Source organism: Epinephelus lanceolatus, chromosome 6, assembly GCF_041903045.1.
Source record: "Epinephelus lanceolatus isolate andai-2023 chromosome 6, ASM4190304v1, whole genome shotgun sequence".
Taxonomy (NCBI): Eukaryota; Metazoa; Chordata; class Actinopteri; order Perciformes; family Serranidae; genus Epinephelus; species Epinephelus lanceolatus.
Genome location: NC_135739.1, coordinates 23,053,611 through 23,155,148, shown reverse-complemented (window position 1 = coordinate 23,155,148; position 101,538 = coordinate 23,053,611). Strand labels below are relative to the sequence as shown.

Below are 101,538 nucleotides of genomic sequence, written 5' to 3'. Positions count from 1 at the left end.
AGATATTCAAATGTCTCACCTTTATTCATCTTGGTAACGTTTCAGTAAATGTAGAATTTGTATATGAGGAGTGACTGTGTGAGGAAATTCACATTATAAACACGACAGAGTGAGAAATAGGGAGTCCATCCTGACTGTGTGTCCTGAAGGCGTCAACGTAATTCCCATGGATCAGGAAGCGCCTGTCAACCAACGCAAAGATCGTAGAATTAAACAGTGGAATCACTCTGTGCTTAGTTTTTGCCGCTTGTTAATCTCTTTGAACAGAGTGGACATGAGCATGAAAATATAAAGAAAGATAATGATAATTTTGCTGTCGTAATAACGACGATTTTATATATCAATGCACAAGAGCATTCAGCCATCATTATCAAACCCAGTCATCATTGTTAAAACATTTGTCACCCACCTATTTTTATATGGATGAGTGATCATCAGCTGACTCATTATTCAGAGTTTAACAGTGAATGCTGTCAAAGCCTTTTCCACACTGCCAGGGATAACTGCCAGAGAGATTTAGTGGAAAAATGTTATTAGACATGAAGAAAATCTATAATCTGTGCATTGTCCATTCTATTTGTCACATATCTGATACAATTTGTCCACCACAGTTGACGTCTGTATTATTTTGTTGGCCTAAAAGAGGGGGGACAAGGCTTTTTAAATCCCCACCATGCTTTCCTAAGTTTTATTTATAGAATGTAAACTCTGCCTGATGTCCTACATTGGTTAAAATCAATAGCTTTTGTCACCTTCTCTGCAAGACATGTGATACTTACAATACAGCCTACAAAACAAGTCAGGGAATAAATGTACAACAGTAGAAGCAATGGTGGATAAAGTATCTGGAAGCCATACTCATGTAAAAGTACAAAAATGTTACCAGAAAATGACTTTGGTGGAGAAAGTCACCTATAACATCACTTGAAAAAAATAATTTAAGTATCTGACATTTACTGTACTTAAATATTAGAAGTAATTTCATGATAGTAAATGTACATAAGTAAGAATGTAGGAGTACAAGTAAATGTTAACAAAATGCAGGTGGTTTTTGTAACATGTACACCCCATAAAAATGGGGCCTACAATACACTTGAAGAAAGACAAGGTGGATTTAAAGAACTTAATGGATTTAAAGAACAAAATACAGATTTTCATTCCCTCCCAATCTGTCTGTCCTTCCCTCCCTCTTTCCTTCCTTATTTTGTAGTATGTAACTAAGATATTTAGGGGAGATGTATTGGAGTGAAACATTTTATTCAGGAGATGTGGCGGAAAAGTGAAAGTTAACAGAAAATATAAGAACTCAAGTAAAGTACAGATACTCCCAAAAAATACCTAAGTACTGTAATGAAGTATTATTACTTAGTTACATTACACCACTGGATAGAATTTAGCAGCAGTGATGGAAATGATGCTGCACTGTAATCAAATACAATAGAGTAACCATTATGTTGAAAATCAAGACAGAAAAGGGATTTTTATAGAACTAAAATGCAACAAAAAAAAACACAAACAAACAAAAGAGGAGCACAACAAGCAAAGTCACAGATATTAAAAGAGTAAGGACCTAGATATACATCTGTACAGTTCATAGCTTTCAGTTTTACCATGTATTTTAGTGACTTGAGGTATTTGACAAAATTATATATGAACATATGAACTTAAAAAGGAAGTAAATCATTTCTACTTACTAGTATGAATATGATATTTACCCCAAATCATCACAAATCTGATGCTTAAAATTGGAGGTCCAAAATCATTCCTCTCACTCTCATTAGATTAGAAAGAAAACAGACTCACTCAAAGGGATTGTCTAATAAATTATGGGGGTTATCTTTTCTCATAACCCCGATTAGGAAATTCCTAGCTGCAGGCTGGTCCTTTCTCCTTTCTCTAGATGTAACTGTCAATATATAATATAGAATATATAATGTTCATTGAAATCCAGAGGACCATTTCTTTGGAACAACCTACTCCCAATCAGCATCTACAGAACTGTTATTCAAAAAACATCTGAAAGGACTCTGATTTGCAAAGACTCATAAAAAATACTTTTTTTGGGGGGGTCATTTGTATATTTTTTAAAAGATTTTATACTGCTTAGTCTGGAAGTTTTGTTCGTCATGCAATCTTTGTTTTTAGCTTTTTCTTTGGCTTCTGACATCTCGCGCACAATGTTTAAACTTTTAATTTATTTTTTTGTTTTTTCTATACACATGTATGTGCAAAAACTAAACTAAATGAACTAAACTAAACTAAACTAAGCGAACTAAACTAAACTAAAAATGAACTAAACTAAACTAAACTAAAATAAATAAACTAAACTATCTAAATGAACTAAACTAAACTAAACTAAATGCACTAAACTAAAATAAAATAAATGAACTAAACTAAACTAATTAAAGTAAACTAGATGAACTAAACTAAAAGTACTAAACTAAACAAAACTAAATGAACTAAACTAAAAGTACTAAACTAAACTAAACTAAACTAAACTAAATGAACTAAACTAAACTAAATGCACTAAACTAAAATAAAATAAATGAACTAAACTAAACTAACTAAAGTAAACTAGATGAACTAAACTAAAAGAAATTAAAAAAACTAAACAAAACTAAATAAACTACACTAAAGTAAATGAACTAAACGACACTAAAATTAAACTAAAGTAACTAAACTAAACTAAACTAAATGAACTACACTAAACTAAACTAAATAAACTAAAATGAACAAAACTAAACTAACTAACTAACTAACTAAACTAAATAAACTAAACTGAACCAAATAAACTAAACTAAATGAACTAAACAAAACTAAACTAACTAACTAACTAACTAACTAACTAACAATTAAACTAAACTAAACTAAATAAACTAAACTGAACTCAATAAACTGAACTAAACAAAACTAAACTAACTAGCTAACTAACTAACTAACTAACTAACTAACTAACTAAATTAAACTAAACTACATAAACTAAACTGAACTAAATAAACTAAACTAAATGAACTAAACAAAATTAAACTAACTAACTAACTAACTAACTAACTAACAATTAAACTAAACTAAACTAAATAAACTAAACTGAACTAAATAAACTAAACTAAATGAACTAAACAAAACTAAACTAAACTAACTAGCTAACTAACTAAATTAAACTAAACTGAACTAAATAAACTAAACTAAATGAACTAAACAAAACTAAACTAACTAACTAACTAACTAACTAAACTAAACTAAACTAAACTAAACTAAATAAATTAAACTAAATAAACTAAACTGAACTAAATAAACTAAACTAAATGAACTAAACAAAACTAAACTAGCTAACTAACTAACTAACTAACTAACTAACTAAATTAAACTAAACAAAACTAAATAAACTAAACTAAACTAAACTGAACTGAACTAAATAAACTTAACTAAACTTAATTTAATTTAACTTAACTAAACCAAAGTAAGATGTTTTATTGTTATCAATGTTATTTGGTATTTTTATTTTTTTACTGAATTTTTTTTTTTTTTTTTTTTTTTTAATGTTTGCTGTAAAGCCCAATAAACAATGGAGATGGGGAGAAATAACACTGTCTCTCAGAGGCGGTCCCATGCTCGCTGGCTAGTGGTCCATCTGTCCCCAGCATAGACGATCTGTGTGTGAGTCCGTAGTATCTGCGTTGAGGCAAAGCTCCGCTCTCACTGGCTGCTATGACCTAGCTACCGGACGACACCTTCTTCCTCCAGGACTGACCGCTGCGGCTCAAATAGTTGTGTTACGGCGATTTTTTTCGGCCACTCTTACTTCCAACACACAGTCGTTTATGGTCGCATTGCCGCGACTCTACAATCGTAGCTGCTGGCCTCTGAGGCTAGCTGGCTAGCAGAGCAGTGACAGAGGGGAGCCAGCTGGTCGGACAGAGGCACAGCAACGTTAGCAAACAAGCTAATTAGCCCAGAAAGACTCAGCCTGGATTACTGCCTTAAATCAAAGAAAGCGCAAGTCTGCGGTTTTTACTCACTGCGGCAAAAATGAAGATAACTGTGGATTTCGAGGAATGTTTGAAGGACTCCCCGCGGTTCAGGTGAGTGATGACAGCCAGGCTTTTGTCCTGGTTATACCGGTTATTAATTAATCACAGGGGAAAGTATCCAGTTAGCTGCCTGCTAGCACAAGCTAATCAGCAGTCACCAGCTAGCTGTCTGCTGCCTGCTACTTTTCTATTTTGGTCTCTGAAGAAAGCTGAGGCCAGGCGGGGAGGCTGCCTGATGGGGTAGGAAACCAACACATAAACTCACTGACCAGTGTGGAGAGCTCATGTGAGCAGCAGCAGGCTGTCCTGGTGCCTGTTTGCTGTGTAAATTATGTCAGGATAGGAATGTGTATTAAAAATGAATGCAGGGAGTCACAGGCTGTGCCAATAGCCTTAATTTGGCATTGTTAAAAATTATGTATGAGGCTGTGTGACTGTACAATATCCTAACTTTAATTTATATTGCACACAGCACACCACACTGTACCATATATTGTTATTTAATTAAAAATAAATACACTTTATCAGCTTGTATTGACAGGACAGGACACCACGGCTGCAACTAACATTTCTTTCCATTATAAATTAATCTGACAGTCACTTTCCTGATTAATCATATTGTTTTGGTCATGTTAAAATGATTCCCCAAAGCCTAAGATGACACTCAGATAGCCCAACACCAACACTGTTAGGTTTTATATTGCACAGCAAAGAAAATAGTCAGATTTAAGATGCTTAACCAGTGATATTTTGCAATTGTGCCATAAAAAAATGACTTGAGAGAACAACTTTTGAACACTTGTTCCTCCACCAGCAACACTATGTGGCACATCTTAACACTCATCATCCATTTTCCTACCAACTACTTGCATTAACTGAATAATGGCTGAGTCCACTCCAAAGTGCAAACGAGTTCCTCAGCAGTTTTGTCAGGTGGCAGGCGCTCATGTGATGTATTCCTGGCAGTGTTGTCACATCTGACATCATCACTCTCAACTTCATCAAGCCTAAAAGCTGTGTAAAATGGGATGTTTGCTCTCGACTTCCTCCTCACTGGCTTGGCGTTTTCCACAGATTTGAGAAAGCGCCTCCTTCCTCCCCCAGCTCCCTCCGCTGTTGCTGCAACATCCTCTCTCTCACAAAAACGAGGAACAGATGTTAGAAAGTTGTTTGCAGAAGAATGAAACTTTTTTTTTGTCTCTGGCTCCACATTCAGTGGGATGAATAGAGGGGAAACTTCCCACTCAGCTGCGTTCCTTGAAGTTGGCTGGTCCAACACTCTAGTGACATACACCCCTGTGTATTACAAATTTATTTTCAGCCAAGCAATCTGATGGGTTGAAGGTTTCTTGAAAGTGTGGCAGTTCTAGTTGTAACTTGGGATCTAATCTGTGAACTTTCTTTCTGTACATCTTCACATCGCCACCCTCACACACACACATACATACAGTCCCCTTTGCTTGGATCCAGAAAGCGCTGAGTCACTGCAGACAGTTTGAAGGTGTGTGTCAGTGACAGACAGTTTAACAAAGCTAGGAATCTACCTCAGCCGGACCACAGACAGAGGATGTGGTGAACATATATAGGCTATTGTCTGTCTGAAAGTGAAACCTTTAACCAATGACAATTAATCCGAAATTATTGCCCATTTCCCACAAACATCAAATGATGCTTCTTCCCTTTTGAAAGTCAATCATTTGTGTATGAGGCTCGATTCCCCCATTGTTAATAGATTAATAGTGAGTCAACAAGGAATGAGTTGCACCTTTTATCGTTCTTAGTTTTGTGACATTGCATTATTCCTGTGTAGCTCCACCCATTGACCTGAGCAGGTGGTGTTATTACCTTGAATGAAAAAGAGTGAATGTGCAGCTGCAAATCTTAGTTTACTGTAAACAACGTTGAGCTGAATCTTTAGTTGATTGACAGGGGAGTAATTATTGGCAACTGCTTTTGATAATCAGTGAATAGGAAAGACATTTTTCAAGCAAATGTCCCAAACATTAGCCAGTTCCAGTTTCTCAATTGAGAGGATTTGATTGCCTTCGTCTTTTGTGACAGTCTGGGTTCCTGAAGTTGTGAAATTCCTGGAACAGTAGTGAAATTAGAAGAATTTTTTAACAGAGTGAATTGGAAAGTTTTTGAGCACTGTTGTGTCTGTTGTTAAAAACATGTTCAGAAAAATCTGACATTGTCACTAGCTTCATGTGATACACATAGACCAGACCGGCATCATTGCCAAGGCCACGCCCCCTTCTGGGGAAAATAATCTTCTCATCAGCAGAGAAACAGGAAAGTGGTGAAAAGCTGTTGTGCAGCAGGTTAACCGAAGCTGTCACACTGACATTAGAGCCACAAAAGATACTCAGTATTCACTGTGGGTGTGTTAAATGTCGAAATGATGTTGGTGACAGTTGGATCAGTAGATAGATTGCTAACGTTAGCTTGACTGTGAGGCTGCTGCTGTATGGTCATATGGTATAGCAGCATCAGACTGTCGTCTCAAACTAAATCTGAACCTGTAGATCAAACGGTAGGTATGAACAGGTTGGCTATTTACAGACAACACATTAGCCTCATGATACCTAGTGATAAAATATATATTTTGATTGAATCACCAGGTATTGACAACATGTATAGACTGTTCAGATAGTCCTACCTGTTATAAACTATTTGAATAAAGTCATGGAAATGGGGTAAAGTTAGGTAGGTAGTTATGAAAATTCATTGGTAAAAATGTGAAGGAACCCTGGACAGTAAACCTAATATCTTTGGTTTTTGACATGTTGGTCAGGTCGGGTTTTAGGAGATTGTCTCGAGTGTTTTAAACTGTTTTCTGACATTTACAGATCGAATGATTTTTTGGGAAAATAATCGGCAGGTTAACTGATAATGAAACTATTTCAGCTGCAGCTTTAAATTTCAGCAGCTCACTTAATGTTTCTGCAAATGTAGTTTTACTCCTTCTCCAGTTTTCCTAACGTCTCAGCTGGTCATATGTTCTGTGTACTGTTGGATGAAATGACATTTTTTTGAAAGAAAGTCAACAGTCTCCTAATAACATGTATTCTCCCACATACTACACAGTCAGTCCAAACTTTCCCGCCCCAGACTAGACTCTTACTCCTCTCACGCAAAAAATAATTATGTATCAGAGTTACTATTTTTAACATCAGCTTCCAAATGTAGCTTCTTTTAGGGAATATGGTTAAGTCGTTTTTCCTAAACAAGTCGTTCTGGTTCTGTATAGTATTTTCAACCCACTGAACATATTAAGTTGCATGTGAGAGAAATCTGTCATATGATTCAAACTTGGGTAAATTCGCTGTGTCTCTGTAGTTTTGCACCACCTGAATATCCAAATAATGGCTCTCCAGTTTGTGTTTTGTCATGTGAGTGTGTTAGGAAGCCACATCCCATGATCCTCTGCAACCAGGAGTCCAGCTAAGCATATAGCCTCATCTCTATCTATATATCTAGTGCCCTTTGTCCTCTCAGCAGAGTCATCTCTCAAGATTCCTGACTTCAAAGTCCACTATAGGTTCATCCTGATGGGCTGGGACTCATCAGAGACTTTCACAGCACAGTTTTCCACTCCGACCACCATCGTTTTACTCTTATTTTTTCCACCCCCCACTTGTTTTGTTTGGCCAGAGAAGAGGACATAGCAAGAGAGAAAGAGAGAATGGATGAAAACATGGATACATACACCAGCGTGGAGCAGCTCTCACTCGCTCAACATCTGTTTCCATTTTGGTGTTTGCTTTTAACTTTGTGCCAGAGAATATGGAGCCCCCAAATGTGGAGAGGGTTGTTTTCAAGTGGTAATTTGGCACACCCTACTTTTTTTTTTTTTTTTTTTTTTTTGCTCTCATCCTCGTTTTCGTTGGGAAGCTGTCTTTGGTCATAAACCATGCTTTCAGCCCGGAGGAGAGATGCACTAGTGCAAAAATTATGTATTTTTGGCAGTAAACCCTGGTAGCCTAGTTTTCCACTTGAGAATAGACATTCGACTCAGCCTTTCCTGGCTCCTCTTCAACTATGAGAGTTGAAAATTCCCTTCAGAGGGCCGTGGCTTTTCTCCCCACATGTATAGGAGTAAATGTTTTACATATTATTTAATATGCCTTTTTATCCTGCAGGGTCCCAGAAACGTCCAAACTTTATAATTTACATATTAAGTTGGCAGTATGTTGTTTGTATCTGTAGTTTAAGAACGATGGGCCTCATTTACAAAGACATTTCTTCTTAAAACCCACTTCCACAGTTTTCACATTCACCAAATATTTCTTATTTGGGATTTGTTCTCAGGTAAGAACAGAATCTACATGCACATTTTGTGGTGACATGTGGTGACGTGTGAAAAACAATCGGTTATTGCCTTTCCTTAAGTTCTGCAGCTCTATAATATAGGATTTAAATTACAATAAAATGTAATCATTGATAGTATTTCCATTATTTTACACAGCATTATGGTCTTTTAAAATAACTTAACACTACACAAACACTTCAATTCACATTTTGTTATGTTAATTGGTGTTAATGCCATCCAATAAGTAGTGTTGATCACATTATTTATAGGCCCAAAGAAGGCTTATCTCTACACCCTACTCGCACAATGGCATGTTTACTACTGCTGCAAGATGTTGCAGATAGCGCCCTGAGGAGGTAACGCATCTTCCAGGACCATGTAGATCTATTCACAGAGAGTGACAAGGCCAAGCCTGTCCCTTTCTGGTGGTGAACATCTCCACTCTGTGTTTGGCAAGAAAAATTTGGCTTTGAATGTGAGATCAAGCCCTTTTGTGCACCCCTCTCCGGATACAGACTGAACGAGTAGGAGCATTTTCTGCATCTTTTTTATGGTATTTTATATCCAGTACTAAATCTGACAGCTCAGCTGGCGTCCACGTACTGCAGGAGTACCTCTTCTTAAGAACTATTGAAGGTTTTTTTTATGCTTGGAGTCTGGTGCTTTGTCCTCTTTAGAGTTTTGTGAGGGCATTCTTGACTTAATTCTCTTAAGTTTTCTTTTAAGTTTCTGTTCGTGCATTTGGCCCCTCAGTCTCATGGCCGATACTAATTAGGATCAACTGGAAGGTGCTATCAATTCATGAGAACAAGGAAGTTCATCACTATGATACCATTACAATTCTGTGGTTTAAGAACATGTCAAGTATCCAATGTAGACTTTTCTAAGGGCCTTTCCCAACAACAAATTCAAGGAAACACGTAGGAGGATATTGGTGAATGAGGCCCAGTAACGATGACAGATGGTTGACCAAAACGTTGAACATCTGTGGAGCTAAAATGTTACACTATCTGATCCTAGATAGGCCACACAAGGAAGTTTAACACCAAGAGATTAGGAAAGAAAACATCACAAGACTAGGATGGATGTGTTTTTATATGTAGGAGACATGAATGGCCTAGAAGTGAGCTAATTTCTGTAATTAGCAGCACCCTGTTTCCCTGCCTTCACCCACTTCTTAATCACGATAACGTGATTGCCTTCTCCTGATTGGTTTTGCTGATTCTGAGCTTGGCCGAATCCCGTGATATGAAGCCATTGGTCAAACAGCTCCGGTTGCAGTTTCCCCTGAGTCATTGACGGCAGCTGTAGAGGCGGCAGATCACTGGCAGTCTCCTCTAATACAGAACCCAGCGCCTGATGAGGAGAATTCCTCGTGCTGCGATTCTCAGTGATTAGTTTCCCATGGGAGTCCAGCTGCAGGCTTGTTAGCAAGCCGAGGTTGTTGCAGTTTGATTAAATCGAGCTGCGGTTCGTTTGCTTTAAATGGTTATTAATAAAGGAAATTAACAGCTAATGAAATGTGAGAACTGACTGCACTCCTGCTCAATTGGTACAACTAGACACAGTCATATTTCACAAAGTATGGAGCAGCATAATAAATAAAAAGGCACTCTTCGAAAGTGTTTTTGATGTTTGTAGGCCGAACAGTTTATCGAGTGGTTAGTTGCACCCCTGGTTTACTGCTGTCATCTTCATTCGTTTTGGTGATCACTCCTTAGTCTTCACAGTAGATTTTGAAAGTGCTGTATTTATGACTGTTTCCTTCCTACAGCTTATGTAAGAAATAGGAAGGATGAGGATGTACGATAAATACAAAATTGGCCTAAATGTTCATTCATTACGACAACAAGCTGGAGTTCCCAAAAGCCCGTGTAACTGTTTATCTTTAAGTAATGACCTCATCTTGTTGATGTTGTCCAAGCTCGTGCGTCTAATGGTGGGATTTTACCACAGTGGGACCCCCCTCCATATCGCCGCCGCTCCGCTCTCTAACAATTACAGGATCTACGTCACAGCACTGACGCTCACCCCATTCTTTACATTTCCATCCACAGTAACACATCCAAAGTGTTGAGTTGTTTGCCACCACTGTCATCTCAGTCCAGTGGAATAAACTATCCATTCCCTCATGGCAGACACGAGGCTGTAAATTAAAAACAAAAAAGCAAGCCCTGTGTGTATTCCTCTCTATATACTGAAACATTATTGAAGGCATCAGAGGAAAGAGGACATAACAAAGCACTGCTGCCGGACACTATACAAAATATAATTAGAAAACATTAAAGGGAAGTTGTAATGCGGGGCTTTTCAGCTGTCAGACATATCTAAATTGGATTAGTTATAGTCGTTTGGAAGTAAGCTTGCTTTGAGCTAACTGTGGAGTTTGAAGCTGTATTATGTGGGAAAATATAAATATGGGATTAGACTTTATGCTGACAGATACTTAACATTAAATGACTCATGGGAACGGGCGAAAATGTGTCATGACATAAGACTGCAGTTATTTTCACTCTGTTAATCTGCCCATTATTAAATTGATGAATCGATATATGGTTTGGTTTATAAATTGTTGTGAAAAGGGCTCATCAGAAATTCCTAAAGACCAAAGTGATTTTTTTTTTCTGAACCGCAGTCCATTACCCAAAAATAATCAGTTTACTGGCAAATGAGAAAGAGAATGGATGACAGCCCCGTCTCCTTGAAATTACATTTATATACAGCTAACTTTATTCATTCATTTTCTGTAACTGCTTATACTGTTAGGGGTAGCGGGGGCACTGGAACCTATCCCAGCTGACTTTGGGCGAGAGGCGGGGTACACCCTGGACAGGTTGTCAGACTATCGCAGGGCTAAACAACTAATAGCACCTAATGTACAACTAATATACAAACATAATGCCGAGTGAATCACGTAGAAATAGCTAATTAACGCACCTGGCAAGTTACAAAAATGTTGATACCAAAGTGCATTTGTTACCTAAACCCTAGATAGCCATATAAACGCAAACCCGGGATTTGTGTGCTTGCCATTCTTCCCAGTTTCGACCTTTAAGAGCCAACGTGAGTGTAGTGTCTTTGAACATAATTCAGGCAGCGATACACAACGTAATTAAGAAAGCAGTTTAGTAACATACAAAGGTAATTTCCAGGAGACAAGTTTGTCCTCATGAATGAGAATCTGGTGCTAAATTATGCTAATTATGGCAGTTTTACTTTAAAAATGCAGGTTTATTTTCTGTCTGATCAACTAATCAATTGATCGATGAATCGTTCTAGTCATGCTGGTCAGATGTGCGGTGGAAGCAGATTTCCAGTCAGCAGCCAACCCTCAAAGTGCAGAACATCTGCATTAGGAAATATCCTCCAGTTTGCAGGATAGTGAAATTCTCTGAAGGGCAGATGGTCTTCGAGTGTCAGCTTATGTCTTTGAAGTGCTGAGGTCTGTGCCACAGGCCCACAGTAGGCTCTATTGTGTTGGCAGCATGAACGACAAACCTGTTCAACGGCCTCGCTCCTGCATGCAGAGTGTGCACAGCCTGCTGGGCTGCTGCCAACACTCAGCCAGAGAGGCGGCTTTCTTTGTTTTGGTTCATGGTCACTGAATCACTGCAGAAGAATTAGGTGTCTCCGTTTTTATAGATGTTACTGTGTAGTCAGAGCCGTACGTTATAGGTGGAGGGTGAGTAGCACAGAGAGGATCTAAGGCTTTGTCTCTCTCTGTTGTTTGTTTTGGTTGGTCGTTGGCAGTGTAAAAAAATTAGTCAGCCACTACTAAAATAACACCATTTATGCAGATGTTTACTCAGAGTAACTACAGTAACACACGCACAGATTTTAGTGGATTCCCGGGCAACCCCGTTAGTGTTGGCGCCATGTCTGCACGTCACAGTTTAAGGTAGTATTGTGTCTCTTCAGTACACATAGATCATTCCAGCTTTTCAAATGGTGATGTGCTGCCTTTCCCTTTTTAATGTAATTGGGGTTTGAAGTGTTGGTTGAAGAAAACAAGCAGTTTAAAGATGTTCTACTCAGACTCTGAAATATGATTAACAATTCTCACATTTATTTGACATTTAAACCTGGGCTGGGCAGTTTAATTTTGGTACCACTGGGCAAAAATCCCATAATTAACTTTGAGAACATTGTAATTCAAGTGTCCTGAGAGAAAACTAGACTTCTGTACCTCCTCTTGGCTCTGTTTTCAGGATTTAGAAAATCTATCCCATGTGAGGAGACTTTTGCAGATCACAAGTCATTTCAGAGAGAGGGTGTTACTTTCGGCTGTTTTACACATGTAGATACACTTGCATGTCCCTTCGGAAAGAAGGGAAAGCCTGATTCAGTGGCAAAGAATCCTACAGAAGCTGTTAATACAGCATTGGCATCAAGCAACACAAAAAAGGAAGGTCTCAGTAATGGCATAGTGTTTCAGAAATATTGCTAATGGTTTAGCCTTCTGCTGAGTTCTGCTCAGTTGTGGCTGAAGCTAATGTTAAATAGAGCCTTGAATCAAAGTATGTCCTCCTCCTCACCCCCCACCACTATAGACCACTTCACGAGAAGCAGAGCAGGTAGCAACTTCCAGCAACTGAATCTGGCCAGTGCAAAAAAACAGCTGCGGGGGACTGGACAGCCCAGACACGCTGCAGGATCAGCAAACTTTCTGTTGCTGCCGTTACACAAATTAGACTTGGAGGTGCAGCTGGCCACCAGTCTGCTGTGACACCCATTGCTGGGGGGTCTGCTCTGGCTGAATGTGAGGTCCGTCACCAGAGATGCTGCTGCTTTCTTCCTGGGGAAGCAGGCCACAGTGGTGGGGAGCGAGGCGGAGGGACCTGGGGGTGTCTAGCTGGCTAATTCTTGTCTGATAAACAGAGATGGGTGGAGAGAAGGGCAAGAAAGGGCTGAACGATTGTGCAAATGGTCTTTTTCTTTTTCGCCTTTTCCAGCTTTAACTAAACTACAAGAATCAAACGCATATTCCTATGAGGAAACCTAAACTGAAGACATTAATAACTGGTTTAGTCAGACTTGAACTGCATTTGGCCCCCAGTGTAAACTCCTTTGTGGGATTTTTTTTATTGGAGTTTACAGTAAAGAATACAGGGATGTGGTAAGAAACTTGCTTCAGAAGTTAAGCATACATTCTCATATTACATTACAAAAATCCCAGGAGATATAAGAGAACAAAAACAAGAACTGAGTTGTCATTCTCCCCCAGATCAGTACAAGTACTGTCCACAACTACTCCCCCCTTCCCTTCACGAGATTCAAATTTTATTGATTTTTCCAAAGTAGAAAATTACAGAAAAAGAACATGTTGGCAGCTGGTGACTCTGGTTATTGAGTGTATATGTGTTTAATCAGAACTAATATAATCCAAGCAGGTAGCTTCTCCTCTAGACGTATAGTATTGTGGATGACTGCATGGCATACACTGTGGATCAGCGTCCCTTTGCGTGATCTTGGTCAACTTAAAGCGAAATAGGACCCAAACATTCCCTCAGTGATGCTGAATTGGCCTCTTTCTCACTGATGTGGTTGAAAAGGCAGGCTTTTTTTTTTCTTCCTTTCTTTAAGGGCTGTAGTCTCCTTCATACCACACGTCTGTCTTTATTTAGCCCCAGCTTCACCCTCACACCCAAACAGCACTTAAACCAAGACGTCTTAGTTCCCTAATTTATATTGTTCCATTTGGTGAAAAAAGCTAGTAATCATATGTTGCCGTTTCCTTTTACATGTCTGCTGGCAGTTACTCCTTCCACCCTCGCTTTGTCACAGAGGGAGAGTCCTCCCTGAGCTGTAAAGGTCAACACATGTGGCGGATATGATTTCTCTTTGGTGCTGAATGAGTAAAACAAGACACGGTGTAGTCACAGCAAATACACTCAAAGCTGCCACATGAACTCCGGAGCATTTACTTCCTAACAACTGTTTTCTTGACAGTTACTTTATCACAAGTTAGAACAGATCAACTCTGAGAAGCAGTTAAAGACACAAAAGGATATTAGAGCTAAAACCATTAGCAAGTCTATTAATTTGACAGAAAATATATCTGCAACTTTGCAGATAATAATGACATAATAGCTTTAAGTCATTTTTAAAGGTCCAGTGTGTTGGATGTAGAGGGATATATTGGCAGAAATGGCATAAGTGTGTTTTCTTTAGTGTATAATTATCTGAATATAAGAATCATTTTGTTTTCATTGTCTTTATATCTACTCATAGAGCGGGTCCTCGTCTACAGCGATCGCCATTTTGCACTGCCATGTTCCTACAGCAGCCCAGAACGGACAAACTGAACAGTGGCTCTAGATAGGCATTGGACACCATAGGTAGCAGCCCCTCTGCAACGAGAGTGTCGGCAAAACACAAAATTATACACACTAAATAAAACACTAAATTGTTTAATTCAGTGCTTTTTAGCACTTCAAATCACCAAGTCTGTTTGTTTTGGAGAGAGCAAGACCTCTGCAGATAATTCAGCTCCCGGTCAAAACCTCCTGAACATCTGGATCTTAAGTTATCGGAGAAAAAAGGTGAGCACAAATTAGCAGATGCTAGGTTACTGTCCTGTCTCCGACATGACAAACAGCATCAGAGAAACACTGATTTGTAATGTGAAACTGCTTTATTCAGTGTCTTTACTGGCTTAAATCACAGGGTCTGTTTGTTTTTGAGAGGAAGAGACCTCTGCGGATAATTCAGCTCCAAATTAAAACCTCCTGGGGGTGCCCAGTAGCTCACCAGGTAGAGCAGGCACCCAATATACAAAGGCTATGTCATTGCCACAGCGGCCATGGATTCAATTCCAGCCCGTGGCCCTTTGCTGCAAGTCGTCCCCTCTCTTTCCCCCCTTCACGCTTAGAATTAGTCCTATCAAATAAAGGTAAAAAGCCATAAAAATAATCTTAAAAAACAACCAACACCAAAAGAATCCTAACCGGGAAAAGCTTCAGCTGCTTGCAATCTGCAATCCTCACTGCTACCTGCCACTAAATCCCCCTAAATCTTACACACTGCTCCTTTTCTTTTTTGTATTATTGTGTTTTTTTAATCTGTGCGGTCAGACAGGATGTGGGTTAACATTTAGAGGTAGCTCAATAGCATGCAGAGCCTGGGGCGGCACAAAGTGACACACAGATGCAACCCTGCAAGTTGAAAGTGTTTCGGTCCTCTCAAAGATGGACTGATAGTTGGACCAAACTATAATATTTATATGTTTAATAGCACGTTAATACTGCCATGATTCAGCACTCCATTCAGTGTTTCAACACAAAATGCACTAATGGTGTGTAGTACAAAAGACATAGCCCCACATGGCATATTATGACTGTTGTCTGGTTTATTTACTTCAGCGAGATGGTATCGTTTTCCAATTACATCTTCACCACATAAAGTCCTTCTTTATTGTCTGCTTTGGCGGCAGCTGCTGCTTCTTTTTTTTTTGCAGAAACCAGATATCAGATGTCTGGCATGAATGTCCTCACACTGAGAGCAGAGTACCTGCATCGTCCGAGCTGTCTGCTTATCGCCACTTTATCACAGTGCGTGCTGTTGAGAGATGCAAGCTTATTGACGCCATGATGCAATGTTGAGACCACACTGTGTCACCATAGTAAGAATGGTGAAGTGTGTCTGAATGTTGAAGGAAAACAAAGCACCCCCTGTTCACTGTTTGACTTTTTTAGTTATAGTATAAGATGTGGATCCTCTTCAAGTTTGTAAAGATGTGTGATTGCTACATCTTTTATTTTCTAAAGTTAACTGATGTCTGAGAGTGTTGAGATAATCTCTGCCGTGCCTAAGAGAGCATGAAAATGATTTCTCATGGCCGTCAGCAGACTCTTTGCTTTGTCTAGCCCCTAGACATGGGGGTTTGTGGCTTCGTTGATTCATCCTTTTTCAATCCATAGATATTTTTCATTATTAGAAACACCTAACTGATGTCTTTTCTTCAAATCACCTTACTTACAAATATGAGAAATATGTTATTCACCTCCTGGCAGCTCAGATAGTGTCAGTTCAGTTCAGCTGCAGCCTCCCACACTCAGCTCCTATATCAGCCTGTCTGTCTCATGTTTTACCTGTAAGAACCATGTTTGAAAGCCTTTGATGTTTTCACATCACAGATGATGAACAGATTTTGGCTCTCCTCCCGGGCTGCTGACAGCACTGTCAGCCAAGCAGTCATTCACGCTGGAGAGCAGTAGAGGAGGTTGCACCAGCGTGTGGCTCTACAGTAGTTTAATTTAACTGACTTCATTAACATTCAGCACCGGAGCAGCAGACAGACACGAGTCGTGCTGCCGTGCCTTGTCCGGCGATGAGCTGCCCTTACTTTTTCTACTTCCATTAGAGTTAGCTTTGTGGGGAGGTTGTTTCAAGACATGACTTGGTTTGTGAAGTGCACAGACTGCCATGCTGTTGCTCCGGTATTGCCCTGTGTACAATGACGCAACAGCTAAAACGAAAGTGCTGTGATTCGACTGGCAAGTCTGGAGTCAAATTTCAGTTAACCAGTATGAAGCTTTCACTTTAGATTTTACATTGTTGACCGAAAATGTATTTATTGCAGGTCAATGGTGTTGCACTTAGCTCTGTTGTATCCTCACTGGTGTTTAATATCTCACTGGTGCTCAAATCTATACAACATAAACCATTGAGTTACACTCCTTTCAGAGCTACTTATGAACTGACATCAAACCACTACTCTATCTTACTCTCTTCACTATCACGTTCTGAGCATTTGAGATTAAGAGATTTAGGTTTGCATAAACCACATGATCTCCTTTATCAGTCTTTTATTGTGCAGTAACTTAAGGGCATGGCGTGACATTGCTTTAGGGCTGTGTTTATTGCCACAAGTGCCACTGCTTCTAAAATATATGTGCACATACATGATTTTGAACATCTTTGGGTAACAGCAACATGATGAAATGCTATACCCTGATTTTCTTATACCAAGTAATTTATAGTTCATAAACCCGCAGCAGATCACAGGGTTATTGGCTAGTTTGCACTTCAAGAAGCAGTTGTTACCTGTGTACTTTGTTGTTCATGCATCTCTAATAAATTCTCATAACTGCCATGTGTGTGACCATAGGTATAATAAACCTAATAGACCTACTCTAGTCATTAAGGTATCACCCATCTAGCTCTTTGCTAAGGCAATCCTTTCTGAAAGCTGTGCAATTTCACCCTTATTCTATGAAATTTCCAATAACTTATGGTCTTCTGATTACCTTATGATGCTCTGAAGTCCTCTAGTTGTCGGATATGTGGAATTTTATTGTATTTTTTTCTTTGTGTTGAGTGCCATGTTTTCAAGGAGAATGTATCACCCCGTTCTTTCCGGTGAAAAAGACGTGTGTGTGTGTGGGTGTGTGTTTAGAATTCAAAGCCTGTGTCTTTCGTTCTGTCATGCTTTCTTCTGCTGCTCGTTATCCAGACTCAGGCTGGACATGCTCCAAGGTCAGAGCTGTGAGGCAATGGCCCAGATTTTCATTTTGCCAGGGCCCCTCCTTTTCTTATCCCCTGTCAGCACTTTCACAAGTTCACCCTGCAGGCTCGAGTTACGAGATCAGAAGGAAATAGTCGTGTTCCTGTAGTTGCATGGAAAGTCAGAAAGCGGCTGACTGACAGAGGATTAGGTTAGATTTCCAAGGCTAATTTTTCCAAACAATAATTTTTCCAGGAAGAAGATGGTTGAGTATGCCTGACCTTTTCCGGGCCATCCTGCCTTCGATTCATTCAGTTTTACACATTCACATCTGAGAGCTGGCCTCCAAAAGTGTCCATATCAAATGCGTTTATCAAGGACAGATATTCCTAAATATAGAATCTATATGGATCTGCTTACAGCATGTATTCAGAATTAATAATTACATAAGAATTCGGAGGCCCATGCTTCAATTCTTTAATCAGAGAGCTTTATTTGATTGAGGGTATTATTGTGGTTGCTTTTACGAGGGATAATATCAGTGTAATTACCCTGTCTCTGTATGATTTTCTTAAGATCACACCCAAATCTTCCAGGGAAGACTAATCCAAGACATGCTGCTCTGTGAAATCTTTGGCTCTGTACTCTGCTTGCTGGTAATACTGGCACGCCAGGCATTGTAGCTTGCACTCCCTTCACTCACTGCATTTGTACCAGCAAAATGCTCAAAAGAAATATATAAAAAGTTAATAATAGGCCAAATCTGTGACAGTAGAGCCTGTCAGCAGCACAGTCATCATGTGGGTGATTCATCAAAGAAATGGACTTTGCCTTCAGCAACTGACAAAGGCAAACAGGGTCTGTAACGTGCTCCTTAGCTTCTGACCTGCAGGATTAATGTCTCTGTGAAAGAGGCAAGCTCTTTATTGCTTTTGACCCTGTTTTGCTCCTCTCGTCTGCTGAAGCCCTCGGTTTATTCCTCTGTGTTTGGTTAACAAAAAGTCATGAAAGAAACTTGACAATGACACTCTGTGACACTGTTCCCATGTTGCATGCCTTTCTCTTAGACTAGGTTCGATATAATGAATCGATTAAACTGCTGCTATTTCATGCTATTCAAGTTTATGTTTGTATGCATTAATCTACAATACATCCTTTTTGCGGTGTAGCATGAAAGTGCACTAAATATATTTGACTAAATTGGCCCCTTGTCAGTTTCTGCAGATGCAACAGTTCAGTTTTGGCATGTTACTTTAGTGAGCTAACTAAGCCAACTGCTACCCCCTACCTGTCCAACAGAAAACAAGCCAACTCTGTGTCAGTCTTCATCCCTATTCCCTTCTTGTGTGCTCACCAGCGAAAGTGAAAGTAAAAGCCAATCCCAGACTTACTCTCATTTTGGAAAAGGTGTCGTTTGCTTGGTGTTTCCCCATGCTGTATTTGCGGTTTTCTGGCATTGTTTCCCAATATTCATAGCTTCCTCTTGGACGTGTGCCACGTACAGTTTGGCACCTGGTCACTTCCTTTTCCATAAAATCCCAAACTCACCTGTGTGCTGTTATTGGCTAGCGGCTACACACCACTGTGCCAGAGGTTACAGCCTATAAACATCCCGTCCACAGTATCATTAAGAAGAACATAAGAAAATACAGGCAGAGGACAGGGTCTGTGCAGCTAAATACTTCTAGTGGGTCATGAGTGATGAAAGAAAGGGACTACTTTTGTACTCTTTCAAGTTTATTCATTGTTTTTTAGGAAAATCTGGCATAGTATACCCTTCAAGAAGGATTTTTGGCAACACTGAGGCCAGGCTGTCATGCAGCCAGATGTTGGTTTGTTACCAGTTGGCATTCTGCCTGACATTTATCTTGGTGTCATGAGATAAATCGGTGTAGAAACCTCTTAAATTTTCCGCTCAGTTAAATCATTAATGTTCTGTAGTAGGGGGAGTGTATTCAGATGCTTGAAGGTTGTACAGCACTTAACTTGCTGATGAAGCACAAATGTAAATGAGACAAATAAATTTGGTTTATGGATTCTTTCAGATAAATTTCAGTCTGTACAAAATAGAGGACTTTATGTCAGTGATGTTGGTCTGAACTTACTGCCCTCAAGCAGTACTTTACATAACAGCCCCCTTCATATAAAAGACATTGATACATACAGAACATCGTCTAGATGGATTTACTGTAAATGGAGTGATGACTACTAATAAAGTCAAGTGACAGTGAAATTAAAATTCTACTGATGTTGCTCAGGACTCCGTGGTCCCTGCTTTGAAATAAAGCTTTCATTTATTGTACTAGTGCTTGTTATTGTAAAAGAATAAAACACATTGCATACGCACAGTAATAAAGATTCTCTACACAGGAATCCATGATCCCAGCATCCCTCATCAATAGCACTCAGTCAGCCACTTGTTTTTCCCTGACAGTGACCAGATGTTGACAGCTGTCAGTGTGACACCATACGGAAGAACAAACAGCTGGAGGGGGTTTGGGGAATGCCACCCGCTGCTACTGCAGGGTGTCTCTGATAATCCTGCTGCTTTATACTGACATGACGCACACGCTCTCACAGTGCTGCATGAAATCTTGCACGCATAAAGACGATGACATTTACATGCAAGCATTAAATTAATGTTCTTATATCCAGTGATTAACACTGAAGGTAACAGCACAATAATCCTGAAATCTAGATAATCAGTTTTGCAAGAAAAGTGCCCCGACTGCACCAGTTCCAGTGTTCCCATTGTGTTAAATTGCCTCTCTGGAGATTATTACTGCTAAACTGCTGTAAATGTGGAACATGCATCATCTAAAAGACACAACTAGACCAGACTAAACACCATGCAAAAGTCGAACTGTGTCATATATTCACTTTTTATAAAGTGCAAACAAAGACATTTTTTTCTCTGGCTCTGTTTATTTTGCAGTTGTGCCTTTTGCTGCTCTCTGTTCCTGTGTTTTTAACTTTGCAGGGTGAAAAATTTGCACAAATACCACTTAAAAATGTGGCGTAAGTTGCCAACATAAATAGTGGATAGTTCATACAAGGGTGATGTAACCCAAGCTGCCCTAGTGTCGAGGGCTGCTGATGTGTAATTGAGTAGGATACATTTAAAAAAAAAATCTTCACAACATTCTTCATGGTGGTTGCGCTTTTCCTATTTATGATTTTTTTTTAATTTATTTATTTTTTTTTTTTAACCTCTGTTAGTTTACTGTGTGCACAGTTGTAGATCCAATTATCAGCTGCTCATGTACCCTACTTACACTGAAGTAAGGTCACCATGACATAGATTATTATCAAAAATGAGCACTGATTAATTTACCAAGCCGGAGCTGGGATGAGGTCTTTGAGTTTCTTCTCCCCCAGTCGTGGCACTCGCATGCTTGTGGGCTGTTGGTCCTGTGGAGAACCAAGCTGTGCTTTGTCACATTTTAAGGGGCAGACTGCCAGACCTGACTCCAGCCCTGCGGCATTACCCAAAATGGCAGCTCTCAGTTTGGCTGCCTCTAATGGTGTGTGTTTCTGGTTGTGTCAGTACTGTAGGAGCGCATAATGTCATGTATTACAATTGTAGTTTGCAGAGGCTATAATTAGAGACTACGGGCTTGTTGGTGAAATTGAATTGTCACATTTCACTTGAAGTCCCCCCTGTATTTAAAGATGATGATAACAGTCGAGGGAATATTTGTCCTGTAATCACAGAGCATAATCCTAAAAATCTGGTGAAGTAATCAAGGAATTATGTCAGGGATAATTGTGCTGTTTTCATGCTGTTTTGTAACATCATGTGGAACATTAAATGCCCTCACTTGTGAAATAAGTTGACATTTTTTGTTTTGTTTCAAATCACTCACTGGGAGACTTTTAATAATGTGGCAAAGATGGTAAACCAAAGTGGCACAGAGGGAGTCTGTGTTCATCTCTGCAGTGTGTCTTTTATTTTCCCTTCACCATCTCGCACATTAACGCTTCTCAGTGTCAGTTGATACTATTATTGAGTCATGGTTACACTTGATTTCAAATGCTTTTTTCTTCTGTCCCCACAGAGCCACCATAGAGGAAGTGGAGGGGGATGTGTGCGAGTTGGAATCCAAGCTCGACAAAGTGAGTACCACCCATGGAAAACATCGCCTAATTGTTCATTTGTTCTACTGTGAGAGCTGGCAGCTACAGAGGCCATCCTGTGAGTGGAAAGTCGCAGGTTTGCCCCTGGCCTTGTCCCCAGTATATCCTTTGGCAGATTGCCTTTGAGTAAGACACTAATATAGACACTGTGCACCTGGCTCGCGCATTCATGAAGTATGTGGTGGAGTTGGATTGATTTCTTGTTTTGCCAGTCCGGTGTACAAGCTTAAACCAGTTTGATTTTATGCAAACCAGCTGAACTGGCATTTTTTATTATGACATGTTTTGGCAAAATAGATAGTAGACTACATCAGCAACCTGTGCTGACATCGTTGCAGCACTAAATCCAACTTGGATTGCATCAATAATTAGCAGTATGAGGATGTAATTAACATAATGTTATGTTTGTAAGTGCACTAATGGAGTCAGCACTGGCTAACAGCCCAATTTACTGCTGAGCCGAGGCTGGTAATTTCATGAAAAATACATCAAATTTCAGAAGAGGTGGGAGAGGGGATGTTGTGCTTGTTTACTAGCTAGTTTAGGGTGACGAGACATGACATGACAAAACTAAAACTGCAGCAGTATTGCAACACTTTGCATTTGAAGATGATAAAAGTGGTTAGCTGAAAAACATAGACAAGGCAGCGTCTAAACACTGCAGCAACACAATGTATGAGTGGTCCTGCTGATTGGGATGCAGCTTCACTCTCTGCTTCATAGGTCTCGCTCAAGCTGCCAGCCAAAACCCTTTTTTTGGCATGTCCAGATTGATTCTAGGAAGTCTGAACCAACCTTATTTGGAGGTGGTTTGAAATAGGATTCCACTCAGATTTCTACAGATGTATCTCAGTCAGGATGCTCTTGTTGCAGAAATCAGATATAAAAGTGTCTTTGAACGCAACAAACAATGACGATAATAAATCCAGAGTGATGGAAGTGGTGTGCAGATCCATGCTGGAGGAACATGAGGAACAACAGGTCCGTGGACAGATGCCAAATTAAGTTGTTTGGAGGGCGAAATGTTGGACTTCCATTTCTCATGCATGTCACCAGTGTTGCAACAGTTATTGATGCCTATGTTGTAACCACAGCAACCCATGCAGATAGGTTGGTGATGTCTGGACACATATCCGATCTGATTACTGCATATCACAGTGTTGACAGTCTATCCTTAAGATCAGATTTGAGCTACAAATCTGATTTGCCTGCAGTCTGATCGTAGCGTTAGTGCATAATAACAGTTGGCAAACCAGCTCGGAGGTGCATTATCACCACCAAGTAGACTGGTGAAGAAAATTTTCACGCTGGCCCAACCCTGACATGTGGGTGCGCACGAAGTATATGAAGACATACACCCATTACACTGTGGTATATGCTGCAACACTGTAATGCACAGTAATACCTCTTCTAAAAATCCTGACTCACTGCAGTCATCAGATGTTACCAGGGATTCTGAAATTGGATTGGATCACATCTCTGCTCGCTGCCAACACAGTGGGAAATTAACACCAACTGTCAGCCAAATGGCGGTTTACCTGTGCCTGATTAATTCCCACTATGAGCCTTTAATCATCTTCTGTCCACACAATCACATTTTGTTTTAAATCAGAAAAACGGTAAATGAATCTGCTCAAGTCGTGACCAGGGAATGGAAACATTTTGGGTGCCATAGTACACCATAAGGGTAAGGTTTGACATTTAGGGTGCAGGTGGTGTCAGAACACAGTCCTTGTGAAGCACAGTTAAATAAGGATGGTTCTCCATCTGTAGAGTCATTTGCTGAGGATGAACACCAGTCCAGAGAGGGTTTTAGCTTCTTGTTTTTCTTGACTCTCTAAATAACAGCTAACTTTCACACGGGAACCCCTGTTTCGTAATACCAATAAAGTCTTGCCCCTTGGTATTATTTCCTGCAGCTGGTTCGGATTGCATTATCTCCCTTAGTGAGCTGCATCACAGTTAATCTCACTCATTCACTCACTCATGTTAATGAGTAGTGGTGTCATGCCCTGATAGCAAATTAATCCCTCCTCTCGTTGGACTCCCGCAGAGCTGAGAGTGTGTTCACCAGCTGAGGGCAAGATCAAGCTTGGGAGATCTCATTTCATTGTTTCTGGACTTACAGTCTTACAGAGGCCCACCCTCCTCCTCACCCCACCTCTGTGACTCAGCCCCGGCCTCACTTCCCCTCTCGCTCTGGAGAGGAAGGATCTGCTGGAGAGTGGGTGTGCTTGTGTGTGTGAGTGTGTACGTGTTGATGGGTGGAGTCCAGAGACAAGGGGCTATAAAGAGCAGAGTTCAACTTTTTCTTGGAGCTTCCTACCTGCCAGACGCGTACACACAGAGCCATGATGTCAAAAGTAAACAGACTTTAACTGGGCCTATATTAAATCTTTTCATAAAGGGTCTATTTTCCCAACAGAGCAGATAATGAAAGAGGGGCTAACTGATGTCTTATTGTGAGGCTTTGGATCTTGTTACAGGTTAGGTTGAGGTCAGATTTGATTGAATTGTGAGGGGTAGTTTCATTTCAGAAAAACTAAACCACAGTGTTCACAGTTCCTCTTATTTAAACTAATAAAGAAGACAACTTAAAGTGTCATATGTTGAATATTTCTGAACTGCATTTCATCGAGAGATTATCTACTAATCAAACAAGAAAACAAAAAAAGTCATTGATTGCTTACAGTAATACAAACAAGCTCATGCTGGACAAAAGAGCAAAATATAAATACATTCAGTTGGTTCATTAGGTCCTCCAAGCTTAAACTAATGCAGTCTAATAAAGCAGTCCTGCAAGAAACCTTAACTTCATGATAGATTTTTTTAATAAACTGTTTTAGGGAAGTGCCGATTCAACTGTATGATCATTTTAAGGGGCCTGCAGTTTGTGGTGCTGTTGAACTGTACTGCATTATACTGATCGGTGTCAATGTCATTTAGCTTACCTTTACAAATGCAAAGGAAACAATGAGGGTTGTTGTATTAGACCGCATGACTTTTATCTAGGCGTACCTAATAAACTGGCATCTGAGTGTACATGAAACAGAGCAGAGGTGCAGTGGAGAAAAGCAGTGGTAGTCAAGGCTTAATTAAAATAAGTAAACTTAAGGCCAGTTCACATTACACGATTTTCACTGTGATTTTGCATCGCGGAGACTATCGTAATCTTTTGAGTATTCATACCTGGCGATGTGTGTTTCTGTCATCGGGAGTCTCGCCAACTGCGTTACGACCTGTGTGTGCACACCACCAGATTTCTCCACCGAGCCCTCGCCGACAGAGCCCCAGATAACGCGGTAATGTCACCAAACTCCGTTTTTGTAACTTGGAGACGACACATCGTAAAGGCATGGATATGGGACACTGGGAACAGTGTTGAATCAGATCTGCCTCCAGGGCCTGGGTCCAAACACAACGCACTCCCTGTGATCCTGTGGACGCCGCCATTGTTGTTGTTGCTTGCCGGCTTGTCAGTGTTGCCAGATCTTGGGAGAGAAACGAGCAACCAGGGGTATGGAAACAAGCCCAAAAGAAGCAGCGGATATATATAGAGAAAGGCGACGTTTAGAGAGCAAGCCCAAATAAGCAGGTCCACTTTAGAAACGAGCCCAAAAAAACTGCATCCCGTGACTACCAATATTTGTAAGCGACTTTACAAAAAACAAGCCCAAAGTCATGGCTAATAAGCGGACCTGGCAACACTGCGACTTGTCCTCCTCACATTTCTTCCGTCCTTCTGCGTGCTGACATGGGACGTATCCCGCCTCTCATTGGCTGATGCTCTTTATCAGTCATGTCAGACTTCTCCAGTTTTCTAGCATGCCAGATTTCCAGTCCCAGTCACAGATGAGGGGGTGACTTGCTCATAGGCTTGTTCACACATGAGGACTTGTCGTGGCAGACTATCTGCCGACTCACCTCCGACCCAAGGTGGCTCTCAAGATCCTCTGCGACGTCAAAATCGCGGTGAAAGTCGTGTAATGTGAACTAGGCTTTACTGTCACTACTGTGGGCTGAATCTGAAAGGTTAAAAGATGTTGTACTTCATATGAGAGAGAGAAATTATAATAAAAATAAAAAATGAGGACCTGTTAGGTCACATTTGAAGTTACCTTCTCAAATATGAAAAGTGTGTTAGGTTTTTGAAATGCCATATTTTGATTGACAGCATTCTTTAGATTTGTTTAATATACAACTGTTTTATTTTATTTCTGATTCAGGTCCCTAATGCAGTTGAGTTTGCTGCAAATTATCAATGTCAGATGTTTGAATAAGGCCTTACTGAAGGAGAAACAAACATTTTGTGTTTGATCACCTTTTATTAATTTAACTTGCTTGAGATTAGCATTTTTGCTCGAGTTTTCTAGCTGCCTTGGCTGCAGAGACACACTCAGGCTCTGTGTCTTCTCCTGTGTGGGAGTGGATGGAGAACGGCCAGCATTTGTTGTGAGTTTGCATAACCTGGAATTATTTTTGCCCTCAATGAGTCAGAAGGGAAAGAAGTGCCTGTTGTTAATTACCAAGAAACTGACTAAGCGTCAGCGTTGGTCTTTTTGCTTTGCAGCACCACTCTCCAGCAGATCTATGAATTCCTGAATCCATTTTCAGCAGAAAACTTCAAGTGTTTATAATAAGAGAGGAAGCTCTGAAGAAACGACCAGCACTGTTTCTAGTTTCTCTTCACTCAAGTGTTATCTTCTTCTCCACTTCTGTCTATTACTGCATTTCTCAATTCTAAAATTCCTCTCCTCTTTGCTCCCTCTAAGCATTTGCTTCTTTCTCGTTCTCTCCCCAGTTGGTGAAGTTGTGTATTGGGATGATTGATGCTGGAAAAGCCTACAATGCAGCCAACAAGCAGTTTGTTAACGGGATCCGGGAGCTGGCCCAGCAGTCCACCAAAGATGAGGTCATCGAGGTAAACAGAAATACAACCTGACTTGATTTCAATCTTAAAAAGTCACAAGCATTATAGCAGTGTAGATTTGTTTCTTCTTTTTTTGCATGTGTGCGGACAGGCCTCTTTTGACATTTTTATAAAATCATGCAGTATTTGATATAGTTTTAAGTTTTAATCTGCACAGTGTAAAACCAAGGCTGACTTCTTCCTGCTTCCCAGATACAAAGAGGCCTGTACTTCCTCCCTGTTTGCACGCACTCCCTTCTTGTCTCATATGAGCAAAGTGTTTTCATCCTTGATGACATTACCAGATTAAATCTAAATTTAAAAGAAAAAGAGGCCCAGTAAAACCTTGTGCTGTCCACTGGGTCCTGTCGAGGTCAGATGTTTTGTTTTGTTTCTCACATGAATTTGCATGGCAAGGCAAGCACTTCCTCTCTGCCTTTGTGTATTTCCCTCAATGCCTCTCCCTTGGGTTTGAAGTCCAGCCATGGCATGTATTTGGAGGGAGTAACTTAGCCAAAAGAATTCTTTCCCGAAGTGTCATTTTGTCTCCAAAAAGACCAAAGTTTCCATGTAGCCATACCTGTCTGACAGAAGGGGTTGTGTCCACGCAGACATGCATTAAAAATTTGCATCTTTTTATTGTGCAGCCTTAATTTGATGACACTTCTACCTAGTAGTCTATTAGCATGCATATGAGTAGCATATTGGCTCTTTATTAGTCATTATAAAGCATTAATAATGCCTTATGCTGCATATTCTACAACTAGTAGGCCATTAATTTAGAGTTTCAGACAATAACCTCCTTATTACTATCAAGTTGTTGTACATGAATTACAAGGTGGTGGTAGTGCTGCAAGATTAATCATTCCTCCTTCATAAATAGGGTTTATTCTTTTGTAACAAAACACAAAACTACAAGTGAAAAAAAAATGAAGTTAAAAAGCCTTTATTTCAAAACATGGCTGCTTACATTAAAACACAGACAGGTTTCGACCCAAAGGTCTTTGTCAGGGTGCAGAAAGGTTATTAGTTATTATTATTATTATTATTATTATTATTATTATTATTATTATTATTACTACACCTTAGTTTATGTTTAGGGTTACAATTTAAGTAATCTTTCCTTCCTTTTTTTCTGATACATGTTTGTGGAGGGGTGTGACTTACAAAATGGCTTCTCATTGTAATCCATTGCTGTCACCCACCTGTACTCATTATAAAATATTGGTCGACCGCCCCTACAAAGCTTATAAAATGTTTGCTTGACTCCTGTCCACCCTTTTGCACCCTGACAAAGACCTTTGGGTCGAAACCGGTCGGTGTTTTAATGTAAGCAGCCATGTCTTGAATAAAGGCTTTTTAACTTAAATCAAATACATCTGTTCCTGCTCCACACATGAGTGCCTGGACTTTGATTTTACTTCCCATGTGCTGACCCTTTTCTTCAAGAGCGTGCGTTTTTTCTTGAGTACAGCATTGTTGCTGTATGGCACTGGCAAAAATAAAATAAAAAGACAAACAACAACAAAATCACACATTGTCTGTGTTTTTGTATACATAAAGCAGAATGAAATAATAACATGCAATGTAGGGACAGAATCTGACATCTCCTGTTAATAGTTGATATCATGGACTGTGATGACTAGCAGCTTATCACTGACAGCATGTCAGACTATTTCTCTGTGTTTGCTACACTCTGTTTGTCATTTATGAAAAGATAAATCACTTTTCTATATTACATCAATGATATTTCAATGGAATAAATTACTTATTGACTTATTCATACTTCAAAAACAGCATCAATAAGTGATTAACATAAGGGGGATCAAAATAAAATAAAGAAATAAAATAAAAATCAACCAGCCACCCTCCTCCCCTGACAAGTAAAGAACAGTCCCTAAAGTGCGGTGAGGTTTGTGGAAATGTGAACGGCTCGCTTCTCCTCTGACACATCACATACCTCTGTGCTGCCATGGCTTGGCTGTTCAGGTATTTTTGGGCAGTCATGACACCGACGAAGACTTCTTGGACCTGGAACCGGGCTTCTCGGTCGCCGGTAAGCCATTATCTTGCGCCCCGGAGCACTATGGCCGCCATATTTGACAGGAATACGTATTTCTGTCTGTGTCTGTGACCCCCGTTCAACCCACAACCGGCAGGAATTCACCTTTAGTTTCTGCTGCGGCTTGGCTGCTCCCTGGTTTATCCAACCAGCATTAGCTTCTGTTCCTCAGCTCCACCGGTCAAGCTGGCGCTGATGTTTACATCCATTATCGTTGTCAGTAATGCCTGCTACGGAGCATGCCGCCGGCTCTCGTGTTGTTTTAGAGATGCAAACTGTTAAAGCCAGTCAACCGATTGCTAGTCTCGCGATACCCGATCCATGACTCTACAATCGATTCATCTAAGGATTCATGGCTGATTCGTATCGATTGAGGAGGCTGCTACCGACGCAGCCGTATCTCTCGCTTGTCAAACCGGATATCCGGTCGTATCGGTTAATCGTTCCCAACCCTAGTATCTATGATAAAGACTGTCCTCAAGCACACTACTAAGTGTTAATAGCGTCCAGATAACTCTAAATTAACTTTGAATATGATTCCCATTCTAAAATGAGGTCTTTCTCTTAAATAGTTCATTAGTAGTTTAACATTTTTTCAACTCACGCAGGTTCCCTTTTCTAAAGTTGCCTCCTCTTCACAGTCAGTAAATCCATCATAGCACATAACTACTGCTATTAGCAAATGTTTATAATATCAGTAAGAAATAATTAGGAGGTTATTGGGGGGAAAATGTGTTGTTAGTGGCCTAGTAGTTGTAAAATATGGTCATGCATAATAAGGTATAAATTAGTGCTTTATAATGACTAATAAAGAGCTAATATGCTGCTAATGTGCATGTTGAGAAGCTGCTAGTTAATAGTGAATATGTGTTCCTTATTTTAATGTAGGCCTCATCTTCATTGTTTGCCCTGTGAGATTATTTGTGTGTTATTGTGTGTTATTATTACAAGAAAACATGTGACACTCTCTCTGCCTGCCCTCATGACTGTCCCTCTTTTCTCTTTACAGTCCAGTCTCACAAAGTTTGCTGAGAGCCTGCAGGAGATGATCAACTATCACACGGTACGCTACCACTGCCATGTGAAACCGGATGTATTGTCTTTCCTTTTTTTTTTCCACCCCCTTTTACAGCTGGGTGATGACAAAACTCAGCTGTGCCGACTGTCTGGAACAGCTCTTTAACTGTCAGAGTCTTTATTTACTGCTGGGAAGGACAACGGCAGACCACAAGACAGAGACATTGGGTCTGTGAGAGGATGGCCACTGGTTTGAGGAAGGGAAGTGGGGAGTGCACAGAATGCTTTATAGAGGATTAGCAATGATGTCGCCATGCTCTTGAGGAAGACATTTTACCTTCAGCTGCTTCATGGAGCTGTTCAGAAGTAGAGGAAAGTAGCGATAACCACAGATTTTTTATTGTTAAAAAGTGCAAACACTGGCCACCGTAAAAAGTGGTCAAAAGGAAAATCTCTGGGTCACATGCCTAAAACCCCCTTTTTTCAGATGTCATTATAGCTTAGGGATTTCTTGTCACAAAAAACCCAAAGTTCCTTCTGCTCCCCGCATATAAAGTCCATGGTATAGAGAGAGGACTTTCCTGTCTCATAAAATCCATTCCCTGCCTCCCATGTTGCGGAATCTGTGGTATCAGTTGGAATAAATCACACGTTACTGAGGTAAACATGGTCATGGTCAATTTTTTACGATGTGGTTGTCATCCTGGAGACAGCTGAGCTACAAGAAGAACCATTATAGGCTTAAGTCAGAGTAATAGAAGTATTCTGCTGGCCCTACTTGTTTTACAGCATGGTCATCTAATGCACTCCACTTCCAACCACTAGGTCTTGGACAATAAATAAACATGACGCCTTATTGTTTCGTCCTCTCTTGTCCCCCATCAAACTCTCCAAGGAGCCCAGTAGGACAGATCTGATTATGTGGCTGTTCTTTCCCAGAGCCCCCTCATTAGCCTCCGCAGTTGTCAGTCTCTGGTAGCCATGACATGGACATTCAGAAACGGAGACACAACTTTCCTCTGTTTGTCCTCTCGTTAAGAAGGCACAGGGTGAGCTACAGGCTTTTGTTCTACAGTAAAAATTACTTGCTTGATCTCCCCTGTCATGTCATGTTGCTATTAGCTCTGCATAACATGTTCAGAGTGAGTTCCCAGCCAGCATCACACTGTCTGCGACATGTTTGTTAGAGCAAATAACCAAGCCGAGGGTGCTGCTACTGGGAATTGAACCTTTGCGATCTTTGTGGTTGTGGTTTTGGAACCTAACACTAAAATTATTTGTTTTCATTATGAACTTTAAGAACTTTGATTCGATTCATTGGCTTTATTTGTGGAGGACATTTTGCCCACTCTAAATAATAACAATACTGAAGCTGCTGTCCCATTAATGTGATAAAAAGACCTATTCTCCACATCCCTAACTGATACTATTATAGCTGCAACCACCAATACCACTTTTAGTGGTACAAGAGAGAGCGGTAAAATAAGTGGAATGGAGTTAGATTTATTATTTTATGAATTGATTAGTAGAGTGACAGAAAACTACTGTTACTGTTTTGATAATCGATTCATTAGTTGAGTAATTTTTTAGATGAAATGCCAAACATTTGATGATTCATGATGATGAGCTTCATAGATGATGTTTTCTTGTCTTACTGTACAGTAAACTGGCAGGCAAATTTGTAAAAAGCATTGTGCCTATAAACCTGTACAAATAAGACAAAAAAAACCAACATGTAATTCTTAAAGCACCAGCAAAGATTGAAATGCACCCTGACTGTGCTGCCCAGAAAGTAGCATCTTGGTGCTCCTTTGCTATTTGCATGTATTTTAATGAGATGCAATGCATACTTTTGGTGCAAAATCCTTTTCAATGCAAATTAGCCTCACTGCTAAAACAGCACAATTAACAAGGATCAGCGCCAACAGCCACATGCAGTCTTTATAAAGTTGCTGGTAACTAGAGCGCATTTATAAGGGATGTCACGCCCAGACTTTCCAGTGATTATGGCATGCCTCTGCACCTTGTTGGTCAGGACCTGCAGCTTGCAGTTTTCTTTTCTCTGTGCCACTTTTCTGCCAACAGTGTTCTTAGCACAAAGACAGCATTAATGGCTAATTGTAGTCACATGCAAAAAAGGGCATACTGCACAGAGCTGTGAAACTTTCTGGGTGTGTTTGCACTGTAATATCATTAGTGCGTTTCCTTTGTGAATTGGCACTTGAACCGAGGCAGATAGCGAGTGATGCGCAGTTCATGGTGCTATCAGCAGCCGCAATCCATGTTTGTGAATTTGCCCGTAAATGTCTTTGCATGGATTTTAGACTGTTCAGCAGACAAAGTCATCTGAAGACGTCACCTTACAGTTTAGGATGTTAGGATCTTTTCCCCATTAACGTCCTGTTTTAATACTAATGATTCATGTAGCTGTTAAAGCTGAATGCAGCATTAAACCATCTCTTTGATAGAAAGTTGAAAAACAGTAGTTTGAATAAGAACTAAATCTCACATTTCTGTCCACAGTAATTACATGTGTATCACCTCGAGGAGTTTTTGGCTAGTTTTGTTCAGGTTTAGTTGAACTGGGTTCTACATACATACAGTCTAAGTTCCACCTTTAAGCCACACTGTAAAATCCCCAGGTTAAGCGAGATACTGTATACGTCTTCTTAACCAGTGTCCTAAAAAGCTGCGGGGTGGGCAGTCTACCATGACTCAACAGCGGACTCTTTCTTCACCATATCCTCTTATTAGCTTCCTTGACTAGACCCCTTAAAGCCTCCAGGAGCCGCAGCGCAGGCCCGCAACTGTGACTCAACAATGGAAACTGCGGTCACATCAGCTGACTGTCAGATAGGTTTTTGCCACTCAGCGATCTTTAAGCACATGATCCCCTCAAACACAGTGCTCAATCTGTTTGTCACTGGTAGCCTCTCCCAGCCACACTGCTCATATTGTCTTGTCCGGCCAGAAAGTCACACTGAAAGCCCTGTTTTAGAGAGACGAGTTTGTCTGGCCTTTTGCTTGGTAGCCCATTTTCAAGGAAGCATGCAGGTTAATGAGGGTATGACTCACTGCCAAGAATAAGTGCATCACGTCATTTCTCGTGTTTATGTCTTTATGAGGGGAGTTTACAAAGTCAGCTTGTTTATGTAAATTTAGCAGCCTAATTGCACCCTGTGATGTTAACAAAAAATCCTCCTAAACAGAGATGCAGAATGCTGACTTGCAAATCACCCCATGGCCTGGAAAGTGAATACATTTATCAGCTTTTTGCTGCTTTTTAATAGAAGTGCCTCGAGATGTTTAATGCTTGATTTGTTCAGCTATCTACAGAAAAAAGGAGAATTTACTCTTTTTCTTTTTTTCTTCACAGATATTATTCGATCAGGCCCAGAGATCAATCAAGACCCAGCTTCAAACATTTGTCAAAGAGTGAGTATGAGCTGAATAAAGATGGATAATGCTGATCATATCTCTGAGCGGTCTGAGCTCTTGAATAATGGCCTAATTTTACTTTTCGTGTCATCTCTGTGAGAACAAGCTTCAACAGCACATTTACATTTCACTCATGCTTGTATCCAGATCAGCTTAGAATGAGGAACACTGGACTTTATGAGGTGAACTAAATACTTGTAATTTAAATTCTTGTTGGAGGAAAAGTGTAATGGATATTGACTACAGAAAGCCCACTGTAGATATTATAAATATAAAGCAGAGCCTGGAGGGATGTCTGACGCTCCAGACAGGGCATGTAAGGACACCAAGTTATATTAATATATATAACAATGTTTTCTATTCATATCCTACAATTTAAAGCCTCCTAATACAGCACTGAATTCCAGACTGCTTGTATAAGTGCAGAAAGCAGTGGGGCCTTCTGGTTTATTTCATTATAAGGATTAGCAGCTTTTGCCCCTGGCACACTGAGGCTTAACACCCACATCAGCAGCACCCATGCTTCTCAGAGAAAGCTGGGAAACATGCTCCTTCGTAATTACTCTCTACCTTGCAGCACTCAAACATTAATCTCACTTAGGCAAAGAAACACCAAAGAACAAATATGGGGCGCAGAGATTTGTCCTCCTCCTCAAGACAAGTGGTGCAGTCCAGTCACTTACACAAACACAACACGAGACCTGGGTCAAATAGGTTTTGCAAATCATTTTGTTTGTTTTAACCCTCGTGGATTTCCAGCCAGCCAAGATTTATGAAAGCACCTTTGACCCCTGTGTGTTCCTGTTGCTTTAACATAGTTGTGTTGCTTCATATCCAGAGATAACTTTGCTTCCTTTAACATTTGACCTTTCCCCTCACAAGATTGTTAACAACAAAGAGACATGTGTCATTTGACCTTGGTCGAAGAGTTTGTCAAACACATTAAGCTTTATTCCTAAATTGTGTGAAAATGCTGTTGTACTATTTTATATATTTCTGGCACAAATAAGGGTATCTCAACCCAGTGCAAGTAACAAGTTGTTAAACCTTTATTCTTACATCCTAATGGATAAAACTGTGTCTTAGATTTAATTTACAGCTGATTATTTTCCTAAATTTTAAAAGAAAACTTAACCTACAAAATGACCATGATGAATGGAATGAACTTTGTTTTTCTCACATGCCTCCATGGTGAACAATCCAACAACCGCAAACCAATATCAAAACTTCTGTTTACAACCTCTCACACAACCTGTGCAATATAATCCAAGTCTCATTTATCCAGTCATGTGCTCAGTACTTCCTACACATGCATTTTACTACTATTCACTTCCACCCAGGAGAACGCGCATGCTCATGAGCTCCATTTGAGCATAGTTCAAACGCATCAGGCCTTGATCACACAGGATGCGTTTTAGCTGCTGGAGGAGCCTTTTTGTAATTCATTTTAATGAGAATGAAGTATTTTGCTCGCAGTTTTTGAGTTGCGCCTGGCGTTTTTGCCAGAGCACTCTGAACTCCTTGAGTTGAAAAAACGTTGACTTGCGTCAAAGTTTAACGCGTTTTCGTCATCTTTTCTCCCATTGTCCAATCGGACAATTTGAGAGGCGGGCCTTCTGTGGTGGTCATGACAACAAGTTTACAGTTGGTAAACAATGGAGGAGAAACTGGTGGGGGAGGTTGCTGGATACCCAGAGCTATACACCCCGACGATAGACAGCAGGTTGTCGAACTGCCCCGAGTCATCCTAAAATATGCCAGGAAACGGCCATCATGGAGGCAAAGCTCCTGGACCAACTGGTGGTACTCTCGATGATCCAACCACTTTTTTAGGGTCTCATGTACCCACGCAGATCTCTGTTTCCCTGTGCCCGCAAACACCCTCAGCCAGAGCTTGAGCAAGTACCCTCTGCCTGAACATTTTAGGAACTAGATACTACTGTCAAACAACTATAAATAAATAAACGGTAGATTGATTACAGGGGAAGGTTATAATAAGGAGGTGTGTCTGGGGTTGCCTGGCAACAATAAAAAGGCGCAGCAAGTTTTTTTTTTTTTTCACTAGTGGCATTCAAATAAAAAAAAAGGTAATGCAGTGCAACGTGCAAAACACCTTCTGTGTGATCTGGGCCTAAGTGTGCCCAGGCAAGCTACTCCGCCATACATGAGACTGTACTGATGTGTTTTTAGTTATAATGTTTGAGCAAAAACAAGATCATTTGGGAAGTACTGAGCATACAACTGGATACTTCAATTAATAAACATGTTCACCATTTTTGGATTCTTCGTTCACCATGGAGGCTTATGAGAAAAGCAAAGTTTTCTTCACAAATTCAAGGTAACACACGGTGAGTACTAGACAGACAATCATTTTGCGGGTGGTGTATTTGTTGATTTCCCCATTAGAACCTCTGCATGTTAATAAATACTTGTGCAATAAGCACTGAATTAAATGTGTTTGTCTTGATAACCCTCTGTCGTCTCCCTTCCTTTGTCAGTGACATACGTAAGTTCAAAGAAGCCAAGAAGCAATTCGACAAAGTGAGCGAGGAAAAGGAGGCAGCGCTGATTAAGAATGCACAGGCTCCCCGCAACAAGCAGCATGAGGTGGAGGAGGCCACGAACATCCTCACTGCCACACGCAAGTGCTTCCGACACATCGTCCTCGACTACGTTTTACAGGTACAACGACTCACTCGGCATTTAAAGTGAAGCTCTCTTTAAGTGAAAACTAACGAACAAAAATCAACATCACAGCAGAGGTCTGTTTGTTTTTGAAGAGAAAAGCGTCAGAAGTCGTAAATCTGTGGAAATTTCAAGTAGCAGTGACGAGATTGTATTATTTTAAACTTGCCTGCCTTTAAAATGTGCCAAATAAAGAAATTATAGAAAAGCCATGTGCATATTATTTCAGTATATGCTGTAGTCATTGAATTCCTTTAATGCTGAACCTCATTTAAGACCACATTTTGCAGCACATGAAATAATATATTTGGTTCTCTGAAGTAATATAACAAGATTGCTGACATGCAGCTTTTAACATAGAAGCTAAAAAATAAGCTGAGCTGCACAACGCCATGTACGATATGTCTCTGTGGCCAAAATGGATCTGGATATGGAACTTAACATGCTGAGTCAGATTGAAAATGCTGATGTGGCACAAAGAGGAACGACCAGCAGATGTGTTTGATTCTGTTACATCCAAAGTGAAACACCCAAGCTCGTCCACCTGTCATGTTCCAGTTTACCACATCAGAGTCCATTTAGCTCAAAAAACAAACGAACGTAGAAGCAGATGCATCAGCAGGACTCAGAGAGCAGCATTTGAATTAGCTGTGGCAGTGATGACAGGACTAGCAGAAGAAGTTTTTATTTTTCTCTTGGTGCGAACAGTAAACGGTGATGTGATCATTATTAAGGGATGTTTTTCACAGTGCACACATCATAATGGATAAAATGCTGCTGTCTCCTCATGTTTATAACTAAACCTATTATGAAGTTTACATCCTTTGACACGTTTGCAACAAAATGATAAACCATCATGCTTGATGAAGCAATGTGACAGAGAAATTATTCATATTTTTAGGCTGGATAATTTGAGAACAAGCAGAAGTGGAAGAAAGCAGGCGGAGGAAGTACACAAGAAAAGACAGAATTTTTTAGGGATGCTAATTTAGACCTTTTTTGGGAACAATAGCCAGCCCTTGTTAACTGAGCATCAACCACTAACCGTGTGTGTATGGTGGTTAACCATGTAATGCTAACTGTTAGCATCACACAGCTAATGTTGCCTAACAGGTTTAACAACAGAGTCAAGCCATTTCAGTGTTAGTGTGAGTTTGTTTGGACCATTTACCAGCTGAGCTTGGGATGTTAGCTGCTGCTGCTGCTGCTGCTGCTGCAGCTACAGCATTAGCCCATGCTAAGCGGGCAGATATTGGACTGTGTTCTGCGCAACAGAAAGTTTTCCGACTCTTTCCACCAATGAAGAGGATTAGTATCCAAAGAGGAGGGGATTGTCTCTCAAATAAATGTCCACCTCTGCCTTTGGGGCGTTAGCTTGTTGAGGGGTGCTGTAGTAACATCATGGCACTGCCCCAGGGGAGTTTTATGACTCCAGCCCGTTCAAAAATTTGTGATTATTCCTCATATTTAGGGTGACAATGATTATTGTCGGCCTTCATGGGCCCACCTAGAGTCTCAGCCCCAGAAAACTTTTCCCCTTTTACCCCTGTATGGGCGGCCCTGCTTGCTTGCAACACAATTGCCTTTTCAGAATCACCTTTGCAGTGTGAAATGACTTTCAGGGGACAACATCTTATGTTTTGATATCCAACACTGCAAACTCCTTTTGTGCAAATACGTTCCTTCTTCTTATGCTTGAATATCTTTTTAGATCTATTCAACCTTTTTTATGTCAAAGCCAAACAGATGTCTTGTACTCAGACTTTTGTGGTAAAAACCTGCTCATGTATCATTGAACACATCAGCTGAGCCCTCGGTCTGTCCTTGTGGCCACAGTAGCACTGATGAATGCTCCAGGCTTCCTGATAAGGCAGCTGCCAGCCCTCTTATTGAATCTCTCTCCAAAGGAACAGACAATGCTGTATGGGCACAGCTCGCTCCAAAATTAGATTCTGAAAAGAAACCCAAAAGCAGGTTTCAAAATAGGTTTGGCAGTCTGCTCCACTGGCCCACTGCATAATCACTCGCTCATAAAATGAAGCCTGGCTGTGAGAAATTAGTTGAGTTTTTTATCTTCCCTGTTAGTCTGCTTATAGGAAATCTATAAGCCCAGCAGCTAGCACAGCTGATTTAAATGGGTCTCTTGTAAAGTTTCGCATTCGGATAGTGCTGTCAGCACTTTTAAAATGCTGCTAACTTCTGCAGCTGCGCTTGCAGGAAACGTGAGACGGGTTTCTGCTTTATTTTTTTGTTCTTTTTAGATTGTTTTTGTGGCATTTTTGCTTAATTATACAGTGCACAGTTTACAGTGACATGCAAGATGGTAGAGGCAGAGGAAAATATATGAGAGAGGTTGTAGTTCCAGACATTTTAAGAATCAAGCGTTTCTCTTTACCCTGCTGTGCCACGTAGAGCCAGATCATAAAATACGGAACTTTAATCTTCGGGTTTGGTCTATTGGCTGTTGGTGAGGCCTAGAAAAAACAACAGTTAAATGTTGTAACATGAAAAAACACATCACGCAGTAAAACAGAGGATACAGGCGTCTGACTTCATGCAGATGTTGTCAACACTCACATGTAGACCATTGCCTAAAATTTAAACACACAAAACACAGAAAATCCGAAGCACGTTTAACACTAGTGGAGATGAATGGGAGTTGTATGTTTACAAACTTAGCAAACCTGAAATTTCCCCCCCCTTAATAGTGACTAAGTCAAGCCTAAGTCTTGCTCAGACTTTGTGTGTTTGGAATCACCACAACTTACCAACCAATTACCAACCAAGTGCTCATAAATTTAGCTCGTGGCATTTGTGTTTGTTGACCCAGTAAAGCACTTTGCCAGTTAAACAACCATCGCTTAGAGGTGCCACTCCATTCAAAACTACTAATTGACTGTAATCGAGGGAAAGAGGGGGGCTTGTAAAAGTTGTGATGCGTCAGCTGCTGTGGCGAGGAGATGGAAAAATAAGCTTCATCCCCCGGGTGGGAGTTACAGCTGTGTACAAACACAGAGTGTGGTTAGTGTTACCAAGGAAGAGGGCCTCACAACCTGGCCAAATAAAATATCCTGGGCCACAACAAGGATTTGAACTTTCATCCTTCTGTTCCAAATGTTTTTATTGTGAATCATTATTTTTCAGAGATAAGAAAACATGGTGTTGCCATGCTTCTTTTTCATATTAACTAAGAGTGTCAAAAAGACATAGGAAGAAAACACCTTAATAAATAATTAAATAAATAGTCAAATAGCTAAATGAAATAAAGAAAGGGAAAGCGGTAATTATTGTAATAATAAATGAATTAATTTTTTCCGTGTCTCTTTGTCATTTAATAATGTCAATAAATAAATAAAAATGAATAAATGAATAAATAAAACCGATAAATAAAATAAATAAATAAATTAATTCATAAATAAGGGATAATAATAATAATAATAATAATAATAATAATAATAATAATATTAATGATAATAAATTAATTAATTCTGCCACGCTTATTTTCCATATAAACAAACATAATGTCAAAAGACATGGAAAGAACACACTTCAATAAATAAATTTAAAAAATAAAACATATATAAAATAAATAAGTAAGGGAGACTAAAAAAATTAATTAATTAATTTTGCTATGTCTCTTTGTCATTAGATAATGTCAATGCATAAATAAAAATAAAATCAAATCAATTAATAAATAAAACCGATAAATAAAATAAATAAATAAATAAGGGAGAATAATGATAATAATAATAATTGTGCCATGCTTCTTTTCCCTATAATCAAACATAATGACAAAAGACATAGGAAGAACACACTTCAGTCAATCAATCAATCAATCAATCAATCAATAATGAATAGATACATAATAAATAAATAATGTAAGGGAAAACAGTCATTATTATAACAATAAATTAATTAGTTTACTATGGTTCTTGAATAATAATGAATAAGGGAAAACAATAATTATTATAATCATAAACTAGAAATAATAATTATAATAATTATAAAGACTTGCATAACATTATCTCCAACTTCCTCTTGTCTACATATTAAAGAAAAACCCCAAACCTCAAACCCATAACCAGCCTCACTCCTCCCTCTGAACTTTATTCTTCAGTGGATCACATTCCTCATGTCCCTGCATTCATGAACACAAAAAGGAAACCCACTGGACCCAGGTGGTTAATGCATAAGCATATGTGTTAAATCTCATTCTGAAGCTGCCTCGCCTTCTACAGTAGCCAAATGCATTCACCACACCCAGTCAGTGACTCCGCTGTCACACAGGAGTCATTAGCTCCTGTCAGTCACAATGAAGCCAGCCAGCATCACTGACTGTATTTACAACCTGTCATTATTTATCTCTCCTCGGCAACATTACAGAAACCTCCCAGGCTAGATGAGCAGCACAGTGGTAATTAGCTCAAGATGAGGAAGTGTCTGTACCAAACACACACAAACACAGAATCAGAGAGACAGGCAGGAGGCTACAGTGAATGCAGCAGGGCAGTGTAGATGATAGGTGAGACAGGCTCCAACAGCCTCTCTGAGTTAAACATGAGTCATGGAGCTCCTCCTGGTGTCCATACTGGGAACTACTGTCCAGTAACGCTCGGGGTGATGGTGCGATTTTTCTGCTTCAGTTCCACTCATTTCACGCTTGTCTGCTTTCTTTTATTTGTCCCTTTCCTAAGAAGTCCTTTTTTTTATTTCTTCTTCAGTATCTTACCTCATTTCCCCCTCTGCCATCTGTTCTTTCTTTCTTTCATTTTCACAGATATGTCTGGGACTTTTCCTCAGTGATTTCCTTATTTCAGTTTTACTGAAAAACGTCAGCGATAAAAAACCCCTTCCCACTTCTCACTGCCTTATTTTTACATTACAGATCAATGTGCTACAATCAAAGAGACGATCGGAGATCCTGAAATCAGTGAGTATAATTTTCTTACATATCAGATGATCTGTGTAGCAGCCATTACCAGCTCTGTGAGTGATCACTGTCTTCTCCACAGATGTTGTCCTTCATGTATGCCCACCTGACGTTCTTCCACCAAGGATATGACCTCTTCAGTGAACTACAACCTCTGATGAAACAACTAGGAGGACAGGTACAGGCTACAGTATACACACACATACACACCCATGCAGTATTTGTGTGTTTCTAGGTGTTGACGGTAACCTAAACACAAAGTCTCTGTAGCAGTTATACAGCGCTCTGTGTTTCTCAGAGGAAATAAGAAATGCTGTAACTCAACATTTGGACGTATGAGTTAGTCCAAATTTCATTATTGATGAAATTTGGACTTTGGACTACAAAAATTAGTGATTATATAGAAAATATATTTTTCCTTCTCAGTATTATTCATTAGTCAACATTTTTACATCATTAATGAAGCAAGGTAATTATGTTTTTTTATGTAATGTTGTAATTCTGTTACTTTTTTAACTATTCAGAGAGATTTTTTATCATAAGTTTAGTTTTTAGTGAAAGTGCTTGTTTTTACACTTAAAGGCTCAGATTTTTATTATAAGTGCCTGACAATGTTATATATGCAACTGTCGCCAGACTCGTTTTAATTTTAGCACGTATAGAGCCAGCATATTAAGGGTTTATATCAACCAAACCAGAGTTGATGATTGTTGGAACAGTGGAAAAACAAAACAAGATGATTTTCCTTAGTTATATCTTGTTATTGTCAAATTTGAATGAAGTGTGTTTTATGATGATGATAAAATTACTGTGCCTTTAAATGGAGTCTGGTGGGTTTGGCGATTTTGGGGCTGTTTCTGGTGAAACAAAAAAGATCTATCCCTTTAGGAATCCTTTTCATAATGTTGTCAGACCCTTACAATGACAATCTGAGCCTGTCAGTGTCAAAAACAAACACTTTTAGTGGACATACGAGAGTGCATATATATGCTCGGATTGGCTACACTGCAGCCAGTTTCACAGCTGCTGGATGTAGCGCTCTCGCTCACTACTGGACCACTTTTAAGAATTGTTTTTTCCATTTGTCACTTTGAGTTAAAAACACTGGGAAATGGGGTCTAGATTGAAAAAAATAAAAAGTTACCCTTTGACTTTGTCAGCTAAGAATTTAATTTGGATGGGACACAATTTGTGTTTCTCTTTTTTTTTCCCCTTTAATTTAAATTGAAAAATAAACACTAAGCTAGTCGTGGGTGAACACTCGCAGTGTTATTAAAACATACAGTATAAACTCTTCCAACAAAAGCAAACATGAGTCTATTTTGAGCAGAGTAGCGGAATAAATGTTGGCTAAGTTTACATACCAGCGCTCTGTCATAAACACATTTTATTACAGAGACAGGGACAATATTGTGTAACAGTTTTGCTGTTCAGGGGCTTGTTTAGAGCTTGGAGGGAGTTTTTCAGGTGATCAGGTGAAATGTTACTTTTGGCCATCTTCTTAGTTTGTGCGTAAGTGGTCGTGGGTGTACTCTGGCATCATTAGGGAGCAGCACAACTGCACTTTAACCTTCTGCCTTCACCTCCAGATGACCTCCCTCCTGTCTTTGTGTTTGTGTTGCTATCCTCTGTGTGTGCATATGTGTGTATATGTGTCTGTGTGTCTGTGTGCATCCTCTGATAAACACAGCCTTCCCTCTGAGCCAGAGGATGGCCCGAATGTGACTTTAAGATGATTATCACTGTGGAGCTGCTGTAACAGTGTGCAGGAATGAGGAAGAAAGCAGCCAGAGGGCTGGGAAAAGGTTTTCCACAGTCAGACTCATTGACAGTCAGCTGAGCGTACACAGCAAAGGAACACGAGATTGATTCCTAAAGTTTGTGGAATATAAAGTCTTGAGAATGGAGCAGTAGAAGAGCTGAACGAGAGGACGATTTTGCAAGACCAAGGAAGAAAGGAGTCCAGACACAGAGTGGGAAGAGAGGAGCAGAAGAGTAGAGGGAACTTCTTAAGAGAAAAGTGTTACTTGTAAACATGTTTTTCTGATGTTTGAACCAACAAGAAGGAACCAAACCATGTTTTTTATTTGAGAAACAGAAAAAAAGACAATTTTGGAAACCAGATCTGAAGAGTTGGGACAGTGGTCTTCCAAATTGGATTGGAGAGAATGGTGTGGTTTCTAACCCTCATGCTCTGAAGTTGGAACCATCTGACGTTGGTACTATCAAGAAATTGACAGACAGAACCGAAGAGCGCTGGGAAAAGAAAAAGGGGGATGACAGGAGCCACTTTGAAAAGCAGATTTTAGGAGGGGATAAGAAGCAAAATGTAATCTTCTCAAAGCTAAAAGTGATTGAAGTAGAATGGAAAGGCATGGACTGTAAGCCTTCAACACTGAAAAGGCTGCGAGGATTGTGTGAGGAAAAAAGGGAGAGAAGTGCAAAAGACTGTTTCAGAAACCAGATCCTGGTGAGGGAGGGAAAGCGAGAGATAGAGGGTTGGTTTCAAGCCGATGAACAACTGAAGTTTAACTGCGTTGTGCGGATTGTAAGCCTGTCACACTGAATTTGGAACAGTGCAAAACTGAAAGGAGAGGAAGATCAGAGGCCGAGCTGTGGGGAGCACTGACAAGAGGATTGTGGATTATTTCTTTTCTCCTTTCCGTCATGAAGCTGAAGAAGGTGGAGAGGCTGTGCAGGGAGGTGTGGAGGAGCTGTCAACAGGTCTGATAATATGACTCGATGCCTGTAGCCAATGAAAAATAGATCAAAGGTGGTAAAATTAACACTAGACACTAGGCATACCACAATGCTAGTTTTGGTGTATGATTTATTATCCCAGAAATAATTACAATAAATGGTGTTATTGTCATTTTAAGACTGTTCAGTGTCACTGACACAATGATATTACAATAGAATAGCATAATGCAAGTATACCCATTGAAAGGACAATGAACTTTTAACTCATAAGAATATTCACTGGAGAGGACAGGGGCAGTGTGACCAGAAATGACAGCAAAATGTTTCTCAGCATTAGCGATGGGGAAAACATGGATACAGCATAGTATTGAGATATTTTGTGTGGCAATATTACATCAATACACAGACACCAAGTATCGATTATTTTTGTTTCATAAATTATTAATATTTTAAACACAAATTACGCTCTTGGTCACCTACTAGAATAATAAAATCAATTGCTTTTGCTGCAATAAAAATGACTTAAGTGAGATGAAGAGACTGAAAACTTTTATCTTATTAGATAAATACAGATGTTGACCGAATTTTCCTTATGCGACATAATTTGCAGTTTAAAAAGGGTATCGAATAGCAATTTATGTCATCACAAAACTCAGCATATCGTAAAACATTTAAAATCGTGGCTTAAATATCGCGATAATTTCATATTGTGGGGCCTCTGGTGATTCCCACCCCAACTCAGCATGCTGTTTATTGTGTTATCATGTTGGTTAAAATTTTGGTGGCATTCTTACATAAACAAATGCAGGTAAACACAAGAGCATTATCATGAGATGTATGGACCTGAACTCATAATTTTTGCTCCCCTCGATAAGTTTCTGTTTTAAAAAGTTTGTTTAAATGTAAACACATTTAGCTGGTTTCCTATTCCGGCTTGGAGTAAAAGCAATGTACACTACGTTATAGGCCCTTAGTAATCTGGCATGATATTGCTGCCAGTGCTTTTGCTTGAGAACAGGAGATAGACTAAAAAAAAAATTATGAAAAATATATAATTTTTTTCAAACAGTGGCCAGAAGAACACAGGAAGTTGTTGAAGTTACACACAGTAGTTGCAGAAAACCGAGGAACTCTTAATGAGTTACTCAGGTGGTATATGGATAAAAGCTTAGTAACTGATACAGAAGGTTACAGCAGGGGGGATTACAGGACACTTACATTTCCAACCAGCACTGTATCATAACAATGTGGGCAGTATGTGTAAATGAACTGTAATCTTCCCTCCATCTTACTAGCACCCAGATCTCCCTGCTTATCTCTCACCTCACATCTGCAAAAACATCCAGCGAATTCTTACTGGCTCCAGGACTGGTGTTCAAACTACAGATTGTACTCCTGCATTTTTGTTTGCCCGCCATCACGGACACAAAGAGCATAGAAGTGGATTGAGAGAGAGCCCCCCTCTCTCTTTATCTCAGACCAAATTCTCATGATACCGTAAAACCAGGCAGTGGTGATTAAATATAAACCAAGATTCCGTTACTGTACTGCCCTTTTCTTACCTACAATATCTTCAGAAAAATATTTTAGAGCACTGTTTGGCTGTAATATGAGAATTTGGGACAGGAAGTGGGCATCATAATGTTTACTGTATTGTGAAAACGGAGGCTTGAATAGCTGAGGTGAAACGGTAAAACTGTTACTGCATTGCCTTTTTCTCACGTCAGACGTTTTCAGAAACTTATTGTAGCTTACTGTTAAACCGTAATTTGAGATTGTTTGTTACCAGTCGGCTGACATATAGTTTTTTACATCAAAACATACAAGCCCGCAATACGTCACCCACCAGCAGGAGCATTCATTGGTCCGGTATATTATGGTAGTTATAGGTTCTCTAACTCTTAACCAAACGCTAACACCACACAAAAGACCATCTCTCCAGCAGTAAAATACGTCTTTAAACATGGAAATATTATCTGGGATCATATATTTTGTTAACCTTTTAAACTAAGATTGCTGTTGGTCCATTTTGAACATGTTTGAATGACCACTTGATGATGATTCATGCCACTTCTTCCACCTTTGCCTTTGGAAACAGCTGGACTGCCTCTAAATATAAAGATAATCTGCTGATTGCCCCTTTCCATGACACAAAGCCTCAGGGTTGAACATGTGCTGTGCTGAGTGAATATGTTCATTCAACAGGATGTTTTGTATCTTTTCCATGAGTCACGCAGCTTGTCACTACAGTTTTACAAGTCAAGGCAGATCAGAGCAGAAGGGCGAGTGACCATCAGTGTGGTTCTGTGGTCTGTAGGTGACAAACAGACACAGTGAAACATCAGAGGCGTCTGTCCTTACTGACATCATCAGTGGGGGCTGCACATGTAAGATAGATAAGATGTTAAAGGTAAGGTGAGTCACAAAATGTGCAGAGATACAAATGCACATACGTACCTGTGCAGATACAGATAGGCAGCATGGACTGGACTGGACAAGTCTTTGTGGTGCGACAGGGGAAAACATTTCCCATCTGATGTTATCAGCCTGCCGTCCACCCATTTCCTCTGCAAACAAAACAAAAGACCCGGCTCCCTCAAATAAAGTCTTCTCTAAAATTTGGATCACAGCATTTTTGTCATATTTTGTCATAAAACAATATATTCAGTGAAAGAAAACACAGCGAATTAAGCAGATAATAAGTAAGATGTTGTTTTGCTGAAAATTGCGGCCGTTAAAAGCTGCAGTACAAAACTTCAGCACCACCCAAATGGAGTAAACTGTTAGTTCCGCCCTCTTGTATCTCATTTGGCACACTGACTTCTCTGTAACCCATTATTACGAATTGCCATTTAGCTTAAAGTTGTGGTACAGTAACTGGTGTCTGTAAAACCAAAGCAGGCATTAAAAGCACATGATGAACCCAGCTAATCTGTAGTAAACATGCAACACTCATGTTTCATATGCAGACACCGATCCTTGTGTGTTTGAGGTTTGAGACGCAATGATTTAGGTGAGATTGTGGCCACAGACTAATCACAGCTGTGAGGCAAACTGGCACATTTTCGGCATCCCCCTGTGACCTCCAGCAATCACTGAAGTCCTTTTTTAATTTTTTGCTTTCATCTCCGCTCAAAAGACCCGTTGTATTCCTCTGCACACGCGATGGTTACTCACGGGGACGAGGAGAATCAATCACCCCCCCATCCAATTTCACACATGACGAAGCCTCCACAGCACGGTCCATTTTGTTTGGAGGAGAAGGCCTGTCTTGTCTCGATGTACCCCGTATGAGTTGTTTATTCGCTGGAATCATTTATGCTCTCAAAAATGGAAAGGAGAGCTTCTGTGCACACATACTTGCAAACACCTTTCACTACAGAGGGAAGAGAAGGTTCTCGTTTTAATGGCCCAGCGTTAACTTGTATGTCTGTCACACCCACTCACCTCTTACTAGCTTTCTCTGTGATTGTAAGGTGCGATAAAGGATGTTAACATGTAGGCAACAAAGCAAAACATCCTGACATATGTTGGAATATGTTTTTATTTGTGTTTGTGTCACTTTGGGTTTCAGTCCTTTTGCATTCACCCTCAACAGACAATAGGTTTTCTAAAAACAACAACTTCAGAATGCATCTTAAATTGTTGTGTGCACTATTTTGAATTAAATATGCCTGACCAGGAGGTTTGATTCTGCTCTTCTCTTGCAGTTGGACCAGCTGGTGGTGGATGCTGCCAAAGAGAAGAGGGACATGGAGCAGAAACACTCCACCATCCAGCAAAAGGTAACACACTTTCGTAATATAGTCCCATCTTCACATGCACACTGTCACACTTTGCACACAAGTCACAAAACAATATCTGGGGGCACAAGTCCTGGCCCTTTACACTCTGTGCTCCAAGAACAGTTGAGCAAACTTCGAACACCTCAGTCAACTTTCCCCTTTCCTGTTATACCTCACTATGCTACGTGTTAGTTAAAAATATTGAAAAGAAAACCAAATTTTAAAGATGATTGAAAGATGTGGCTTGGGGACTGTCTCAGTTTTCACAGACACATTACATTGTATACAGTTGCATCTTAACAAGCAAAATGCTAGCTATACAGCTAGCTAACGTATAGCTACATCAAGAGAAGTTAGCCTGATGTCAGATCACCAACGTCAGCCTTGTTTGCTTCCTCCTTATTTTTGTGGTATTGTTAATTCATATCGTTTAGCTTTGTTCACAAAGGTTAACACAGTGAATATATCCTTCCATCACATGCTGTAGTCCTTGTTGTCGGCTTCTTGAAGCTATGTTATTTGACACCCATAAACTATCTAATATATTTTATGCTTCTTTTTGTCAAGCTTATCAAACTAAGTAACAGTAACTAAGGGCAGTCAATCGTGAATAGAAACCATACATGACAACTTGATCCTTCTTTCCTCCACCCAGCAACCTGAAAAACTTACTCAATGTGTGCTCAACATGACCAAGCTACGCTGAGCCTGGATTTCTCCTATATGTGTAGTGACTTACTGTCTGTCAGATCCCACAAAGCCTTTCTCACTGCACACAGGCCTCCTCCCATTAAAAGTAAACCCACGGCACTCTGCTAGGATCTTGCAGGACTTACCTTTGAACCCCACGGCCTCTTGTGCTCGTAGCCCACCGATCACAATCTTTTTCATGGCTACCACTGCTCACCTGCATTGAACTCTTTCTGAGCACTGTGCTGCCAGAGTTGGGGTCAGCGTGATAAAGTATTACAAACTTTAGGTACACTAAAGCACTCAGAATGAGTTGATTGGGACAAATCAATTATTTTATTTCATATAAAATAGTTTGCCCAAGGGAGTGTTCACATATTAAACTATCAATTTCAGCCATTTACTGTAAGTTTGTCATTTGAGTGAATGGAGGTAGTGCTCCGCCCTCAGGTGTAAGGTGATCCCTAAGGATGATCTCAGCCACACACCCATGCATTATTGACAGCCGACGGAAACCCATTTCCACACAAACAAGGTTGAGTTTCAGTACCGTCCCATCTCTGGTCAGCACCCATGCTAAACCTAATATCCCTGATGAGTCACACTTGTTGATATATTGCCTACCAAAAGGGCACACCAAGCATGTTGACAAGAAGTGAAGTGAAAAGACATTTGCTAGTCCTTAAAAAACATTTGTGCCTTCTGTTAATTTTGGACACTGTTCTCATTGAGCTTTGGGAACCCACAACAGAGTAAAAGTTAAGCAGGATGTTGTGTTACAATATGTGGTGATGGTAAATTGCCCTTAGCTTTAGTTGTATATCAGGCAGCATCATTAAATCCAGACACCATCTGCCAGCTCTTTACCCAGCTGTTGTCTGCTGGGCTTCTGTTAATTTGTCTGCCTGTCAGTGACGTTCATTTCAATCTCCAACTGTATTTTAGTCATACATCTTTTGAGATGTCTTCCTTTTTTCACCCCTTCTTTTGTCCTTTCCTTCTGCTGCTGTGTAATTTTTTGTGTCTGCCTTCTACGTCTTTGTTTTTCTTTTGCCTCTCTCCCTCCCTGTCTTCCCTCCTGCTCAGTGAGTGACGGCACATGTGCCAACTTCCGCCTGTCCTTGAGCACCTATCCTCCACCTCCCCTCCCTCAATTTATCTGGATGCTATTTATATGTCGTCTCGCTCCCACTGCTCTTTCTCTCTGTTTCATCTGGCTGTGTACACACGGACACTCCTAACCAACTGTCTCTTCTTTTCTTTTACTTCTGCGCTTTCTCCCAATCTCTTCTTCTTCTACTCACTTCAGGCTGCTCTGCAGGTAAGCTGTGTTACTCTTCCTTTCTTCCCCTCACTCTCATCACTGTGTCATGTCTGCATGGTGGGATAGATACTGTGCACGCTGTTGTAACTGCTTTGACTCCACCTCTGCAGCTCACGTCATGTGTAGCGAGACGAGTGAGCCGGTTCATCACGAGGTTAAACTGATGATATGATGCCATTTTATTCATTGCAGCCATCACATGTGTCCTTGTGACTTTTGCAGTCAGTGTATATAAGTTGACCTCAATTCATTAATCAAATTAAGACTGTTCTGACACTTACTGCACATGCCTTTTCATACTGTATCATGCTGCTTGTTGTGTGCTCAGCTGGGCTCAGCTTTTTACAAATGTAACACTAAAGTCTCTTTCATATCGGCTTCCTTGCTTAGGGCAACGAAGCTGGTCTTTGTCACACTTCTTTGCAGTTATCTCTCAGAGGTTTCGAGGTGAATGAAGCGAAGCATGCTAAGAAATGAAAAGAAATGTAGTGTTCTGGCATATTTTTGCTGTGGAAATTATCAAAAGCAACATTTGCTGTTGAGATAATTTGGTAACACTTAACAATGGCTTCACTCTGTCAGTTAAACTTGTGTTTTACAACATTGCAGTGCTGCATTATTTAATGAAACACCACATTAATATTTCCCCAGTGTTGCAGCTCAAAGTGCACAAATCACCAGGTTGGAGTGTAGCATCTTTTCCAAAGAAACTTCATTAAGTTGCATGTCTATATAGACTCTATCTGCTTCTTAAACCCTTCTTCTTTACCACCTTGCAGTAGAACATACAATGTGGACTCAGGGAAGTATAATTAAATTGATCTAATGATCTGTCTGGCCTTAGTGACTAGTGCTGTCACTTGCACCAACATAATCAAAACAGACTTCTACGTATGTCTCTGACTCCTCCTCTTGCTGTTGTAGTTGCGATGGTGATGCAGGTTGTTACTCATGTTACTCATGATGGTGTCCTCATTGTTTACTGGTTGAAAAACTTGTGAAGGCTGGGCATACTGGCAGTGCTGTAACCCTGGGTAGAGAAGTATTTTATAGCTGAGTGTGAGCCAGAAAGTGAGTTTTGAAAGCCAGAAGTCTTGTTAAGTAATTGGTTAATAGCCATATCAGCCCCCATCTTTTTATCTTGTGTTATAATGTGCTGTATGTCACTTGACACGAAAGCCTGTACGTCTTGCCCCTTTTAGGATATTTTTTCATGTATTTTCATTCCTATTCACACCATTGCACACAAGCCTTTCTCATTAACATTGTGTTGATGAAACCTTCCATCCTCCCGGGAGTTGAGGATGTGTTTGTATGCTTCCTAACTGCCTCTGTGCAGCAGCAGCAGCAGCAGCAGCAGCACTGTGACCACATGGCATGACAGCGTAGCAGTGGTGCTACAGGAGAGATGGACGGGCTGCTGACAGATTTTCCCGTCTTGTCTCGTAAAGAAATAGAATTTGTGTCATTGGTTTTGAAATGGCCATGGTATCAAAATGGTCTGATTGTTTTTTAAAGAGGATAAGGATAAGGATAAGTAAGGATAAGTCTCTCATTCAACATCGCTAAATGAGTAGTTGCTTTATTAGTGCACACACGAGGGAGACGAGCGAGTGAGGGGAAAAGCTGAGTGCACGTCTGTTAAAGTGAAGTCAGTATAAATGTTTGATGCCCGAGCTCCTCTGCACGGTCCACTTGATTATTCTAACCCATCAGTCACACCAGCGCCGCACACACACTCACACATACACACAGGTGACCTTCGCTTAGGCCTCAGGAGGAGGAGGAGCAGCGGAGGCAGTGACGAACGTTTTGACAGACGTACACAGCCACAGGAGAGGAGGAGGAGGAGGAGGTGAGGGTTTGTAGAAGAGACAGGCCACACTGCTTAGAGTGACACGCTGCCACTGCGATGCCACACAGGAAGACTTTGAGATAGTGGAGATTCATCAGCCTCACGGGGAAACATTCACACACACACAGGAGCTCACGCTCCACAAAGTCTGTGAGAAATGAAGATTTTCAGCCGTTTTCACTATGTCTGGTATCTGGTGAGTGCACCTAAAGGAGAGAGATTGAGTTAGAGAATGTGTGTGTCCGTGCATGTGTCAGTGTCTCTGTGCCAGAAGCTATTTATAGTGACAGTCTTTGTTTATGTTTGTGTTTCTGTAGTGTGATTGTCTGTACGCCATTTTAATTTAGACAAAACTCCTGTGTTTTAGCATAAGGAAATACACATTTCTTTTCTCTGTGTGCCGTTCTCTTGCTGTGTGTGATATTTTAGGAGGTGACTGAGCTCGAGTCTTTACCTGACTGCCGCAACTTTTGCGCTTGGAGGTCGACCTCCGTACGTAGAGTCACCGCATCGATTTCCATCTGACTTCCACTTTGTAACCCTACCTTCTCCCTGTCTGTCACCTCCTCTCCTCTCCTGCACATGCTAAGAGACTGCATTGCAGTGTTTGTGTAGATGTTTGCACCTATTGTCTGTTTCCTCATTTTACAGTGCTACACATGCATCAGTGTTGAAGTGTCTTGATTATGCAGCATGTTTATTTTGATGCCTCATTGTTGATGCCCGTGTCTCCGAGAGTGAACTCAGGTTGATGGGTTAAAGTCAGTGAATGGTTTGTTGCTTTGCAGTCCATTGTCACTTCTGCTCGTGGAATAATAAATGAACACGTTTCTGTTGTCAGGCGAAAACCTCAAATCACTTAAGTGTTTCAGGAACTAACAACAACAGCTTTACTTATAGTTTGACGACTACCTGTTTTTTAATATATGTAACAGGGTTGAAGATCTTTGCCAAGGCCCAAGCGGTCACAGAGATTTCTCAACCTATAGTTGAAACAAGAAAACCAGAAAGGTTTTCACATGATAGCACAAGTGTTGCACTATACTGTATGTGCTTCATTCTGTGCTGTCAGTCATAAGTAGGTATTTCTTTTAAGATTGTATGGATGTGTGTGTAAGATAAGGTAAAGTAAGGTAAAACTTTAATGTCCCAGAGGAGCAATTTGAGATACAGACACACAGAATCCAGTGTCACACACTGTCAGGGGTAAATCATGGACAATTAGTGGTCACTGCTGGTTAGGATAAGTAATAGCAGATGGGACAAAGGACGATCTGTAATGCTTAGTGCTACAGTTAGGGGGGAAAACCTCTGCCCTGATAGAAGCATGTGAAACTCAACATAGAGGTGATGTTAAAAGTCTGAGACAATGGACCAAGCTTTAGAGAGTGTGTGTGTATGTGTGCCGTTGAATGCACACCTTTATCATTATGGTTGGTGTTGTCATGTTTCCGGAGTAAGGCTGAACCGTTCATGATTTCAAAGTTTAGTCATAACATTAACATAAGAATTCTGAATCAGCATTTAAATACTGTGCACTTATTTTATTTATTTATTCATTTTTGCATGTGTATTCATTTCAGTTTAAACCCAGTATTTCTTCACAGTTGACTTCACTAATATTAGTAGTATTATACTATTTGTAGAATTAGATTCCACCCATGGCAGTGTGGGATTGTTTCCAACTTGTGTGATTCCATTAACTCTTGAGCACTGAAAAGTTCAAGAGTCAAAATTGAATTAAAAAAGAAAGATGTTATCCTTTCCAAAATTACCAACATGTTTTTATCTAACAAAATATTCAGCTTCAATCTATATTTGTTAGTGTTCTTTCAAAACTTTCAAAATAAACATTTTCAGTGCAGTCACCTGTATTAAAGGAGCTATATGTAAGAAATCTAAGGCAAATAGTCGTAAAATCATCCTAATATGTCACAGAGACTAAGGAATAATGTTCATATAACATACTGATCTCACCGACAACAATAGTACAGCCAGAATATTCGCATTTAGAAAACATTTTTACAGTCTGCAAATCATGTTTATGTTTTGAAATAAATCAGTCTCCAGCGTGCCGCTGTCCAGCAACCTCGAATCTGTGGGTGGGGGGGGGGGAGGGGGGACACGACTCGCAGCAGTATTTTAAATTTGAGTGCAGTAACCGTTTTGGCCACATTCTTACATACAGCGCCTTAAACTAGGCGGTCTAGCAGCAGTCTAACAGCACAATAAATTTCTCTTTTTTTTTGGTTGAAGAAAGTTGATTTAATAAAAAAAGACTAGCTCATTTTATCTGATGAATCACTTTATTTAAATTGAGGATTTTGTTTGAGGATTTTTTTTTTTTTTCACTTTTTATGTTTTTTCAGGGTTATGACATCACAAAATATAATGATAGACATGCAGCTTCATTCAAAAACCTTAATAGAGGCTTCAAATATAAAGAAAAATGACATGCATTACAGCCTTAATTGTTTCCTTATTCAATCAGGCATCATACCAGTATTGGGATTCAGTGAAAAATGCATTTTTGTGACCTAAAAAATGTAGTTATTCGGGCAATTGTAAGAATTGTGCGACCCTTTTGTACTCTCAAGGTTAATTTGATCCACCTTTTGGAAAAGGTGATTTGTTGAATGCCTGGAAGGGTATTTCCATTATCTTTCTGTTCAGAAGCTTAAAACAGACACAGTTTGTTCCCCTTGTGCACCCAAAATAACCTCAGTTGTCCCAGTGTATGTCATGCTGGAAAATTGTGTGTGTGTGTGTGTGTGTGTGTGTGTGTACGTCTGCATCCATCTGATGCACCATGCTATCACTGGGCAGAGGGGTTTAACTTAAGCTTTTGCTCAGGTTACATTTACAGATCTAACCAATAGCACAATGTGCATTCACAAACAGACAGCGTTCAGTCATGCACTAGAAGTAATGCTCTACGTCAAACACACATACAGTATGTCAGTCTGACTGTTGAGTGTCTCTGTAGGCAGATCTCTTCATTGTGGGAGTCTGCAACATGCAGATTTTAGGTTGTTGTTGTTGGATCTTTGCACAAGAGCAGTTGCCAGACTTACAGTTTATAAAGCATACATGTACAGATTAGTGTGAATGTTTGAGTACACTTTATTGAAGGGTGCTTTCATCCTCATTTCTAGACAAAAGAAACTGAAAAGAAAATCTAAATTGTAGTTAGGCTTGAAAATATCACATAGAAAAGAAAAACATGGAGAAAAACAAAGACATAATGCGGCCAAACTTTAATAGTTTCCTCCACTCAGTATGGGAATGTGTATAATCTGTATGTATATGATTCGTCCCCTCGTTATGAGCATGTTTAACATGATTGCTTTCCAGGAAGTAAACAGGAAATAGTAGTCATTGTCACCACCAGCTGAATGACTGAGGTCATTTCCACTTAGCACATGTTGACGTATTTAACTTACAAAGTTCACTCTACTAGGGTTTGTCTGTGATGTGTTTTTGTTTATTCTGTAGTCTGTTAAGTGTTTTGGTCACATGCCAGCAGTTTGTGCTTTTTTAACATGTCAGAAACTATATCATAACATCTGACAGTATAATGGTCAGCACGTATGCTTGTAAAGATGCCGTCCAAGGAATGAACATTAGCTGTTTAACGTAGCTGTTTCAGTCCACCGAACTTTTACTGTATACAGTAAATATGTCTCTCAAAAGCAGGAGAGCAGGGTTAAACAGTTTTTTTGTTTCGTAATGAGGGGCATGGTGAATCTTTTTCTGTGTCTCTGGATGTTTCTATAAGGACAACGGAGAAGGTGATTCCAAAGCTCATCGCAGTAACACATCTAGAGCTGTAATTGGTTGTGGTGATGGTGACATTCGGTGTAAATTGACTCCACAAGGACACACACACGCACATGCATGCATCTTGGTGTTCAGTGTCACTTGAGGCTGAGAGAGCGGGAGGGTGTTGGGAGAATGTGGCTGCAGCTCAGGTAGTTAAAGCTGGACTGGCCACGGGGGCCGTCCCATGACAGCACACCAGACTGGGTTACAGCAGCAGCAGCAGAGTCGGCGAGAGAAAGGATGCATGAAAGCTCACTTTGCAACTCTACTCCTTGGAGGACGATAACTAACTCGCTAACTGCCTAGCTGAACATCTAACTAATTAAAACCTTGAAATGGCCTCGTTATGTGCAGGTTTCATGCCTATAGGGTTTGTTAATGTGGCCTCAGTCCCTGATTCAGGGATTGTTTATGTGACCCTCTGAGTATGTGAATTTAACTTCATCAGATGGAAAGTCTTAGTTTTATTTATAATACACAGATATTATTTTAGCACATTATATATGATTAGGACAAACCAGATAGGTTCTGAGTTATGTTATGTCCCCTCCCCACTTCAGAGACTGAGAGAGATGTGGATGAAGGAGAAATTGAAAGAGTCTGACGTATTTTAGTGATGTGGTGTATGACTGAACATTAGAAGATGATTTTTTTTTTTGGGCTTTTTGCCTTTACTAGATAGGACAATCTAAGTGTGAAAGAGGGGATGGCATGCAGCATAGGGGCCACAGGCTGGAATTAAACCTGGGGCTGCTGCGGCAAGGACATTGCCTTCATATATGGGACATCTGTTCTGCCCACTAAGCCACAGAGCGTTCCAATAGATGTATTTTAAACCTCCCTTCTCAGGCAATACGTATAATTGCAAAATCAACCATAACCGTGCAACCATCAGCTGTGTGTGTGCGTGTGTGTTGTTTCTATATTGTCCTGTTTGTAGTGTGAAACATCACTCAGGTCAGTGACTACTTTTACATGCACAAAATATTCTGGCTTTTGCCCTTATTCCAAAAAGACAAGATTTCCTCCAAGTTGTTTAGATGGCTAATGAAAAAGAATATTCCACTAATATTTATGTTTACATGTACCTGTGTATACTCGTGCCCTAACGAGTTGTTTATGATGTCAAAATATGGGAAAGTGGAGCGACTGGGGCCACCTGTGCCATTTGGCCTCACGTTTTCCACTGGTGGCATACTTGTTTGACAGTGTTCCTCTTTAATTTCTTCAACCACCTGTTTGAATAAGATTGGCGCTGCGATATCTGCACACATCCAAATACCTGTTAATATTCAAGTCTTTGAAAATGTTTAAAAGTAGGATTGTTTCTTCTTCTGGCTAGAAATGTGGACTTTTCCTTTGAGCATGCATCTCTACCCCAGCCTTGTAAGTTGTTGGCTAGTTGGTCTGTGTATGGAGCATGAACATGACAACGCACAGAGCTGACCGTAAACAGGCAGGAGGGTGTGTGTCGCAAACTGCGGTAAAAACCCCAATTGAGACACATTGTCTGAATGCGCTGTATATACACTGCCTGGCCAAAAAAAAAGTCGCCACCTGGATTTAACTAAGCAAATAGGTACGAGCCTCCTATTGGATAATTACTGCATGGGCGATTATCTTTCAGCTGGCAACAAGTTATTTAACCCCAACTGGTGCAATGAGTTGCTTCTCATTTCCTAAACAACCATGTCGAAAGACACATCCCGTGGTCATGGAAAAGATGTTAGTCTGTTTGAGAAGGGTCAAATCATTGGCATGCATCAAGCAGAGAAAACATCTAAGGAGATTGCAGAAACTACTAAAATTGGGTTAAGAACTGTCCAACGCATTATTAAAAACTGGAAGGATAGTGGGGACCTATCGTCTTCGAGGAAGAAATGTGGCCGGAAAAAAATCCTCAATGATCGTGATCGGCGATCACTTAAACGTTTGGTGAGATCAAATCGAAGAAAAACAACAGTAGATCTCAGGGCTATGTTTAATAGTGAAAGTAAGAGCATTTCCACACGCACAATGCGAAGGGAACTCAAGGGATTGGGACTGAACAGCTGTGTAGCCTTAAGAAAACCACTAATCAGTGAGGCTAACCGGAAAAAAAGGCTTCAATTTGCTAGGGAGCATAAAGATTGGACTCTGGAGCAATGGAAGAAGGTCATGTGGTCTGATGAGTCCAGATTTACCCTGTTCCAGAGTGATGGGCGCATCAGGGTAAGAAGAGAGGCAGATGAAGTGATGCACCCATCATGCCTAGTGCCTACTGTACAAGCCTGTGGGGGCAGTGTTATGATCTGGGGTTGCTGCAGTTGGTCAGGTCTAGGTTCAGCAACAGTATGTGCTCAAAGAATGAGGTCAGCTGACTACCTGAATATACTGAATGACCAGGTTATTCCATCAATGGATTTTTTCTTCCCTGATGGCACGGGCATATTCCAAGATGACAATGCCAGGATTCATCGGGCTCAAATTGTGAAAGACTGGTTCAGGGAGCATGAGACATCATTTTCACACATGGATTGGCCACCACAGAGTCCAGACCTTAACCCCATTGAGAATCTTTGGGATGTGCTGGAGAAGGCTTTGCGCAGCGGTCAGACTCTACCATCATCAATGCAAGATCTTGGTGAAAAATTAATGCAACACTGGATGGAAATAAATCTTGTGACATTGCAGAAGCTTATCGAAACAATGCCACAGCGAATGCATACCGTAATCAAAGCTAAAGGCGGTCCAACGAAATATTAGAGTGTATGACCTTTTTTTTTGGTGGTGACTTTTTTTTTGGCCAGGCAGTGTATGTCGCAAGAATGCTCGTAAAACCCCAATAGTGCCTGCATATCCCACATGTCTTAATCGGCAAATGATTCATTAAAAAAAAAAGGCCTTTTTCAGAATATGATGTTTACATGGGTCGTTTCAAATTCTGAATATTGTCATATTTGGAATAAGGGTGGAATATTAGCGTGCATGTAAACATGGTCAGTGAGAGAAGCAGCTGAGAAGTGCTGCTCTGTACAAGGGCACTTAACACAGCTGAGACTGATGACCCTCATTTGTGACTCTGGGAAAAGTGCTGAGTCACTGCTTACCCTGGAAGAAATTGCTAGGACCAAAGAAAAATATCAACATTTTTAAATGCTGATAATGTGAAGATTTGTATTTTAACATGTTTGACTTTCTTTCTGTCTGTCTCACCTTGACGCTTTTTTTTTTTTTTATCAGGACTTCTCGAATGACGACACCAAGCTGGAGTACAATGTGGATGCAGACAACGGCATCGCAATGGAGGGTTATCTGTTTAAGAGGGCCAGCAATGCCTTCAAGACGTGGAATAGGTACGGCAGACACAGCTCCAGTAGCATCTCTATGAATACATTTAGAATTCAATTTAATGATAAGGAATCTCCATAGTGGGCTGATTGTGGGTTCAGGAGGGCAAACCCACTCATCAGAATTCAGAATAGAGATGTTAAAGCTGCTTTTCATTTTGATACCTGATGCAAGAACTTTAGAATATATTCGATAGGGATTTTTTAATCATGGTCACAAGATATAATTGGGTTGCCTGCAGAAGGAAGAGGGTAATTCTAAATTGAGCTGTTTGTATTTTTTTTTTCTCCAAAATGTACATTAGGTGTAGTTTTTTAGAGTATTGTAGTTTAACTGTATTTAATACACCTGAATAAATGTGTCTACTTATCAGCTCTCTCTCTAGACATCGCCATCCCTCTCATCCACACTAATATTACGTCAAAGCGTGTTATTTTAGGAGCATCAACGGCAACAGCATGTGACTTTGTTTTTCTTGTGACCTCCTTTCAGGCGTTGGTTCTCCATCCAGAACAATCAGCTAGTTTACCAGAAGAAATTTAAGGTATGTCAAGTGACTCCCTGCACGCTGACCACAATCAAATATGCATGTGTTTGACTTCCAGCACAAATAAACCCCCCCATGTATTTTTAACAGGGTGCTTCATTTAAGAGCTGTAGTAGGCAACGGATGTTTAGTGTAGGGTAAGCCACAGCTGTGTGTGAAGATAAGATGTAGGCACTACACAGCTCCTACATTCTGGAAAAGTCACATTCTGCTCTTTTTCTGAACTACATGTAGCATCCATGTTAAGATATATATTTTTTGTATTGTATAACACTGAAGAAATGCTTGTGTGTTGAATTGTATCACCTAGAGCAAACATTTTTGCTGCATTTTTAAAGCAGGTGGACTAATACAGCTTATAACTTTGTCAGACACATTTTGTATTTCTCTTAAAGGCTACCTAGCAGACCCTATTTTCCAATGTTTTTGTGTCTAAGTGACAAATGCTGCCAACGCTACAGCAGGCAGCAGAACAGGCTGCAATGTAACATGTCGACTTAAAGTGCTTGTTTATGTCACTGATAGGCTCAAATTGTTGTTATAAGTGTCTGACAAGATTATGGAGAGGATCCTGCAGAAGTCAATGTTTTTGTTAAAGAGTAACATCATTTTTGTTTAACCAGAAATAGAAGCAAAATTACCATTGCCAAACCCACCAAACCATCTTTTTTTCATTTTTTCACTGTTCCAGCAATCACTCTAGTTATTTCAAACTCATGTTTGTTTGAAATAAACCCTTAATTCACCCAGTTATATGTGAAAATATGCTGGCTCTAGGCATGCTAAAATTACTATTTATATAACTGGACTCTGGTGACTTTAGTTTTGGTGATTTTGTGGCCATTTCTGGTTAAACCAAAAGGATACTCTCTTACAAAACAGTCTATCTCTGTGGGGATCCTTTCCATAATGTTGTCAGACACTGAGGACGCATTCACACTGGCGCTATTTGGTCTGCTTCAAACGATCCCTGGTCCGCTTCCATGGATAGTTCGGTTCATTTGGAGTGGTCTAAACGCTCATTCGAACTCTGGTGCAGACCAAATGAGTGAACCCTGGTGTGCTTGAAAACTGAACCAAAGAGAGGAAGTGAACCAAAGAGAGGAAGTGACGTTAGAGCACAGTGCATTTTGGGTAGAAAAAAAACAAAGCCAACAGTGCAAACCGGGAGAAAAAAAAAGTTGGCAAATGTCTCGTGGGCAGACGTGGATTAGTGAGGAGGTGCAGGTGCTTACCCAAAGATTGCATAAATTTGATGTTGCTCCATTGTTTTTGTGGTTTTTGTGATTTCCATTTTCGATCCTGGCCAATCGATGAGCCAACAATCTGAGCCTGTCAGTGGCAAAAACAAGCGCTTTCACTTGACTTAGATTGACGGTGCACATATTCCCTCAGTGGTTACATTGCTGCTTCTTTTGCGGCTGCAAGCTGCAGAGCTTTCACTCACTTGTTCCTATTAGTTACTTAGACTCAAAAATGAGAAAAAAAGGGTCATGGTTGAAAAATACAGAAGTTACCCTTGAAGCACAGTATGGAAAACACATCTATACAAAGCTGTTCATAGTCAAAGTCTGTCATAGAGTCTGTGATCACCACTGTGTGCTTATGTCTGTCTGTGTGTACTGTGTTTAACCAAAGCTGCTGTATTGTCCCCCCAGGACAACCCGACAGTGGTGGTGGAAGACCTGAGGCTATGTACCGTCAAACACTGTGAGGATATAGAGCGTCGCTTCTGTTTCGAAGTGGTGTCACCCACCAAGTAAGTCTGAGTCCCCCATCAGTCTTAATGAGTACCGAAATATGCTACTAAAGGTGGGAAGGTGGAGTAGCAGTGTACCCACCTCCTTCCATATGCACACACAGACACACACACACACACACATCCAGCAGACAGCAGTTGTGTGATGCATGTCTGTCCCATCAGGAGCTGTATGATGCAGGCAGACTCAGAGAAGCTGCGACAGGCCTGGATCAGAGCCGTCCAGAACAGCATTGCCACCGCTTTCCGCGACAAGGGAGATGACGGCGAGGTAAAAAAAAAAAAAAACAAACAAACACACTGAGTCGATAGTTGAAGGGATTCACACATACTTTAGATAAATAAATGACATGTTGACACTTACAGAACACAAATTTCCCGCACCCCTATTCAGTTTTTCTGATTATGATTTTTCTTGTCTAGACTGTGCTGCTACATTTACACCACAGGGATGAAGTTTCATTGTCTCTTTTTTTTTTTATCTTATCCCATCTTAATGTCTCTCTCATGTCAGAAGCTGGATAGGAAGTCGTCCACATCGACAGGGAGCCTGGACTCTGGTGGTGAGCCAAAGGAGAGGTCACTGAAAGGAGAGAGTGCCCTGCAGAAGGTCCTGGCCATCCCAGGCAACACCTGCTGCTGCGACTGTGGCCAGCCAGACCCCCGCTGGGCCAGCATCAATCTGGGCATCACCCTCTGTATACAGTGCTCTGGTATCCACAGGTAAAGTGCTATGGTTTTTCAGAAATTAACCCTTATAATAATAAAAAATATCAGACTATAATGAAAAGAATAATCACAAAGGAAGATACAAAGTCATGAAACTCGTAAATAACTGGTCTATACATTTAACTACTACGTCAATTCAAGGAGGAACAGAGAAACCAATAACCAATAATAATTTATTTATCTATGCAGGAATACAGTTCATTTTGAGAACATTTTGGTTCAGTGGAAACTGGAAAGGATTAAAAACAGTAAATGCATGTTTACTGTAGTTATGGAAACTCTTTTCCACCAGGGCCTCGTTCAGTTCTTTGTAAAAGGTGTCGGTCTCTGGGGATTTATGAAATGTAAACTCGCTGTTATGAACACCCAGCCTGCTTGGGATGTTGTGACCTTTCATTACTTTAATCACCAGAGTAAAATATTTAATTATTATTCAGGCCAAATTTTAATTAACGAAAAAGTGTCCAGGGATTCAGGCTATCCTCCTCACTACAGCTTATTAAAAGGAGTGGATCTTCATTGTGATTCCTTAACCAAGGATTAGATTAAAGAAATTACATTTCCCTAAATGAGTTGTGGTCTCTGCCAATCTTATATCTACAAACAAACAAAACTGTACAGCAGTTTGAGCACTGCTTCCTTCTCTACAAACTGTTTTTGTGGTTAATGCTGCTAAGCCTGAAAATCTGCAGACCCCAGTTTCCACCCTGTGGCCAAAACCTAAACTACATTTGTGTGATGAAAAGTATAATGGTCTTTTAGCCCTCTCACAGTTAAAGCATAATGAGCAGTGTCACTGTGCTTTTCTTTAAATGCTTCAATCTTTTTACCTGCAGGAGTCTGGGAGTGCATTTCTCTAAGGTTCGGTCTTTGACTTTGGATACATGGGAGCCAGAACTTCTAAAGGTAAGAGAGGACAACCTGATGTACACAAATAAATGAAGGAGTATATGAACATCCAGTTAAGCTGGATTCTTACTCTTCATCTAATTACTTTTCTTGCACGCACATTTGTTTTATTTTCCTCTGTTTCCTTATATGCTTGACAATTACTGTAGAGGGTGTAGCTGTAGCAGAGTCATGCATTCCACTCTGGGAGAGTTTAATATTACTAATTGTATTGTCCACCTTTCACAGTTAATGTGTGAACTGGGAAACGGAGTGATCAACCAGATCTATGAGGCTCGACGAGAGGAGCTGGGAGCCAGAAAACCACATCCAGGAGATCCAAGGTACAGAACTGGTAGAAAGCATGGTGGTGTTTTCAAAACAAAAGATCTACTTGTAAGTTCTGCAATAGAGTAGATGAATAAATAAACACTGATTCTCCCCATTGATTAATTTCTGATTTAAAGAGTGGGGCCATCTTTGTTCTCTTCTGGGTTTTTTTCAAAAGGACTTTAAAAAGAAGAAAAGAAGTATATATACCAGCAGTAGGTTGAGGGCCAAGTTAAATTTCTCACCTCATTCACAAATAAACTCTTCTTGTTCCCAACAGACACGAGGTAGAGGCATACATCAAAGCCAAATATGTGGATCGCCGGTTTGTGCGCCGGCCGTCAGACGAGGAGCTTCGCAACAAAGTGGTGTCTCTGAGCAAACAGGAGAAGAGGCTGAGCAGCAGCTCAGAGCACCTGCCCCCAAGACCTCCACCACCCACCCCAAAACTTCGACCGGGTCAGTCAGGTCAGTAGAAAAATGAACAAACACAACACACCTTCAGCCTAAGAGTTTTTGTTTTCTGTCATCTGCCCCTCATCTCTTAAGTGAATGAATGAACACTTAATGAATGAGAATATTCACAGAATCAAACTGACAACATTCAAAGTCCTGATCCTGATCTCCTGGTAGTTTTTGTCATTTTCCTTTAATTTCAATAATCAACTACTTGGATCCATCCTGTTTTCTACATGTTTGATTTCCACCAACCCAATTTACCTGCTTCATAAAGAATATAATCACAATTCAGACTTTGGATGTTTATGATTTATAAAACTTCTAGCGCCTCAAAGTAACAGTGCATGAAGAGGGTAACTCCAGTGTCATTTGTGATTGTGGCTTTATTTTTTATTGTGCGCTGTGTGATTTTTGCACTGCCGTGGAGAAGTGTCACCCATGGGCATACTTTATGTTCCCTGTGAACAGCATATGCCTGAGCCTTCTTTGCCTCCCATTGCTTCTTGTAGTCTGTCTCCTCCAGTGTCGACAGAGCTGATAGTTTAACTATCTCTGCTTTCACCCTGCCTTCCTCTCTCTCCTCTTCCTCAATCTCTTCCTTTCATCCTCTCCTGTTCCGTGCTTCTGGACTAACTCCTTGCTCTCACTGCCTACCCTGTAACTCCCCACCCTGCCACTTAATTTACACCCTCCGCCTTCCAATTCCCAAACTCCCATCATCCCTAACGTAGCTGTTGCCAGCGGCACGGAGGCCCGCCGCGACTCTCTCTTCTGTCCTGACGAGCTTGACTCGCTCTTCTCCTACTTTGACAACTCTGCCAAGCTCAGGAGCAGTAAGTACTAAACGCTTAGTGTTTCGCTTGCTTCTCCATCCCCTCTGTCCGGTTGTATTCACTGCTCTGGGGCTGTGGACTAACAACCCTTCATCCACTCCTCTGTTCCTCCTTCATCCAGACCTTCTTAATGGACCATCCTGTCACGTTAAGAGCATTGCAGAGCATACCATGTTTTGTTTTTCCCGGGGGTGGAAAGTGTTTCTTTCACTAATGGTTTGTTTGGTATTTACATTCATATCTGTGTCATCATATTTTTGGTATTTAGGGACCTCAAACATAAGGTGATGGTGGGGATCTGTCCTCCAGTTCTCTTTCTGTTGATTTCAGCCGGGGACGTGTGTGTGTGCACTCACTGTACAAAATATTAGGACCACCAGCTGTTCGTGGATAAAAATTAGCAACTGTCAAACCAATGGAATAAAAACAAATTAAAAATGTTCACATATTTACAGATCAGATCAACATCTTTATAAAAAGGTGTGTGAGGGACTACATTAGGCGGATAAGTGATGATCTTAAAACAATCAGCTGGAGGGTGTTCCTTATATCTTATACAGTCAGTGAGTGATTGACGTCTGTGTGTCGTTCCACAAGTCCTGATTCAGACGATTTGTTTTACAGTAAAAAGTGCAGACAGCGGCATCCAGAACAGTGCTGATGGGAGCAGGGAGATGCTGGCCACCACCCCCTCCAATAACAGCCTGACAGATGCAGGTAAGACACAACTAGTGCACCCATACACCTCTGACATGCCATTACATAGACATTCCTGCCTTTTGAAATCTAAAGCAACAGCCGTATTAGCTACATTATAAAAACATCTTGCATAAACATTATGAGGGACAAGGAGATGCTGGAGAGCCACAGGTGATTATTGCAGTTTGGTGTATTAACAAACCTTCAGAACATAATAAGTCACACCTTTGTTTGCACCATTGCTACAATGAAAAGAGAGGCATTAATTGGTGTCATCCTAAGAGCTCTTAGTGACAAGCTACCACTCAGAGACAACTGCACATGAGCTAATACACACCCCAACTGTTGTAAAATACAAAAATATTGAAGTCAAAGGAATATCATTAGTTATTGGATGGTTAAGGAAGTTAAATGCAAAGGTCCTGTTGGCAGAAATGGAATATAATATTCATAGTTATGTTTTCATTAGTGTACAATGACCTTAAAATAAGAATAGTTTTGTTTTTGTTACCTTAGTATGAGTCGTTTAAATCTACACAAGAGCAGGCCCTCTTTCACAGAGTTCACCTTGTTGTTTTACAGAAGCCCAGAACGGACAAATCAAACACTGGCTATAGATAGGGCCCTTGCATCAGCCAAATATGAATTGGCATTTTATTGTCTTAATGTTTTATTTATTGTTGAGAAAAAATGTCTTGCATCTGTCCTTCATGTCACCAGTAAAATAGGTTGTGAGGAATCTGTAAATAATTTAAATGTCAGCTAATGCAGTCAAACTGTGTAGGAATACAGTCATTCTCCCACACATCATGTACTATCTGACAAATGGGGAACACGTCAATAAAATCAGACCACCATTATTTCTCCACAACTTGTTTATTTGAAATCAAAGGTGTCAATACTAGAACAATGATATGCTGTTTATTATCGCATTTGACATTATTTTGTCTCGTTCCTTGTGTGTTGTAAGAGCTGTCTTTCTTGCCTCTGTGTAGTGCAGACTCTGTTCATATCTGCTTTTATAGATTGTATTTTCAATGCTTTTATTCTTAATATTTGCCCTTTAACTGTTGCCTGCCAGAGGACGACAGAAAATTAGCCTTTCTGGCTAACTCTGGCATATTTTCAGAAATGTTATTAACATGCCCTATCCCTTTCAAATAAGTAAAGTATGCTAAGTATCTCTGTCTTTCCATCTTTTCAGATGCTGCTGAGTCTCCGCCGTTGCCCATGCCTGCCACACTGCCTCCTCCGTCACCCTGTAAGGAGGTGGTTTTCTACGAGCCTAAAGAGTACAGCTCAGGTCTGCAGCTCTACTGGGCAGCATGTGCCCGCAGCCTGCCGGACATGGCAGAGGCACTGGCCCACGGAGCCGAGGTCAACTGGGTCAACACAGAGGACGACAAGAGGACGCCGCTTATAATGGCGGTGCAGGGGGTGAGCATCACTACAGATGATCCAGTCAGCTCAGTGCCATCAGTATATTATGAATGAAGTTTCAGCTAGTGGAACAGAACAACTGACCTTAAGATAATAATAGTGCTTACAATTTGTACTTTGTCACTGTAAAGTAATATAATGTGTTTTATTAATTGTTAATTTCAGGGTTCGCTGGTCACCTGTGAGTTTCTGCTCCAAAATGCAGCCAATGTTAACCAGCAGGACGCTCAGGGCCGAGGACCCCTGCACCATGCCACCATGCTGGGACACACAGGGTTTGTCTTACACATCTTATCATCATTATGTCCCTGAAAGTTTACAGTGCAATACAGACTGTGTGTGACCTCAAAAATATGACAGACCTTTCTGTCTGTTTCAGGCAAGTGTGTTTATTCTTAAAAAGAGGAGCAAATCAAAATGCTGCAGACATTGATGAGAAAACACCCCTGACAATAGCTGTGGAAGCGGCCAACGCAGACATCGTCACTCTGTGAGTGTTGTTACCGTTATTATTGGTATTAATATTAATTTTCTGTGTTTACCAATATTTTTTCTGGGAGAGATGTCTGATCTTTCACACTGTTAAACATAATGAACCAGCACAGCTATCATCTACATGGAACAAAAAAAATCACCGACCACTGATAGTGATGTTTTGTCAAAAGGTGCCTATGATTGGTTCATAGATTTTTTTCCCCAAGGTTTTATTAAACTCTAAAATAAAACTTACAAGCGTGTATCAAAACCTGACCCAGCTTGAAAGGAAAATTCGCTACCTTTTTTGAGGATGTCTAATCAGTGTTAATTGAGTTTTCCTGCCCGAGAAGCTGTGCTGGCAGCGACTTCATGTACCAGCATGCATTGTGCACAAGCTTGTGACACACAACTTTTCTCTTCCACGGCTAATGCGAGCAATAGCCTCGCTGATCACACCAGAAGTGCATTTCTCCACGCTGGTCAACAAGCGAGTCTGCTCCTCTGTTTTTTTTCTCTCTCTCATGTTCTGTCTCTGTTGCTCTCTTTTTTAAACACAACTGATAAATATGGAATTAGTATGTAATAAAAAAAACCTAGCCGAGTCTATTTCTAATAAATGCAGGGGATGGGTAGATTATCTATGTTTTTTTGCCAGATTTGCTGGCAGAAAAGATAGACTAGACACAGAGCAGAATGCAGAGCACATCCTTCTTGGCAGAGACTAGAAATCCAAGCTGAAAAAGCTTGTAGTTCTTCCAGCCTCCAACTACGTCACTGTCATGTCAAATGACAGTGCTGGATGCAGGAAAAACAACAGATCTTGCAGCTGCGAGCTCCACTTTCTCGGTCAGTGCATGCTCTGAGGAATTTATTGCTTCAAGTGACTCCATTTACCATCAACACTGATTGGGCATCCCCATGAAAGGAGGCGAATCTTCCCTTAACTGTCTGCATTTACCAAGGAGTAACAACTTTCTCCACAAGGTGTCACTATTTAATCAGTTATGCAGTGGACGTCTTTTACCTCTGAGCTGCCTAACTGTGTGTTTAAAAACTCATCCAAGGTTCCTTGCAATATATTGGATAACCTTTGGTAAGGAAGACTTGACAGTTATTTAGCATACCACATTGATAACGCAGGTGGATATACATTCAGCCAAGCATGCAGGATTGACAGGTGTGCTACATACAACATGATAACTTAGCAATTTTGCCTTTTGACCAGACATTAAACTAACAGTAATAATAAGTAGTTTTGGGGACGTCGGTGGCTTAGTGGATAGAGCAGGCGCCCCATGTACAAGGCTGTTGCTGCAGCGGCCTGGGTTCGACTCCAGTCTGTGGCCCTTTGCTGCATGTCACTCCCTCTCTCTCTCTCTCTCTCTCTCTCTCTCTTTCTCTCCCTCCCCCCCTTCAGGCTTAGCTTTCCTATCAATCATATTTCACTCACGTAGTCCAGAATTCAATGAATATAGTTTTTGAAAGATGAAGAGAAAAAGTTATGTTTCCCATCTGTACACTTCTATATAAGGGGTGGTCAGGAAGTAACCAGTATCTTTTGATGGCTTTTTTTTTTTTTTTCAAGCGGATATCAAAATGCGAGACATACATTCATCAGGACACCTCCCCTGAAAATCAGCAAGTCCTAAAAATAATTGACAGAAAATTGAAAGGGCAGATCAGTGTTAAATATGCTCTTTATTGCTTTGTGAAATTCTGCCCAGAAAGGCCTAATCACGGGACACTCCCAAAATACATGCCAATGATTGGCTTCCCGAAACACAAACTGTCTCCAATATTTGGCATCCCCTCCACAGCAAAATGAGCTTTCTGTGTCTGTGTGAAGAGAAAAAACATTTCCCCCAGACTAACTGTGACTAATCTGTCATTTTCCAGGTTGCGACTGGCCAAGATGAACGAGGAGATGCGAGAGGCGGAGGGGCCCTACAGCCAGTCAGGTCAATATAACACCAACAGCCCCACCGAGATGCAGTACAGGAAGTGCATGCAGGAGTTTATTAGCCTGCAGCTGGACGGAACTTAATAACTGTCCGCTCATGTCTAAACACAGGAGCAACACACTGTCAAACCAGGCTTATCAGAGGAAATGTAAAGCCCAGGTTTCAGAGTCGGGGTCAGTTGACTGAACAACTGCACATTAACACCCAGACAGTTTATCATCAGTGGATTGATTATAAATATGAGGCAACTTTTTTATTAAGTGACTCCCAGGTGATGCAATTTGATCCACTGATGAGAGTGAGCTGAGCCCGACTCTGTCAGTTGTGCTCCTGTGTCCTGCTCTACTGTGAGTGTCATCTTAACAGCTCCTGCCAGGTGCTGCGCCAGCTGCACCATGGTGTCAAGTCAGGTGCTATACTGTATCAATGTGACAGGGTTAAAGCCATCGACTCTGGACATTTCTGAAGAGTTTTGTTCCAAAGTGGAACATGTACGTTTTTAATCAAGTGACTGTTACTTATGTAAAATTATAGATAGCACAAAATTAGAAGTAGACAGTCTGTACTTCCTCCCTTTAAGTTTAAATCATATAACCTTTGCTGACTCCCTCTGTTTTAGAGGCTTTCAGTGGTTTAAAAGTAGCTAACTAGAAATTTGTGTTATTTTTGGAGGGGTAAATGCTTTTAATTTTTCCAATTAGTGTTGAACTATCAGTCACAGTATCTTTGCAAAAAAAAAACCTAGCTACCCAGTAACTGCCACCAGTATCCAGTGACCTCAAAGTGATGGCAGTTTTCTCTATCTGGCAATAATCGTGACTTTTGAATGACATTTTTTATTATCTGACCAGTCTGAAGAGGCATGGTGTGTGTCTATAAATCACCAGGTTTCATTTTTAAATTCTGTCAGAAGTAATTTATGCACATTCCTATTAATGGTTATGCAACTACTGTACCTTTGTCCTGCGATTATATGGTTCCCATTTGAAGTCTTAACCATTTTCAAGGCCTGTTTGCTTATTTGAACTGTGTTGTCCAAACATGATGCATCTTGCCGTTGTGACATGCCTGGTCAGAAAAAGGTCTATTTTAGAGCAGTTTTCTTTTATAAAGGTAATTTTAGGAACCGTATAATAAGTATATTTACTGTACATGTTGTAAATGATGTGCATACGTACATTTTATCATAGTCTGACAGTATAAGCAGAGTTGAGATTGACTCTGGTTGCACAGGGGTGAGTGCCATGAGGGGCTCTGTGTTCACATGCTTTGTTTTTTTTTCTGATTGTACGTATTTATTCAATTATCGTGTCTGGGTTATTAGTCGGTCAAGTGTGCTTGCTCATTGCCCGTGATCACGGGAAATCCAGAATTGTAAGATGATGAAGGCCTTTTAGTGCCATTGCATTAATGTTATTGAATGTTAGTGGGTCTTTAGTCGAATATAGACAAAACTATCCGAGGGTGGTGCATCGTCATGCAACAAGTGCAATAGCGTAGACAAATATCCACATGTAACCATGTATATATTCTTATCACCTGCTGGTCCTAGCTTATATTTATCTTAATCATACGGGAGCTTTCCAAAAAAAAAAAAAAAGAGTGTGAATAGACTTGAGTGCAAGGCTCACTCGAGTTGTATCGATAGTGAATGAATGATTGAAACGTACCCCAGTTTCATCCCACGTCTCCGCTCCATGCAGCCCCAAATCCTCTGGGAGGGCACCAAAGCACTTTGATTAAATGGTCATTTCTGCTAATTCACATTGATTGGCATGTGATGTATTGAATGGCTGACTAGTGTCAGGATGCATTCAGTGGTTAGAATAGAGATCGTGTTGTGATTGTGTTCACAGGTAAATGAAGTTCTTGCGTCCTTTAGAGTAGAAGCTGAGGGATTTCTGGAGAGCTCTTAGATTGTATGGAGAAATGGACGCGTGCATTTAAGTGTGTTGACCACAGGAGGGAGGGCTACGCTCAAACGCCGTCCTAAAAGAGTCCAGCGTCTTGTATCGAGGGCTAGATGTGCTGCTTTAGGTTGCCAGACTGTTATTAGCCTGAACGCTGCTGTTTTTAAAGAGTGGAATATCCTCTGTGGACATTTTTCGCTTTTTAAAAATAAGTCAGGAATGTTTTGGACCTGAATTACAAAGAATGAATTTTTCTTTTTTTCTTAATTGTTTTCTTTAGTGTGTGCAATGCTTGTTGATAGGGAATTGTAGATATTGTAGACTATTGCTGGCTGTTGTTACCTTAAAGGCAGTGGTGGAAGAAGTAGTCAGATCCTTTACTTAAGTAAAAGTACAAATACCATAGAAATACTTTGCTGCAAGTAAAAGTCCTGCATTGAAAACCTTACTTAAGTGAAAGTATGTAAATATTACCAGCAAAATGATCACTTGTGTATCAGTTATTCACTGTGTGTTATTTTTCACAAATTTATTCACGAAATCAGATAAAGAAAAAAGTGCATGTACAGTTCATAATAATAATCCATAATAATGGAGAGGTGATATGCAACACCCTGATAAGCTATTGGAAGCTTGAGAATAGGGGCCCAGACATGAAGCTAATTATATTTTGAAATGTGTTTATGAACACGACTAGATATAAGAAGAGAAAGTGCATATAGTATACAGCAGCATCTGTAACCTAAACCTAGACTAAACTGACCTAATTTTAACTGCTAAATGATTTATTCCATCAGGCTAAACATGGCAAGTGGAAGTAACAGTACAATGTAAATGGATATGAGTGTAACTGGTGTAGAGGTCCCCAGCTGCTAAAACCTCAGTGTTTAAAACACTTCCGCTAAGGAGGAGCGTGCCCTGAGCGTCCATGGGCAGATGCGTGTTCATGTGCTCCACTTAAGCAGAGTTCAGAGGCAGTGTACGAGACTGTCCGCACTGACTTGTTTTAAATTATAATGTTTTTGCCAAAATGCATGTGTTTGGGAAGTACTGAGCACACGACTGGATAAATGAGACTTGGATTATTTTGAACAAGTTGTGTGAGAGTTTTTAAACGTACGTTTTGTTATAGTTTTGCTGTTGTGAAATGCGGTCGCTTTTTGCTTAAATTCATGAAGTGTTGTCACCTTTTTTGGCTTCTACATTCATCATGAAAGCATGCGAAAAAAACAAAGTTTTCCTCAAGGTAACATGCAGTAAGTAAGTGATACACAAATAGGCATTTTGCAGGTGAAGTATTCACTGTGCAGTAAAATGTCCTGTATCAGTGTTTTCCTTTTATATCTGATGTTTTAATTAATATTACTGCTGCATTGATGTGTATTTTGTGTTTTACTGCTGTGGATCTTTAAGGCGTTGCTGTACTGTGAGAACCACGTATCTGTCAGCTTTGTGACGTTGCATTTTCCAGCTGATCATAGAGGGTTTTTACAGAGTTTATTTAGCTTAAGAAGTAGGAGAATTTTCTCACACATGGTTTTCTTTGGACAGCAAGTGTGTAGGATACTAATAGTAGGATATTTAAGCTGTCAGACAAATGTAGTGGAATATTTACCTCAGAGAGGTTGTAAAGTACCTCACATTTGTACTTAAGTGCAGTACTTGAGTAAATGTACTTAGTTACATTCCACCACTGCTTAGAGGTCAACAGCGGACACAGCAGCAGTGACCTTGAGAGGAACAGAAGGAGGTTAGTCTGAAGTAGCAGAGCAGAGTCTGAAGTACGTACTTGCAGTCACTGAATGATCCTCACATTGTTTTGCTCTGCGAGAGGATTAGCCTTTTTGTCAGCATCAGCTCGCCGTCCTCTTTGATCGCCGAGGGCTTCATCAGCGCCTCTAATCAGTTGAAGAATGATGATGAGGGATATTCAGGGGTAATGAATGTGAGGGAGAACCAACCTCATCAGTCCACCCTTCGCCCCTTTTTATTAAGATGACCGCTCCCTCGACTCAAGTGTTTCTACCTGATTGAGTGTGTAGAAGAAGCGCAGAGTGGCGGTTCTCAGCCTGCAGGCTGCTCTGTGTTTTTTGGGGGCGTCTAAACATTGATCTCTGAAATTTAAGGGAGAGTATGTATATTTTTTTTAAAACTTAATGAGAATTATTTTGATATTTTTCACAAGTATCTTTTACTTTAATCAGTATTTGTCTCCTGTAGTCTTTTAGAAACTGAGAAGTGACACTTGACACTTGAACAGATTGAGAACTGCCACTCTGGTGTGAGAGGAGACTCTCTGTCTTCTATTACACACTCGTATTTATTGCTTTCATCCACTTCTCTTTCTCTCACTGTAAATTCACTCTCTCGGTTCTGTATTTTGCTTTTCTCACTCTCCTCCCCAGAGTTTTGTGCCTTTCTTCTGTTCTCTTTTTTTCTTTGGGGGTGCTGAGGCCAACACAACTGTATTTTTGTACATAAACTCCTGCACTTTAAACACAATACAGTTGTTAACAAAAACGAATCTTTGTGGCCTCGTCTTTTCTTTCTGAGTCGATCTCTCTGGCTGTTTCTCCTCAATCATTTGCCTTTTGCTTCTTCTGTTCTTTCCCATCTTTTCTGCCCCTGCGTTGTTCTGTTTCATATTTCGAGCCACGCTGACACTCTGACAGGTATGGCCGACTTTTTCTTTTTCATTCTTGTTGTAATGATGCTGTCACTGTGCATGAGCCCTCCACTCTGCAAAACACTGTTGATAAGTTATCCTGCTGCACATCTGCACGAGGCATTAATGGTTTCCTGCATTATTTTCCTTTCCCTCGCAACACAGTTTACTCCTGATGACACGAGTAATATTTTATTTCACAATATCATTTTATATTATTTATTTGCAGCAGGTTGAGGTGTTGAGGAGGGAGATGATCTCAGACTGTGGTGTGGTGCTGAAGGGACTGTTATTATATCAGCATTACCTTTTCTGAGCCACTTAGCACTATTTTCTTGTTGAAAAGTTCAGATTTTCTGACAAAACATACAATTTTTGTAACAAAAGTCATACATGTTTGTGTTATTATATGATGCATTGTGTCATTTTGTGCAGAAAACCAATGTGTAAAGCTCTTGTGCCATCGCAGGAGCTTTGAAACCTTGAAGTAATTATTCAGGATGTCCCTAACAACTGATTTACCTGAAATTTAAACTGAATTTTAAACTTAGACTAGTCGATTCCAAATGCAGCACAATTTATCTTTAAGAGGAAATGCACCAAAAAGCATTGTGTGTATTGTAAGAGCCATTTCATCAACCATTGTTTATTCAGGGAAAATTGACTGAGCATTGAGCTCTTTAACAGCAATGCCCTGAGTTCACATTCAGTGGGCAAAGTGATGAAAAAAAAGTCCATAAAAATAAATAATTAGCGGCTATGTCTATCAAGAATTATAAACAGCAATTTAAAAAAAAACAGTAAAAAGATGAAAAAAATTAAATAATTAAGAATGGAGTCTGCCATAAAGGACAAATACATAACAACAACAACAACAATTAAAAAAATAAAATAAAATAGTCTTATTTTTTTTTTAATAAACAACAACTCACTAAATAAAAGTTAACAAGTAACATTTATTGAAAACAATATGACTTATGAGAGAAAATCTTAAGGAAACGCGCCTGATTATTAAGGGTTGGGGAAAAAATTGATCCAGCATAGTATCGCAGTATTTTTATATTAAATTAAACTTTAGGAAGCCTACTTGAATAATATGACCAACTTCTTTTTCAGTCCACTAGAAACATTTTGCTGCAAATAAAATAATTGAAGTGAGATGAACAGACTGAAAACTTTATATTATTAGATAATAAAGATGTTGACAAAGTCTTCCTCTGCAGTCATAAGTATCGTAAGTATCGTGATAATATCGTTTCATGGAGCCTCTGGTGATTCCCACCCTTACTGATTATTACAGCAGCATATCACTGGATGAACACAATGGCATAAAATTATGATTTAGATAAAGAGTTTAACCATCTAAAATGCAGTAATATCTATTTGGGACCATTCACCACAGGGTCTGAGTTGGGACTAAAGTTGTGAGCCATTTATCAAAATATAGTTCCCTCTCAGACTGTGTAGTTAGTGAGGTTTTCACAGGGAACCAATGCTCTGTCTGATCTCTTTTTTTGTCTTTGTTGTTGACCTCTCGTGTCCTTGCTTCTCTTACAGGAGATGAAACCTACCAGGACATTTTCCAGGATTTCACCCACATGGCCTCCAACGACCCGGACAAGCTGAACCGCTACCAGCAGTACGATCCGCAGCGACCCTGACACAACAGAAAAAACGTCCACTAGCACTCAGAGACTGTCTGCTCAACCCGAGAGCGGCAAAAAGACGTCTGGAAAGACGTTGTCCACTTTCCCTCCAGTATGATTCAGCATTAAAGCCGGTTAGTGCTGCCGCAGCTGGACTCCCTTTCAACTAATTGTGTTCTTGCAGCTGTGTTTACAGCCCTTTTTTTAAAACTACAGGCACTTCTCTAAAGTGAAGGAGAACCTCTGTGAACAGTAAACCTCACTTTTTTTAAAAAAAAAACTGTGCTTCCCTGTAGGATCTTTTTATTCGAACAAGTGAATGGTACAGTGTTGAATCCTCAGAAAGGATTTGCAAAGTCATAAAAATAAGATTTTTTTAATTGAACTCAGTCTGAATGTAGAGCTGGCATCAAGGCTGTCAGTTATTTTAGTTGTTTATGTCACACCTCATGACAGAAGACAATTTCTTTTTTAAATACAGTAGGAAAGAAGTGTGCGTCGTCAGAGTTGTAAAGAGGTAAGTGCATGACAGACTGTTAAATACTCCATTTCAATTTTTAAGCGCTTCCTCTCTTTAATAGGATTCTCTTTATGATCATAGGCATCTTTTTTTATATCAATGTTTCGCTTAGTGAATTCTCAGCAGCGTATACACGACAATATGCTTTTACTTATTTGCACAGATCCCTTTGTCTTAAATCGCCACTGATGTTTACCAGTTTTGATGGTAAGACTTTGACATGTTAAACAGTGTACAGTGATCATTTTATTGATGCAAATAGATTTTTTTGATTTTTCACCGCTCGTCATTTTTTTTGAACACTTTCCTCTGAATGATTTAAATTTTCTGTGTCGTCACCACGTCAGTACCTGCAGTACGTGTCAGCGAGGCAATCAGCCCTTCGTGATCATCATCAGCGTCGTGATCTTTGTGGAATGAAAAAAGCTTCAGTTGAGATGATTGTTAATTTATAGATTCAGTCTCATGCTATTATTAAAGATGTAGCATTAAACTCTACAATAATATGGATCTATAGAGTATATACGGCCATTTTATTCCCGTTGATTCTAGAAATAACAGTAACGCTCCATTTTACAGGTTTGTAATTTCCTAACAGTTTTTACGGGAAGTTTCCCAGAAAGAAGTGTGTCATTTGGTCCCTCAAAAAAGCTCAAGTAAATCCAAGTAAATCTTCATTATATACTGGAGGTAAACTCCTTAAGATTCAGTCTTGGTTCATCTGGAGACACCTGTGGTCACCATGGTAACATCAAGTGTGGTTACACACTATAGAGTGCAACTGGTGTATCTTTTTACTGTGCCACAGCAAACAAACTCACATTAGTGACACTGAATTGGTTTTCTGTGAATGCCTTGTGCGTTGGTAGCAAAGGTGGAATTGCGTAATTTTAGGGATAAGGAGACTTGACTTAAGGTGTAGAAATTTTTTTGAGTGCACAGAGGCCATATGCCAGGGCATCAAGGGTTTAAAAAAAAAAAAACAAATTTGATTTCATTTCGATAGACAAATCAGTTTGTAAAAGTATTAATGCCACAATTTTTATTAAAAGAAAAAGTAATTTGTAATTCAAATTATTAGAAAATCTTGAAGATCACACAGCATCAGTACAATCACTGAACCCTCAGGACACAAAAATGAACAAGTAATACTGAAAAACAAAGAACTGATTAATCAGAGTCCTGAGTATGTATGTGGTGATCTGTTTGCGTCATGTGTGAGACATTTACACTGTATGTAGTTTACATAGTTTGTCATATATCAGATTTATGTATGGGATAGTTCCCTATGGAGGAATAGTCAGTAACATTAATAACTTTGTAACATTCTGAATTAAACAGATTGTTTTTTCCTGGAGGTCATGATAGAAGTTGCTAACGAGTGAGCCATTGTGCTTCCTTCTCACCTCTGTTGAGAGCTGCACATGCAAAGTACTGATCATGGGAACGCATAGCAACAATACTTTCACTTTTACCAGTCCTGCCAGGGACTTCAGAACAAGAGATCTTCCACGCATGCATTTTTATTGATCACACAGCACGTGTTGATAATGTTACTGTTGACCAATCAAGACATTGTATTAGCATTTTGTTGCCTGGTGGAGTTGACAGGAGAGGGCAGAGACGCAGGGCTGGGAAAGAAAAAACAAAACAGGCAGAGAGTGGGACACCAAGGCCACAGTAGCCAGTGAGCATATGGTATTCAGAAGTGCGCCAAGACCGCTGCTGAAATTCCTGCTCTGCTAGGCAATTTGAATCTAATGCGTGAATGGCGGACCCCGCCACTAACATTGAAAACTGCTATATAAAGGAACTATTGGAAAAAATGCATGAAAATCTTCAGGATAATGATTTTAGTTGTGTGGCTTATATGTGGCTAAGTGTATTTTCAGCCTACCTGCTGTGCTCTCATTAAAATGCTCTATCATGCAGGCAAATAATTGAAATTAATTGTAAGTGGACTATTTAAACGCTGCCTCTGTTTCCCTCTAATAGAAGCAAATTAGATCAACTTTTTTGAGTAAACTTCTCAGGAAATTATTTCTGAAATTACAAACCTGTAAAGTAAAGCGTTACAGAAGTACCGTACATACAGTCAGCAAAATGTCCAGATATGTTTGGAAATATTACTCCCTCTGTGAAAATTGTATAAAGATGTTTAAGTTGAGCTGTAGAGCCACTGTCGTTTCCTGTGATGAGCTGTTAAAGAACTTAGAGTGTTAGATTCAGTTCAGACATCAGACGACTGCACTGAAATGTCCAAATCCAGAAATTAAATCTGCAAATTTCCTGTCAGATGTTACGTGAACTGTAGTGTAGGATCTGTCTTCAGCAAAACTGTAAAATCTCCTCTCTGACATTAACAGTACGTAGTAAGATACGACACGAAGCGCAGAGGAAACCTTCGGCCAACATGGGATACAATTCTTGTACATTCTGTACAGATGCTTTTGAATTCTCCAGAGAACTGAAGTATAAAGTTAGTGGTACTTGAATCATTAAATAAGCTTTTGTATATGCTGTTCTTTGTATCCTTCGGTAATTTTAGCCCCTTTTATATTGCCTGTCTGTATACCAGTATACATGTACTGTATATTCTACCTGTAATATGTAAGAACTTCAATACATATGGACTGATGATCCCTCACTGAATGTTGATTCTTTATTTGATCTCGAGGTTTTATTTCTTTAGCTTCATTAAAGTCGTTACAGGAATGTGTTTGTGAGCATGGAGCTGATGGTTTGAGGTGCTAGTGTGGAGAAAAGGTCGTTTTACTGCTCTCCTAGGCTCCTTTTTTTTCTTTTTTAAGCGCTTTGGCATTCATTTCTCTTTAAATATTCATTTAAATCCTGATGCACTCACATCTGCATTCACATACATACATTTCAGCTCCTGTAAAGGCACTGAAAATGATATTCAATAAAGAATAAGCAAAATAAACAGTGTTACTACACACAGTTGCACAAAATAATTCAAGAAGTCTCTCTCGAAAGGCCAATAAAAGCATCTCGCATCCTCTGAAAGCAGAGCATTTCCTCTTAGTCAGAAGTACATTTGTCAAGAGGACGGCAAAGCCGTAATTCACCAGCCAGCTATTGTACACGTGTTCTGTTAACAGTGTTACAGAATTGGACCTGTTTTGTTTTTCTTTTTATAAACAAGATAATTGATAATTCAGAATACGATGAGAAGAGTCTATAAATAGATGTTTTCAGCAGAGGCTGTGTCACTTCCACTGCTTTGTAATTGTTGCACATAATGTGTAATTTAGTCTTTTTTTACCCTTGCACATCGTGCTGAGTGAGGGTGTCAGTCAAAGACTGAACTTAAATGTGAGACACAAACACCAAGGATCAGATCTTGATTTTTTAAACAGTGGATTTCAGATGTTCTTTGTCGTAAAAATGTATCTGTCTCGACAAGAATTACATTTGCAGAGGAACTGTTTTTTAAAACTGTATAAATGTCCTTTACTGCAGGTTTTCCCTCGAGCAGATGGAGAGTAAGTGATTTTATCTATCTGTACACACACATGCCTGTATGTGGTTTATACTTTAAATCCACACTGGTGAGGTCTTTCACTTTGGGGAAACTGGGGAATATTTACAGCATACAAGAGCTCCCAGGCCACATGGAAATAAGTGTTTTTTATTTAGTTGTTGCAATTTCATCACATTGTTTTTACCTCCTTTGTTACCAATTTTCAGGCCTTTACTGTCAATGGTTCCCAACCTGAGGGTCCCGACCTCAACTAGGGGTTGTCAGAGCTTCACAGGGGTCACAAGGCCTTCTTGATTATTAACTCTTTAAAAGCTGAGCAAATTGGCTTAGTTTCCTTCACAAACATGGTAGAAGGCAATGAGCAACGAAGAAGAAATTACCCCCCAAAAAATTAGCAAGAAATTGGTGATAACGGGAAAAAAAAAAGGAAAATTTGTTATGAAAAAAAAAAAAAAAATAGAAAGTCAAGAACAAACAAACAAGGAAATGACCTGGAAAAAGAGCTTATATATTCTAATAGTTCTGTAACAAAATTTTAGATATATAACAATGCTATTTAGAAATATAGTTTTTCCCAAGTTGTTTTAAAATAATTTTCTAAATCTATTAATTCTTTGCAATTTGTGGAACATTTCTTGCCTAGTTGCTCGTTGTATTTTCTCCCCATGTTTTTGAAAGAAATTGCACCAGTTTGCTCAGGGTACAAAGGGTTAAAATACTTGTAAAAGGCGTCTGAAAGAAACACAAGAACAAAGGGTTAATTAAAAGTTGTACAAAAACCTTTTCAAAAATATACAGTAGGCCTATACATCAGTATTTTATTTGTTTCTGTGAAGACAACTAAATGAAGTAGTTAATTTTTTTTAGGTTACTATTAAAGATACAAACTTCAAAAAAAGAAATCTCACAGGTTGAGGGCATGACGAAGACCTGAACACAAGTTATATTCACAGAGCCTTCACTCTCTGCTAAACAGCCTCATCCTGCTTTAGAAAAGTGAAGAGCTAAAAGAGTTTAAACAGTTGAAAAGCTAATTGAACAATGGCCAGGAGTCGTGGAAAAGAAAACACTAAATTTGTCGAAAAAGAAGCTTATTAAGTACGAATGATTGTTACCAAAAAAAAACACAGAAAATCATGTAAAAAGTTGTTAGAAATCTCAGGAAAACTCATCTCAGGAAGTAATCTGCTCAGAATTCTTCCAAATCATTGCTTTATATAAACTTCCTGCAGTTATTGCATTCACCTTTTTATTATTCAATTTATCAGTTGATTTGTACTGTTGTTGCTATGCATTGAATGTAATATGAAATATTCATAGAAATGTTGCTTAATCAGGGGTCATCGGTTTACCCAGTGATAGCAAAAAGGTTGCTTAAGGACAAAGGTTGGGAACCTCTGTGTTACTGGGAAAACAGCAGTGTAATGTGTCACCAGCAGGGGGAGAGCTGCTTTCAGTCTGTCACATTTGGAAGATAGAAATCTTGAAACGTTCAGCCTGAAAACACAGCTGAGGATCCTGAAATGCAGCTCTGTGTGAGTCTTTTATTTTATTCACTTAATTTGTTGTCACCTTAGAAGTTGGTGTTAAACCTCACATGAACACCACTTTGAATTTTTGGCTTCAAAGTTTGGGGTTTCTGCTGTGTGTTTATAGTTCATAGCACTTTATCATTTTAAATCACTTCATCTGTTTAGTCATTACAAATAAACTTAACTACAAATCTCTGACGTTAAACTCAGCTGAGACTTTGACCACAAACTAAGATGGAAATTATATATATATTTATTTTTTATAATACAAAGAGGCTTCATTCATAAATGTACACCGGTGAGGTCACGATTTTCTCCCCGTGCCGATCTTGATACACGTCTGGATAAATTATCCAGTCCCATTCCACCTTTAATAATTACAGGCTGTTTATTTCTGCTGCAGTTTAAATGAGAGGCATGCGGACCAGTAGTGCCCACCACTTGAAATGACTTATAGTCGTCTGTGTGTGTACAGCAGGCCAACGTGTGTGTTTAGTCTGCTCCAAACTAATGTTCCTGAAAACACATCGCTTTTTCAACAATGATAGCACGGCCATAATTCATCTCAATACTACTGAACACACATGTTACACACACACAGGGCAACCTACAGAAACTGTGAAAGGAGTGTCAGGGTGGTTCTTAATTTTCTCATATTACATCTTACAAAATGTTGCATGTGTGCTGTGATGTGATGAAGGAGGAAGAGGTCAAGCAGAGTGATGTGAAAGAAAGATATGAACATTTGGAAATATGCAATAAAGCTGAAGAATTTTACTTTATTCCCACGGTGGCCGTTTGAAACTTGAATTTAACAGAAAGAAGAAGGAAGACGTCTCTATTTGTTGGTGTTGTTCAAACCTGTGTGGTAAAGAAAATAAATCAACACATGGCACACTGCACACACATGCTAGGGTTGTCATGATACCAGGATTTTAAACTTCCACACAATACTAGTTTAAACATAATAACTCTTTTAAAATAATAAACAAAATACAGGCACACAAAATTGTATTTTCTTTTTTAATTTATGTACTTTAATTAACAACCTGCACACAGTGGTGGTGCAGGAAGAGTCCCTGGACGCACATCTCCAGCCACGTGGTGGGTTCACTGGAAAGAATGCTGAAGAACCACAGGTTGAAGACCAGTCGATTTTCTTTCCCTGTTGTTTGATCTGTGCAGCCTTGGTTTAAGAGTGTAGACCTCTTTTTTCATAGCTCTGGTACTTTCAGTGCTATTATATGTACAATTAACTGAGATAAATTTGTTTAAAGCAAGATTCAAGAACTTTATTGTTGTTATGTAAGCATAACCAAATTGTAAATGTCCTCCTCAAATAGTTCACACTATTGAAAAGAAAACTTAACACATATTTACACACAGAATAAGACACAAATGTAAGAGATATTAAAATACAACAGTAAATCCTATCCAATACATGTACAAAATATAAGCAATATTAACCTCCTGAGACCCTGTGTGCTCATATGAGGACTTCACATTTTGGTTTAAAGCAGCTGTGTGGAACTTTACGTTTTCGTTGATTACAGTGCGCCCTTTGGTCGAAGCGGTATGACACCCACAGCCTGGTGTCGTAAAATTCTGACTGCAGCCGGCATTCAGCTTCATTCATAAAATCTTGACTGTAACTGGCAATTACCATATGCATTTGTTTTGGAGAGCGAGAGGATTAACATTACTAGCGTTACACTTCGATTACACACTTCAACCAACTGCAACTGCCTGCTGTGTATTTGTGTTCATGGTCACAGTCACAGATAATTTTGTGGCGTTTGTTGTAACGTTAGTAGACAAAAGCCGTTCACATCAGCTAACGTTACATTTAGCTTGCTTATAACTTCCATGTCATCATATATTGAAGTGAAACAACGGCTAACAAGTTGCGGTATATTCTCTAAATAAAAACAAAAATTACATACCTGTCGATTAGGAAAAGGGCCAACTCGGGATCAGTTTTAAAACCAGTGTCAAATCTCTCAGCTCTCTCCACTTGGTGAATGCCCGACCAAGGTTTACACTCGTTTGGGCTTGAGCCCTATCACTGTCCTGTTTAGCCTTCTTCTGTTCTTTTTCTTTTAGATGGTGCTCCTTCTTTATCCTCCATGGCATCGAAAGTACAACCAAGTCCTTATAGATACATCTGGTAAAACTGTTATGTGTTTAGCAATGCCCATTGCGTACTGCTTACTTGAAGAACACTCTCTGTAAACATGGCTCCTTCTTCTTCTGTGGTTTAATGGCTGCAGGCCGCTGCGGGCGTGCAGACTTACTTCCGCCTCCGGGTGCCGTATTCTGGTTTGCTAAATTCCGCTGTGTCTGACCCGAGCCAGGCTACGCTAAATAGCCATATAGAGAAAGGCTTTGTGTCGCTGTTGGGTTCAAATAAATATGCGGATCTTCAAGGGGGGCGGGGGAGGTGGGGGGGTGATACGAACTAGGGACAGTTTTATAAATGGTAAAAAGTTCTGCACAGCTGCTTTAACTTGATCTTATACTTCATTCTACTCAACTTAGACCTGTTGTCCTCGTTCATGGACACTTGTGTGCCATCTAGTGGTAGTAAGAGCACAATGCACTAATCCATGTAAAAACAAGATGGCAGCCATCTCTGGCAAGTCAGTCTGCAGCTGATCCCGACACAAAAGAGGACAAGGTCCAAAACCTGATCACATTTTATGGTTGACAATTGTTTACTTATGATTAATAATATTTGTAGTTTGATATGGCAACAAATTTGACCAATTTTAGTGACAGTAACAAGCTAAGACGCTGTTAATTAGGAAGTACTCGCTTGAGGACACTGGGACTTTATTATCATCTCATTTGAGGACATTTAGGGTTTAATTTTCGACAATGTTTAGTATTTATTACTTATCAGGTCCTATTGATCCAAGGTAGCTAGCAGAAATAAAAAATGCATACCAAACAAATGTTCGGATCTCAGGGAGTTAAGTTTAAATATATATATATATATATATATATATATATATATATATATATATATATATACACATATAGAACCACAAACAAAACCCAGCCAATCAGAGAGAGGAAGAGTCTTTAAAAGAAGAATAAATTTCGGAGCTGCTTCTCTGAGGTTGAGAGATACAGGACCTGAGAGGATTCAAAACTAAAACGGAGGATGTGGATTGAAAGATTGAGGTTGACTGAGTCGACAGGAGGACATGAAGAATCCTGCATTAGGAATTTCTCCTGGCTCTGATTGGTTGTTTTCATTCAGGTGCGGCGGATTCCCGTAAAGGTCATTAGGAGCACTAGGAGGAGCCAAAGGAACCCGATGTACTAGTGTCAGTATGCAGTAACAGTTTCAGCAATACGACTAAGATAAAAGTTTCCTATTGAACCTTTAATACATGCCAATTATAAGTGGAATGATAAGGCCTAGAAATAATTACAGAAACAAAAAAGCTAAATATATTTTAGAATGTTAGAAAATTAGATAGTTCTCCTGCTTAGTGAATGGCACCATGCATTTTTGCTGCTGAGCTTTTATGAGATACTTTACCACCTATAAACACCAGTTAACACACGATCCGAGTTTAAAGGTCATCTGTTGCCGGTCTGGTGTCGGCCGCTGTCCCAAGCTCGCAGGCTTTGCTCTGTGAATCGGCCTTTTCCAGGAAGTCTGCGGTCTGCTCGCCTGTGGAGAAATGAAGGGCCGCCGCTGGAGACGTTTCCCTCCATAAAAACACCATGTGAACAAACGCTGAGAGGGCCAAGCCCCATTAATGCCGCTCAGACTGCCAGGGACCAAACTGCAGAACGTATTGGTGTTAACAAGTCGCCGAGTCCAGTGGTGACTGAAGTCTTATTTTCTTCAAACAAATAAAAAAAATGCCAATGGGATGAGATCATTTCACTTACTCGCAGTGCAAAAGCAGTAGGCATCTTTTGATTTGCTTCACTTGCACAATATACTGACTCTATAGTTTCAGAGAAATGTTAATAGTTTACTTTGTTCACTTTATTAACTTGCAGATTTGTTGAAGATATTTTTGCAGAGCTCCTGTCCACAACTGATGAGGGAAGCTCCTCATTGAGGGATGAGGGAAGCTCCTCATTCTGCCATACTTAAGTAAGCAAAAGTGATGCTGATGAATTATAGCAAATTATATTGATCTGAAATACTTCTTAGAGGAAGATCATCTCTGCTCATGTCTGACTGTAGGATCATCATTTTTCAACAGGTGCAGACAAAACCAGGTCACAGGTCATGTCAGTCAGTCAGAGAGGTGTGTGTGCCACAGACAGACCACATGATGAGGAAACAACTGATGTGTTGCTCCTGTTGGACTCCACAGGTCAGTCTTGGTTTAGTATAGATTTGTAGCACTGTAGTTGATAGTTTGGAGTATAGTAAATAAATGTGTTCATACATTAGATTTTAACTGTGACTTTAAAATGCCAACTCTTAAAATCCTAATGTTTCAGATGTGCTTTTGTGATCTTCAAACACATATTTGTGTTGGTGGTTTGTCTAGTCAGATAGGCAGTTAATTTTAGGAAAATACCGAGCAAGGTTTTCTCCATTTACTTGTGTGATTGTCTCCACCACCGAGACTGTACAATATATAACAATATATAAAGGTGTGAAGGTGTACAGTAGTCATTCTTATTTTTCAAAATTCTTTTTAATCCAAAAATTACTGATTTGTACAAAAATAAACTAGAAGTAACATATATTGAAATAATGACAGAAACTTTCAGAACAAAATAATATGCAAGTACAATTTAGAGTACAAATAAAAAGGGCAAAATAAAGGAATAAATAAATAAAACAGGAATAACATAACACAATACAATACGATTTAGTTGCAGGCACATAAAGAAGCATCTTTATTTCAAAATAAATGTTTGATTTCAACTTTCTTATTCTATTAGATAATTTAAATTGCCAGAGTGATGGGTAATAAATCTCAGTCTCAATTACTTGTGCAATAGTCATAACTAAGCACAAGACAACAATGTCTTAACAATGCCAAGGTTGCAATACCTGAATGTAACAATATAAGTAAGAGTCGTACATTAAACATTTTTCTTGAGCATTATTATGAAAAAAATTAACTTACTGTAAAAGTACTCACTGCGGAACGATGCACCCTGTGAGTGTTATATTATTAAAAATTATATTATTAGATTATTACTGATGACAGATTCATGTGTCAGTAGCATTTTACTATTGGAACTGGTCGAGGTGGAGCTAATCTGGAAAGTGAGAAACTGAGACTGGGAGGTCGTGGGTTCAATCCCCGGCCGGGTCATACCAAAGACTATAAAAATGGGACCCATTGCCTCCCTGCTTGGCATTCAGCATCAGGGGTTGGAACTGGGGGGTTAGATCACCACATGATTCCAGAGCGCGGCACCGCTGCTGCTCACCGCTCCCTCAGGGGATGGGTCAAATGCGGAGAACAAATTTCACACACTCAGGTGTGTGACAATCGGTGGAACTTAATCTTTAACTGTGGCTGTCAAATAAATATAGTGAACAAAAAAGTACAGTATTCATCTATGAAATGTAGGGGCGTAGAACTTAAAGGAATACTTTACCTCCTAAATGACCATATGTACATCAATTACTCATCTCATATTACATTTAATTTGTGAAGAAAGCCTTTTTTTCACATGCCTCCACAGTGAACGAAGAATCCAAAAATGGAGAACATTCTTGACAAATGGAAGTGATAGACAACCACGTTTAACAGCCACAAAACTAATATTAAAACCTATGTTGACAAACTCTTACACAACTTGTGCATTATAATCCAAGTCTCATTCAAACACATGCATTTTCATGAAACCTTAATATTTAAAACTGATCTGAAAGTAAAACTTAGCTATGCTCCCTTCAAAGCCAGACTCCATTGACAAAAAGAGTCATTTTAACTCACTGAACACTGGAGCTGCTGGTCTACTGCTGCATTGATCAGTTACGTATTTAGTTTTCTATTGTGTGACTTTGGTGTTGTAAAGTGTCAATTTGGATTCACCAACGTCACACAATAACACAAACTATCTACCGAGTTGAGGCAGCGGTAGACCAGCAGCTCCAGTGTTCAGTGAGGTACAATTACTGTTTTTGTCAGTGGAGTCTGGCTTTGAAGAGAGCATAGATGAGTTTCATTTTTGATCCAGTTTTAAATAATGAGGTTTTAGCAAAAATGCACAAGTTTGGAAAGCACTGAATATAAGACAGGATGAATGGGAATTGAATTATACTGCACGAGTTGTGTAAGAGTTTGTAAACAGATGTTTTTATATAGTTTCGCTGACGTGAAACGTGGTCCCCAATAACTTGAATTCATCAAGACGTTTGTCAGTTTTTGGATTCTGCATTCACTGTGGAGGTGTGTTAGGAAAAAGTTTTCTTCACGAATTCAACGTAACATGGGGCAAGTAAGTGATGGACAAATGATCATTTGAGAGCTGAAGTATTAATTTTAGTACAGTATTTGAGTAAATGTACACCACTGTCCACAGTTGGGCATCTGAACAACCTGGCAGGGCGTGTGTACTGAGTCAGAACTCCAGTCTATAATAGACAGGCCTTCATCGAGACAGAATTGCTGCTCTGTTTAAGAATTTATGCTACATGGCACAGACTTGGCCTCCAGATCTTCAGCCGTGAGTGTTAATATTCACTTCGCCCGTGTTCACACCGAACAGTGAGGTTCAGGTTTCATATTTTGGAGGAGCCTTGTGCTGGGAAACAGTTCTGCTTGTTTCTATAAATGCTGATGATGAATGGACAGACAGCATGAATAGGCGCAGTGTTATGAGCACACGTCCATACCACAATATCCTCCACCTCACGCACACTGACAAGGAGGGGAAAAAGATGGTGGCAGCTGAGGTGTGCAGTAACACACTGTACCATCCACCACCTTCACCAGGCGGCAGATCTACGCTTCCTTCTCCAGGACTAATGCTTGTTTAGTTTGTCTTCAGCCTGCCTTCCCAGAATGGGCAGACCTGGCTGCCTGGCTACCTCCAAAAAAAAATTTTTTATTCCGTTTTGTGGAGATTTTATTTCTGAGTGAAGCCTCCCCAGAGAGCAGTGCTCTACGCCACGTGAGCTGTTAGCCGTCAGTCTTTCCAACAGGGCTCTCCCCAGCTGGGGAGGTCTGGTGTCCAGCTGTGTTGACACCAGGAGGATGGAAACCTCCTCTCAGACTGAGAGATCATTCAGTCAGTGCTCCTCTTATCCAAAGAGTGTTTGGACAGTGAGAACCCAAAGGTCACATTAATGACCTCTGTAACCAGGAAAAGTGCTGGAAACATTACCAACACTTTTCTCCCTAAATGACTAATGTGATAAGACATGTGAGTGAAGCAATAAAAGGTTCAGTGTTTAGGATTTAGGGGGATATATTGGCAGGATTGGTATATAAAAAGTACAGATAACTAACCAGAAAATGACTTTGGTAGAAGGCAAAATCACCTATTAAAATATTACTCGGGTAAAAGTCTTTGTAAAAGTAAAAGTATCTGATATTTACTGTATTTATGTATCAAAAGTAGTTTGATTAGGTTAAATTTAATTACCATAAAACTACAGTTAAAAGTCTAGTCCCAATTAAACGCCCAGTCCCTTTTACTAGTTCAAATAAACGCCTGTCTCAAGTAGAAGCCTGGTCTGGTTGCCAAGCAGTTCATTTTTTTATTACAAGTCTTTGGATGTATAAAACCAGGTTGTCGGCTACCTTAAATTATATGTCCATTCCTTGATTAACCTGTAAATAATTCATATTCCTTTAGTCCACAAGGGTCCTCAGATCAAAAGAATCAAAAAAGTTTTTCATAAAAATTAATCCAAGATGTGAGTATTGTTTTAACAGGATTAAGTGTTTGTTGTGTCGGTTTGTCGGGTGCCGTAATGCCCAAGGGCCGTAACTCTCTCTGTGATGCGCTGTCTGTCAGAGCTAGATCAAAGGAAAGATTTATAAGTGATATATTATTTGAGGCCTAATTTTTAAACACTTAATATTCTTACTGGTTTATAGAAACAATTTGATTGTACTTCCTGATCTTTGCTGAGCAACAGTTATGTGTAAAAGGAATTAAAGGCCTGTCCCAAATATAGGCCCATTGTTCAAGTTTTACGCTAAGTACTGAAAGTAAAAGTGTAAGTAAACACTGGTAATTAAAAGGAAGCAGTCAGAATTCTGATGATTATGAAGTTAATTTCTTCTTAATATGTAAACCACCTTAAAAATGGAGCGTACACTGCACTTGAAGCAGTTGTCTGTCACAAATCTTTATCCCCTTGAATCATTACTTGCCCTCCCTGCTGTGGGGCGCAATTTTCCTCCATCATGAAGTCAGTCAGAGAGGAAAGTCTTAAGTCTAGTCTTAAATGTGGAGACGGTGTCTGCCTCCCGGACCGTAACAGGAAGATGATTCCACAGGAGAGGAGCCTGATAGCTGAAGGCTCTGGCTCCTGATCTACTTTTGGAGACTTTAGGGACCACGAGTAACCCTGCGTTCTCAGAGCGCAGTGTTCTGGTGGGATAATATGGCACTATGAGCTCACTAAGATATGATGGAGCTTGACCATTTAGAGCTTTATAAGTTAACAGTAGGATTTTAAATTCAATTCTGGATTTTACAGGGAGCCAGTGCAGAGAAGCTAAAACAGGAGAAATATGATCTCGTTTCTTAGTTCCTGTTAGTACACGTGCTGCTGCATTCTGAATTAGCTGGAGAGTTTTTAAGGACTTACTAGAGCTACCTGATAATAGAGAGTTATAGTAATCCAGCCTTGAGGTAACAAAAGCGTGGACCAATTTTTCTGCATCTTTTCGGGTCAGGAAAGGCCTAATTTTCGCAATATTACGCAGATGAAAAAATGCAGTCCGTGAGGTTTGTTTTAAATGAGAATTAAAAGACAAATCTTGATCAAATATTACTCCGAGGTTTCTTACGGTAGTGCTAGAGGCCAGAGCTATGCCATCTAGAGAAACTATGTCATCAGATAAAGAGTCTCTGAGTTGTTTGGGGCCAAGAACAATAAGTAATTAACCTGTTATCTAACTTGCAAGCTCGGACCCCTGATTCGCCAAACCTTCAGTTTTCTTTTTGTAGTGATGATGTAGTCTCGCTCACCAGACCTTTCTCAAGAAAAGAAAGGTCTGGCTGCGCCGACTCTCACTTTGAGATTGGAGAAAAAAACACCCCGGCTGCTTGTACTTCTTTCAACCAATCACAATCGTTCTGGGCAGTGCCACAGCAACGGTGCGCTTGCAAAAATATTGCTGGGGGGAAAGAGGTTTTGGTGTAACACGCCCACAAAAATATCGCCTACAGGACGCGAACCATGGCAGAAAAATGGCTACATCCCCGCAAGATCAAACACCGCAAAAGTTAGTAAAGGACGTGTTGAAAACGGTTGAAAACTGCTACACAACCGGAGGTGGTAGGGCGGGACTTCAGCGGTTGGCTCGTTCCGCCCAATGAGAGGCTGATCTCTGCAGCAAACTTCCACCCACTCAGACTAGTGATGATGTAACAAAAATGCTCAGGCCATAGAAATACATAGATACTGGAGTACATAGAGATGGATTCAAGTAAAAGCATACATTTTATTTTGGAAATGTATTTGAGTAAAAGTGAAAGTTGACAGAAATATAAAAGTAAATATGAAGTACAGATGCTTATTGCAACAAAGTATTATTTCTTCATAACATTATACCACTGGTTGTTTGTACAGTAGCCCAGACCGGACAATCCAAACACTGACTCTAGATAGGAGCATCTGAATTTTGGCACTGGCCATTCTCGGCCGTTCTCCTTCACATGTAGCACATGGGAGAAGTATCAGTTGGTTGCAATCTGAAACCTCACCACTAGGTGTCACTAAATCCTTCACACTGGACCTCTAAAGGAGTCTGATGATGACGTAGATTTATCTTACTGTCAACAACTCTCATTAAAGGACTAAACTAATAATTCATTTATCTTACAAGTACCATAGACCTCCACTGTTGTTGCAGCCCTGTAGCCCACACTGTGAGCTGGTACTGGGTTACGGCTCAGTCATGGTAATGTTACCACAAACTTATGGAATCCAGCTGTTTTAGGAAATTGCTCATTCTTCACTTAAGATATATATGTCCTGAGTAGGAACCAATGAGCTTGTGACTGAGAGAAACTACGCTGAGATGGACTAAAACAGCGTTTGTTTTGGTGACCTACGAATATTTGGACAGCAGGAACCTAAAGGTCAAACGTGCTTGTAACCAGACAGCTGCAGGTTAATGTTCCCAGACTAAATGCAACAGAACATGTCAGAAAAAAGAAAATTACGAACGCTTTCTTCCCTAAACATTTACTGTTGTGTCACCTTGAAGCACAACACTTCCAACAGCTCCCGTGGACCAGCTCAAGGGTCAAGAACAAGACTGTGGTTGTGCTCAGGGCGGCAACTGGTAATTCACCACTTAGCATTAAACTCTTGTATACACTGGTATATCAGCTCCTTTGACATTATGCATTGTTTTCTTCTCTTCGCAGTATCTGCTGCTGCTGAGGGGGGAGTCCCATTTTAAACTCTGAGTCTCAGGATAGTTCCTCAAGTCCCCGTCGCCAACAGAAAGCTTCCTGCCCCTGCGGACCAGCAAACAACCCTCATCAGCTGTGGAATCCAAGCACCGAGCTCTGAGGCGTCAAGAGGGTAATTAATCAATGAAGTGTTGTTCAGGGATTAAATGCAGCGCTCATACCTGCCACTTGTCCTGCCCAGCTGCTGCTGACGGATGCCAGTGACAACGGAGGGCATTACATAACCCTTCAGATTGTTTTGACATCAGTTGCCCTATCTGGATGCAGAGGGGCCGAGCGAACGTCAACACAGTAAACTTCAGTCACCGGGGCAGGGCAAAGTTTCAGTAAACAGGCGGAGAGGGGCTTCCTGGGGCTGGGGGTGTATCGTGAACTCTTCAAGGCCACTAAAGCTACTGGGTCTACCTGTTGACATCTGACATCATCAATACTGCTGCAACCTTTCACCAGCTGTGCTCATTATATAGTGTTTCTCTTAAACGTTGGCACAATTTGCATCAGTTCTTCTTCTTCGTTGACAGATAATCTTTTAATTATCTGTCAACCCTTTTTTTTTTTTTTTAATTTATTTCTATAGGTATTAAATGTCAGAAAATGGTGTCTAGAGTAACTTCAATCTGCTTGTTTCGTCCAACCAACAGTCCAAAACCCAAAATATATTAAATCAAAAGCTAAAGCAACCTGTTAATTAATTGGCATTCAATTAATTGTTTAATTTATTAACATTTATTTAAGCAAAAATGATAATATTCTCTGTTTCTAGCTTTTTAAGAATGATGACATGCTATTTTTCTGTGTTTTGTGTCACTGTAAAATGAAAACAGTTGTGTTTTTAACTAATATTCAGACAAAACAAGCAATTTGAACTCATAAATTTGGGCCAATAGCGTCAATTTCTGGCATTTTCTGGACTACATGATTGATCAAGTGAGAAAATACCATTCAGATTAATTAATAAAATAAATAATATTTACATGTATGTTGAAATTAAAACAGATAAAAGCAACAAAAGCTCAGAAGAGCCCAAACAGTAAATCAGCATGGTTGATACTGTCAGCAAATTTTTGTATCAGTGTTGTAGATATGTCTGAGGTGTTGTCTTTACATAGTTTGTCGGCCAGAGAGCACTGACAAGTTTGTTTTTACACTGTACAATATCCTGCACAGTACATATTTTGGTCGAGGTTCTTTAATATCTAAAGTTAAGGGATCCTTTTTGAAATTATGGGTTTGTTTTGAAAGATGAATATTGGCTGATATATTAATATCAGTCCTTTGAGAGGTATCAGCCTTAATCTATTATCAGCCCAGCTCACATTAGAGAGTCTGGAAAAAGCAAATTCTTGGCATTTTTGCCTTTTAAAAGATTGAGAAATAAAGATTGGTTGATCAAATAACTCATTAAAACAGGGCTGCACGACGCTTCATCTTGAACTCCGACAGCTCAGTGGTGATTTCCAGATTTTTGGACACAGATGAGACAATGTGAGAGTTCACAAAAAGTGCACATGTTGCATATGAACTCTGGCTAAAAAGGAACAAGTGAGCATGACAGAACCTTAACTCTGCTCCAGGCAGCTTCCCTATAGGAGGTCTCTATCTTTTCATCATCAGGGATAGAGGGAAATCTACGAGCTGCAGGCCACTGAAGCCAAAATCCACAACATCCTGAGTTTGTTCAGCGTGAGCCTCCGTCCAGAGGAGACAGAACAGTCTGCTCAGTCCAGAGCTCCATCATGGACCACTAGTACATCACTCGCTGGCCCTCGAGTCCAGCCAAACACTCTCAGAGACCTCGACCCTGTCCGCAGGCCACACACTCGCTGACCTGACCAATGAGCTCTCTGGTGGGTCCACTTGTTTGCTTTGACAGCGCTGCTGAACCCTCCATCCTTTCATCGACACAGTCAATACCGCTGCATCCACAGACGGTGACTACATGCTCCGTCTGCTCACACAAACCATCACCCTTCTCCTCATCCTCCTCTGTTTCTCGACGTTCGGTTTGTCAGTTTACTGACAGACATTAGTCGCTGCTGGTTGGCTGTCTGCCTCCGTCTCCTGTCCACAGCTTGGCCTGTACGACTGGGTGCAACCTAGGGATCCTTTTGCCTTCTATGGTGCGTCGTAGTTGTATTCATAAGGGAATACGGAGGTTTTACACTTCCTAAAAAGCACAAGTCCAAGCTCAGAGGTTAGAGTCATGGATTTGTGAGCAAAAGGTCACAGTTTTGATCCCTACAAAGGCTGGTAGTTGTTGAGATGGACTGACAGACTTGCCACAAATAAAGCCATGCAGCTGAAACAGGGCTCTGAATGAGTTCGCCAATGGCATAAAAACACCCAAGACCACTATGTTAAATGTAAAAGTACAATATGGATGCAACAAAGCTTAAGTGTGAAAGCAACGGAGAGCTTTGCAAGGTTCTTACATGGTAGATTCATATCAGATTTTTGTTTGCCAGGCAGGGAGACAGAGGTATGAGGAGGAAGTTCACTCCATCACACAAGAATGTGAGCGTATGAATGTTTGAAAAGTTTGGAGTATGAGACGTGGCTACATGCACAGACTGACAAGTTTACAACTCCATCCCACCCGTGCTTCACCAGGACGTACGGGAAGTGAAGGCTGCAGCAGACCTCTTCTCATCTTAGCTGGAAAAGAACATGGAAACAAGGAGATGTGGATCTGAGAAAAGAGGAGGAGGAGGGGGGAGGTTGCAGTGTGACTAAACATTCCCTCCTGTGGAGACTACATGGTGTTACAGCATCTCCAGGAATGCAATCCTGTAATAGAAAGTTCATCCCTCAGCTGTGGACTCAACAGCCTCTATATTTAGGATGCGTCGAACCAGACGTGGAGTTCTGCATCAGTCAGACAGCAGTTGCCTCTTCCTCCACGTCACAGGAACACATGCTGAGTGATAACACTGATGGATATGGTTGATAAGGTCAAAGTCAGACGGACCTCAGTGGAGTGTGTTTCTCTGTGTGTTTTCTGTATCGCAATCACAGACAACCAAGATGAGGAAAGATTCAGGGAGACTGAGGAGTCGATAAAGTTGTTAAACAGTCCTCCATGACCAAGTATCTGGGAATGTGGAGGGAGGAGTTGATTAGACTAAACGTCTGGCCAAAATGTACATATGCTGGTTTACTGATGCGAGTGCACAAGCTGCAAATCATCTCTGACTTCACAGCAAAGACGTTTTTCCACCACTCTTACGCATTAAAAAATCAAATGAGTGGCATTCCAACACATTTCATGCAGAAAACAACTGCCTGTGTTATCATTTCCTGAACCCTTCCCAAACCACTTTTCCACATGAAGCTTCATTCACCAAATATAATCACACTTAAGTTGGGGAAACTGGCCACTTGAAGATGATAAACTTGATCTTGGGTTGAAGGCCAAAATCCACACAAAATGCTGCTGCAGAACTGACTACATTAACAAGCTGGATGGTTGGATTGAAGCTGTTACTCACAATGACTTTTTGGATGTATAATACTAATAGTATTAATACTAATAACTGCATGGCAACTTGTGAAAACTGAGTGTCGCGGGAATAATGTCCTGCCATCAATGTTAATGCTGTTAGCTAATATAATGATTTTGGTGCCGAACTCTGCAGTTTAGAGTGGAAGTGAGCCGAAAAAGATATTAGGCTCTAGTTTTCCGGCACAGCACAGGGTGGCGCAGGGTGGCGAACCCCGCGCAGAGCTAGTTTCGAGCAGCGCAACCCGAGGCGCGCTCAGTTTGGTAGTTTGGCAGACCGAGATGGGTGTGGCGGCGCAGCAGGGGGAGGTGTCGACAGATCCAGCTTGGCGCAGTAACAGTTTTGTGCCAAAAGGCTTCACTGAAGGTGTGCTAAAAGCTCGCCAGCTGAAACCAGGTCTACTGTTAGCGCAGGGGGAGTGCAGCCAGTGTAAGTGAAAGTTTGGCTGACCGGTGGACAGTGCGCACACGTCACCAAAACCTCACAGGCAGGTTTCCAGAATGTCAGGCACATTAACGATGCAATAAATAGCCACAAAACCACTATTCAATGCAACTCTCTGCAATCAGCACATAAATGTATCTTTATATCGACTGTCCCGTCACATCTGATGTCAGATCAAAGGGGATTGGCACCGTTTGGCACGTTTGGCACGCGTAATGGAAACCCAACCTGATTTGATTAACACAGCTGCAAACTAGTGAGTTCACATCCCTCTCAGCCAACCACAAACAGCCACAGCATCAGATAGGGAGTATATATTCAGCATCTGTCATCTTAGAAAAGTCAAAAGAAAAGAAACAGAGTGAGACTGCGAGAGAGAAAGAGAGAGTGCACACGCACAAGAGAAACGCAACATTAGGCTCCTTCGAGATGAACTGCGCCTAGCCTGGAAAGTAGACGAGAGCAGGCGGCTGCAGCGGGGGCGGTGACAGAAAGCTGCGGTGAAGTCGGACAGTTTCCCGACAGTTTCCAGCAGCCTTCAGTCCGTACAGGAAGTCACAGACACACTTACATCCTGTCTGGAATGATGTCAATTCATTAAAAAGTGATCAGATCCATATATCAGTTTGTTTTCACCATCAGTCACACGACATGTTTTCTGTTCACAGAATAAACCTTCAGATCAGACAAATACAATCTTAATCTCCAAAATTCAACAAAAATGAGTAGTTTATCTAAAACGTCATATTGTTGAGTCGACGTCTAAACCAATCAGCTGTTAGATCAGGCGAGAGCCAGGCGGTGCAGTCGGTGGAGAGCAACTGCAGCGCCTGGCTCTAAAAACTGCGGCCGCCTCGCTCTCTTGGCTTTATCGCCGTCCACTTTTGTAATACGTCAGAGCAAGTCGGGATGAAGTCGGACACAAAACTAACCGGCATGCATTGTGCGCCGATCGCCGGTGATCGAATCTGCGCAGGCCTGGCTCATCTCGAACGAACCTATTGATTTACAATTGTGGTGACCTCCTCCCAGGCTACCTTTGCATCATCAGCCCGTGGAGGTCTGCTCGCAGTTCCGTATATTCCGACACTGTGAGCTTGGACCTCCCGGACCAAAACATCAGTTTCCTCCTGGGAGGAGTTTGGCCGTCTGACGCTGCTGCTCTCTTCTGCCATGGCGATTTGAGTAAACTTTCATTACGCCTTCGCGCGGCGCATTTAAGGGCGAGGAGAGGAGCTCATTTGATTGGTGTGATGTGAATGGGCTGTGTAAAACCCACTCCACGCCTTCTCTCCTTCCTCTTTCCGACTTGCGCAGGTAGAAGGGACGGAGGTGGGAAAGAGGAGTAGCTGCGCCAGCGCGCACGGTGTGCCAAACTTGCAAAATCCGCCTGGCCACACGCAGTTGGCGAAGCGAAGGTGCGCTGCGCCCCCGCTTCGCCCGGTCTGCGAAACTAGAGCCCATTATGTGACGTGATGTGATGTCATAAAAAATGTCATAGTACAGTATGACATAATTTCATAAAAAAAATCATAGAATACTATGTCATAATTTCATAAAAAAATTCATAGTATAATATGTCATAATTTCATAAAAAATGTCATAGTATAGTGTATCGTCAAAATTTCATTAAAAATGTCATAGTATAGTATGTCGTCAAAATTTCATAAAAAGTGTCATAGTATAGTATGTCATAAAATTAGAAAAAATGTAGTAGTATAGTATGTCATAAAATTATTAAAAATGTCAGTATAGTATGTCATAATTTTAGAAAAATGTCATCGTATAGTATGTCGTCAAAATTTCATGAAAAATGTCATAGTATAATATGCCATAAAATTAGAAAAAATGTCATAGTATAGTATGTCGTCATAATTTCATTAAAAATGTCATAGTATAACATGTCATCAAAATTTAATAAAAATGTCATAGTATAGCATGACGTCAAAATTTCATAAAAAATGTCATAGTATAGCATGTCGTCAAATCTCATAAAAAATGTCATAGTATAGTATGTCGTCAGAATTTCATTAAAAATGTCATAGTATAGGATGTCGTTAAAATTTCATAACAAATGTCATAGTATAGTATGTCGTTAAAATTTCATAACAAATGTCATAGTATAGCATAACGTCAAAATCTCATAAAAAATGTCATAGTATAACATAATGTCAGATCTCATAAAAAATGTCATAGTATAGGATGTCGTCAAAATTTCATAACAAATGTCATAGTATAGTATGTCGTTAAAATTTCATAACAAATGTCATAGTATAGTATGTCGTCATAATTTCATTAAAAATGTCATAGTATAACATGTCATCAAAATTTAATAAAAATGTCATAGTATAGCATGACGTCAAGATTTCATAAAAAATGTCATAGTATAGCATAATGTCAGATCTCATAAAAAATGTCATAGTATAGTATGTCGTCAGAATTTCATTAAAAATGTCATAGTATAGGATGTCGTTAAAATTTCATAACAAATGTCATAGTATAGTATGTCGTTAAAATTTCATAACAAATGTCATAGTATAGCATAACGTCAAAATCTCATAAAAAATGTCATAGTATAGCATAATGTCAGATCTCATAAAAAATGTCATAGTATAGGATGTCGTCAAAATTTCATAACAAATGTCATAGTATAGTATGTCGTTAAAATTTCATAACAAATGTCATAGTATAGCATAACGTCAAAATCTCATAAAAAATGTCATAGTATAGCATGTTGTCAAAATTTCATAAAAAATGTCATAGTAAAGTATGCCATCAAAATTTCATAAAAATGTCAAGGTGTAACGTCGTCAAAATTTCATAAAAATGTCATAGTATAGTATGTTGTCAAAATTTCATAAAAAATGTCATAGTATAGCATGTCGTCAAAATTTTCATCAAAAATGGGATAGTATAGTTTGTCGTCAAAATTTAAAAAAAAATATCGGTCATTGTCCTGTTGAAAAATAAATGATCGTCCAACTAAACGCCAACCGGATGGGATGGCATGTCGCTGCAGGATGCTGTGGTAGCCATGCTGGTTCAGTGTGCCTTCAATTTTGAATAAATCCCCAACAGTGTCACCAGCAAAACACCCCCACACCATCACACCTCCTCCTCCATGCTTCACAGTGGGAACCAGGCATGTGGAATCCATCCGTTCACCTTTTCTGCGTCTCACAAAGACACGGCGGTTGGAACCAAAGATCTCAAATTTGGACTCATCAGACCAAAGCACAGATTTCCACTGGTCTAATGTCCATTCCTTGTGTTTCTTGGCCCAAACAAATCTCTTCTGCTTGTTGCCTCTCCTTAGCAGTGGTTTCCTAGCAGCTATTTGACCATGAAGGCCTGATTCGCGCAGTCTCCTCTTAACAGTTGTTCTAGAGATGGGTCTGCTGCTAGAACTCTGTGTGACATTCATCTGGTCTCTGATCTGAGCTGCTGTTAACTTGCCATTTCTGAGGCTGGTGACTCGGATGAACTTATCCTCAGAAGCAGAGGTGACTCTTGGTCTTCCTTTCCTGGGTCGGTCCTCATGTGTGCCAGTTTCGTTGTAGCGCTTGATGGTTTTTGCGACTCCACTTGGGGACACATTTAAAGTTTTTGCAATTTTCCGGACTGACTGACCTTCATTTCTTAAAGTAATGATGGCCACTCGTTTTTCTTTAGTTAGCTGATTGGTTCTTGCCATAATATGAATTTTAACAGTTGTCCAATAGGGCTGTCGGCTGTGTATTAACCTGACTTCTGCACAACACAACTGATGGTCCCAACCCCATTGATAAAGCAAGAAATTCCACTAATTAACCCTGATAAGGCACACCTGTGAAGTGGAAACCATTTCAGGTGACTACCTCTTGAAGCTCATGGAGAGAATGCCAAGAGTGTGCAAAGCAGTAATCAGAGCAAAGGGTGGCTATTTTGAAGAAACTAGAATATAAAACATGTTTTCAGTTATTTCACCTTTTTTTGTTAAGTACATAACTCCACATGTGTTCATTCATAGTTTTGATGCCTTCAGTGAGAATCTAAAATGTAAATAGTCATGAAAATAAAGAAAACGCATTGAATGAGAAGGTGTGTCCAAACTTTTGGCCTGTACTGTATACTGACATTTTTTCTGTAATTATGACATACTATATTATGACATTTTTATGAAATGATGACATACTATACTATAACGTTTTTATGAAATTATGCCTACTATACTATGACGTTTTTTTATGAAGTTATGGCATACTATACTATGACGTTTTTGTAAAATTACGACATATTATACTATGACACTTTTATGAAATTATGACATACTATACTATGACATTTTTTATTAAATTTTGATGACATACTATACTATGACTTTTTTATGAAATTTGGACGACATGCTATACTATGACATTTTTTATGAAATTTTGACGACATACTATACTATGACATTTTTTATGAAATTTTGATAACATGCTATACTATGACATTTTTCTTGCAATTTTGACGTCTTGCTATATAATGACATTGAATGAGAAGGTGTGTCCAAACTTTTGGTCTGTACTGTATGTCGTCAAAATTTAATTAAAAATGTCATAGTATAGTATATCGTCAAAATTTCATAAATATCATAGTATAGTATGTCATCAAAATTTCATAAAAATGTCATAGTATAGTATGTCGTCAAAATTTCATTAAAGATGTCATAGTATAGTATGTCGTCAAAATTTCATTAAAGATGTCATAGTACAGTGTGCCATAAAATTAGAAAAAATGTAATAGTATAGTATGTCAATATTTCATGAAAATGTCATAGTATAGTATGTCGTCAAAATTTCATAAAAAATGTCAGTATAGCATGACGTCAAAATTTCATAAAAATATAATATAGCATGTCGTCAAAATTACATAAAAATGTCATCATATAGCATGACGTCAAAATTTCATAAAAAATGTCATAGTATAGTCTGTCATAATTTTAGAAAAAAGTCATAGTATAGTATGTCATCATGTCATAAAAATATGTCATAGTATAGTATGTTATCAAAATTTCATAAAAAATGTCATAGTAAAGTATGTCATCAAAATTTCATAAAAAATGTCATAGTATAGTATGCCGTCAAAATTTCATGAAAAATGTCATAGTGTAGTATGTCATCAAAATTTCATAAAAAATGTCATAGTAAAGTATGTCGTCAAAATTTCATTAAAAAAATGTCACAGTATAGTATGTCATAATTTCATAAAAGTGTCATAGTATAGTATGTCATAATTTTACAAAAACGTCATAGTATAGTATGTCATAATTTCATAAAAAAATGTTATAGTATAGTATGTCATAAAAAAGTCATAGTATAGTAGGCATAATTTCATAAAAACGTTATAGTATAGTATGTCATAATTTCATAAAAATGTCATAGTATAGTTTGTCATAATTTCATAAAAAATGTCAATATAGTATGTAATTATTTTAGAAAAAATGTTATAGTATAGTGTGTCATAATTTCATAAAAAATGTTATAGTATAGTATGTCATAATTTCATAAAAAACGTCAAAGTATGGTATGTCATAATTACAGAAAAAATGTCACAGTATATGTCATAAAAAATGTCATAGTATAGTATGCCATAAAATTAGAAAAAATGTAATAGTATAGTATGTCATTATTTCATGAAAATGTCATAGTATACTACGTCGTCAACATTTCATAAAAAATGTCAGTATAGCATGACGTCAAAATTTCATAAAAATATCATAATATAGCATGTCGTCAAAATTTCATAAAAATGTCATTATATAGCATGACGTCAAAATTGCAAGAAAAATGTCATAGTATAGCATGTTATCAAAATTTCATAAAAAATGTCATAGTATAGTATGTCGTCAAAATTTCATAAAAAATGTCATAGTATAGCATGTCGTCCAAATTTCATAAAAAAGTCATAGTATAGTATGTCATCAAAATTTAATAAAAAATGTCATAGTATAGTATGTCATAATTTCATAAAAGTGTCATAGTATAATATGTCGTAATTTTACAAAAACGTCATAGTATAGTATGCCATAACTTCATAAAAAAACGTCATAGTATAGTAGGCATAATTTCATAAAAACGTTATAGTATAGTATGTCATCATTTCATAAAAATGTCATAATATAGTATGTCATAATTACAGAAAAAATGTCAGTATACAGTACAAGACTACCTCTTGAAGCTCATGGAGAGAATGCCAAGAGTGTGCAAAGCAGTAATCAGAGCAAAGGGTGGCTATTTTGAAGAAACTAGAATATAAAACATGTTTTCAGTTATTTCACCTTTTTTTGTTAAGTACATAACTCCACATGTGTTCATTCATAGTTTTGATGCCTTCAGTGAGAATCTACAATGTAAATAGTTATGAAAATAAAGAAAACGCATTGAATGAGAAGGTGTGTCCAAACTTTTGGCCTGTACTGTATGTCATAAAAAATATCATAGTATAGTATGTCATTTCAGAACACTAGATTGTTCTGCAACACTTAACAGTAAACTGTAACAATCTACAGTGTGATGGTAACCTAGTAAACAATAGTAGTATACACACACAGTGGCTAAAGGATAAATAAAAACATCGGTTCTGGGCATTCCTCCTGT

General features: G+C 39.7%; 1 protein-coding gene across 2 annotated transcripts; it reads left to right on the top strand.

Annotated features, from left to right (window-relative positions):
* The first annotated feature begins 3,655 nt into the window (after positions 1-3,655).
* LOC117253424 (arf-GAP with coiled-coil, ANK repeat and PH domain-containing protein 2-like) lies at positions 3,656-74,967 on the top strand. Of its 2 annotated transcripts, XM_033620857.2 has the most exons (24): positions 3,656-4,082; positions 21,847-21,904; positions 26,727-26,846; positions 29,906-29,959; positions 33,290-33,348; positions 35,850-36,033; positions 40,922-40,966; positions 41,049-41,144; positions 47,377-47,451; positions 58,365-58,477; positions 58,965-59,016; positions 60,678-60,778; positions 60,944-61,049; positions 61,293-61,501; positions 62,344-62,413; positions 62,645-62,739; positions 63,006-63,193; positions 63,916-64,017; positions 64,642-64,734; positions 65,921-66,153; positions 66,322-66,431; positions 66,536-66,646; positions 68,530-68,591; positions 74,727-74,967. In XM_033620857.2, exons 1-24 carry the CDS (start codon positions 4,030-4,032, stop codon positions 74,828-74,830), a joined length of 2,493 nt encoding a protein of 830 aa, XP_033476748.1. In that variant the 5' UTR covers positions 3,656-4,029; the 3' UTR covers positions 74,831-74,967. The 2 variants fall into 2 exon arrangements, with proteins under 2 accessions (XP_033476748.1, XP_078024963.1); XM_078168837.1 differs by lacking the exon at positions 63,916-64,017.
* Positions 74,968-101,538: the final 26,571 nt, after the last annotated feature.

Coding starts and splice junctions, on each gene's coding strand:
- LOC117253424 (XM_033620857.2), top strand. CDS start 4,030: ATGAAGATAACTGTGGATTTCGAGGAATGTTTGAAGGACTCCCCGCGG. Junction 36,034..40,921: donor TCCTCGACTACGTTTTACAG/GTACAACGACTC, acceptor TTTACATTACAG/ATCAATGTGCTACAATCAAA. Junction 58,478..58,964: donor GCCTTCAAGACGTGGAATAG/GTACGGCAGACA, acceptor ACCTCCTTTCAG/GCGTTGGTTCTCCATCCAGA.